The 144,179-nt window shown below is 32.9% G+C and overlaps 2 protein-coding genes across 4 annotated transcripts; one reads left to right on the plus strand and one right to left on the minus strand.

Annotated features, from left to right (window-relative positions):
• Positions 1-63,814: 63,814 nt before the first annotated feature.
• On the minus strand, positions 63,815-75,906 carry LOC139498109 (trans-1,2-dihydrobenzene-1,2-diol dehydrogenase-like). Of its 3 annotated transcripts, none has more exons than XM_071286444.1 (8): positions 75,868-75,906; positions 72,709-72,809; positions 71,814-71,925; positions 70,201-70,364; positions 68,832-69,078; positions 67,850-67,977; positions 66,212-66,362; positions 63,815-64,074 (listed from the first exon to the last, which is right to left on the minus strand). In XM_071286444.1, the coding sequence occupies exons 2-8, from the start codon at positions 72,796-72,798 to the stop codon at positions 63,965-63,967; spliced, it is 1,002 nt and encodes a 333-aa protein (XP_071142545.1). In that variant the 5' UTR covers positions 72,799-72,809; positions 75,868-75,906; the 3' UTR covers positions 63,815-63,964. The 3 variants fall into 3 exon arrangements, with proteins under 3 accessions (XP_071142545.1, XP_071142546.1, XP_071142544.1); XM_071286445.1 differs by lacking the exon at positions 75,868-75,906 and adding an exon at positions 73,255-73,363; XM_071286443.1 differs by lacking the exon at positions 75,868-75,906 and adding an exon at positions 73,109-73,363 and having other exon boundaries at positions 72,709-72,929.
• A 5,511-nt stretch (positions 75,907-81,417) lies between these two features.
• LOC139498111 (protein PHTF2-like) lies at positions 81,418-113,454 on the plus strand. The gene is made up of 16 exons (XM_071286446.1): positions 81,418-81,535; positions 83,410-83,646; positions 85,972-86,028; positions 88,181-88,250; positions 89,706-89,802; positions 90,840-90,954; positions 93,068-93,195; positions 94,545-95,844; positions 98,319-98,510; positions 103,697-103,745; positions 106,417-106,681; positions 107,376-107,472; positions 108,220-108,351; positions 110,003-110,089; positions 111,249-111,500; positions 112,856-113,454. The coding sequence occupies exons 2-16, from the start codon at positions 83,605-83,607 to the stop codon at positions 113,006-113,008; spliced, it is 3,036 nt and encodes a 1,011-aa protein (XP_071142547.1). The 5' UTR covers positions 81,418-81,535; positions 83,410-83,604; the 3' UTR covers positions 113,009-113,454.
• Positions 113,455-144,179: the final 30,725 nt, after the last annotated feature.

The following is a 144,179-nucleotide window of genomic DNA, read 5'->3' on the forward strand; positions in this document are numbered from 1 at the left end:
AAGATTTAAGGTTTTTACTCTATTATGGTAGTCTTTGTCGCAGGCATACTTTACTGCTTTTGCTTTTTTGACAGCTTTTTGAAATTCAATGTTCATTTTGTATTTCATCTTATTATAATTCTTCTGTGCTTCTCGGAATGGAATATTTGACTTGTATTTGTTCCTGATGTAATCTTTCTGTTTTTGCCGAAACTGAGTGTTTGATTTGTATTTGTTCTTTATACAATCTTTACGAGCTTCTTTGAACTGAATATTTGACTTGTATTTCTCTTTAATAGATTGTTTCTTTCTTAACTGATATGGAACATTACTGCTGTATCTTTTTCTACTGTATTCTTTTTTTTCTTCCCTGTACCTATCTTTTGTCTTATATAATGTCTGAAATCGTGTAGCAGACTTTGCCTCTACATCATCCTGTATTTGTTCACGTTTCTGAAGCTCCCTTTGCTTCCTCTTCCGCTCCTTGTCTTTATCCCTTTTAGTTCTGGTGTTTGATTTATGTTTGGTTTTCTTTGAAGGTAATTTGGGTTTTATCATGAAATAGTTTGATGGTAAATTAAAATCACTAATAACAGAGCACTGATAGCGTGTTTCATGCATAAGACTTTCAACAGCATTTTGCAATAATTGACTTTCGAGTAAATGACTATGAGCGTCCATGTTTAAAGTTTTGATAATGAAAAATCAAAATCTACATTTGCTTATAAAGTCAATACTTTTTTTAAGTCGTGTTTCGTGCATAAGACACCAAGAGCATATTAAAGACATGCAATAACATTTTGCAATAAGTTACTCTCAAGAAAATGGCCATGTGCATTCATGTTTAACGATTTAGATAATGAATAATCAAATTCCACATTTGCTTACAAGTCAATACTTAATTTGTATGTTTTTCAAGATTACAAAATTATATGACAGTTTTACAACGTTTGATGTATTATTTGTATCTCAAATTTCAGGATATTTCAAATTGATTGATTGATGATCTTAGGATCACGTAGAAAACAATGCATTTGTATTCAGAATGGAAGTTAATGTATGAAAATATAAACTTTCACTGTTAACATGCGTAGGAGCAAATATTTTGCATCACTTCAAATCAGGATCTGCATCCAAGCAATCTCTGAAACAGTGTGGTAAGATTCGATGTCTCCGTTCTGATTGAACAAAGCTGTGTTTATTCATACACATGGAATCTATTAAAGATCCTTATTGTCTTGGGTGTGAAATTGTAGATGCTGCAGAGCCGAGGCGAAATTCTACTTTGACAGCGAAATTAACTGTGCAAAAAAAGTACCAAAGTAAACATAATTGATTAACTATTGATATCCCCATTCATTCATATTGAGTACAAAACTCCCTCAAAACCTTGTTGCAAGGTTTCTCAACCTTGATAGGGTGTATCACTGTCTCACCTGACGTTGTCGTGTACTTATACATCCAACAAAAGCCTGGAATTGGACTTTTTAAACCAGATTTTAACTGCAGGAACATCAATCCTGGTTTCAATGATAAGTTTTTAATTGCTTATACTAGCTGCCGCAAATCCAGTCCTTGTTTCAATAATGAGGGTATTCGCATACACTTTATGCATATTGATATACTGCAAAGCAGTCGTAAATGTTTGATACATGTTCAAGTGTAGAAGACAATGCTAGACATAATGTTTTAAAAGTTTTTAATAAAATAGAAAAGTTTAGCACCGTCTTTACACAGCAAATCATATTCAACTGTCTCTTTTTCTATCCAAACACTGTTTTGTATTATTCATTCCGCAGGAACATCAAGTCGCACTTGTAGCACTGTCTAACCGGACGTGGTCGTGTACTTCTACATCTCGAAACCGTAGCGAATCGCACTTTTTAAAACTAGATTTTGGCTGCTGGAACATCAATCCTGGTTTTGATGATGAGTTTATTTGCTGATACTAACTTCTGAGACTTCAGTCCCTATTTCAATGATGAATGTATTTGCATTCACTTCATACATATTGGTATAGTGCGAAACATCGAATTCACAGTGGTATATGTTTTATACATGTTGAAAGTCAATAAGTTGAAGCCAGAAAAAAATTAAGGGTTCTTTATCATATTGAACAGTTAAGCTCTTAAAATCATATTCAAAAGAGGAACGAAAGGTACTAGAGTGACAGTCAAACTCGTAAATCTAAAATAAACTGACGTTGTGTACTTATACATCCCGCATGCACACCAAGTCGTGCAATATATGAATTTAATGTTACAAAGATACCAATTTTCGTTTTGCAGCAGGTCACCAAATGCTCCCTTAAAATCTGTGTATAACTAAAGCTATGCATATAAACTTCGATTTGATAGTGGTAAATGTTTCATACATGTTTGAGTCGAGAACATAATGCCAGAAATGATTTAAAGGTTATTTATCACATAGAAAAGTTTAGCACCATAAATACTAGAGAAATCATATTTAAAAGAGGAACGAAAGATACCAGAGGGACAGTCAAACTCATAAATAGAAAATAAACACAACGCCATGACTAAAAATGAAAATAAGACAAACAGACAAACAATAGTACAGGTGACACAACATAGAAAACTAAAGAATAAACAACACGAACCCAGTCAGTATCTTTCTAACCAAACATGACTTATACATTTCACAGGCACACCAAGTCGACTGTTTCATGAATTTATATGTTGAAATTTTAATATGATGCATTTAAGTAACGAATTTATATGTTGCAATTTTAATTTGATGCATTTAAGTAACAAATTCACAGTAGTAAATGTTTCATACATTTTCAAGTCGAGAAGACAATACCAGAAATAATTTAAGGTTTCTTAATCACATCGAGAAGACAATGCTAGAAATAATTAAGGGTTCTTTATCACATAGAAAAGTTTATTGCCGTCTCTTTCTTACCAAATGTGGCTGTGTACTTATACATCCCGCATGCAGGCATATCAAGTCTCACTATTTCAAGAATCTAGATAATGCAATAATGCCAATTTTCGCTTTGCAGCAGATGCAAATGTTCACTTTGCAACCTGGCGTCAATTGGTTCCTTAAATCTATGTATAACTAAATATATGGCTCCTTAAAATCTTTGTATAACTAAATATACATGTGTATGCATCCCGTAGTTACAGTGTTACGTGTTTCATACATATTTAGGACGAACAAACTTGCGTGAATTAATTGTTGCATTGGGTTTTCAACATTAAGTGGCATTAGCACCGTCTGATAATTTGCAATCGCGTTCAAGTGTTCCTTTCTAACTGAAAGAGACTGTACATGCACACGAATACCAAGTATCCAAATGTGCCAAATGGCAACACTTTTTAATAGGAGTTGATTTGCCGAGACTTACCACATACTTCATGCATGTTGAAGTGATGCAGATGTGTCACTTCAAATGATCTTTTCTTCCCGAACGTGGCTGTGAATTTATACATCCCGCTGAGATGAACAGCCACACTTTATCAGAAACTTAATTTGACAACAATGTCATGAATGTTTTTAAAGGATGCAGACATTTCAGCTCTCAACAGAAGTCAGAAATGGCTCCACTTATCGTTTAACGATCAATACAGCTTACGTTTAGCTCCCATAATTTCAGTGCTCTGTCGTACATATCAAGGACAATGAATAACTACCGGAATTAAAGTTGCAATATTTCTTTTCACATAGAGAAGGGTGTAGCGCCTATTCAAAGGAGTACTTACAATCAACTGTATCTTGCTAACCATACGAGTTATTGTCCATATACATTCTGCAGGGACAACCTGCAACACTTTTACAAGAGTTAAACAGTAGTTTAACTGCAAGAACTAACAAATACTTCATGCATGTTTAAATGAAGGAGATGGTCTACCTTGCATTATTTAAAAGGCACAAATGGTCCTCTATTCATTTAAGAACATATCCTGTCTATATATACATTCCACTGTTTCAGTTACGAATGTTTCATTCATGTTCAAGAAGAGGAGAAACTCCCACAAATAACGTTACAAGGGATATCTTTTATACGGAGAAGGTATGGCACAATTTAAACACAAGCAATCATATTTAACTTTTTTTCTAACCAGACGAGATGGTGTACTTATAAAAATGCAAAGCATCCATCATAGACAACTATCCAGACTTTTACTGGGGTTTGAATGCCGGAACTAGACAAATACTGCATGCATCTTTTAATTTTCAAGATAGTTTGACTTGCAGCTTTTTTTTTAACATTTTTGCTGTTTCCATGGTATCAGCGGCCATTTTGGAAATTCCAAAATCCAAAATAAAGTCAAAACTACACATGCCAGTTAATATTTGTGTGAAGTTTCAATAGTTTTTGACCGTTTTGATATTTTAGACATTTTTGCTGTTTCCATGGTTACGGCGGCCATTTAAAAAATTTCAACTTCAAAAGTCAACTCTGCTTAAGCAAGTGATCATTTCTGTAAAGTTTCATCCAGTTTGCAACATAAGTTTCAATAGTTTTTGACCGTTTTGATATTTTAGACATTTTTGCTGTTTCCATGGTTACGGCGGCCATTTTAAAAATTTCAACTTCAAAAGTCAACTCTGCTTAAGCAAGTGATCATTTCTGTAAAGTTTCATCCAGTTTGCAACATTTGTATTTTTTTTTGAAATTTTGCATTGTTTTCATGGTAACAAAAGCCATTTTGGAAATTCCAACTCAAAAAGCTACATCTGGCAATGTTGCTCATCGTTAGTGTTAAGTGTCATTAAGTTTAGAACATTTTGGTATTTTTGAAAACTTTGTTGTTGTTTCCATGGCAACATAATAGTTCCAATGAGTACCAAAATCATCTAACACCTGTATAAAGTGGGAACTTACATTGTATTAAAATATAATGATTCTGAGTTAAAGCATAGCCAAACAGCATTTTGATATTTTAGACATTTTTTCAGTTTCCATGGTAACAGCGGCCATTTTAAAAATTTCAACTTCAAAAGTCAACTCTGTTTATGCAAGTGACCATTTCTGTGAAGTTTCATCCAGTTAGCAGCATTTTTACTTTTTCTGATTTTTTATTTGCATTGTTTCCATGGTAACAAAAGCCATTTTGGAAATTTCAACATAAAAAGCTTCATCTGCCAATGTTGCTCATTGTTACTGTGAAGTTTCATTCAGTTTGCAGCATTTTTATTTTTTTTTTAAATTTTTGACCTTTAAGCATAGTTTCCATGGTAACAAGAGATATTTTGGAAATTCCAACTTCAAATGCCACATCTTCCAATGTTGCTCATCGTTACTGTGAAAATTGGGTGGAAGAAAAATAATAATAACTAGATTTGCGATTGCAAGCAATAGCGGATGGAGGTGAGCGGTAGCCATGGTAACGGCGGCCATTTTGGAAATTCCAAACTCAAAAGTCAAGTCTACATTAGCTGAGCAACATTTGTTATAAGTTTCAATAAATTTGAAGCATTTTGAAGTTTTTTGTATTTTTGCTGTTTCCATGGTAACGGCGGCCATTTTGGAAATTCCATGGCAACATAATAGTTCCAATGAGTACCAAAATCATCTAACACCTGTATAAAGTGGGAACTTACATTGTATTAAAATATAATGATTCTGAGTTAAAGCATAGCCAAACAGCATTTTGATATTTTAGACATTTTTTCAGTTTCCATGGTAACAGCGGCCATTTTAAAAATTTCAACTTCAAAAGTCAACTCTGTTTATGCAAGTGACCATTTCTGTGAAGTTTCATCCAGTTAGCAGCATTTTTACTTTTTCTGATTTTTTATTTGCATTGTTTCCATGGTAACAAAAGCCATTTTGGAAATTTCAACATAAAAAGCTTCATCTGCCAATGTTGCTCATTGTTACTGTGAAGTTTCATTCAGTTTGCAGCATTTTTATTTTTTTTTTAATTTTTGACCTTTAAGCATAGTTTCCATGGTAACAAGAGATATTTTGGAAATTCCAACTTCAAATGCCACATCTTCCAATGTTGCTCATCGTTACTGTGAAAATTGGGTGGAAGAAAAATAATAATAACTAGATTTGCGATTGCAAGCAATAGCGGATGGAGGTGAGCGGTAGCCATGGTAACGGCGGCCATTTTGGAAATTCCAAACTCAAAAGTCAAGTCTACATTAGCTGAGCAACATTTGTTATAAGTTTCAATAAATTTGAAGCATTTTGAAGTTTTTTGTATTTTTGCTGTTTCCATGGTAACGGCGGCCATTATGAATAATCCAGAGTCAAACCCCCGCTGCAATTTTTTCCCTCCATAATCACATACAATCATATACCATTTAATGTCTCTAGAATAAATTAAACATTGATGTTCTAGAATGTTCTGTGAAAATTCAAAGTTTTGACACTTTTTGCATTGTTTCCATGGTAACAACAGCGATTTTGGAAATTCCAACGCCAAATTCCACATCTTTCAATGTTGCTCATCGTTACTGTGAAGTTTCATTAAGTTTGGAACATTTTGATATTTTTGAATTTTTTGGAGTAGTTTCCATGGCAACATAGTAGTTCCAATGAGTACCAAAATCATCCAACACCTGTATATAGTGGGCACCTACATTGTATTAAAATATAATGATTCTGAGTTAAAGCATATACAAACAGTTCACCAAAACAAAAAACTGGATTTTTTCACATTTGTTCCGTTTCCATGGTAACGGCAGCCATCTTGAAAGTGCCACCCCCAAAAAGCAAATCTTCATTTGGTGGTTAACAATATGGTATAGTTCCATCTTCTTGGGTCCATTCATATAAGAGTTCCAGACTGGACAAAAATGTGTGGAAGAAAAATAATAAAAAAAACAAAAAGAAACGTAGAACTAGATTTGCAATTGCAAGCAATAGCGGATGGCACCCTTCCCCTATTGCCAGGTGAGCGGTAGCCATGGTAACGGCGGCCATTTTGGAAATTCCAAACTCAAAAGTCAAGTCTACATTAGCTGAGCAACATTTGTTATAAGTTTCAATAAATTTGAAGCATTTTGAAGTTTTTTGTATTTTTGCTGTTTCCATGGTAACGGCGGCCATTTTGAATATTCCAAAGTCAAACCCCCGCTGCAATTTTTTCCCTCCACAATCATATACCATTTAATGTCTCTAGAATAAATTAAACATTGATGTTCTAGAATGTTCTGTGAAAATTCAAAGTTTTGACCTTTTTGCATTGTTTCCATGGTAACAACAGCGATTTTGGAAATTCCAACGCCAAATTCCACATCTTCCAATGTTGCTCATCGTTACTGTGAAGTTTCATTAAGTTTGGAACATTTTGAGATTTTTGAATTTTTTGGAGTAGTTTCCATGGCAACATAGTAGTTCCAATGAGTGCCAAAATCATCCAACACCTGTATATAGTGGGCACCTACATTGTATTAAAATATAATGATTCTGAGTTAAATAGTATCCAAAAAGTTCACCAAAACAAAAAACTGGATTTTTTCACATTTGTTCCGTTTCCATGGTAACGGCAGCCATCTTGAAAGTGCCACCCCCAAAAAGCAAATCTTCATTTGGTGGTTAACAAAATGGGATAGTTCCATCTTCTTGTGGCCATTCATATGAGAGTTCCAGACTGGACAAAAATGTGTGGAAGAAAAATAATAAAAAAAACAAAAAGAAACGTAGAATAACAATATGTCACCCAAACTCCGTTTAGGGTGCCATAATAACAATATGTCACCCAAACTCCGTTTAGGGTGCCATAACTAGAATTGCCATTGCAAGCAATAGCGGATGTCACCCTGGTTCCCCAATTGCCACTAAACGGCAGCCATTTCGAAATGTTCCATCAGTAAATGCAGATATATCCATAACAAAAGATCTTTCTGTCAGTTTTCAAAGCTTTATGTATGTTTTTCTGTTTTCAACAATTGTGCCGTTTCCATGGCAACGGCGGCCATTTTGGAAATTAAAAACTCAAAAGTGAAGTCTAAAATAGCTAGGCAACATTTGTGTTAAGTTTCATTAAATTTGAAGCATTTTGGATTTTTTCATATTTTTGCTGTTTCCATGGTAACGGCCGCCATTTTAAAAATTCCAAAGTCAATCTACTGCTGCATATTGTTCTCTCCCTAAGAATATACTATTATATAACATTTAATGTCTGTTGAACTATTTTAACACTTATGTTCTGGAATGTTCCATGAAAAATTCACCCCCCTGAAATTATGTCTAGAGACCCCCCAGTTGAAAAAAAAATGTACCATGTTGAAGTGTGCATGACTCTCTTAATATCATAGAAGTTTCATATAAATTGGAACACATTTCTATTTTTCACATTTTTGCTGTTTCCATGGCAATGGCAGCCATTTTTTTAATTCCAAGGTAAGGTGCAAAACTGCACATGGTGATTAACATTATGTTATAGTTCCATCAACATTGGTGCATTCAATTCCGAGAACTAAGCCGGACAAAAAGTGTGGAATAAAAATAATAAGAAACAAGTAATCCTGTGTTAGGATGCTAACACAAAAGTCACCAAAACGGCCCCCAAATCATTGTTCTACGGTATCAATGATGCCACATAACCTGTGTGTAAAGTTTCATTAAATTCAAATAATTTTTATATTTTTGTTATTTTTGCCGTTTCCATGGTTACGGCGGCCATTTTTAAAATTTTAAAGTCAAAAGTAAAGTCTACATATGGTAGGCAACATTTGTTTAACGTTCCATCAATTTTGAAGCATTTTGAAATTTTTGGACATTTTTGCTGTTTCCATGGCAACGGCGGCCATTTTGAAAATTCCAAACTCAAAAGTTTAGTCTACATCAGTTAAGCAACATTTGTTATAAGTTTCATTAATTTTGAAGCATTTTGAAGTTTTTCATATTTTTGCTGTTTCCATGGTTACGGCGGCCATTTTGAATATTCCAAAGTCCAACCCCCACTGTAATGTGTTCCCTCCATAATTATATACAATCATATACTATTTAATGTCCCTAGAATAAATTTAACATTGATGTTCTGGAATGTTCTATGAAAATTCACCCCCCTAAAATTATGCCAAGGAGACCCCCTACTGAAATAAAATAAGTTCCATATTGAAGCAGACATGTGTCTCTAAATATACATAAAAGAAATTATAGTTCCATCTACTCTATATACAGCAGAAAATTTAGGAAATGTAAAAAAAAAATGACCCCACCCATCTTTGAGCCCCCCTAATTATGCCAAGATGACACCCTGGTATCACGGACATTGGGTTCTGCAACCCCCATGATGCAGACCTATACCCAGAATAAATATAAAGTTTTCATCCTCTAATGCTTTAAAGAAAATGGTAGGACAGTTTAAGGGGTCAGAAAGAGAAGAATAAGAATAATAATAATAAGAAACGATACAAAAACAATAAGTCCCCAAAAACTCCGTTTTGGTGACTTAACAAGTAATCCTGTGTTAGGATGCTAACACAAAAGTCACCAAAACGGACCCCACATCATTGTTCTGCGGTATCATTGATGCCAAATAATGTGTGTGTAAAGTTTAATTCAATATGAAGAATTTTATTTATTTTGGACATTTTTGCTGTTTCCATGGCAACGGCGGCCATTTTGAAAATTTCAAACTCAAAATTAAAGTCTACACAAGTTAGGCAACATTTGTTATAAGTTTCATTAAATTTGAAGCATTTTGATTTTTTTCATATTTTTGCTGTTTCCATGGTTACGGCGGCCATTTTGAAAATTTAAAACTCAAAAGTCAATTCTACACAAGATAGTCAACATTAGTTATAAGTTTCATTAAATTTGAAGCATTTTGAAGTTTTTCATATTTTTGCTGTTTCCATGGTAACGGCGGCCATTTTGAATATTCCAAAGACAAAGTGCTGCTGCACATTGTTCTCTCCATAATTATATACCATCATTTACCATTAAATGTGTCTAGAATAAATTCAACTTTGATGTTCTGGAATGTTCCATGAAAATTCACCCCCCTAAAATTATGCCAGGAGACCCCTACTGAAATAAAAAAAGTTCCATGTTGAAGCAGACATGTGTCTCTTAATATTCATAGAAGTAATCATTATTCCATCTACTCTACATACAGTAGAAAATTTAAGAAATGTAAAAAAAAATTGACCCCACCCATCTTTGAGCCCCCCTAATTATGCCAAGATGACACCCTGCTATCACGGACATTGGGTTCTGCAACCCCCATGATGCAGACCCATACCCAGAAAAAATATAAAGTTTCCATCCCCTACTGCTTCCAAAAAAATGGTAGGACAGTTTAAGGGGTCAGAAAGAGAAGAATAAGAACTAGATTTGCGATTGCAAGCAATAGCGGATGGCACCCTTCCCCTATTGCCAGGTGAGCGGTAGCCATGGTAACGGCGGCCATTTTGGAAATTCCAAACTCAAAAGTCAAGTCTACATTAGCTGAGCAACATTTGTTATAAGTTTCAATAAATTTGAAGCATTTTGAAGTTTTTTGTATTTTTGCTGTTTCCATGGTAACGGCGGCCATTTTGAATATTCCAAAGTCAAACCCCCGCTGCAATTTTTTCCCTCCACAATCATATACCATTTAATGTCTCTAGAATAAATTAAACATTGATGTTCTAGAATGTTCTGTGAAAATTCAAAGTTTTGACCTTTTTGCATTGTTTCCATGGTAACAACAGCGATTTTGGAAATTCCAACGCCAAATTCCACATCTTCCAATGTTGCTCATCGTTACTGTGAAGTTTCATTAAGTTTGGAACATTTTGAGATTTTTGAATTTTTTGGAGTAGTTTCCATGGCAACATAGTAGGTCCAATGAGTGCCAAAATCATCCAACACCTGTAGATAGTGGGCACCTACATTGTATTAAAATATAATGATTCTGAGTTAAATAGTATCCAAAAAGTTCACCAAAACAAAAAACTGGATTTTTTCACATTTGTTCCGTTTCCATGGTAACGGCAGCCATCTTGAAAGTGCCACCCCCAAAAAGCAAATCTTCATTTGGTGGTTAACAAAATGGGATAGTTCCATCTTCTTGTGGCCATTCATATGAGAGTTCCAGACTGGACAAAAATGTGTGGAAGAAAAATAATAAAAAAAACAAAAAGAAACGTAGAATAACAATATGTCACCCAAACTCCGTTTAGGGTGCCATAACTAGATTTGCCATTGCAAGCAATAGCGGATGGCACCCTTCCCCTATTGCCAGGTGAGCGGTAGCCATGGTTACGGCGGCCATTTTTGAAATTCCAAACTCAAAAATCAAGTCTACATTAGCTGAGCAACATTTGTTTTAAATTTCAATAAATTTGAAGCATTTTGAAGTTTTTCGTATTTTTGCTGTTTCCATGGTAACGGCGGCCATTTTGAATATTCCAAAGTCAAACCCCCGCTGCAATTTTTTCCCTCCACAATCATATACCATTTAATGTCTCTAGAATAAATTAAACATTGATGTTCTAGAATGTTCTGTGAAAATTCGAAGTTTTCACCTTTTTGCATTGTTTCCATGGTAACAACAGCGATTTTGGAAATTCCAACGCCAAATTCCACATCTTCCAATGTTGCTCATCGTTACTGTGAAGTTTCATTAAGTTTGAAACATTTTGAGATTTTTGAATTTTTTGGAGTAGTTTCCATGGCAACATAGTAGTTCCAATGAGTGCCAAAAATCATCCAACACCTGTATATAGTGGGTACCTACATTGTATTAAAATATAATGATTCTGAGTTAAATAGTATCCAAATAGTTCACCAAAACAAAAAACTGGATTTTTTCACATTTGTTCCGTTTCCATGGTAACGGCAGCCATCTTGAAAGTGCCAACCCCAAAAAGCAAATCTCCATCTGGTGGTTAACATTATGGTATAGTACCATCTTCTTGGGTCCATTCACATTAGAGTTCCAGACTGGACAAAAATGTGTGGAAGAAAAATAATAATAACTAGATTTGCGATTGCAAGCAATAGCGGATGGCACCCTTCCCCTATTGCCAGGTGAGCGGTAGCCATGGTAACGGCGGCCATTTTGGAAATTCCAAACTCAAAAGTCAAGTCTACATTAGCTGAGCAACATTTGTTATAAGTTTCAATAAATTTGAAGCATTTTGAAGTTTTTTGTATTTTTGCTGTTTCCATGGTAACGGCGGCCATTTTGAATATTCCAAAGTCAAACCCCCGCTGCAATTTTTTCCCTCCACAATCATATACCATTTAATGTCTCTAGAATAAATTAAACATTGATGTTCTAGAATGTTCTGTGAAAATTCAAAGTTTTGACCTTTTTGCATTGTTTCCATGGTAACAACAGCGATTTTGGAAATTCCAACGCCAAATTCCACATCTTCCAATGTTGCTCATCGTTACTGTGAAGTTTCATTAAGTTTGGAACATTTTGAGATTTTTGAATTTTTTGGAGTAGTTTCCATGGCAACATAGTAGGTCCAATGAGTGCCAAAATCATCCAACACCTCTAGATAGTGGGCACCTACATTGTATTAAAATATAATGATTCTGAGTTAAATAGTATCCAAAAAGTTCACCAAAACAAAAAACTGGATTTTTTCACATTTGTTCCGTTTCCATGGTAACGGCAGCCATCTTGAAAGTGCCACCCCCAAAAAGCAAATCTTCATTTGGTGGTTAACAAAATGGGATAGTTCCATCTTCTTGTGGCCATTCATATGAGAGTTCCAGACTGGACAAAAATGTGTGGAAGAAAAATAATAAAAAAAACAAAAAGAAACGTAGAATAACAATATGTCACCCAAACTCCGTTTAGGGTGCCATAAAAATAAAAACAACTAGATTTGCGATTGCAAGCAATAGCGGATGGCACCCTTCCCCTATTGCCAGGTGAGCGGTAGCCATGGTAACGGCAGCCATTTTGGAAATTCCAAACTCAAAAGTCAAGTCTACATTAGCTGAGCAACATTTGTTATAAGTTTCAATAAATTTGAAGCATTTTGAAGTTTTTTGTATTTTTGCTGTTTCCATGGTAACGGCGGCCATTTTGAATATTCCAAAGTCAAACCCCCACTGCAATTTTTTCCCTCCACAATCATATACCATTTAATGTCTCAAGAATAAATTAAACATTGATGTTCTAGAATGTTCTGTGAAAATTCAAAGTTTTGACCTTTTTGCATTGTTTCCATGGTAACAACAGCGATTTTGGAAATTCCAACGCCAAATTCCACATCTTCCAATGTTGCTCATCGTTACTGTGAAGTTTCATTAAGTTTGGAACATTTTGAGATTTTTGAATTTTTTGGAGTAGTTTCCATGGCAACATAGTAGTTCCAATGAGTGCCAAAATCATCCAACACCTGTATATAGTGGGCACCTACATTGTATTAAAATATAATGCTTCTGAGTTAAATAGTATCCAAAAAGTTCACCAAAACAAAAAACTGGATTTTTTCACATTTGTTCCGTTTCCATGGTAACGGCAGCCATCTTGAAAGTGCCACCCCCAAAAAGCAAATCTTCATTTGGTGGTTAACAATATGGTATAGTTCCATCTTCTTGTGGCCATTCATATGAGAGTTCCAGACTGGACAAAAATGTGTGGAAGAAAAATAATAAAAAAAACAAAAAGAAACGTAGAATAACAATATGTCACCCAAACTCCGTTTAGGGTGCCATAATAACTAGAATTGCCATTGCAAGCAATAGCGGATGTCACCCTGGTCCGCCAATTGCCACTATCAGCAACCATGGTAACGGCAGCCATTTTGAAAATTCAAAAGTTGAATGCCGCATCTGGATTTTTCAAGTTAACATTTCTGTAACGTTTCATACATTTTTGAAGAATTTTCAAAATTTTGCTACTTTTGAACAGTTTCCATGGCAACATTTGAAAATTCCAAAGTTATACTGCTACTTCATATTGTGCCTCCCATAATATTATACCATCATATAACATTTAATGGCTGTAGAATTAATTTAACCCTAATGTTCTGGAATGTTCCATTACATTTTCACATTTTTGCTGTTTCCATGGCAATGGCAGCCATTTTTTTAATTCCAAAGTAAGGTGCACAACTACACATGGTGGTGAACATTATGGTATAGTTCCATCAAAATTGGTCCAATATATTCAGAGAACTAGGCTGGACAAAAAAGTGTGGAATAAGAATAATAAAAACTAGATTTGTAATTGCTAGCAATAACGGATGGCACCCTCGTCTCCCCCCCCCCCCATTGCCAGGCGAGCGGCAGCCATTTTGGAAATTCCAAAGTCAAAGAGTGCATCTACACTTGCAAATTATCATTTTTTGCAAAATTTCATTGAGTTTGGAGCATTTTGAAATTTTGGACAATTTTGCTGTTTCCATGGTTACGGCGGCCATTTTGGAAATTCTAACTTCAAAATGCAACTCCGCACATGCCAGTCACTATTCTTGTAAAGTTTCATCCAGTTTGCAGTACTTAATTTTTTTTGGAAATTTTGAACATTTGTGCTGCAACCATGGTTACAGTAGATAATTCCAAAATTCTAAAAGCGTACATCTCATTGCCACATGTCATGTTATATATCAATACAGTTTCATTTACTTTGGTGCACTACTCTCTGAGAAAATGCTGATTTTATGCATTTTTCCATAGGGTCAATGCAAAACTTGGCCCCTGTTTCCATGACAACGGCGGCCATTTTGAACTATCCAAATATTGTCTTGACACCTTGGCATACTGGAGAACATTTTCATAAAGTTTCATCCAATTGGATATTATAACGAAAGAGTTAGAATTTTTGATATTTTAGCTGTTTCCATGGTAACGGCAGCCATTTTGAAAATTCCAAAGTAAAACTGGAAATCAGCACATGCCAGTTAACATTCCTGTGGAGTTTCTTCCAGTTTGGAACACTTTGATTTTATTCGCATTTGTGCTGTTTCCATGGAAACGGCGGCCATCTTTTACCATTCCATAGCAAGGTGCACAACTTCAAATGGGGTTCCTCATTATAGTTGAGTTCCATAAACATTGGTCCGTTAGATTCTGAGAACTCGCGCGGACAAAATGTGTGGAAGAAAAATAAAAATAACTAGATTTGCCATTGCAAGCAATAGCGGATGGCACCCTTCCCACATTGCCAGGCGAGCGGCAGCAATCTAGAAAATTCCAAAGTCAAAGTGTGCATCTACACATTCAAATTATCATATTTCTTAAGTTTCATTAAGTTTGAAGCATTTTGAAGTTTTTGACATTTTTGCTGTTTCCATGGTTACGGCGGCCATTTTGAAAATTCCAACTTCAAATGTCAACTTTGCTTATGCCAGTAACCATTGCTGTAAAGTTTCATCCAGTTTACAGCATTTTTATCTTTTTTGAAATTTTTGACCTTTTTGCATTGTTTCCATGGTAACAACAGATATTTTGGAAATTCCAACGCCAAATTCCACATCTTCCAATGTTGCTCATCGTTACTGTGAAGTTTCATGAAGTTTGGAGCATTTTGATATTTTTGAAATTTTTGGTATAGTTTCCATGGCAACATAGTAGTTCCAATGAGTGCCAAAATCATCCAACACCTGTATATGGCCAGCACCTACATTGTATCAAAATATAATAGTTCTGAGTTTAAGCATATCAAAGCAGTTCACCAAAACAAAAAACAGGATTTTTTCACATTTGTTTCGTTTCCATGGCAACGGCAGCCATCTTGATGGTGCCATACCCCACTGCACTATAGAATGTGGTGGTCTACATTATGGTATAGTTCCATCAATATTGTTCAAGCCAATTCCGAGAAATAGAATGGACAAAAAAGTGTGGAAGAATAAAAATAATAACTAGATTTGCCATTGCAAGCAATAGCGGATGGCACCCTTCCCCTATTGCCAGGTGAGCGGTAGCCATGGTAACGGCGGCCATTTTGGAAATTCCAAACTCAAAAGTCAAGTCTACATTAGCTGAGCAACATTTTTTATAAGTTTCAATAAATTTGAAGCATTTTTAAGTTTTTTGTATCTTTGCTGTTTCCATGGTAACGGCGGCCATTTTGAATATTCCAAAGTCAAACCCCCGCTGCAATTATTTCCCTCCACAATCATATACCGTTTAATGTCTTTAGAATAAATTAAACATTGATGTTCTAGAATGTTCTGTGAAAATTCAAAGTTTTAACCTTTTTGCATTGTTTCCATGGTAACAACAGCGATTTTGGAAATTCCAACGCCAAATTCCACATCTTCCAATGTTGCTCATCATTACTGTGAAGTTTCATTAAGTTTGGAACATTTTGAGATTTTTGAATTTTTTGGAGTTGTTTCCATGGCAACATAGTAGTTCCAATGAGTGCCAAAATCATCCAACACCTGTATATAGTGGGCACCTACATTGTATCAAAATATAAGAATTCTGAGTTAAATAATATCCAAATAGTTCACCAAAACAAAAAACTGGATTTTTTCACATTTGTTCAGTTTCCATGGTAACAGCGGCCATTTTTTACCATTCCAATGTCTCTTGCACAACTTAACATGGCGGTTCATATTATGGTACAGTTCCATCAACATTGATTTGACCAATTCTGAGAAATAGCATGGACAAAATGTGTGGAAGAATAAAAATAATAATAATAAAAAGAAAAAAAAGAAACGAACAATAACAATATGTCACCCCAACTCCGTTGAGGGTGCCATAACTAGATTTGCCATTGCAAGCAATAGCGGATGGCACCCTTTCCCCATTGCCAGGCCAGCGGCAGCCATTCAGAAATTTTTTGCTGTTTCCATGGCAACGGCGGCCATTTTGAAAATTCGAAACTCAAAAGTTAAGTCTACATAAGCTAGGCAACATTTGTTATAAGTTTCATTAAATTTGAAGCATTTGGAAGTTTTTCATAATTTTGCTGTTCCCATGGTAACGGCGGCCATTTTGAATATTCCAAAGTCAAACCCCCGCTGCAATTTTTGCCCTCCATAATCATATACCATTTAATGTCTCTAGAATAAATTTAACATTGATGTTCTGGAATGTTCTGTGAAAATTCAAAGTTTTGACCTTTTTGCATTGTTTCCAAGGTAACAACAGATATTTTGGAAATTCCAACGCCAAATTCCACATCTTCCAATGTTGCTCATCGTTACTTTGAAGTTTTATGAAGTTTGGAGCATTTTGATATTTTTGAAATTTTTGGTGTAGTTTCCATGGCAACATAGTAGTTCCAATGAGTGCCAAAATCATCCAACACCTGTATATGGCCGGCACCTACATTGTATCAAAATATAATGTTTCTGAGTTTAAGCATATCAAAACAGTTCATCAAAACAAAAAACAGGATTTTTTCACATTTGTTTCGTTTCCATGGCAACGGCAGCCATCTTGATGGTGCCATACCCCACTGCACTATAGAATGTGGTGGTCTACATTATGGTATAGTTCCATCAATATTGTTCAAGCCAATTCCGAGAAATAGAATGGACAAAAAAGTGTGGAAGAATAAAAATAATAACTAGAATTGCCATTGCAAGCAATAGCGGATGTCACCCTGGTCCACCAATTGCCACTAAACAGTAGCCATGGTAACGGCAGCCATTTTGGAAATTCCAAAGTTGAATGCCGCATCTAGATTAATATGTTAACGTTTCTGTTACGTTTCATACAATTTTGAAGAATTTTCAAAATTTTGCTTTTTTTTAACAGTTTCCATGGCAACATTTGAAAATTCCAAAGTCATGCTGCTGCTTCATATTGTGCTCCCCATAATATTATACCATTATATAACATTTAATGGCCGTAGATTTACTTTCACACTAATGTTCTAGAATGTTCCATTACATTTTTACATTCTTTCTGTTTCCATGACAACGGCAGCCATGTTGGATATGCCAACCCTCGACTGCACTTCTGCACATGGTCATTAACATTTTGGTATAGTTCCATAACAATTGGTCCATCCTATTTTTAGAAATAGTCTGGACAAAAAAGTGTGGAATAATAATAATAAAAAAAAGAATCGTACAATAACAATATGTCACCCGACCTCCGTCAGGGTGACATAACTAGATTTGCTATTGCAAGCAATAGCGGACGATGGCACCCCGTACTGCACATTGTCACAGTAGCATCAACAATTATGAGTGTACAAAAGTCAAATGGCATATCTATTATACATGTCGGAATCAGCATGTCTAAACAACACCCCCCCCCCCCCCTTTTTTTTTTTTTCCTCTTCCGTAGAATACGTTTCAGTTCTATACATAGTTTGGGAATCCTTTTTAAATCTAAAATTAGACACGCGCGCAAGTAGGAAGGTGGTGTCACGTGATACTGAAGTATATTATCGTGGACTTAGCATATTAATATTCTTTTTAGAGGGGACGTAGGACAGACAACATGTGTTTATATTGACGGAGCGGCGTATTAACTGTTCAATTTATTCTTCAATAGCTCGCGTATCATACAATACATGTAACTTATCGTGTACAATTTAATTACATGTTTATCGATTGATTTCAGCTAATGTGTATATTTTAGCAGGTGTGTCATTCACGGATATGTACTTTAACGCAAGTGCAGAAATGTCAGTAATTTGTACTCTGAGTGTTTCTCGTTCTCTCGGTGGCGATTTTCTCTTTAAAGCACATTAAATAAAATACATATTTTTATTCTAGAATATTCTAGTACATGTTAGCAGTACAGCAATTGCATGTGACCATATGCACACACTCCTAATTACGATTTCCGTGGAATTGTTGTTATATTTTTCAAGAAAATGCAGCTAAAACGCATTTTCCCATAGGGTCAATGTTAAACTTTTGTCCAGTTTCCATGGCAATGGCAGCCATTTTGAAAATTCCAAGTACTGTTGGTACCTCGGGGCACCACTGCCAACATTTACATAAACTTTCAAGACTTTGCCTCTTATAACGAAAGATTTAAAATTTGGATATTTTTTTATATTTTTTTTGTTTCCATGGTAACGGCGGCCATTTTTTACCATTCCAATGTCTCTTGCACAACTTCACATGGCGGTTCATATTATGGTATAGTTCCATCAACATGGGTCTGACCAATTACGAGAAATAGCGTGGACAAAATGTGTGGAAGAATAAAAATAAAAAGAAAAAAAAGAAACGTAGAATAACAGTATGTCACCCCAACTCCGTTGAGGGTGCCATAATAAGAAAAAAAAGAAACGATGAATAACAATATGTCACCCCAACTCCGTTGAGGGTGCCATAACTAGAATTGCCATTGCAAGCAATAGCGGATGTCACCCTGGTTCCCCAATTGCCACTAAACAGCAGCCATTTTGATTTTTTTTTTTTCATCAGTGAATGTAGATATATGCATTGCAAAAGATCTTTTTGACGGTTTTCATAGCGTTATGTACGTTTTTCAATTTTTATCAATTGTGCTGTTTCCATGGTAACGGCCGCCATTTTAAAAATTCCACAGTCAAACTACTGCTGTATATTCTTCATCCCATAATAATATACAATTATCTGACATTTGATGTCTGTAGAACTCTTTTAACACTTATGTTCTGGAATGTTCCATGAAAAATTCACCCCCCTCAAATTATATCTAGAGACCCCCCAGTTGAAAAAAAAATGTACCATGTTGAAGTGTGCATGAGTCTCTTTATATCATAGAAGTTTCATATACATTGGAACACATTTCTATTTTTCACATTTTTGCTGTTTCCATGGCAATGGCAGCCATTTTTTTAATTCCAAAGTAAGGTGCAAAACTACACATGGTGATTAACATTATGTTATAGTTCCATCAACATTGGTCCATTCAGTTTCGAGAACTAAGCTGGACAAAAAGTGCGGAATAAGAATAATAAGAAAAAAAGAATCGTACAATAACAATATGTCACCCGACCTCCGTCAGGGTGACATAAAAAGAATCGAACAATAACAATATGTCACCCGACCTCCGTCAGGGTGACATAATAAGAAAAAAAAGAAACGAACAATAACAATATGTCACCCCAACTCCGTTGAGGGTGCCATAAAAACTAGATTTGCCATTGCAAGCAATAGCGGATGGCACCCTTCCCCAATTGCCAGGCGAGCGGCAGCCATTTAGAAAATTCCAAAGTCAAAGAGTGTATCTACACATGCAAATTATCATTTTTGAAAAGTTTCATTAAGTTTAGAGCATTTTGATAATTTGGACATTTTTGCTGTTTCCATGGTTACGGCGGCCATTTTGAAAATTCTACCTTTAAAATGAAATTCTGCCAATGCCAGTTACCATTTCTGTAAAGTTTCATCCAGTTTGCAGCATTTTTATTTTTCTGAAATGTTTTGCATTGTTTCCATGGTAACAAAAGCCATTTTGGAAATTCCAACTCCAAAAGCCACATCTGCCAATGTTGCTCATCGTTACTGTGAAGTTTCATAAAGTTTGGAGCATTTTGATATTTTTGAAAATTTTGGTGTTGTTTCCATGGCAACATAGTAGTTCCAATAAGTACCAAAATCATCCAACACCTGTATATGGCTGGCACCTACATTGTGTTAAAATATAAGGATTCTGAGTTGAAGCATCTCCAAATTATTTCCCAAAACCAAAAAGTGGATTTTTTCACAGTTGTTCCGTTTCCATGGTAACGGCGGACATCTTGAAAGTGCCAACCCCAAAAAGCAAATCTTCACATGGTGGTTAACATTATGGTATAGTTCCATCTTCTTTGGTCCATTTATATTAGAGTTCCAGACTGGACAAAAAAGTGTGGAAGAAAAATAATAAAGATAAAAAAAACAAAAAGAAACGTAGAATAACAATATGTCACCCAAACTCCGTTTAGGGTGCCATAACTAGATTTGCTATTGCTAGCAATAGCTGAGGATGGCACCCCGTACTGCACATTGTCACAGTAGCATCAACACTTATGAGTGTACAAAAGTCAAATGACATATCTCTATTATACATGACAGAATCAGCATTTCTTGACCCCTACCCCCCCCCCCTTTTTTTCTTTTCCGTAGACTACGTTTCAGTTCTATACATAGTTTGGGAATCCTTTTAAATCTAAAATTAGACACGCGCGCGAGTAGGAAGGTGGTGTCACGTGATACTCAAGTATATTATCGTGGACTTAGCATATTAATATTCTTTTTAGAGGGGACCTTGGACAGACAACATGTGTATATATTGACGGAGCGGCGTATTAACTGTTCAATTTATTCTTCAATAGCTCGCGTATCATACAATACATGTAACTTATCGTGTACAATTTAATTACATGTTTATCGATTGATTTCAGCTAATGTGTAAATTTTAGCAGGTGTGTCATTCACGGATATGTACTTTAACGCAAGTGCAGAAATGTCAGTAATTTGTACTCTGAGTGTTTCTCGTTCTCTCGGTGGCGATTTTCTCTATAAAGCACAGTAAATAAATTACATATTTTTTATTCTAGAATATTCTAGTACATGTTAGCAGTACAGCATTGCATGTGACCATATGCACATACTCCTAATTACGATTTCCGTGGAATTGTTGTTATATTTTAAAAGAAAATGCAGCTTAAATGCATTTTCCCATAGGGTCAGTGCTAAACTTTTGTCCAGTTTCCATGGCAACGGTAGAGATTTTGCAGAAGCTAAGTACTGGTGGTACCTCAGGGCACCACTGGCAACATTTGCACAAAGTTTCATTAGGCTGGCTCTTATAACAAAAGATTTAAAATTTTGAAATTTTTTCACATTTTTGCAGTTTCCATGGTAACGGCAGCCATTTTTTACCATTCTAATGTCTATTGCACATCTTAACACGGCGGTTCATAAACTGGAAATCAGCACATGCCAGTTACCATTCCTGTGGAGTTTCTTCCAGTTTGGAACACTTTGATTTTTTTCGCATTTGTGCTGTTTCCATGGAAACGGCGGCCATCTTTTACCATTCCATAGCAAGGTGCACAACTTCAAATGGGGGTCCTCATTATGTTATAGTTCCAACAATATTGAATCACTCAATTCTTAGAAACACGATGGACAAAATGTGTGGAAGAATAATAAAAATAATAAGAAAAAAAAGAAACGTAGAATAACAATATGTCACCCCAACTCCGTTGAGGGTGCCATAACTAGATTTGTAATTGCTAGCAATAACGGATGGCACCCTTGTCCCCCCATTGCCAGGCGAGCGGCAGCCATTTTGGAAATTCCAAAGTCAAAGAGTGCATCTACACCTGCAAGTTATCATTTATGCAAAATTTCATTAAGTTTGGAGCATTTTGAAATTTTGGACAATTTTGCTGTTTCCATGGTTACGGCGGCCATTTTATAAATTCCAACTTCAAAATGCAACTCAACACATGTCAGTCACTATTTCTGTAAAGTTTCATCCAGTTTGAAGCACTTTATTTTTTTTGGAAATTTTGAACATTTGTGCTGCAACCATGGTTACAGTAGATAATTCCAAAATTCTAAAAGCAAACATCTCATTGCCACATGTCATGTTATATATCAATACAGTTTCATTTACTTTGCTGCACTATTCTCTGAGAAAATGCTGATTTTCTGCATTTTTCCATAGGATCAATGCAAAACTTGGCCCTAGTTTCCATGACAACGGCAGCCATTTTGAACTATCCAAATATTGTTTTGACATCTTGGCATACTGGGTCACATTTTCATAAAGTTTCATCCACCTGGATGTTATAATGAAAGAGTTAGAATTTTTGATATTTGAGCTGTTTCCATGGTAACGGCAGCCATTTTGGAAATTCCAAAGTCAAACTGCAAATCATCTCATGCCAGTTACCATTCCTGTGGAGTTTCTTCCAGTTTGGAACACTTTGAATATTTTCGGATTTTTGCAGTTTCCATGGAAACCGCAGCCATCTTGACCATTCCAAAGTCAGGTGCACAACTTCATATGCTGGTCCACATTATGGTATAGTTCCATCAACATTGGTCCATACAATTCCGAGAAACTGTGTGGACAAAAAGTGTTGAAGAAGAATAATAAAAACAAAATTTTTTTCCATGACAATGGCAGCCATTTCGGAATTTCTAAGTATTGTTGGTACCTCGGGGCCCCACCACCAACATTTGCAAAAAGTTTAATAAGGTTGGCTCTTATAACGAAAGAGTTAGAATTTTTATTTTTTTTTACATTTTTTGAGTTTCCATGGTAACCGCGGCCATCTTGCACATTCCAAAGTCAGGTACACAACTTCACATGGTGGACAACATTATAGCATAGTTCCATCAAGATTGGTCCATCCAATTCCGAGAACTGTCTTGGACAAAAAGTGTGGAAGAATAAAAATAATAAAAATAATAAGAAAAAAAAGAAACGAACAATAACAATATGTCACCCCAACTCCGTTGAGGGTGCCATAACTAGATTTGTAATTGCTAGCAATAACGGATGGCACCCTCGTCCCCCCATTGCCAGGCGAGCGGCAGCCATTTTGAAAATTTCAAAGTCAAAGAGTGCATCTACACATGCAAGTCATCATTTTTGTAAAATTTCATTAAGTTTGGAGCATTTTGAAATTTTGGACAATTTTGCTGTTTCCATGGTTACGGCAGCCATTTTGGAAATTCCAACTTCAAAATGCAACTCCGCACATGTCAGTCACTATTCCTGTAAAGTTTCATCCAGTTTGCAGCATTTTGATTTTTTTTTAGAAATTTTGAACATTTGTCCTGCAACCATGGTTACAGTAGATAATTCCAAAATTCTAAAAGCAGACATCTTATTGCCACATGTCATGTTATATATCAATGCAGTTTCATTTACTTTGTTGCAATACTCTCTGAGAAAATGCAGATTTTATGCATTTTTCCATAGGGTCAATGCAAAACTTGGCCCCAGTTTCCATGACAACAGCGGCCATTTTGGATTATCAAAATATTGTTTTGACATCTTAGCGTACCGGGTAACATTTTTATAAAGTTTCATCTAGCTGAGTGTTATAACGAAAGAGTTAGAATTTTTGAGATTTTAGCTGTTACCATGGTAACGGCAACCATTTTGAAAATTCCAAAGTCAAATTGGAAATCAGCACATGTCAGTTACCATTCCTGTGGAGTTTCTTCCAGTATGGAACACGTTGATTTTTTTCGCATTTTTGCTGTTTCCATGGAAACGGTGGCCATCTTTTACCATTCCATACCAAGGTGCACAACTTTACATGGGGGTCCTCATTGTAGTAAAGTTCCATCAACATTGGTCCATAGGATTCCGAGAAACACGACGGACAAAATGTGTGGAAGAAGAATAAGAAAAACTAGATTTGTAATTGCTAGCAATAACGGATGGCACCCTCGTACCCCCATTGCCAGGCGAGCGACAGCCATTTTGTAAATTCCAAAGTCAGAGTGCGTCTACACCTGCAGGTTATCCTTTTTGCAAAATTTCATTTAGTTTGGAGCATTTTGAAATTTTGAACAATTTTGCTGTTTCCATGGTTACGGCGGCCATTTTGGAAATTCCAACTTCAAAATGCAACTCCGCACATGACAGTCACTATTCCTGTAAAGTTTCATCCAGTTTGCAGCACATAATTTTTTTTAGAAATTTTGAACATTTGTGCTGCAACCATGGTTACAGTAGATAATTCCAAAATTCTAAAAGCAGACATCTCATGTCCACATGTCATGTTATATATCAATACAGTTTCATTAACTTTGGTGCACTACTCTCTGAGAAAATGCATATTTTATGCATTTTCCCATAGGGTCAATGCAAAACTTGGCCCTAGTTTCCATGACAACGGCGGCCATTTTGAACTATCAAAATATTGTCTTGACATCTTGGCATACTGGAGAACATTTTCATAAAGTTTCATGTCTCTAGAATAAATTTAACATTGATGTTCTGGAATGTTCTGTGAAAATTCAAAATTTTTACCTTTTTGCATTGTTTCCATGGTAACAACAGATATTTTAGAAATTCCAAAGCCAAATTCCACATCTTCCAATGTTGCTCATCATTACTGTGAAGTTTCATTAAGTTTTGAGCATTTTGATATTTTTGAAATTTTTGGTGTAGTTTCCATGGCAACATAGTAGTTCCAATGATTGCCAAAAGCATACCAAAACCAGTATATAGTGGGCACCTACATTGTATTAAAATATAATGATTCTAAGTTTAAGCATAACGTAATAATTCACCAAAACCAAAATCTAGATTTTTTCACAATTGTGCAGTTTCCATGGAAACGGCGGCCATTAAAAAAAATTCCAGAGTCAGATGCACAACTTCACATGGGTGTCCTCATTATGTTATAGTGCCAACATTATTGGATCACTCAATTCTTAGAAACACGATGGACAAAATGTGTGGAAGAATAATAAAAATAAGAAAAAAAAGAAACGTAGAATAACAATACGTCACCCCAACTCCGTTGAGGGTGCCATAATAAGACTAGATTTGTAATTGCTAGCAATAACGGATGGCACCCTCGCCCCCCCCCCCCCCCCCCATTGCCAGGCGAGCGGCAGCCATTTTAAAAATCCGAAGTCAAAGAGTGCATCTACACACGCAAGTCATCATTTTTGTAAAATTTCATTAAGTTTGGAGCATTTTGAAATTTAGACAATTTTGCTGTTTCCATGGTTACAGTGGCCATTTTGGAAATTCCAACTTCAAAATGCAACTCCGCACATGTCAGCCACTATTTCTGTTAAGTTTCATCCAGTTTGCAGCACTTTATATTATTTGGAAATTTTGAACATTTGTGCTGCAACCATGGTTACAGTAGATAATTCCAAAATTCTAAAAGCAGACATCTCATTGCCACATGGCATGTTATATATCAATACAGTTTCATTTACTTGGCTGCACTATTCTCTGAGAAAATGCTGATTTTATGCATTTTTCCATAGGGTCAATGCAGAACTTGGCCCCAGTTTCCATGACAACGGCGGCCATTTTGAACTATCCAAATATTGTCTTGACATCTTGGCATACTGGAGAACATTTTCATCAAGTTTCATCCAGTTGGATCTTATAACGAAAGAGTTAGAATTTTTGATATTTTAGCTGTTTCCATGGTAACGGCAGCCATTTTGAAAATTCCAAAGTCAAACTGGAAATCAGCACATGCCAGTTAACATTCCTGTAGAGTTTCTTCCAGTTTGGAACACTTTGATTTTTTTTGCATTTGTGCTGTTTCCATGGAAACGGCGGCCATTTTTTACCATTCCATAGCAAGGTGCACAACTTCACATGGGGGTCCTCATTATAGAAGAGTTCCATAAACATTGGTCCGTTCAATTCTGAGAACTCGCGCGGACAAAATTTGTGCAAGAAAAATAATAAGAAAAAAAAGAAACGTAGAATAACAGTATGTCACCCCAACTCCGTTGAGGGTGCCATAACTAGATTTGCGATTGCAAGCAATAGCGGATGGCACCCTTCCCCTATTGCCAGGTGATCGGTAGCCACGGTAACGGCGGCCATTTTGGAAATTCCAAACTCAAAAGTCAAGTCTACATTAGCTGAGCAACATTTGTAATAAGTTTCAATAAATTTGAAGCATTTTGAAGTTTTTTTGTATTTTTGCTGTTTCCATGGTAACGGCGGCCATTTTGAATATTCCAAACTCAAACCCCCGCTGCAATTTTTTCCCTCCATAATCATAAACAATCATATACCATTTAATGTCTCTAGAATAAATTAAACATTGATGTTCTAGAATGTTCTGTGAAAATTCAAAGTTTTGACCTTTTTGCATTGTTTCCATGGTAACAACAGCGATTTTGGAAATTCCAACGCCAAATTCCACATCTTCCAATGTTGCTCATCGTTACTGTGAAGTTTCATTAAGTTTGGAACATTTTGAGATTTTTGAATTTTTTGGAGTAGTTTCCATGGCAACATAGTAGTTCCAATGAGTGCAAAAATCATCCAACACCTGTATATAGTGGGCACCTACATTGTATTAAAATATAATGATTCTGAGTTAAATAGTATCCAAAAAGTTCACCAAATCAAAAACCTGGATTTTTTTCACATTTGTTTCGTTTCCATGGCAACGTCAGCCATCTTGATAATGCCATACCCCGTTTGCACAATTTCATATAGTGGACTACATTATGGCATAGATTCATCAATATTGTTCAAGCCAATTCCGAGAAATAGCATGGACAAAAAAGTGTTGAAGAATAAATATAATAAGAAAAAAAGAAACGAACAATAACAATATGTCACCCCAACTCCGTTGAGGGTGCCATAATAATAATAAGAAAAAAAAGAAACGTAGAATAACAATACGTCACCCCAACTCCGTTGAGGGTGCCATAATAATACAGAACTAGATTTGTAATTGCTAGCAATAACGGATGGCACCCTCGTCCCCCCAATTGCCAGGCGAGCGGCAGCCATTTTGAAAATTTCAAAGTCAAAGAGTGCATCTACACATGCAATTCATCATTTTTGTAAAATTTCATTAAGTTTGAAGCATTTTGAAATTTTGGACAATTTTGCTGTTTCCATGGTTACGGCGGCCATTTTGGAAATTCCAACTTCAAAATGCAACTCCGCACATGTCAGTCACTATTCCTGTAAAGTTTCATCCAGTTTGCAGGACTTAATTTTTTTTGGAAATTTTGAACATTTGTGCTGCAACCATGGTTACAGTAGATAATTGCAAAATTCTAAAAGCGTACATCTCATTGCCACATGTCATGTTATATATCAATACAGTTTCATTGACTTTGGTGCACTACTCTCTGAGAAAATGCTGATTTTATGCATTTTTCCATAGGGTCAATGCAAAACTTGGGCCCAGTTTCCATGACAACGGCGGCCATTTTGAACTATCCATATATTGTCTTGACATCTTGGCATACTGGAGAACATTTTCATAAAGTTTCATCCAGTTGGATGTTATAACGAAAGAGTTAGAATTTTTGATATTTTAGCTGTTTCCATGGTAACGGCGGCCATTTTGAAAATTCCAAAGTCAAACTGGAAATCAGCACATGCCAGTTAACATTCCTGTGGAGTTTCTTCCAGTTTGGACCACTTTGATTTTTTTCGCATTTGTGCTGCTTCCATGGAAACGGCGGTCAACTTGAACCATTCCATGCTTACTGCAACTCTGCACGTGGGGGTCCTTACTATAGTAGAGTTCCATCAACATTGGTCCATTGGATTTCGAGAAATCACCTGGACAAAATGTGTTGCAAGAAGAAAAATAATAACTAGATTTGCCATTGCAAGCAATAGCGGATGGCACCCTTCCCCCATTGCCAGGCGAGCGGCAGCAAACTAGAAGATTCGAAAGTCAAAGAGTGCATCTACACATTCAAATTGTCATTTTTGTAAAGTTTAATGAAGTTTGGAGCATTTTGAAATTTTGGACATTTTTGCTGTTTCCATGGTTACGGCGGCCATTTTGAAAATTCCAACTTCAAAAGTCAACTCTGCTTATGCCGTTGACCATTCCTGTAAAGTTTCATCCAGTTTGCAGCATCTTTATTTTTTTTGAAATTTTTTGACCTTTTAGCATTGTTTCCATGGTAACAACAGATATTTTGGAAATTCCAACTCCAAATACCACATCTTCCAATGTTGCTCATCGTGACTGTGAAGTTTTTATAAAGTTTGGAGCATTTTGATATTTTTGAAATTTTTCGTGTAGTTTCCATGGCAACATAGAAGTTCCAAAGATCGGCAAAATCATTCTAACACAAGTGTATAGTGGGCATCTACATTGTATTAAAATATAATGATTCTGAGTTTAAGCATATCCAAATAGTTCACCAAAACCAAAAACCAGAATTTTTCACATTTGTTCCGTTTCCATGGTAACGGAAGCCATCTTGAACCATTCCATGCTTACTGCAACTCTTCACCTGTGGGTCCTCAATATAGTAGAGTTCCATCAACATTGGTCCATTGGAATTCGAGAAATCGCGCGGACAAAAATGTGTGGAAGAAAAATAAGAAAAATAATAATAAGAAAAAAAAGAAACGTAGAATAACAATACGTCACCCCAACTCCGTTGAGGGTGCCATAATAAGAAAAAAAAGAAACGTAGAATAACAATATGTCACCCCAACTCCGTTGAGGGTGCCATAAAAAGAAACAGAGGAAAAGCAATATGTCACCCGACATTGTCGATCGGGTGACATAATAACTAGATTTGTAATTGCTAGCAATAACGGATGGCACCCTCGTTCCCCCATTGCCAGGCGAGCGGCAGCCATTTTTAAAATTCCAAAGTCAAAGAGTGCATCTACACCTGCAAGTTATCATTTTTGCTAAATTTCATTAAGTTTGAAGCATTTTGAAATTTTGGACAATTTTGCTGTTTCCATGGTTACGGCGGCCATTTTGGAAATTCCAACTTCAAAATGCAACTCTGCACATGCCAGTTACTATTCCTATAAAGTTTCATCCAGTTTGCAGCACTTAATTTTTTTTTGAAATTTTGAACATTTGTGCTGCAACCATGGTTACAGTAGATAATTCCAAAATTCTAAAAGCAGACATCTCATTGCCACATGTCATGTTATATATCAATACAGTTTCATTTACTTTGGTTCACTACTCTCTAAGAAAATGCTGATTTTATGCATTTTTCCATAGGGTCAATGCAAAACTTGGCCCCAGTTTCCATGACAACGGTGGCCATTTTGAACTATCCATATATTGTCCCCCGCTGCAATATTTTCCCTCCATAATCATATATACCATTTAATGTCTCTAGAGTAAATTTAACATTGATGTTCTGGAATGTTCTATGAAAATTCAAAGTTTTGACCTTTTTGCATTGTTTCCATGGTAACTACAGATATTTTGGAAATTCCAACGCCAAATGCCACATCTTCCAATGTTGCTCATCGTTACTGTGAAGTTTCATGAAGTTTGGAGCATTTTGATATTTTTGAAATTTTTGGTGTAGTTTCCATGGCAACATAGTAGGTCCAATGAGTGCCAAAATCATCCAACACCTGTATATAGTGGGCACCTACATTGTATTAAAATATGGTGATTCTGAGTGTAAGCATATTCAAACAGTTTACCAAAACCAAAAACTAGATTTTTTCACATTTGTTCTGTTTCCATGGAAACGGTAGCCATCTTGAACCATTCCATGCTTACTGCAACTCTGCACGTGGGGGTCCTTATTATAGTAGAGTTCCATCGACATTGGTCCATTGGATTTCAAGAAATCCCCTGGACAAAATTTGTTGCAAGAAGAAAAATAAGAAAAACTAGATTTGTAATTGCTAGCAATAACGGATGGCACCCTTCCCCCATTGCCAGGTGAGCGGCAGCCAGTTTGAAAATTCCAAAGTCAAATAGTGCATCTACAGATGTCTAGTAACATTTTTGCAAAGTTTCATTAAGTTTGAAGCATTTTGAAATTTTGGATATTTTTGCTGTTGCCATGGTAACGGCGGCCATTTTGAAAATTCCAAACTCAAAAGTCAAGTCTTCATAAGCTAGGCAACATTTGTTATAAGTTTCATTAAATTTAAAGCATTTTGAAGTTTTTCATATTTTTGCTGTTTCCATGGTAACGGCGGCCATTTTTAATATTCCAAAGTCAAACCCCTGCTGCAATTTTTTCCCTCCATAATCTTATATACCATCATATACCATTTAATGTCTCTAGAATAAATTTAACATTGATGTTCTGGAATGTTCTTTCAAATTTCAAAGTTTTTACCTTTTTGCCTTGTTTCCATGGTAACAACAGATATTTTGGAAATTCCAACGCCAAATTCCACATCTTCCAATGTTGCTCATCGTTACTGTGAAGTTTCCTGAAGTTTTGAGCATTTTTAGAATTTTGAAATTTTTCGTGTAGTTTCCATGGCAACATAGTAGTTCGAATGACTGCCAAAATCATACCAAAACCAGTATATAGTGGGCACCTACATTGTATTAAAATATAATGATTCTAAGTTTAAGCATAACGTAATAATTCACCAAAACCAAAATCTCGATTTTTTCACAATTGTGCTGTTTCCATGGAAACGGCGGCCATTTTTTACCATTCCATAGCAAGGTGCACAACTTCACATGGGGGTCTTCATTATAGTAGAGTTCAATCAACATTGGTCCATTGGATTCCAAGAACTCGCGCGGACAAAATTTGTTGCAAGAAAAATAAGAAAAAAAAGAAACGTAGAATAACAATACGTCACCCCAACTCCGTTGAGGGTGCCATAACTAGATTTGTAATTGCTAGCAATAACGGATGGCACCCTCGTCCCCCATTGCCAGTAAAAAGGCAGCCATTTTGAAATTTCCAAAGTCAAAGAGCGTATCTACACATGGAAATTATGATTTTTGTAAAGTTTTATTAAGTTTGGAGCATTTTGAAATTTTTGACATTTTAGTCATTTCCATGGTTACGGCGGCCATTTTGAAATTTCTAACTCCAAAATGCAATTCTGCCCATGCCAGTTATCATTTCTGTAAAGTTTCATCTAGTTTGCAGCATTTTGAATTTTTTGAAATTTTTTATATTTCTACTGTTTCCATGGTTACAGTAGATAATTCCAAAATTCTAAAAGCAGGCATCTCATTGCCATATGTCATGTTATATATCAATACAGTTTCATTGATCTCTATGTATTATTCTGAAAGAAAATGCAGCTTTTATGTATTTGTCCATAGGTTCAATGTTAAACATTTGCCCTGTTTCCATGACAATGGCGGCCATTTTGGAATTTCTAAATATTGTCTTGACATCTAGGCATACCAAGGAACATTTCCATAAAGTTTCATCCAGCTAGGTCTTATAATGAAAGATTTAGAATTTTGAAAATTTTTCACTTTTTTGCAGATTCCATGGAAACGGCGGCCATTTAAAAAAATTCCAGAGTCAGATGCACATCTTCACATGGGGGTCCTCATTATGTTATAGTTCCAACATTATTGGATCACTCAATTCTTAGAAACACGATGGACAAAATGTGTGGAAGAATAATAAAAATAAGAAAAAAAAGAAACGTAGAATAACAATACGTCACCCCAACTCCGTTGAGGGTGCCATAACTAGATTTGTAATTGCTAGCAATAACGGATGGCACCCTTCCCCCATTGCCAGGTGAGCGGCAGCCATTTTGAAAATTCTAAAGTCAAATAGTGCATCTAGAGATGTCTAGTAACATTTTTGCCAAGTTTCATTAAGTTTGAAGCATTTTGAAATTTTGGATATTTTTGCTGTTTCCATGGTTATGGCGGCCATTTTGAAAATTCCAACTTCAAAATGCAATTCTTGATATGCTAGTTACTATTCCTGTAAAGTTTCATCCAGTTTGCAGCATTTCATTTTTTTTGAAATTTTTGACATTTTTGCATTGTTTCCATGGTAACAACAGATATTTTTGAAATTCCAACGCCAAATGCCACATCTTCCAATGTTGCTCATCGTTACTGTGAAGTTTCCTAAAGTTTGGAGCATTTTGAGAATTTTGAAATTTTTGGTGTTGTTTCCATGGCAACATAGCAGTTCCAATGATCACCAAAATCATCCAACACCTGTATATAGTGGGCACCTACATTGTAATAAAATATAATGATTCTGAGATAAAGCATATCCAAACAGTTCACCAAAACAAAAAACTGGATTTTTTCACATTTGTTCTGTTTCCATGGTAACGGTAGCCATTTTAAACCATTCCATGTTTCCTGCAACTTTGTACATGGGGGTCCTTAATATGGAAAAGTTCCATCAACTTTAGTCCTTTGGATTTCGACAAATCGCCTGGACAAAATGTGTGGAAGAAAAATAATAAAAACTAGAATTGCCATTGCAAGCAATAGCGGATGTCACCCTTCCCCTCATTGCCACTAAGCGGCACCCATTTTAAAACAACTTAACAGTGAATGCAGATCTATGAATTGCGATATATCTTTCTGTAAATTTTCAATACAATAACAGCATTGTCAAAAGTTTCACATTTCTGCTGTTTCCATGGCAACGGCAGCCATTTTGAAAATTCCGAAGTCAAAAGTCTCATCTATACATGCCAGTAAACAATAATATTAAGTTTCATTAAGTTTGGAGCATTTTGAAAATATTTGACATTTCTGCAGTTTCCATGGCAACAGTAGCCATTTTGGAAATTCCAACTTCAAAAGTCTCATGCAGACTAGACAGTCAACAAATATATTAAGTTTCATCAAGTTTGAAGCATTTTGAAGTTTTTGAAATTTTTGACATTTTGGCTGGTTTCTATGGTAACACAGACCATTCCAAATTTTTAATGGCAGATACTCCATTGGTACATGGAAGGGAACATACCATCAGAGTTTCAATGGATTTGACCTACCATTTTAAGGAAGTAAATGCCACTTTTTAAGGTTTTAAAAGCGTTTTGACCATTTTTGCCTTGTTTCCATGGTAACACAAGACATTTTCGAAATTCCAACGCCAAATTCCACATCTACCAAAGTTGCTCATCGTTATGCTAAAGTTTCAAAAAATTTGGAGCATTTTGATATTTTTGAAATTTTTGGTGTAGTATCCATGGCAACATAGTAGTTCCAATGAATGCCAAAAATCATCCAAAAGAAGTATATAGTGGGCACCTACATTGTATCAAAATATAAAGATTCTAAGTCTAAGCATCTCCAAATAATTCCCTAAAACCAAAAAGTGGAATTTTTCACAATTTTTCCGTTTCCATGGTAACGGCAGCCATTTTTAATGGTCCTATGACCTACTGCAACCCGAAATTTTGTGTTCCTCATTATAGTTGACTATCACTAAGATTGGTTCCATTGCCTTCAAAAAATCTGCCGGACAAAAATCATTGGAAGAATAAGAATAATAATAACAAAGAAACGGAGGAAAAGCAATATGTCACCCGACATTGTCGATCGGGTGACATAATAATAATAACTAGATTTGTAATTGCTAGCAATAACGGATGGCACCCTTCCCCCCATTGCCAGGTGAGCGGCAACCATTTTGAAAAATCCAAAGTCAAAGAGCGCTTTTACACATGTTTATTAACATTGTTGTAAAATTTCATCTCGTTTGGAGCATTTTGAAATTTTTGAAATTTTTGCTGTTTCCATGGTAACAGTTACCATTTCCAAAATTCCAAAGACAGGTCCAACATTGGTACATGCCATGTTACATATCTATAAAGTTTCATTGGGATTGATGCTATATTCTTCAAGAAAATGTAGCTTGTATGTGTTTTCCCATATGGTCAATGTTAAACTTTCGCCCTGTTTCCATGACAATGGCGGCCATTTTGGAACCTCTTGATATTGCATGCACATCTAGGCATATCAGGTAACACTTCCACAAAGTTTCATCCACTTGGGTCTTATAATGAAGAATTTTGAATTTTGAAAATTTTTCACATTTTTGCAGTTTCCATGGAAACGGCAGCCATCTTGAACCATTCCATGGAGCTTGCAACTCTTCACCTAAGGGTCCTTAATATAAAAGAGTTCCATCAACTTTGGTGCAATGGATTTCCATAAAACTCCTGGACAAAATGTGTGGAAGAAAAATAATAAAAACTAGATTTGTAATTGCTAGCAATAACGGATGGCACCCTTCCCCCATTGCCAGGTGAGCGGCAGCCATTTTGAAAAATCCAAAGTCAAAGAGCGCTTTTACACATGTTTATTAACATTGTTGTAAATTTTCATCTCGTTTGGAGCATTTTGAAATTTTTGAAATTTTTGCTGTTTCCATGGTAACAGTTACCATTTCCAAAATTCCAAAGACAGGTGCCACATTGGTACATGCCATGTTACATATCTGTAAAGTTTCATTGGGATTGATGCTATATTCTTCAAGAAAATGTAGCTTTTATGTGTTTTCCCATACGGTCAATGTTAAACTTTTGCCCTGTTTCCATGACAATGGTGGCCATTTTGGAACCTCTTGATATTGCATGCACATCTAGGCATATCAGGTAACACTTCCACAAAGTTTCATCCACTTGGGTCTTATAATGAAGAATTTAGAATTTTGAAAATTTTTCACATTTTTGCAGTTTCCATGGAAACGGCAGCCATCTTGAACCATTCCATGGTGACTGCAACTCTTCACCTAAGGGTCCTCAATATAATAGAGTTCCATCATCTTTGGTCCTTTGGATTTCGAGAAATCTCCTGGACAAAATGTGTGGAAGAAAAATAATAAAAATAATAAGAAAAAAAAGAAACGTAGAATAACAATACGTCACCCCAACTCCGTTGAGGGTGCCATAATAATAAGAAAAAAAAAAGAAACGTAGAATAACAATACGTCACCCCAACTCCGTTGAGGGTGCCATAATAAGAAAAAAAAGAAACGTAGAATAACAATACGTCACCCCAACTCCGTTGAGGGTGCCATAAAAAGAAACGTAGAATAACAATATGTCACCCCAACTCCGTTGAGGGTGCCATAACTAGATTTGTAATTGCTAGCAATAACGGATGGCACCCTTCCCCTATTGCCAGGTGAGCGGCAGCCATTTTGAAAATTCCAAAGTCAAAAAGCGTATCTACAAATGTTTATCAACATTGTTGTAAAATTTCATAAAGTTTGAAGCAATTTGAAACTTTTGAAATTTTTGCTGTTTTCATGGTAACGGTTACCAATTCCAAAATTCCAAAGACAGGTGCCACTTTGAAACATGCCATGTTACATATCCATGTAGTTTCATTGAGTTTGACCATCCTTGTTAACGGAGTATATGCTACTTTAAGGTTTTCCCATAGGGTTTAATGCTAAATGTATTTAGTTTCCATGGCAATATAGTAGTTCCAAAGATTCTCGAAATCCCCTAAAACTTGTATATAGTGGACACCAACAATATATAAAAATTAGATGATTCTATGTTCATGCATACTCAAATTATTCACCAAAAACAAAAATTTTCTTTTTCACATTTGTTCTGTTTCCATGGTAACGGTGGCCATCTTGAAAATGACATACCCCGATTGCAAATCTGCACATGCTGGTTAACATTATGGTATAGTTCCATAACATTTGGTTCATCCAATTCCAAGATATAAGCTGGACAAAAAAAGTGGAAGAAAAATAATAAGAAAAAAAGAAACGTAGAATAACAATATGTCACCCAAACTCCGTTTAGGGTGCCATAATAACAAAGAAACGGAGGAAAAGCAATATGTCACCCGACATTGTCGATTGGGTGACATAATAAGAAAAAAAAGAAACGTAGAATAACAATACGTCACCCCAACTCCGTTGAGGGTGCCATAATAAAAAGAAAAAAAAGAAACGTAGAATAACAATATGTCACCCCAACTCCGTTGAGGGTGCCATAACTAGATTTGCCATTGCAAGCAATAGCTGAGGATGTCACCCCGTTCTGGACATTGTCACAGTAGCAGCAACCAGTTTGAGTGTACCAAAGTCAGATGACACGTCTAGTATACATGCCTTTGACCCCCCCCCCCCCTTTTTCTCTTCTCGTAGACTAAGAGTGATGTCTATATATAGTTGGGGAACTCTTTAAAATCTTAAATTAGACACATGCGCGAGGAAGATAGGTGGTGTCACGTGATACTGAAGTATATTATCGTGGACTTAGAACATTACTATTCTTTTTAGAGGGGACCTTGGACAGACAACATGTGTATATATCGACGGAGCGGCATACTAACTGTTCATTTTATTCTTCAATTACTCGCGTATCACACGATACATGTATCTTATCTTGTACAATTTAATTACACGCTTATCGATTGATTTTTAGCTCATGTGTATATTGTAGCAGGTGTTCGATTAACGGATGTGTACTTTAGTGCACGTGCAGAAATGTCACTTATGTGTACTCTTCGTGTTTTTCTCTCTCTCTCAGTGGCGATTCTCTCTTGAAAGCACGATTTATGTATAGAATAGAAGCACGTTAAATTCTATATATTAGTTTTCTTCTAGCATATTCTAGAAATTGTTTTGCAGCACAGATTTGTATTTGATCGTATGCACATAGTCATGATTACAGAATTTTGCCTGAAAGTTGCGATTTTTTTTTTTTTTTTTTTTTTGCTGTTTCCATGACAACGACGGCCATTTTAAAAATTTCAAGGACAGATGACGTTTCAATAGCATTTTACCGGAAATGAGCTTAAAATTTGCAAGAAAATGATACTTTGACGTTTTTTTCCCATATGGGTCAATATTGCACTTTTAGCCTTTTCTCCATGGTAACAGCAGCAATCTCAAAAATTCCAACGGCAATGAATTCTACACTTCATACTCTTGTTACAAAGGGGAGTATTAGGGGTCGTATCTGTAACGGTTGATTTACTATGAATTAATTAAGGAATTATTTTCGTTTTTGTCACGTTTGGACTGTTTCCATGGCAACGGTAGCCATTTTGAAAGTTTTTAAGATGGATTTCACGCTTTCGCCTGACCAGTTACAATGTCTGAAAGTTTCGTTTATTTTGGACCATTTTTCGGTTTTTCACATTTTTGCCGTTTCCATGGTAACGGCGGCCATCTTGAAAATTTCAGACCCTAACTGCACATCTGCACATGGGGATTGTCATTATGGTACAGTTTTATTAATGTATTTCAAGTCATCTCCGAGAACTAAGCTGGACAAAAAGTGTGGAAGAATAATTCGGAACAATAACAATATATCACCCCTATTTCCATAGGGGTGACATAAAAAAGAATCGTACAATAACAATATGTCACCCGACCTCCGTCAGGGTGACATAATAATAATAATAATAATACAGAAAAAGAAACAGAGGAAAAGCAATATGTCACCCGACATTGTCGATCGGGTGACATAAATATTACAATACATGCAAATTAATAATGGTACATGTATGATCATGTTTAAAATAATTGTAAGAATAAAAATCATAGAAATCAAATGTCGTACTTACATTGTATAAATGCCTGTTTAAATACTCAACAAGTATGTGACATCAAAACTTGAAACCGTTGAATTTAGTTTAATTGCTTTGGGAGAGGAAAAAGTGAAAGTAGACAGTCAGCAGTTATGAATAGATTTGATAAATAGTAAAAAAAAATCTATATTTATCTGATCCAAGTTTTCAACAAAAAAATTGACTCTTTAAAGTGTTGTTGTAATAATAATATATATGTATTACCTATTGTGATGTATTTCATTGTTATAACACAAATCATTGTAATCATTGTATAAAATTTAAAACCGGCAAGGGTCCATAATTGGATTAATAAAGTATTCTTTAATATTCTTATTCTTATTACCCGTAGTATTTTAAGTTCTGCTAATTTTTTTAGTTTTCATTTATTTACAAACCTCAGGCGTGTAGAAATCAAAAGAATCAGTACTAGTTCATTTGAAAAAAAAGGCTTTAAAGATAAGAACAAGAGAACAAAAGTGGCACAATCTACTAACAGTTTTCTATTTGTATGTTTGTTTTACAGTGAGTTGACTGTTAGTGTTGCTCTCCACCAATTGCAACTCATTCAAAATTTTGACCAAATTGCAATTTGTTTTATAAAATCAAATTGTTCAACTGGTCAGAAACCTGTTGAACAATTTGATTTTATAAAACAAATTGCAATTTGGTCAAAATTTTGAATGAGTTGCAATTGGTGGAGAGCAACACTAACAGTCAACTCACTGTAACAACTAATTTGTCTTATATAAGAATATCTTTAAAAAAATATTTTCTATTGGTTAATTACCATGTATACAATGTATCACTTTTTTCATGGTTTAAATTTCTGCTCTAGTAACTTTAAATGACACTGGATGACTTGTAGAAGGTACCTTAAAAGCAGATTAATAATAAATATTCATATGATTTTTAAATTAAGCTAAACAAAAAAAAAAATATAGAATATGGAGTTCAGTATGGCTTTCATTACCACTGAACTAGTATATATATTTGTTTAGGGGCCAGTTGAAGGGCATCTCTTGATGCGGGAATTTCTCACTGCATTGAAGACCTACTGGTGACCTTCTGTCTGTTCTATTATGTGTCTATGGTCAACACATTCCCCATTTCCATTCTCAATTTTAACCTTCATACCTTTTCTCAAAACATATTTTTGTATATATATTGGCTTATGTTCTTATGTTGTACTGTTATACATGGCCACTGTCCCAGGTTAGGGGAGGGTTGGGATCCCACTAACATGTTTAACCCCGCCACATTATTTATTGATGTGCCTGTCCCAAGTCAGGAGCCTGTTATTCAGTGGTTGTCATTTGTTTATGTGTTACATATTTGTTTTTGGTTTATTTTTTATATAAATAAGGCCATTAGTTTTCTCGATTGAATTGTTTTACATTGTCTTATCGGGGCCTTTTATAGCTGACTATGCGGTATGGACTTTGCTCAATGTTGAAGGCCATACGGTGACCTATATTTGTTAATGTCTGTGTCATTTTGGTCTCTTGTGGACAGTTGTCTCATTGGCAATCATACCACATCTTCTTTTTTATATTAGGAATAGTGAAATGCAAATGCAATTCCAAGATTCCTAAAAGTGAGTCTGGCAACAGTAATTATAAAGAGTAATATAGAGTCAGTGACGTACACTGTGATATATTACAAACAAAAATACAGTAAAAACAGTGTATGTATAATTTCATTTGCTCACTCTGACATATTAAGAAAAATAGTTTCACAATGCAAAGGCATCATGACAAGATATTTAAGATTTCTGAAAGTTTCATGCAATATTAATCCAAGTCCTGGTCTTTCATTGTCTTTGTGGAGTTGCATCCATAAATTCCCAATTATTGGCAATATACAACTACATGTAAATGGCAAAAAAATATAACATAAACGAAAACAAGAAAGCACACAAATTACACACTTAAATTGACATATAAATCCTTAAAACATGTTAAAAGTCTGTAATACATATAATTCAGTGGATGTTGTTGTCCTTTGTTCATGTTGTTTATGTACATATGTACTAACTGAATGTTGTATATATATCATCTATATATATGATGTACATGTACATGTATCATTACAGCATTTGTTTATTATATAAAAAAAATGGATATTAATCAGACCGATTAATAGTTTTCTGTTTGGAATGCTTTACATTTGTTATTTCTGGGTTATTTAGATCTTACTATACAGTATGGATTAACTCATGGTTGAAGGATGTATAGTGGTAATGACAGTATCATAGAAAGTATGTGACTATCAATTGATCTCTAGCATGTCTACCTGTTACATCATGTACATGTAGCATGGTAATAAAGAATGCTTTCATTTCTATCGGTTCCGTTCGCCCTAATAAAATGTTCACCCTGGGTTCAGTCACCCATACATGCAGAGTCTGTTCGCCCTACTAAAAAAATAATATTGCGAGCATTGAAGTTGAATAAAGATATTTTTATTCTTTAAATTTATGAAAACTGTATCATGGAAATATTTAAAAGCTGACGGCTTGTTTTGATCAATTATAGATCAATGACATAACAAATCAAAGGAAAAATAATAAATTGGTTTCGGCTATACATGTACAAATATTAGGGTAATTTTTCAACAAAATTTCAACATATTCTGTTCACATAATAGTCATAATAAACATAATAAACAAAGAAACAAGAAAACATTTTGGAAAAAAAATAAAAATGAGGGCGAATGGACCATGGGCAAACAGGTACTAGGGTGAACGTGAATCAGGGCGAATGGCAATCATTCCAAATCATCCTATTTGGATATTTCAAATATTTAGGTTTATTTAATATTAATAAAATTAAAATAAATAATTCAACTAAACAGGCTAACTGTCATGACTACATGTCTAGCATTTCACTGGGACCAGCAGCTTGAAAGCTATTGGTCACATACATGTACATACTAATTGAGTCATTGCCCCTCCCCCTTTCCAAAAAATAAAAATATCCTATTTGATGAATGTACTTTTATCCCACATTTAATAAAGAAAAAGTAATCATGTTGTTAAACCTACCACTTTCAACTGGGAGAAGTATTTTGCATTCCTTCAGGCTCCTTTGGCTATGAAGAGGCCTCTGACTGTCTGTATTTTGTCTTCATCATCATCTTCTTCTTCTTCATGTCAAGTTTCCATTTGTAACTTTTAATTACCCTATTGAAACTCTATACCAAGTTTGTAACAGGATGGCGTATAAACTCTGAGTGAAATGTAAGTAGTAAACATCCGTTCTCTGTGGGATAACACTATAAACAAGTCTGCTTTCTTCAGTTGTTATTTCATGATTGTAGTAATTTGTACGGAGCGATACTTTTCAGTCCAAAAGCTAATTTCAAATGATATCTTACATCTCTGTGACACAAACTTAGCTTTAGTTGTGTCTTTAAAGTAACATTAGTAAAGAACACAACTAGAATTTCTTTGATGACAGCTGCATATTGTATGATAAACAACATCGTAAATTTGCCTCCACATGGCCCAAGACCACAATAAATGACCCCGCTTTCGCTTTTCGTTGTCCACGAATATAGTTCCTTTTAAATAGAGTGTAGTTTTCCTTAATTTTTTTTCTTTCCCTTCTTCACTCATTTCTTAGATTTTTTTTGGGTGGAAATGAAAGAAGAGAGGTGAAATAAATTTTTGGATGTTGTATTTTAACTTATTTTGATTTGGAATGAGTGATTAGGCCAAGTGCAAAAAGGTAATATTTACAGTTTTCGGAACATCTCTTGACTTGTCAATAGGGGTATGGATGTGTATTGGCTAAATTTGTAAAAGTGATTGTTACAATCTTTCTGAATTTTGGATATATATTTGGACTAGGACTATACATTACACACACAAAAAATTGGACAAAAGTGCATGGTGCAATTTTTTTAATGATGCAAAAGGTTATAAAGAACTGATAGAGGAATTAATTGTGGTCTGTGGCCTAAGAGATGCATTTCAGCAAATTTTGAATTTTTACTTTGGCATCTTCTCTGAATGATTTATTGGTAGTAATTTGTCAAACTACATGAGAAGAAATGATTTTCACTTTCATTTGACAGAAATTTTTTGAAAAAGTCACTTTTCAGGTTAAATGCCCAAAATGTAGCTTCTTCACTTTTTTCAATATTTTTTCAAAAACAGCATGCTTAATTTGTCTCTGACAGGTTTTTTCTGATATCTATTTGTGTTTGTGGTATTTATTTCAGTTGTTTAACTTATTTGTGAACTCTGAACACAAAAAAAGTAGATAAAAACATAAAGAGAGTGCAAAATGGGCTGTTTTAATAGTCTAAGTCTAACGGTCAGTATACGCAGCAGGTGAAATGTGAAGTTCTATGCACTTAAAAGTTGTATTCCTAAACAGATTGCACTGAATATAGTTCCTTTTAAATAGAGTGTAGTTTTCCTTAATTTTTTTTCTTTCCCTTCCTCACTCATTTCTTAGATTTTTTTTGGGTGGAAATGAAAGAAGAGAGGTGAAATAAATTTTTGGATGTTGTATTTTAACTTATTTTGATTTGGAATGAGTGATTAGGCCAAGTGCAAAAAGGTAGTATTTACAGTTTTCGGAACATCTCTTGACTTGTCAATAGGGGTATGGATGTGTATTGGCTAAATTTGTAAAAGTGATTGTTACAATCTTTCTGAATTTTGGATATATATTTGGACTAGGACTATACATTACACACACAAAAAATTGGACAAAAGTGCATGGTGCAATTTTTTTAATGATGCAAAAGGTTATAAAGAACTGATAGAGGAATTAATTGTGGTCTGTGGCCTAAGAGATGCATTTCAGCAAATTTTGAATTTTTACTTTGGCATCTTCTCTGAATGATTTATTGGTAGTAATTTGTCAAACTACATGAGAAGAAATGATTTTCACTTTCATTTGACAGAAATTTTTTGAAAAAGTCACTTTTCAGGTTAAATGCCCAAAATGTAGCTTCTTCACTTTTTTCAATATTTTTTCAAAAACAGCTTGCTTAATTTGTCTCTGACAGGTTTTTTCTGATATCTATTTGTGTTTGTGGTATTTATTTCAGTTGTTTAACTTATTTGTGAACTCTGAACACAAAAAAAGTAGATAAAAACATAAAGAGAGTGCAAAATGGGCTGTTTTAATAGTCTAAGTCTAACGGTCAGTATACGCAGCAGGTGAAATGTGAAGTTCTATGCACTTAAAAGTTGTATTCCTAAACAGATTGCACTGAATATAGTTCCTTTTAAATAGAGTGTAGTTTTCCTTAATTTTTTTTCTTTCCCTTCCTCACTCATTTCTTAGAATTTTTTTGGGTGGAAATGAAAGAAGAGAGGTGAAATAAATTTTTGGATGTTGTATTTTAACTTATTTTGATTTGGAATGAGTGATTAGGCCAAGTGCAAAAAGGTAGTATTTACAGTTTTCGGAACATCTCTTGACTTGTCAATAGGGGTATGGATGTGTATTGGCTAAATTTGTAAAAGTGATTGTTACAATCTTTCTGAATTTTGGATATATATTTGGACCAGGACTATACATTACACACACAAAAAATTGGACAAAAGTGCATGGTGCAATTTTTTTAATGATGCAAAAGGTTATAAAGAACTGATAGAGGAATTAATTGTGGGCTGTGGTGCATTAATTGTTTTTTCACTTTCATTTGACAGAAATTTTTTGAAAAAGTCACTTTTCAGGTTAAATGCCCAAAATGTAGCTTCTTCACTTTTTTCAATATTTTTTCAAAAACAGCATGCTTAATTTGTCTCTGACAGGTTTTTTCTGATATCTATTTGTGTTTGTGGTATTTATTTCAGTTGTTTAACTTATTTGTGAACTCTGAACACAAAAAAAGTAGATAAAAACATAAAGAGAGTGCAAAATGGGCTGTTTTAATAGTCTAAGTCTAACGGTCAGTATACGCAGCAGGTGAAATGTGAAGTTCTATGCACTTAAAAGTTGTATTCCTAAACAGATTGCACTGAATATAGTTCCTTTTAAATAGAGTGTAGTTTTCCTTAATTTTTTTTCTTTCCCTTCCTCACTCATTTCTTAGATTTTTTTTGGGTGGAAATGAAAGAAGAGAGGTGAAATAAATTTTTGGATGTTGTATTTTAACTTATTTTGATTTGGAATGAGTGATTAGGCCAAGTGCAAAAAGGTAGTATTTACAGTTTTCGGAACATCTCTTGACTTGTCAATAGGGGTATGGATGTGTATTGGCTAAATTTGTAAAAGTGATTGTTACAATCTTTCTGAATTTTGGATATATATTTGGACTAGGACTATACATTACACACACAAAAAATTGGACAAAAGTGCATGGTGCAATTTTTTTAATGATGCAAAAGGTTATAAAGAACTGATAGAGGAATTAATTGTGGTCTGTGGCCTAAGAGATGCATTTCAGCAAATTTAGAATTTTTACTTTGGCATCTTCTCTGAATGATTTATTGGTAGTAATTTGTCAAACTACATGAGAAGAAATGATTTTCACTTTCATTTGACAGAAATTTTTTGAAAAAGTCACTTTTCAGGTTAAATGCCCAAAATGTAGCTTCTTCACTTTTTTCAATATTTTTTCAAAAACAGCATGCTTAATTTGTCTCTGACAGGTTTTTTCTGATATCTATTTGTGTTTGTGGTATTTATTTCAGTTGTTTAACTTATTTGTGAACTCTGAACACAAAAAAAGTAGATAAAAACATAAAGAGAGTGCAAAATGGGCTGTTTTAATAGTCTAAGTCTAACGGTCAGTATACGCAGCAGGTGAAATGTGAAGTTCTATGCACTTAAAAGTTGTATTCCTAAACAGATTGCACTGAATATAGTTCCTTTTAAATAGAGTGTAGTTTTCCTTAATTTTTTTTCTTTCCCTTCCTCACTCATTTCTTAGATTTTTTTTGGGTGGAAATGAAAGAAGAGAGGTGAAATAAATTTTTGGATGTTGTATTTTAACTTATTTTGATTTGGAATGAGTGATTAGGCCAAGTGCAAAAAGGTAGTATTTACAGTTTTCGGAACATCTCTTGACTTGTCAATAGGGGTATGGATGTGTATTGGCTAAATTTGTAAAAGTGATTGTTACAATCTTTCTGAATTTTGGATATATATTTGGACTAGGACTATACATTACACACACAAAAAATTGGACAAAAGTGCATGGTGCAATTTTTTTAATGATGCAAAAGGTTATAAAGAACTGATAGAGGAATTAATTGTGGTCTGTGGCCTAAGAGATGCATTTCAGCAAATTTTGAATTTTTACTTTGGCATCTTCTCTGAATGATTTATTGGTAGTAATTTGTCAAACTACATGAGAAGAAATGATTTTCACTTTCATTTGACAGAAATTTTTTGAAAAAGTCACTTTTCAGGTTAAATGCCCAAAATGTAGCTTCTTCACTTTTTTCAATATTTTTTCAAAAACAGCTTGCTTAATTTGTCTCTGACAGGTTTTTTCTGATATCTATTTGTGTTTGTGGTATTTATTTCAGTTGTTTAACTTATTTGTGAACTCTGAACACAAAAAAAGTAGATAAAAACATAAAGAGAGTGCAAAATGGGCTGTTTTAATAGTCTAAGTCTAACGGTCAGTATACGCAGCAGGTGAAATGTGAAGTTCTATGCACTTAAAAGTTGTATTCCTAAACAGATTGCACTGAATATAGTTCCTTTTAAATAGAGTGTAGTTTTCCTTAATTTTTTTTCTTTCCCTTCCTCACTCATTTCTTAGAATTTTTTTGGGTGGAAATGAAAGAAGAGAGGTGAAATAAATTTTTGGATGTTGTATTTTAACTTATTTTGATTTGGAATGAGTGATTAGGCCAAGTGCAAAAAGGTAGTATTTACAGTTTTCGGAACATCTCTTGACTTGTCAATAGGGGTATGGATGTGTATTGGCTAAATTTGTAAAAGTGATTGTTACAATCTTTCTGAATTTTGGATATATATTTGGACCAGGACTATACATTACACACACAAAAAATTGGACAAAAGTGCATGGTGCAATTTTTTTAATGATGCAAAAGGTTATAAAGAACTGATAGAGGAATTAATTGTGGGCTGTGGTGCATTAATTGTTTTTTCACTTTCATTTGACAGAAATTTTTTGAAAAAGTCACTTTTCAGGTTAAATGCCCAAAATGTAGCTTCTTCACTTTTTTCAATATTTTTTCAAAAACAGCATGCTTAATTTGTCTCTGACAGGTTTTTTCTGATATCTATTTGTGTTTGTGGTATTTATTTCAGTTGTTTAACTTATTTGTGAACTCTGAACACAAAAAAAGTAGATAAAAACATAAAGAGAGTGCAAAATGGGCTGTTTTAATAGTCTAAGTCTAACGGTCAGTATACGCAGCAGGTGAAATGTGAAGTTCTATGCACTTAAAAGTTGTATTCCTAAACAGATTGCACTGAATATAGTTCCTTTTAAATAGAGTGTAGTTTTCCTTAATTTTTTTTCTTTCCCTTCCTCACTCATTTCTTAGATTTTTTTTGGGTGGAAATGAAAGAAGAGAGGTGAAATAAATTTTTGGATGTTGTATTTTAACTTATTTTGATTTGGAATGAGTGATTAGGCCAAGTGCAAAAAGGTAGTATTTACAGTTTTCGGAACATCTCTTGACTTGTCAATAGGGGTATGGATGTGTATTGGCTAAATTTGTAAAAGTGATTGTTACAATCTTTCTGAATTTTGGATATATATTTGGACTAGGACTATACATTACACACACAAAAAATTGGACAAAAGTGCATGGTGCAATTTTTTTAATGATGCAAAAGGTTATAAAGAACTGATAGAGGAATTAATTGTGGTCTGTGGCCTAAGAGATGCATTTCAGCAAATTTAGAATTTTTACTTTGGCATCTTCTCTGAATGATTTATTGGTAGTAATTTGTCAAACTACATGAGAAGAAATGATTTTCACTTTCATTTGACAGAAATTTTTTGAAAAAGTCACTTTTCAGGTTAAATGCCCAAAATGTAGCTTCTTCACTTTTTTCAATATTTTTTCAAAAACAGCATGCTTAATTTGTCTCTGACAGGTTTTTTCTGATATCTATTTGTGTTTGTGGTATTTATTTCAGTTGTTTAACTTATTTGTGAACTCTGAACACAAAAAAAGTAGATAAAAACATAAAGAGAGTGCAAAATGGGCTGTTTTAATAGTCTAAGTCTAACGGTCAGTATACGCAGCAGGTGAAATGTGAAGTTCTATGCACTTAAAAGTTGTATTCCTAAACAGATTGCACTGAATATAGTTCCTTTTAAATAGAGTGTAGTTTTCCTTAATTTTTTTTCTTTCCCTTCCTCACTCATTTCTTAGATTTTTTTGGGTGGAAATGAAAGAAGAGAGGTGAAATAAATTTTTGGATGTTGTATTTTAACTTATTTTGATTTGGAATGAGTGATTAGGCCAAGTGCAAAAAGGTAGTATTTACAGTTTTCGGAACATCTCTTGACTTGTCAATAGGGGTATGGATGTGTATTGGCTAAATTTGTAAAAGTGATTGTTACAATCTTTCTGAATTTTGGATATATATTGGGACTAGGACTATACATTACACACACAAAAAATTGGACAAAAGTGCATGGTGCAATTTTTTTAATGATGCAAAAGGTTATAAAGAACTGATAGAGGAATTAATTGTGGTCTGTGGCCTAAGAGATGCATTTCAGCAAATTTTGAATTTTTACTTTGGCATCTTCTCTGAATGATTTATTGGTAGTAATTTGTCAAACTACATGAGAAGAAATGATTTTCACTTTCATTTGACAGAAATTTTTTGACAAAGTCACTTTTCAGGTTAAATGCCCAAAATGTAGCTTCTTCACTTTTTTCAATATTTTTTCAAAAACAGCATGCTTAATTTGTCTCTGACAGGTTTTTTCTGATATCTATTTGTGTTTGTGGTATTTATTTCAGTTGTTTAACTTATTTGTGAACTCTGAACACAAAAAAAGTAGATAAAAACATAAAGAGAGTGCAAAATGGGCTGTTTTAATAGTCTAAGTCTAACGGTCAGTATACGCAGCAGGTGAAATGTGAAGTTCTATGCACTTAAAAGTTGTATTCCTAAACAGATTGCACTGAATATAGTTCCTTTTAAATAGAGTGTAGTTTTCCTTAATTTTTTTTCTTTCCCTTCCTCACTCATTTCTTAGATTTTTTTTGGGTGGAAATGAAAGAAGAGAGGTGAAATAAATTTTTGGATGTTGTATTTTAACTTATTTTGATTTGGAATGAGTGATTAGGCCAAGTGCAAAAAGGTAGTATTTACAGTTTTCGGAACATCTCTTGACTTGTCAATAGGGGTATGGATGTGTATTGGCTAAATTTGTAAAAGTGATTGTTACAATCTTTCTGAATTTTGGATATATATTTGGACTAGGACTATACATTACACACACAAAAAATTGGACAAAAGTGCATGGTGCAATTTTTTTAATGATGCAAAAGGTTATAAAGAACTGATAGAGGAATTAATTGTGGTCTGTGGCCTAAGAGATGCATTTCAGCAAATTTTGAATTTTTACTTTGGCATCTTCTCTGAATGATTTATTGGTAGTAATTTGTCAAACTACATGAGAAGAAATGATTTTCACTTTCATTTGACAGAAATTTTTTGAAAAAGTCACTTTTCAGGTTAAATGCCCAAAATGTAGCTTCTTCACTTTTTTCAATATTTTTTCAAAAACAGCTTGCTTAATTTGTCTCTGACAGGTTTTTTCTGATATCTATTTGTGTTTGTGGTATTTATTTCAGTTGTTTAACTTATTTGTGAACTCTGAACACAAAAAAAGTAGATAAAAACATAAAGAGAGTGCAAAATGGGCTGTTTTAATAGTCTAAGTCTAACGGTCAGTATACGCAGCAGGTGAAATGTGAAGTTCTATGCACTTAAAAGTTGTATTCCTAAACAGATTGCACTGAATATAGTTCCTTTTAAATAGAGTGTAGTTTTCCTTAATTTTTTTTCTTTCCCTTCCTCACTCATTTCTTAGAATTTTTTTGGGTGGAAATGAAAGAAGAGAGGTGAAATAAATTTTTGGATGTTGTATTTTAACTTATTTTGATTTGGAATGAGTGATTAGGCCAAGTGCAAAAAGGTAGTATTTACAGTTTTCGGAACATCTCTTGACTTGTCAATAGGGGTATGGATGTGTATTGGCTAAATTTGTAAAAGTGATTGTTACAATCTTTCTGAATTTTGGATATATATTTGGACCAGGACTATACATTACACACACAAAAAATTGGACAAAAGTGCATGGTGCAATTTTTTTAATGATGCAAAAGGTTATAAAGAACTGATAGAGGAATTAATTGTGGGCTGTGGTGCATTAATTGTTTTTTCACTTTCATTTGACAGAAATTTTTTGAAAAAGTCACTTTTCAGGTTAAATGCCCAAAATGTAGCTTCTTCACTTTTTTCAATATTTTTTCAAAAACAGCATGCTTAATTTGTCTCTGACAGGTTTTTTCTGATATCTATTTGTGTTTGTGGTATTTATTTCAGTTGTTTAACTTATTTGTGAACTCTGAACACAAAAAAAGTAGATAAAAACATAAAGAGAGTGCAAAATGGGCTGTTTTAATAGTCTAAGTCTAACGGTCAGTATACGCAGCAGGTGAAATGTGAAGTTCTATGCACTTAAAAGTTGTATTCCTAAACAGATTGCACTGAATATAGTTCCTTTTAAATAGAGTGTAGTTTTCCTTAATTTTTTTTCTTTCCCTTCCTCACTCATTTCTTAGATTTTTTTTGGGTGGAAATGAAAGAAGAGAGGTGAAATAAATTTTTGGATGTTGTATTTTAACTTATTTTGATTTGGAATGAGTGATTAGGCCAAGTGCAAAAAGGTAGTATTTACAGTTTTCGGAACATCTCTTGACTTGTCAATAGGGGTATGGATGTGTATTGGCTAAATTTGTAAAAGTGATTGTTACAATCTTTCTGAATTTTGGATATATATTTGGACTAGGACTATACATTACACACACAAAAAATTGGACAAAAGTGCATGGTGCAATTTTTTTAATGATGCAAAAGGTTATAAAGAACTGATAGAGGAATTAATTGTGGTCTGTGGCCTAAGAGATGCATTTCAGCAAATTTAGAATTTTTACTTTGGCATCTTCTCTGAATGATTTATTGGTAGTAATTTGTCAAACTACATGAGAAGAAATGATTTTCACTTTCATTTGACAGAAATTTTTTGAAAAAGTCACTTTTCAGGTTAAATGCCCAAAATGTAGCTTCTTCACTTTTTTCAATATTTTTTCAAAAACAGCATGCTTAATTTGTCTCTGACAGGTTTTTTCTGATATCTATTTGTGTTTGTGGTATTTATTTCAGTTGTTTAACTTATTTGTGAACTCTGAACACAAAAAAAGTAGATAAAAACATAAAGAGAGTGCAAAATGGGCTGTTTTAATAGTCTAAGTCTAACGGTCAGTATACGCAGCAGGTGAAATGTGAAGTTCTATGCACTTAAAAGTTGTATTCCTAAACAGATTGCACTGAATATAGTTCCTTTTAAATAGAGTGTAGTTTTCCTTAATTTTTTTTCTTTCCCTTCCTCACTCATTTCTTAGATTTTTTTTGGGTGGAAATGAAAGAAGAGAGGTGAAATAAATTTTTGGATGTTGTATTTTAACTTATTTTGATTTGGAATGAGTGATTAGGCCAAGTGCAAAAAGGTAGTATTTACAGTTTTCGGAACATCTCTTGACTTGTCAATAGGGGTATGGATGTGTATTGGCTAAATTTGTAAAAGTGATTGTTACAATCTTTCTGAATTTTGGATATATATTTGGACTAGGACTATACATTACACACACAAAAAATTGGACAAAAGTGCATGGTGCAATTTTTTTAATGATGCAAAAGGTTATAAAGAACTGATAGAGGAATTAATTGTGGTCTGTGGCCTAAGAGATGCATTTCAGCAAATTTTGAATTTTTACTTTGGCATCTTCTCTGAATGATTTATTGGTAGTAATTTGTCAAACTACATGAGAAGAAATGATTTTCACTTTCATTTGACAGAAATTTTTTGACAAAGTCACTTTTCAGGTTAAATGCCCAAAATGTAGCTTCTTCACTTTTTTCAATATTTTTTCAAAAACAGCATGCTTAATTTGTCTCTGACAGGTTTTTTCTGATATCTATTTGTGTTTGTGGTATTTATTTCAGTTGTTTAACTTATTTGTGAACTCTGAACACAAAAAAAGTAGATAAAAACATAAAGAGAGTGCAAAATGGGCTGTTTTAATAGTCTAAGTCTAACGGTCAGTATACGCAGCAGGTGAAATGTGAAGTTCTATGCACTTAAAAGTTGTATTCCTAAACAGATTGCACTGAATATAGTTCCTTTTAAATAGAGTGTAGTTTTCCTTAATTTTTTTTCTTTCCCTTCCTCACTCATTTCTTAGATTTTTTTTGGGTGGAAATGAAAGAAGAGAGGTGAAATAAATTTTTGGATGTTGTATTTTAACTTATTTTGATTTGGAATGAGTGATTAGGCCAAGTGCAAAAAGGTAGTATTTACAGTTTTCGGAACATCTCTTGACTTGTCAATAGGGGTATGGATGTGTATTGGCTAAATTTGTAAAAGTGATTGTTACAATCTTTCTGAATTTTGGATATATATTTGGACTAGGACTATACATTACACACACAAAAAATTGGACAAAAGTGCATGGTGCAATTTTTTTAATGATGCAAAAGGTTATAAAGAACTGATAGAGGAATTAATTGTGGTCTGTGGCCTAAGAGATGCATTTCAGCAAATTTTGAATTTTTACTTTGGCATCTTCTCTGAATGATTTATTGGTAGTAATTTGTCAAACTACATGAGAAGAAATGATTTTCACTTTCATTTGACAGAAATTTTTTGAAAAAGTCACTTTTCAGGTTAAATGCCCAAAATGTAGCTTCTTCACTTTTTTCAATATTTTTTCAAAAACAGCTTGCTTAATTTGTCTCTGACAGGTTTTTTCTGATATCTATTTGTGTTTGTGGTATTTATTTCAGTTGTTTAACTTATTTGTGAACTCTGAACACAAAAAAAGTAGATAAAAACATAAAGAGAGTGCAAAATGGGCTGTTTTAATAGTCTAAGTCTAACGGTCAGTATACGCAGCAGGTGAAATGTGAAGTTCTATGCACTTAAAAGTTGTATTCCTAAACAGATTGCACTGAATATAGTTCCTTTTAAATAGAGTGTAGTTTTCCTTAATTTTTTTTCTTTCCCTTCCTCACTCATTTCTTAGAATTTTTTTGGGTGGAAATGAAAGAAGAGAGGTGAAATAAATTTTTGGATGTTGTATTTTAACTTATTTTGATTTGGAATGAGTGATTAGGCCAAGTGCAAAAAGGTAGTATTTACAGTTTTCGGAACATCTCTTGACTTGTCAATAGGGGTATGGATGTGTATTGGCTAAATTTGTAAAAGTGATTGTTACAATCTTTCTGAATTTTGGATATATATTTGGACTAGGACTATACATTACACACACAAAAAATTGGACAAAAGTGCATGGTGCAATTTTTTTAATGATGCAAAAGGTTATAAAGAACTGATAGAGGAATTAATTGTGGTCTGTGGCCTAAGAGATGCATTTCAGCAAATTTAGAATTTTTACTTTGGCATCTTCTCTGAATGATTTATTGGTAGTAATTTGTCAAACTACATGAGAAGAAATGATTTTCACTTTCATTTGACAGAAATTTTTTGAAAAAGTCACTTTTCAGGTTAAATGCCCAAAATGTAGCTTCTTCACTTTTTTCAATTTTTTTTCAAAAACAGCATGCTTAATTTGTCTCTGACAGGTTTTTTCTGATATCTATTTGTGTTTGTGGTATTTATTTCAGTTGTTTAACTTATTTGTGAACTCTGAACACAAAAAAAGTAGATAAAAACATAAAGAGAGTGCAAAATGGGCTGTTTTAATAGTCTAAGTCTAACGGTCAGTATACGCAGCAGGTGAAATGTGAAGTTCTATGCACTTAAAAGTTGTATTCCTAAACAGATTGCACTGAATATAGTTCCTTTTAAATAGAGTGTAGTTTTCCTTAATTTTTTTTCTTTCCCTTCCTCACTCATTTCTTAGATTTTTTTTGGGTGGAAATGAAAGAAGAGAGGTGAAATAAATTTTTGGATGTTGTATTTTAACTTATTTTGATTTGGAATGAGTGATTAGGCCAAGTGCAAAAAGGTAGTATTTACAGTTTTCGGAACATCTCTTGACTTGTCAATAGGGGTATGGATGTGTATTGGCTAAATTTGTAAAAGTGATTGTTACAATCTTTCTGAATTTTGAATATATATTTGGACTAGGACTATACATTACACACACAAAAAATTGGACAAAAGTGCATGGTGCAATTTTTTTAATGATGCAAAAGGTTATAAAGAACTGATAGAGGAATTAATTGTGGTCTGTGGCCTAAGAGATGCATTTCAGCAAATTTTGAATTTTTACTTTGGCATCTTCTCTGAATGATTTATTGGTAGTAATTTGTCAAACTACATGAGAAGAAATGATTTTCACTTTCATTTGACAGAAATTTTTTGACAAAGTCACTTTTCAGGTTAAATGCCCAAAATGTAGCTTCTTCACTTTTTTCAATATTTTTTCAAAAACAGCATGCTTAATTTGTCTCTGACAGGTTTTTTCTGATATCTATTTGTGTTTGTGGTATTTATTTCAGTTGTTTAACTTATTTGTGAACTCTGAACACAAAAAAAGTAGATAAAAACATAAAGAGAGTGCAAAATGGGCTGTTTTAATAGTCTAAGTCTAACGGTCAGTATACGCAGCAGGTGAAATGTGAAGTTCTATGCACTTAAAAGTTGTATTCCTAAACAGATTGCACTGAATATAGTTCCTTTTAAATAGAGTGTAGTTTTCCTTAATTTTTTTTCTTTCCCTTCCTCACTCATTTCTTAGATTTTTTTTGGGTGGAAATGAAAGAAGAGAGGTGAAATAAATTTTTGGATGTTGTATTTTAACTTATTTTGATTTGGAATGAGTGATTAGGCCAAGTGCAAAAAGGTAGTATTTACAGTTTTCGGAACATCTCTTGACTTGTCAATAGGGGTATGGATGTGTATTGGCTAAATTTGTAAAAGTGATTGTTACAATCTTTCTGAATTTTGGATATATATTTGGACTAGGACTATACATTACACACACAAAAAATTGGACAAAAGTGCATGGTGCAATTTTTTTAATGATGCAAAAGGTTATAAAGAACTGATAGAGGAATTAATTGTGGTCTGTGGCCTAAGAGATGCATTTCAGCAAATTTTGAATTTTTACTTTGGCATCTTCTCTGAATGATTTATTGGTAGTAATTTGTCAAACTACATGAGAAGAAATGATTTTCACTTTCATTTGACAGAAATTTTTTGAAAAAGTCACTTTTCAGGTTAAATGCCCAAAATGTAGCTTCTTCACTTTTTTCAATATTTTTTCAAAAACAGCATGCTTAATTTGTCTCTGACAGGTTTTTTCTGATATCTATTTGTGTTTGTGGTATTTATTTCAGTTGTTTAACTTATTTGTGAACTCTGAACACAAAAAAAGTAGATAAAAACATAAAGAGAGTGCAAAATGGGCTGTTTTAATAGTCTAAGTCTAACGGTCAGTATACGCAGCAGGTGAAATGTGAAGTTCTATGCACTTAAAAGTTGTATTCCTAAACAGATTGCACTGAATATAGTTCCTTTTAAATAGAGTGTAGTTTTCCTTAATTTTTTTTCTTTCCCTTCCTCACTCATTTCTTAGATTTTTTTTGGGTGGAAATGAAAGAAGAGAGGTGAAATAAATTTTTGGATGTTGTATTTTAACTTATTTTGATTTGGAATGAGTGATTAGGCCAAGTGCAAAAAGGTAGTATTTACAGTTTTCGGAACATCTCTTGACTTGTCAATAGGGGTATGGATGTGTATTGGCTAAATTTGTAAAAGTGATTGTTACAATCTTTCTGAATTTTGGATATATATTTGGACTAGGACTATACATTACACACACAAAAAATTGGACAAAAGTGCATGGTGCAATTTTTTTAATGATGCAAAAGGTTATAAAGAACTGATAGAGGAATTAATTGTGGTCTGTGGCCTAAGAGATGCATTTCAGCAAATTTTGAATTTTTACTTTGGCATCTTCTCTGAATGATTTATTGGTAGTAATTTGTCAAACTACATGAGAAGAAATGATTTTCACTTTCATTTGACAGAAATTTTTTGAAAAAGTCACTTTTCAGGTTAAATGCCCAAAATGTAGCTTCTTCACTTTTTTCAATATTTTTTCAAAAACAGCTTGCTTAATTTGTCTCTGACAGGTTTTTTCTGATATCTATTTGTGTTTGTGGTATTTATTTCAGTTGTTTAACTTATTTGTGAACTCTGAACACAAAAAAAGTAGATAAAAACATAAAGAGAGTGCAAAATGGGCTGTTTTAATAGTCTAAGTCTAACGGTCAGTATACGCAGCAGGTGAAATGTGAAGTTCTATGCACTTAAAAGTTGTATTCCTAAACAGATTGCACTGAATATAGTTCCTTTTAAATAGAGTGTAGTTTTCCTTAATTTTTTTTCTTTCCCTTCCTCACTCATTTCTTAGAATTTTTTTGGGTGGAAATGAAAGAAGAGAGGTGAAATAAATTTTTGGATGTTGTATTTTAACTTATTTTGATTTGGAATGAGTGATTAGGCCAAGTGCAAAAAGGTAGTATTTACAGTTTTCGGAACATCTCTTGACTTGTCAATAGGGGTATGGATGTGTATTGGCTAAATTTGTAAAAGTGATTGTTACAATCTTTCTGAATTTTGGATATATATTTGGACCAGGACTATACATTACACACACAAAAAATTGGACAAAAGTGCATGGTGCAATTTTTTTAATGATGCAAAAGGTTATAAAGAACTGATAGAGGAATTAATTGTGGGCTGTGGTGCATTAATTGTTTTTTCACTTTCATTTGACAGAAATTTTTTGAAAAAGTCACTTTTCAGGTTAAATGCCCAAAATGTAGCTTCTTCACTTTTTTCAATATTTTTTCAAAAACAGCATGCTTAATTTGTCTCTGACAGGTTTTTTCTGATATCTATTTGTGTTTGTGGTATTTATTTCAGTTGTTTAACTTATTTGTGAACTCTGAACACAAAAAAAGTAGATAAAAACATAAAGAGAGTGCAAAATGGGCTGTTTTAATAGTCTAAGTCTAACGGTCAGTATACGCAGCAGGTGAAATGTGAAGTTCTATGCACTTAAAAGTTGTATTCCTAAACAGATTGCACTGAATATAGTTCCTTTTAAATAGAGTGTAGTTTTCCTTAATTTTTTTTCTTTCCCTTCCTCACTCATTTCTTAGATTTTTTTTGGGTGGAAATGAAAGAAGAGAGGTGAAATAAATTTTTGGATGTTGTATTTTAACTTATTTTGATTTGGAATGAGTGATTAGGCCAAGTGCAAAAAGGTAGTATTTACAGTTTTCGGAACATCTCTTGACTTGTCAATAGGGGTATGGATGTGTATTGGCTAAATTTGTAAAAGTGATTGTTACAATCTTTCTGAATTTTGGATATATATTTGGACTAGGACTATACATTACACACACAAAAAATTGGACAAAAGTGCATGGTGCAATTTTTTTAATGATGCAAAAGGTTATAAAGAACTGATAGAGGAATTAATTGTGGTCTGTGGCCTAAGAGATGCATTTCAGCAAATTTTGAATTTTTACTTTGGCATCTTCTCTGAATGATTTATTGGTAGTAATTTGTCAAACTACATGAGAAGAAATGATTTTCACTTTCATTTGACAGAAATTTTTTTAAAAAGTCACTTTTCAGGTTAAATGCCCAAAATGTAGCTTCTTCACTTTTTTCAATATTTTTTCAAAAACAGCATGCTTAATTTGTCTCTGACAGGTTTTTTCTGATATCTATTTGTGTTTGTGGTATTTATTTCAGTTGTTTAACTTATTTGTGAACTCTGAACACAAAAAAAGTAGATAAAAACATAAAGAGAGTGCAAAATGGGCTGTTTTAATAGTCTAAGTCTAACGGTCAGTATACGCAGCAGGTGAAATGTGAAGTTCTATGCACTTAAAAGTTGTATTCCTAAACAGATTGCACTGAATATAGTTCCTTTTAAATAGAGTGTAGTTTTCCTTAATTTTTTTTCTTTCCCTTCCTCACTCATTTCTTAGATTTTTTTTTGGGTGGAAATGAAAGAAGAGAGGTGAAATAAATTTTTGGATGTTGTATTTTAACTTATTTTGATTTGGAATGAGTGATTAGGCCAAGTGCAAAAAGGTAGTATTTACAGTTTTCGGAACATCTCTTGACTTGTCAATAGGGGTATGGATGTGTATTGGCTAAATTTGTAAAAGTGATTGTTACAATCTTTCTGAATTTTGGATATATATTTGGACTAGGACTATACATTACACACACAAAAAATTGGACAAAAGTGCATGGTGCAATTTTTTTAATGATGCAAAAGGTTATAAAGAACTGATAGAGGAATTAATTGTGGTCTGTGGCCTAAGAGATGCATTTCAGCAAATTTTGAATTTTTACTTTGGCATCTTCTCTGAATGATTTATTGGTAGTAATTTGTCAAACTACATGAGAAGAAATGATTTTCACTTTCATTTGACAGAAATTTTTTGAAAAAGTCACTTTTCAGGTTAAATGCCCAAAATGTAGCTTCTTCACTTTTTTCAATATTTTTTCAAAAACAGCATGCTTAATTTGTCTCTGACAGGTTTTTTCTGATATCTATTTGTGTTTGTGGTATTTATTTCAGTTGTTTAACTTATTTGTGAACTCTGAACACAAAAAAAGTAGATAAAAACATAAAGAGAGTGCAAAATGGGCTGTTTTAATAGTCTAAGTCTAACGGTCAGTATACGCAGCAGGTGAAATGTGAAGTTCTATGCACTTAAAAGTTGTATTCCTAAACAGATTGCACTGAATATAGTTCCTTTTAAATAGAGTGTAGTTTTCCTTAATTTTTTTTCTTTCCCTTCCTCACTCATTTCTTAGATTTTTTTTGGGTGGAAATGAAAGAAGAGAGGTGAAATAAATTTTTGGATGTTGTATTTTAACTTATTTTGATTTGGAATGAGTGATTAGGCCAAGTGCAAAAAGGTAGTATTTACAGTTTTCGGAACATCTCTTGACTTGTCAATAGGGGTATGGATGTGTATTGGCTAAATTTGTAAAAGTGATTGTTACAATCTTTCTGAATTTTGGATATATATTTGGACTAGGACTATACATTACACACACAAAAAATTGGACAAAAGTGCATGGTGCAATTTTTTTAATGATGCAAAAGGTTATAAAGAACGGATAGAGGAATTAATTGTGGTCTGTGGCCTAAGAGATGCATTTCAGCAAATTTTGAATTTTTACTTTGGCATCTTCTCTGAATGATTTATTGGTAGTAATTTGTCAAACTACATGAGAAGAAATGATTTTCACTTTCATTTGACAGAAATTTTTTGAAAAAGTCACTTTTCAGGTTAAATGCCCAAAATGTAGCTTCTTCACTTTTTTCAATATTTTTTCAAAAACAGCATGCTTAATTTGTCTCTGACAGGTTTTTTCTGATATCTATTTGTGTTTGTGGTATTTATTTCAGTTGTTTAACTTATTTGTGAACTCTGAACACAAAAAAAGTAGATAAAAACATAAAGAGAGTGCAAAATGGGCTGTTTTAATAGTCTAAGTCTAACGGTCAGTATACGCAGCAGGTGAAATGTGAAGTTCTATGCACTTAAAAGTTGTATTCCTAAACAGATTGCACTGAATATAGTTCCTTTTAAATAGAGTGTAGTTTTCCTTAATTTTTTTTCTTTCCCTTCCTCACTCATTTCTTAGATTTTTTTTGGGTGGAAATGAAAGAAGAGAGGTGAAATAAATTTTTGGATGTTGTATTTTAACTTATTTTGATTTGGAATGAGTGATTAGGCCAAGTGCAAAAAGGTAGTATTTACAGTTTTCGGAACATCTCTTGACTTGTCAATAGGGGTATGGATGTGTATTGGCTAAATTTGTAAAAGTGATTGTTACAATCTTTCTGAATTTTGGATATATATTTGGACTAGGACTATACATTACACACACAAAAAATTGGACAAAAGTGCATGGTGCAATTTTTTTAATGATGCAAAAGGTTATAAAGAACTGATAGAGGAATTAATTGTGGTCTGTGGCCTAAGAGATGCATTTCAGCAAATTTTGAATTTTTACTTTGGCATCTTCTCTGAATGATTTATTGGTAGTAATTTGTCAAACTACATGAGAAGAAATGATTTTCACTTTCATTTGACAGAAATTTTTTGAAAAAGTCACTTTTCAGGTTAAATGCCCAAAATGTAGCTTCTTCACTTTTTTCAATATTTTTTCAAAAACAGCATGCTTAATTTGTCTCTGACAGGTTTTTTCTGATATCTATTTGTGTTTGTGGTATTTATTTCAGTTGTTTAACTTATTTGTGAACTCTGAACACAAAAAAAGTAGATAAAAACATAAAGAGAGTGCAAAATGGGCTGTTTTAATAGTCTAAGTCTAACGGTCAGTATACGCAGCAGGTGAAATGTGAAGTTCTATGCACTTAAAAGTTGTATTCCTAAACAGATTGCACTGAATATAGTTCCTTTTAAATAGAGTGTAGTTTTCCTTAATTTTTTTTCTTTCCCTTCCTCACTCATTTCTTAGATTTTTTTTGGGTGGAAATGAAAGAAGAGAGGTGAAATAAATTTTTGGATGTTGTATTTTAACTTATTTTGATTTGGAATGAGTGATTAGGCCAAGTGCAAAAAGGTAGTATTTACAGTTTTCGGAACATCTCTTGACTTGTCAATAGGGGTATGGATGTGTATTGGCTAAATTTGTAAAAGTGATTGTTACAATCTTTCTGAATTTTGGATATATATTTGGACTAGGACTATACATTACACACACAAAAAATTGGACAAAAGTGCATGGTGCAATTTTTTTAATGATGCAAAAGGTTATAAAGAACTGATAGAGGAATTAATTGTGGTCTGTGGCCTAAGAGATGCATTTCAGCAAATTTTGAATTTTTACTTTGGCATCTTCTCTGAATGATTTATTGGTAGTAATTTGTCAAACTACATGAGAAGAAATGATTTTCACTTTCATTTGACAGAAATTTTTTGAAAAAGTCACTTTTCAGGTTAAATGGCCAAAATGTAGCTTCTTCACTTTTTTCAATATTTTTTCAAAAACAGCATGCTTAATTTGTCTCTGACAGGTTTTTTCTGATATCTTTTTGTGTTTGTGGTATTTATTTCAGTTGTTTAACTTATTTGTGAACTCTGAACACAAAAAAAGTAGATAAAAACATAAAGAGAGTGCAAAATGGGCTGTTTTAATAGTCTAAGTCTAACGGTCAGTATACGCAGCAGGTGAAATGTGAAGTTCTATGCACTTAAAAGTTGTATTCCTAAACAGATTGCACTGAATATAGTTCCTTTTAAATAGAGTGTAGTTTTCCTTAATTTTTTTTCTTTCCCTTCCTCACTCATTTCTTAGATTTTTTTTGGGTGGAAATGAAAGAAGAGAGGTGAAATAAATTTTTGAATGTTGTATTTTAACTTATTTTGATTTGGAATGAGTGATTAGGCCAAGTGCAAAAAGGTAGTATTTACAGTTTTCGGAACATCTCTTGACTTGTCAATAGGGGTATGGATGTGTATTGGCTAAATTTGTAAAAGTGATTGTTACAATCTTTCTGAATTTTGGATATATATTTGGACTAGGACTATACATTACACACACAAAAAATTGGACAAAAGTGCATGGTGCAATTTTTTTAATGATGCAAAAGGTTATAAAGAACGGATAGAGGAATTAATTGTGGTCTGTGGCCTAAGAGATGCATTTCAGCAAATTTTGAATTTTTACTTTGGCATCTTCTCTGAATGATTTATTGGTAGTAATTTGTCAAACTACATGAGAAGAAATGATTTTCACTTTCATTTGACAGAAATTTTTTGAAAAAGTCACTTTTCAGGTTAAATGCCCAAAATGTAGCTTCTTCACTTTTTTCAATATTTTTTCAAAAACAGCATGCTTAATTTGTCTCTGACAGGTTTTTTCTGATATCTATTTGTGTTTGTGGTATTTATTTCAGTTGTTTAACTTATTTGTGAACTCTGAACACAAAAAAAGTAGATAAAAACATAAAGAGAGTGCAAAATGGGCTGTTTTAATAGTCTAAGTCTAACGGTCAGTATACGCAGCAGGTGAAATGTGAAGTTCTATGCACTTAAAAGTTGTATTCCTAAACAGATTGCACTGAATCTATATAAAAAACACTTATTACTGGTTGCTTAACCATTTCTGTTTCACAGATTACCTTTACTTTCTTCTTTTGGATAGCTAGTGGTTAAAATATTGACCTTTTGAGGCTGAAATTTTTTTCAGGTTTTAAACAGTAAAGTTAATAAACTTTGCATCAGACCATACTGTCTTCATATATAGTTGAAAGTGACAGTCTTGTTACATCCAGGCTCCATGTTTTATCATATCTAAGCACAGATTTAAGCAAAAAGAAGCAAATCTCCATCTCCCATATCATTTATATGCTTTTTAATATGCAAATGTGGGGAACGGCCTAAATTGACAACCTGTTTTTTCAAGCATGACAATATGTTCAATGGACTGTGAAATTGGGTAAAAAATCTAATTTGGCATTAAAAGTAAAAAGATCCACCAAAAGGGAACATGTGTACTAAGTTTCAAGTTGATTGAACTTTAACTTCATTGAAAACTACCTTGACCAAAAACTTTAACCTGAAACTCACACTTTTAATTTCTATGTTCAGTGGACCATGAAAATGGGGTCAAAAGATTAATTTTGTCTAAAATAAGAAAGATCATATCATAAGGAACATGTGTACTAAGTTTCAAGTTGATTGGACTTTAGCTTCTTCAAAAACTACCTTGACCAAAAACTTTAACCTGAAATGGGACGGACGCACAGACGGAAGGACGCACAGACTAGAAAACATAATGCCCCGCTACTATCGTAGGTGGGGCATAAAAATGAATAACAAACAAACAGTATCAGGAAATATTAATACATCCAAGGAAAAATCTTCATAATAAAACGCTTACAATTTCCCCATGAATGTAGGGAATCCATAGAGTCTTTCAAACTTCATTGTATAATGTTGTTTATGAAGCATTATATTCAATACATTTTTATGAATTTAAAGCAAAAGTCAAAATCTAGAACGTCAAATTAACCTATGACCTTGACCTTAATTTCAAGGTCACAAACTGAGGATCTCAAATCAAAAGATCCTAGGTCTATAATATGTATGGTTAATAAGTTATATCACTTTACACATACTTTTAGATATGATAGGGCAAAAACTCCTATTCATTGTCTACGCACCCTTTCAACTAAAATTATTAAGTTACGACGTGTCGCAACTAACAATTTAGTCAAAATAATTTGTCGATATCTTATACGGTTTCTGGAAATGAGTGGAAATAAGCCTATTTCAAAAAAATTAGAATATGACCTTGAACTTTGACCTTGACCTAATTTTCAGTTTTTTGGACCAAGGACCTCAAATCAAAAGATCCTAGGTCTCTATCACTTATGGTGTTCCAGTTTAAAATACATTTCAAAAATTTCAAATACAAAAGGGGAAATTACTCTCATATGGAGCGTTCATATTGCTTCGGTTGAAATTGGACAAATCATGCGAAGGATGTAACGTCCAATTTTATAAAATAAATTTGTCATAATCTTTTACAGTTGCGAAGGAGTCGTGGACACAAGGAAAACAGTGTTTGGGGAGATAACTCCTACAAAGAAAAGTATTCGGTTACGTAGGGTAAATTTCAAAAGCGCATAAACTGTTTGATATCATATACCAAATATCTAAGCGACATATTGCGAAACAAATATTTATGGCAAGAACAAAATTAGGCAGAAGAAAAAAAAATAATCAGAAGAAAAACAATAGGTCTTTCCACTTTTATGTGGAAAGACCTAATAAAACAAGAATGTGTCCTCAGTACACGAATGCCCCACTCGCACTATCATTTTCCATGTTCAGTGGACCGTGAAATTGGGATAAAAACTCTAATTTGGCATTTAAATTAGAAAGATCATATCATAGGGAACATGTATACCAAGTTTTAAGTCGATTGGACTTCAACTTCATCAAAAACTACCTTGACCAAAAACTTTAACCTGAAGCGGGACAGACGGACGAACGGAGGGACGAACGAACGGACGGACGAACGGACGCACAGACCAGAAAACATAATGCCCCTCTACTATCGTAGGTGGGGCATAAAAATATTTTTACCGTTTCGCACTGATATGATATTCCAAGATTTCAAGAAATAGTGGGATCATTTATAATTTCAAAATCGATAAGTTTTAAGATAATCACAGGAATCTTTTCAAGTGCGACAAAATATTTGACTTCAACTGCCATAAAACCATGGCAGTCGCCACTGCTCCTGTGAAGAGGAAATTTGACACAGAATACCTTGAAGGACTATTGGTCTCTAACTTGTTTGGGATAAGTAGATAAATGACTTCCATTACAAATAATAATTAGTTGCTAAATATCGTCGCACATGGTCATCATTTGTCATTATGCAACACATCTGCTTACCCTTCCGGAGCACCTAAGATCGATCACATTTTTTGGAGGGGCTCGTGTTGCTCAATTTTTTATTTTGTATGTGTGTTTGTGAACTGTTATTTGTCTGTTGATCTGGGGTTGGGTTTATTTTTTTTTTTGCCTTCATGTTGTCAGTTTATTTAAATCTTATGGGTTTGAATGTCTCTCTTGTATATTTTTCCTCTATTATCATGCAAGTTTAATATTTAGAGACAGAATCGTGCACACAAACAAATACCAATTGAATTCCCTTGAAATATTTAAGAGTGAGGGACAAAGTCACAGATTAGTTTCACCCCATATGAAAATATTACACAGTTATACATCTATAACAAAAAAAACTCAATACCATTTGATTGTCTGCAACAAACGTAACAACAAGAGCAATCATTTTTATTACAGTTTTTGCGTGTCTGCTGAACCAAACTATATGGTATTTTAATGAGTTTTCACATCATTTGAGTTTTCACATCATATACGTAGTACACTCAGTTACTATTTACTAGTAACACCGGTACCTGTAACATTTTAGTCCTTCGTATACGGTAATTTTCGACCGATTTGTTTTGCTACTTCCTCCATAATTTTATGAACCATCTCAGAATCGTTATGTGTATAGTGGGGATATTCCGTTTTACCTAAATAAAGAACATACGAGTAATTAATAAAAAAAAAAAAGCACACATGAATATGGGTTTACTCACCGATATAAAAACCATCAGACAAATGTATCTGTCAGTGAATCATTTCAAAAATGTTTCATGAAACAGTTGTCTGTACATTGTACTTGTTCGCTGATTCGTGTATCATCTGCGAAACAAATATAGGTATCAACAGATCAATGAACTAGTTTATGACACAAATATATGTATAAGTACGCCAGTTCAAAGTTTGGAATTTGTTAACTAACACATATCAAAGTCATTATGTGGGCGTCTAGTCGGACATGATTCAATTAAAGATAATAAAAGGTTCTTCACATATACACCACATTATACTATTGGTCAAAAAATGCAGTTTACGTTCACATGATTGCAGATAATACAGATATCGGTCTTTTTTAACAAACAATAACCACCGTCATTTTATGGGCGTCTTGTCATGTTTAAATTATAGAAATTAAATTATAATGAAAACCAACAGATCAAAGAGACCCAGCTTTCACGATCAAACGACGAAAAGACAAACATTCCAAAACGCCATTCAAAAAAGGCGACACAAGAAACATCACGAACACATAAAAACGGACATTATAACTCAACACATTTATTTAAAAAAACAGTTGTTGGCATGACACGGGTTATGTACTTCTCATATATTTAATGATAGTATGCTACTAAACCCCTGACAGGAGGGATTGTGCCTGATATTCGTATGATGAAGACATAATCTTTCAATCAGTTTAATTGAGGTCTGGAGCTTGCATGTCAGTTAACTGCAAGTAGTCTGTTGTTATTTGTGTATTATTGTCATTTTTTTTTTTTTTTTTTCCATCTTCTGACATCAGGCTCGAACTTCTCTTGAACTGAATTTTAATGTGCTTATTGTTATGCGTTTACTTTTCTACATTGGCTAGAGGTATAGGGGGTTGAGATCTCATAAACATGTTTAACCCCGCTGCATTTTTGCGCCTGTCCCAAATCAGGAGCCTCTGGCCTTTGTTAGTCTTGTATGATTTTTAATTTTAGTTTCTTGTGTATATTTTGGAGTTTAGTATGACGTCCATTATCACTGAACTAGTATACATATTTTTTAAGGGGCCAGCTGAAGGACGCCTCCGGGTGCTGGAGTTTATCGCTCCATTGAAGACCGATTGGTGGCCTTCGGCTATTGTCTGCTCTATGGTCGGGTTGTTGTCGCTTTGACACATTTCCCATGTACTTTCCTAATTTTATTATGTCATCCGCAATGTTATGTGGTACCTGCTCCATAAGATAGCATTTATACATATCAAGATGCAACTCACTGGAATTATTCTTTGTATACTTTTTGTATCATGTAGTCCCAATGGTATTGATCGATCATTTGCTTTTAAATATTTGGTGTACAGCTTTCTATTAATGATAATCGCAAAACGCCTCAGAAACATAAATGGTTTCAGAGTTGAACTTGTCATACATATCCGTGTCCATATTGTTTTACATTTTATTGTATGCAAAAAGACGACAGTGAAAGTTTAAACCAACTCGTTTCTAGCCTTCATGTAAAAATAAGAGTCTATGGAAAATTTCAAATATGATGTTTTTCTTGCCTTTATTTTATGAAGCAATACCATTATTGTTTTCGTTAAAAGTTATAGAGTTACTGATCAGTTTAGAATTTCATTCCAGGTGACATCGTTTTTGTGGAACCAATGCTCTTTTACGTATTCGGGTGTGATTTAAGTTTTATGGCAATACGTGTTACATTGATTTGAGGTTGTTTTGGGAACATTCGAAGAAAAGTAACACGACTGTCTCTATGTGACGGTTCTTTTTTATATCTATGAAAATACATGAATTTATACATTTTCACTTAACTATTACACATTTTCATTTAGGTGCTAGCTGAGTTACCCCTCCGGTGCGGGATTTTCTAGCTGCATGGAAGACTATCGATGTTCTATGGTCTTCGTTCTTTAGTCGGGTTGTTGTCTCTTTGACATATTCGCCATTTTCATTCTCAATTTTATGAATGTCCTAGTATTTCATATTTAGGTACAAAATTAATAAACTTGTCAATGAGAGTTTTTAACGGTTGGAAAGCTGGCTATGTCTGCCATTTCTGAATACATACCGCTTTTAATACATTTTCTTACTTCCTCTGCCTCATAACACAAGCCACCACTGTTAGGATAATAGAATGGTACAGGGCCAACAGGGATTTCGTTTGTTTCCTTTCCGGTTGGTAGTTTTACTTCCTCTGGACACCAGAAATGATCGTTTATCTAAATTAAATTCAACTTCGTTGACTTTTTTTTTAATTAAAAGAATCTGCGAAAATGTTTTCTTCAGATTTATATTACAACTACTTTTGTATTTAAAGCTGCAATGTTATTGCTGTTTTAAAAGGATATCTATATCAAATATACCATCCTGCATAAATAAACTTAATTGTCCACTATAAAACTGTGTGTCGCATTTAGTGTAAGATTTGATTGATTGCTAGATGTCTGTCGCCCTTTTTATGTTTGTTCTTTTGTTCACTGATAAATGGCCTCCTATACATTTCAAGGGATATGATTTGTTAAAAGCAACCGCGTGGGGAACGTGTATATTTTATATGGGGTTAGTAGCCAGGTTGAGAGTCGTCTGTCATGTCAGGACAAAATCGAAATATTTAATCAAAGGCTCCATAAGTAAAGAGTGTCTCGCTCTTTACATGTTACAAACCATTGGTAGTTTCGTCAAAATCTTTCAGAGGTCCATAACTTGTTCATCGACAGCATAGTTACCACATGTATATTATCCCTATCGTGAATATCTTCTTTGTCAGATACAGTTCAAATTAACCGCGCTTGCGTCTCACATGCTGCTTAATTTTGTTTTTTGTCAGGAATTAGAATAAAATGTTTATCACTTTACATTAATCAAATATCAATCTGTCAAAATGCTGATATGTGATCTTAAAAGACGCAACTTTAAATTCAAGCCAAATTTAACATTGTTTTCTCTAAAAACAATTAAAGATATGTCCACAAAACATGCTGTGAAATTGATTAAAACTCTTGAGACAGAAAAATGGATCCAATAAAACAGGATGTAAGACGACCTCATAATTCTTAAATTGTATGTGCTGTCGCTTCTTTATAAAGACAAACGTGATACAATACATAAGTAACTTAATCATGAAAATCCTACAATAAATCAATAAACTATAGCTGATAAACTTGGTGACAAATTTACAGTTATCACTGTAATGTTCTTCATGAAAAGTAATCAGGATCCATATAAACAGTCAGTTATATTATCTTTTAAATAATCAATAAAAGAAAATGTTCTACTCAAAAGAGGGAAGAAAGATCATGCTTCAACTTTTAAAGTCTTATGTATTTGCTCTATTGTTCGTTGCTTCACATCCAGTGGCAAATATTTCATGCATTATCAGGCCGAGTAATGTATTTGCCATGGCAGATTATGATATGTTTTCATTATGTTTGCTAGAAAAAGTAGAAATTTGTTTTAGCAAATTTGGTTTAATTTCCAAATATATTATCAGCTCTTATCTCCGATGAACCTTAGTTCTTGACTCCTTTTGGTGTGCATTTTTTATGTGTCTATCAGTTTCATTCAAAGGATATTTTTAATCACTGGATTAGTTTATTCTTATATTTTTGGGTATCAGGTCAGACCTATAATGCTCGTTCGATTTTATGTGTTACAGAAGCTGAAATATCATAATCATTATTGTTTATTTCAATCTCACTTAACTTACCTCAATCGAACCATTGGTACCATTAATAGACGCACAGTTTGTGTCACTTTTAACCTTTGACGAGTACATGAGACACGCCTTTTGACCTTTGCTGTATGATAAAACGACACACCCATCAATGTCGTGACCTGGAACGACATATCAAATTATCTGTTAACCAATCTCTCTTATTCGTCAGATTATTACGGTTGAATCAATAAAAATTTGAATACCTCGTTTCAGAATCAAATGTATTACGCAATGTCCTCACAATGGAAATATCACATTTTCGGGTACTAGCAATAAATTTACCGGAAGTCCTGTGAGTTCTAAAAAGGCAAATTTCAGGCGAATTCCATATTATATATATATATATATATAGACTCAAACAGATATGCAAAAAACTGTTGAATTGGAGATTATGCCTGATCTCGTCTTTGTGTAATTTCGATATCATAATTCAAACCCAGGTCGCTAAATGGCATCACTTTAAACTTCCCATCGCTATGGTCCATGATAGAGGGGGTTATGACAAATAATCTCTATTGTAATGACATGTGGCGATGCTTATACGTCAATTATTGTTGACCTTCTATTAGAGCATATAGATACGTGGATAATGCAAATGCTCTAAAAGTTGTTCAAACTAAACTGACCTAATCACAACTTTAACAATTAATGACGCCACCGTTGCCGCATACGAAAACGGAAACTATTTGTTTATATATGTGTCGCAGGAGAGACGGAGACGAAAATTATAAAAACCAAGGAAATGTTGACTACTGTTTTTGTTTTATTCTTACTTGGTTGCAAATTTTACGTCGTCTTGTAATTATTGGTCTTTTATTGTCCCAACGGTTTTCTTTAAATATACATGATGGTGTATGTTAACAATGAATAAGTATCAAAAGTGAGAAATTGGACAAACTTAACTCCAGAATAATTTGACTTTCATGAATTTGTTTAATTGATAAAATTAATCCAGAAATAATAAATTACTAACCACTTCCAGCTACTTCTCCTACTGCTTTAATGGATACCGGATCTTCGCCATACACCAAACATGCCAACTGTACAGTGTAAATACCAGCATCTAGTAAAAATCCTCCTCTTATTTGTGTTTTAATCCGTTCACAATAATTGAAATTTAAGAAGAATCTTGCCGACACCATCTGAGCGTCTCCTATGCTCTTGGAAGTAATTTCTTCTTTAATTCTGTGGTACAGTGGGAAACAGCGACTCCATACCGCCTGTTGTTATTTATTTGTATTACATAATAAACATTTATACATAAATAACTTATTTGGATTTCTACTGATTAAAGTGATGAGAGAGGGTTGTATACACAAAAAACTATCTTTCCCACATTTTTTTTGCTTGTCAGGAAAGTTTTTTCATTGTTTTTTTCTTTCTTTTTGTTAGGGAGGGTAGGGGTGGCTATGGTTTATTTTAAACTCACGTCTGAATCTCGCCTGCGACTTATAGCTGTGATTACTTTGTATTACTTTCAAGTATTCTTGTTATTTCTGTTTCAATCGTTTATGTATTACTATATTTAACCTGTGTGCTTTTCCTTGTGTTCTTGAGTCATATTTGTGTCACGTTATTCCTATACCCAAATATTTGTCCGTTCAGCTTATTTTGTCACTGGACGTATTGACAATTAAATGAGGTGAAATTGCAGTATGAGATGCTTATGAAGTTTTGTATTTTTATTTAATATATTGTACTAATATGGCGACATACACTGTATTGTGTTTTAATTACATTGCAAGTATGTTTCATAAGAATCGGTACTTTTGATTGGCTGACAACAATCGAGAGGCTTTCCAAAATTAGATTTTGTTTCCATGTAAAATGCAACATTAATGACAACACGTGTTTCCCGTGAAAACATGACAACAACGCATAGGAAAATAAACGAAGAATTTAATATTTAACTCGGAATTTCACGGTTGTAACATACAAAATGTAATTATAAGAATCGAATGTCCTCTTTTTGAAAATTTTATAGTGTTTCGGTCAATACATTTCCATCACATTTAAGTTACAAAAACCCATTCAATTCTTTAGTGTTGGATGCCGTCATCTAGGCTTTTCTATTTAATTGTTTTAATTTTACTCGTTTGAATCTTTTTACATTTGTCATTTCGGGGACGTTTATAGCAGGCTATGCGGTATGGGATTTGCTCATTGTTGAAGGCCGTATGGTGACCTATAGTTGCTAACTTCTACGTCATTTGGTCTGTGGTGGAGATCAATTGTCTCAATAGCAGCTGTCATACTGCATCTTTTTATTTTCATTTTAAAACCCGTGCACAACAATGTTCACTTAAACTAGTTACGACTCAAATAGTATATCTTCTACATACCTCCATAAAGAAGAGGTGTTTCTCCTTAGCAATTTTATGAATAAGTTTCACATCTTCGAGTGTATCTGCTAATGGTTTCTCACAAAGAACATGCTTTCCTGCATTCAGCATTTGAATACTCAACCTGACGTGTTCTGTGTATGCACTTCCGATGTAAACTATTTCTAAAATATAGAGGAAGTTTTTGGCATTCCATTATTTCGTCTAAGCATGAATTAAATAGAATGAACAGATATTAAAAAAGAGGGACGAAAGATACCAAAGGGACGGTCAAACTCATAAATCTTAAACAAACTAACAACACCATGGCTAAAAATGAAAAAGACAAGCAAAAAAAGCTCACATGACACAACATAGAAAACTAAAGAATAAACAACACGAACCCCCCCCCCAAAAAAAAAAAACAAACTAGGGGTGATCTCAGGTGCTCCGGAAGGGTGGGCAGATCCTGCTCGACATGTGACTACAGGGAAAAGTATATGCTCAATACATGATTTTAATTCAGTAAAAGAGAAGCGGAAGACACCAGGGAAAACAAAACTTATAAGTCGATAACAAAACGCTTAGCAAATATCGAAAAACGACAAAAAGAACAGTATACAAAACACAACATGGAAATTAAAGACTGAACAACACGAACCCTGGAAAGGTAAGCAGGTTCTGCTCCACATGTGTTACGTGTAACTTTTGAATTTTTAAAATACTAAGGCTTTTCTACCTCAGGCATAGATTACCTTAGCTGTATTTGGCAAAACTTCTAACAATTTTGGTCCTCAATGCTCTTCAACTTCGTACTTTATTTGGCCCTTTTAAACTTTTTTGGATTCGAGCGTCACTGATGAGTCTTTTGTAGACGAAACGCGCGTCTGGCGTACATGTATATGCAAAATTTGGTCCTTGTATCTTTGATGAGTTTATTTAGAGATGTAAAGAAATATCTGTTTCAGATTGTAAATATATCATTTGAACAAACTTTGACACTAAGGTACCTTGTCACGGATACTTACTGATACATGTATTAGTGACTTTGATATATCGCTTGATTTCGACAAAACAAATTGGCCTTAAAAAGGCGATGTTTTAACTTAACATCCATCCCTACTTTCTGGTATGTAAAAATATACATCTTGATAACCAATCACACAATTGAACTGAATATCACGGACAATTTATTTTTATGTATTTACCTTCTATTTCAACTTTTGTGTTGGTCGGTTATACCATATGGTCGGCGCCGGATCAAAACCTCCCACTAATTATAGAGTTTAATAGTAAAAACTCCTATAAATGCTGACATCGAAAGGGCCACATGTGATCAACGGTACAACATGTGCATTTGTATTTAAAATGTCATATTGTTTTACATCCTATCACCATACTTGAGGGGTGACACGCTTTTAAGATGTCGGATATCGGGGTAAATCTCAAACTGGAAATACAATACATTAAATAAAATAAAACAAAACAAAACACTACACTACATTTCAAAACTAATGCCGGTAAAGAAATGTCTAATGGATAACACAATGAAATTTAACTTTTTAATGCGAAAGAGAGAATCTCGCTGGACTAAACCCTTCAACAGAAGTGAAACTTTTAAACAATAGCATTACCAATTTCTGGGTCTGCTGCAAACTTTTCATATGAGCTATAGGTTTTTGGAATGTCAAATGTAGTGGCGAACTTCTCTGCAGTGTCTTGTGATCGTGAAACAACAGCAACTATCTAAAAAAAAAATAAAAAAAAAATTCAGGTGTACATATTTTCACTATCTATAGGTATGTCTTTTGTTTTATTGTTTGTGATAATTAAGTACTTAACAAAGACGAAAAGGATAATTTACTTCAAATACATTATCGTACATGTAAAACTATATGTGACTGGAAAAGTCCATCTGAAATTATTTAAGTTTTCACGTTGATGCCGATCAAAATCAGAGAGGAACTTAGTTATGGGTTGTTCTGCATTTGAAACTACTTAAGGTGGTACCCAACACTTTCACTAAAATTAATTTGGCTCGTTTGATTATCATAAAATTTTGTCAAAATATTAACTTTGATACTTCAACAAAAATATAAAAAAATTCAAAATTTTGAACCAACCGTTTTGTCATTAAAATTACACTGGTTATATAACAATTTGACAACCTCCAATTTTAATCATTGAGAAGCTTAATATTCCTTTTACAACACAACGTTATTAAAATGTTTATAGCTGACTTTACAGAGTTATCTCCCTGTAGTGTTAGGTACCACCTTAAATACGTAAAAGTTACAAACTCTGATAATGGATAAAGAATATCTAAGTTTAAAGATGGTACAATAAACTACAAAACGCAACAGACATAGAGGTTTGTGAATCTTCATTATAATACTACAATTTCAACAAGTGTCAGAAATCTCTAAATCGATTAGTATACGATATTTTCCATTAAAAAGAAGCAAGTGCAAATTTTCTTAATGAAATGATTACAATAAAACTGATGGAAATAACGGTAACATGTCTAACCTGATGGTCCTCTGATGGCAGGGTTTTTAATGCTGAACAAAAATCACTGCAGATTTTTCCAGTACTGCATATACCCCATTTTAGAGCCATTGGAGTTATTTCTGTAAAATATCACGAGAAAAATACAAGTTAATATGATAGGCATTAGTAATATATGGTATCTCGTCTTACATGCACATCAAAAATTCGATATATACGACATCCATTCGAACTCGCATTCACTGTGTAAAGGCAATGCATTGCAGGAGAGACAAAACTGTTATTGTAACTCAATTCAAATAATTTTAACCTTTTTATGCAAACAAATACCGAACATTCGGCGAGTGCATGCACTAAAAAGTGAATGAATTGCCCATCCATGCAAATCGAAAATGCAGAAAGAGTGTCACTTTCGCTTCACGTGTCGATGATTAAAATTTCAGATCAGACAGCTGTCGTCCAAAATTATAAGTATAGTCCGAATTTCTACACTTTAGCTATATATGCATAAAAGGATATGTTTCCAAGTGGTGAAGTTGAAATCATCCCTTCGCAAATTTTAAAGACCGTTATGGAATATTTGTTCCACAGATGACGACGAATATGTTCCAAATGTCGTTACCACATTCCCGTCCTCTTTTCCTCGAATGTGACCGCCAAATTAGACTTATCACCATGTCTAATTTATCACCATGCCTAACATGTTAGGTTAACCTCACATCAAAAGCCATCTACAGGGCAATATTAAACATACATTACCTTCTTCTGAAATAGACGGGTGTCTTACAATATGTTGTTAATGTTATGTTAGAGGGTAAAATATACAAAAGGTTAAAGGTGAAGCAATAAAAATACAAAACACAACTGGCATGGAGGACTAAGGTTATCTTCTGTTCACAAAGATGATGATGAATATGGCTCTTTAACGACCTTCTTTAACGCGTCCAGTGGCAAAATACAAATGCATATTTATGATTATTCGATATGAATATGAACTTTGCTTACTTTGCAATAGATCGGCACGCTGAGCCGAACTTTTCTGGAGATACTCACAGGCACTTGTCTCAGAAAATTGGTATATTATGGTATAAAGGAAATTGTTTTTCTGAAACAAGTGCCTGTGGAGATAGTTCACAAATAAACAGTCCGCAAAAAGGTATGTCATCCTATATATATATACGGACATCTATACTATTAAACGAGAAGACCTCATTTTTGGTGTCGCTTCTCTTCTTTCCACAATTAATTAATCAACACGCCTCTGTGTTCTATAGGTACAGTGCATAGTCGCATTTGTCATCCATTCATATGATTATTCAGATTGAGTTATTTTGGGAGAAAAACGAGAAAAAAGGCATCCGGATATTGTCCCGTCATTGGACGAAATTTTAAGTCTGATTAGACTTCCGGTTTGCGTTTTTCTGTATGCTGTATTTTAAGAATTCTATCTGCTATCATTTTCAAGTTTACTATCCACGGCGGTCACATAGTTTATTAAATAGAGAGTGTCTGTATACTATATCAATGACCACCATGGATCGATTAGTAAACTTAAAATTGAAAGTAAATACACTATATTTATATAGAAATTAATGTTCATAATATACAGATTTATATAAGCGCTAAAATTATTCATGTGAACTTTTGATACCTTTTCTGAAATTCTCCAGTTATTAAATCTTTTACAAAATTCATTGATTACAAAAAAAGAAGATGTGGTATGATAACCATGTTGAGACAACTCTCTACAAGAGACCAAAATGATACAGAAATTAACAACTATAGTTCACCGTACGACCTTCAACAATGAGCAAAGCCCATACCGCATAATCAGCTTTAAAAGGCCCTGAACTGACAAGGTAACACAATACAAACCAGAAAACTAGCGGCCTTATTGATGTACAAAAAAGGAACGAAATACAAATATGTAACACATAAACAAACGACAACCACTGAATTACAGGCTCCTTATTTAAATGTTCATAACATACTCAATGTATTATGTTCATATTGAAATTGATAGAAAACCAAAAATTGGGAATTTTGGAAATAAAGGAGGAGGGATATAAAAAAACATTTCCCTGTCCCCAATAACCTATGACTAATTATGATACTTTTGCTGAAATTCTCCACTTAATGTAATATGTTCATATTGAAATTGATAGAAAACCAAAATTGGGAATTTTGGAAAGAAGGAGGAGGGATAAAAAAAAACACACATTTTCCTGTCCCCAATGACCTTTGACTTATGATACTTTTGCTGAAATTCTCCAGTCATTCAATATTTTACATAATTCTTCCAACAACACTTTACATACTATAAACTACGCTCTGAATGCCCGCGATTTCGCGGGTGTGTTCTAGTATTATTTTAACTTAGAGCCGACCAGTCTTTGTTCTTTCTCCCTCACGCCGCCTGCTTAGCCAAAAAGCAGCAAATACCAATCATGAATTCCTTTGAAATGACGCGGGCGGATTTGAACTCGCAACCTATACAGCCCTGGAGACGAGAGCACTACCAAGAGACCATCGAGGCTGTATTTACCTTCATGACAATATACAGTCTTAACAAGTGATAATTGCATCTAGTAAGATACGATATTTTCTACCTTAAACAGTTTATTTTCAATTCTATAAGTGCGAGGCCTACCGAGCGTTTAATTATGTTTGTTTTTATTTTATTATCTGGAGTGGGAAATTTCGAACTGCAGGGGATACATGTTTTTGTATAATTTTTATCTGATGAGAACATCCTGAACCAAAACAAAGTTATTTTGTTCCCGATAGATATAACACATATACCTGCGATATAATTTTGGTTTAAGTAAAAATTACCTTACCGTTCTTTTAATACATACTCGAATTTCGCAGACAACCTTTAAACTGCAATATTTGTCATTCAAAACAGACTACAGGTTAAGACATACACCATAATAATGATGTTAGGAGATAAAAAAAAAAACACACACACACACACATATATTTAACCATCGTACTGTAAATGTTCAAAAAATGGGCCTGGTGTTGAAGAAAAAATTCAGGGAAATTGGTCCTACCGTCGTCTTTCATGCCTTTGTCATGTCGCTTAATGGAAACAACGGGGAAATTTTTGCATTTCTAACGGTTTCATAGCATCTACAAATAAAAGTAAAGTAATATGACAAGTGTATTTTTACTCACAAATCAGTGGTCTAGTTTGTTCACCTGTTCTATATATTTATGACCCCATTTATCTTGTTACTAAACATAGAAATGGATGATTTATTTGTGTTATCTTATAAGTAACCCCAAGTATCTATATATAGTTAATATAGCTTATATAGAAGGGAACAAGAAGGGGGCCAATAATAGGTTAATATATTTTTATTTATTTTTTCTGAAAACAGTTAGCAGTAAATTTAAAACACTGATAACAGCAATTTAAATAATAAAACAGAAAACAGTAAATTCAAAAATCAAAAATCAAAAAAACAGTCAACAACTGATTCAATTAAAAATATTAAAATCAGTCGGATCCAGGACCACTCCAGTGCTATCGTATTATAATCCTTTGTAATAACTCCCATGTACAATGTGTATGTTGTGTACAAATTGTAATGTTATACAAATTATAATTTGCACAGAATTTTTGTACAAGTTATCATGGCTTTATGAACCGCTGAACACAAATGGATAATACAAGCACACATTTTTTTGTTTCACATATTTCTCTCATATTTCCATTACTACATGATGCAGACTTTTACTGAGCATCGTTACAAAAAAACATTATAAGAACACAAAAAGACTCTTTATGGAATGATTTGGGTGTAAGGAGAAAATAGAAATAGAATTTAAACCATGGTGGTGTCCTTAATTCCAGTGTAAGGACAAGGAGAAAAGCACTAAATGTTAAAGGCTCCGTGTTGAAGGTCGTACTTTGACCTATAATTATTTACTTTTTACACATTGTGACTTGAATGGAGAGTTGTCTCATTAGCACTCATACCATATCTTCTTATTTTCCCGACACGATTGTAAGTAAACTACGGACATATACAAGGGACACAACCTCTTCATCAACAAAATTGAATATGTTATGGTTCCACAAAATATAATATTATGTAGCCTTCGGCTTGATATTCAGAGTATGTACAATTCACTCACACGCAACATGATAAACAATTGAAGCGGTATATACTGTATATCGAGTCTGGCCAAAAATGCTTGAAATTACTTCTCCCACCTAAAGATAGGAACTTTTGAATCATGTACTAAGGAATAAGGAATTTTAAATGAATGATATGATATTAAAACAGATATGTGGAATTCCTATGGGAAGCCACATGATCGAATCCTAGCTTAGATGTATTTTGTGTATGTTTATATTATTTGTCACAAACTTATTGTTCAGAGTTTATATGACAATAAATATTTGAATTTGAATTTGAATTTGATATTAGAATGTTTCAAATAATATTAAAAAAATCCTATAATTATAACTATTGTCGTTTTAGAATAAAATCACCCATTTATCAATTACATATGTATATATCTTCTAGTCTTCTTCACCATCCGTAAAACTATACACGAGGGTGTAGATAGGGGTTTACAGAAAAGAGAAAAATGGGGAAAAAATTTAAAGAATGAAAAAGAATGAACTAACAAAAATAAGAATTTAGAATAATGAAGTGCGTGAATATAAAGAATAGATAATAATAATGGGCAAACATTATAAATAATAGAGAAAAATGGCCCAAACAATTAAATTGGATACAGAAATGAAGGACCCTGTTTCAGATCCTCATACACCCATTAATTAGATGTCCACATGAAATGTCATCTATAAGTATCCAGTTTCTACACATTGCTGTCTTCAAAGGTGACCGATTTGAAGAAAAAAAAACTTAAAGATTAAACTATAAAGAAAACCAATTGATAATTTTTTAAATCTTGAACGAACATCAGCAACACTATGTCCGTATTTAGAGACTCTTAACTGCAGAAATGATTCGCTTTTAGTAGGTCTTGCAATCTTTCAATAAGTTCAACTTTTCAAACCTAAACTTCTTAAAAGAAGACATTGCGAAAATTAGATTGACAATAGTATAACATAAAAAAGAAAAGAATCTTTAATATATAATTATAAAAATAAGAAAGTGGCTCCACCACTCGTCTTAGTAACAAGATTTAATCCGGTAATTTAAGGAATCGACAGAGCTATTCGAAAATATTTGCACTGTATCGAACAAAACAGAAATGGAAAAATACTTTTCTAAAACTTGATTACTATCCTAGTTATGGATTGAAATTTGCAAATAAAATTGAGAATGGAAATGGGGAATGTGTCAAAGAGACAACAACCCGACCATAGATCAGACAACAGCAGAAGGTCACCAACAGGTCTTCAATGCAACGAGAAATTCTCGCACCCGGAGGCGTCCTTCAGCTGGTCCCTAAACAAATATATACTGGTTCAGTGATAATGAACACCATACTAACTCCAAATTGTACACAAGAAACTTAAAGTTAAAATAATACAAGACTAACAAAGGCCAGAGGCTCCTGACTTGCGACAGACGCAAAAATGCGGCGGGGTTAAACATGTTTGTGAGATCTCAACCCTCCCCCTATACCTCTAGCCAATGCAGAACAGTAAAGGTATAACAATACGCATATTAAAATTCAGTTCAAAAGAAGTCCGAGTCTGATGTCAGAAGATGTAACCAAAGAAAATAAACAAAATGACAATAATACATAAATAACATCAGACTACTAGCAGTTAACTGACATGCCAGCTCCGGACTTCAATAAAAATGATTGAAAAATTATGTCTTCGTCATCTGAATATCAGACACAATCCTCCCCGTGAGGGGTTTAGTATCATACCATCATAAGATATATGTTTGTGATATCGAAAACCCTGGTGTAATAATTTTTCAGTAATACATAAATTTCTCTCGTTAAAATCTAAAACATTGATACATACACGAGCGTATCGTACACGTTGAGATATATAAACACCGTAATATGGTGACAAGGGAACGTCACCATCTAAAAATGGATAATTACCGATAGGAAATGAGAAATCATCTCTTTTATCATAAATTTTAGTATTAAGCTTTCCGTTAATGATATATATATATATCAAGAGCGAGGAAAGGACAGTGGTCATTGTCAGTATTAGCTTTATTTAAAGTAAGTTCACCAGGATAAATTTCTTTAGTATACATACTGAAGTCGTCATTATTGAGAGCTAAAATATCATCCAAATATATCTAAAAGTATTATTAAATGTGTGTATCAGATGTTGTTTCGATGGGTTTTTCCTGATTTTTGTCATAAATTGTAACTCATAGCAATACAAAAACAGGTCCGCAATAAGTGGTGCACAGTTAGTCCCCATTGGAATTCCGATAACCTGACGATAAACGGAATCTCCAAAGCGAACAAAAATGTTATCTAGTAAAAAATCAAGGGCAGATATTGTATCAAAGCATGTCCAATTGACATAGTTTTTTTGTTTATTGCTACTAGAAAATGACCTAAAAGAGTTTGAACATATATATTCACATTCTGACTTTTTAAATGCCCATTTAATTAGGTGTGTGATTTTTTTTCTTAATGAGAATGTGAGGCAATGCGGTATATAGGGTAGAAAAATCAAAACATTGAACAGATTCAAAATCACCAATATAAGCATGCAATTTATCAAGTACTTCCAACGAGTTTTTGACACTCCAAAAGTAATTAATTCCACTATTTTCGAAGGCCTTCTTTGAACAATACAAAAAAAAAACATTTTTACGAGCTGCATTGTCTACTTTATAATCGACATCTTCCGATATGCCAATTACAGCTACATGACATATTATGTAATTGATTTCACGTGAAATGTTACTGCCTTCATATCACTAGACAATTTCTGCCAAAGTTTCGTCAGAGACATATATGGGCGTTTTTCAATAAAAGCATGAATTTCAGACCTAAACAAATGGAAAATCAACTTGTCTAAAATTTTATTTCAAAAGTTATTTTGAATACCTTTATTATAGACCTGTTTGTAAACAAAAATTACAATCTTAAATACTCTTTAAAATGACATTATTTTCATTATTTATGTACTGTTTCGTAGGGGACATTTGTCCACTACGAAACTGCTTCTAAACACACATCTTATTGCAATTTTAAATGTCTCCTATAGACATTCCAGTTTGTTTTACTTTTTATACTAGAAAGATCTCATTTTTTTCTGAATTGGAGAACCATTGTTTATCGATAAAGATTAGACAGTACTTCACATATGCAGGTCAGTACAACTCATGTCACGTAGTGGACATGTTGATGCGTTTCGTAGTTGACAAAACCGTTTCGTAGTGGACAAAAAGTTTCGTAGTTGACATCAACCTTATTCTATGTTAATAAAAACATACTGAAAATTAAATGAAACTAACCTATGTTATTTGTTTTGAACGAATATAATTGAAAAAAGAGTAAAAAAAGACTGCATGGTAGTGGTAGTGTCCACTAAGAAACGTTTTTCTCCCATACTTGTTTCGTAGGTGACCGTTTCGTAGTGGACATATTCACATGTTTTATTTCCCCCACAATCCCTATATTGCAATAGTAACAAGACTGATTGTATTCATCAAAGCACGTTTTAAGCTGTACACTGACATTTTTCATAATTTTAAAACCAAATTTTGAAGAAAATTTGACCCGTTTCGTAGTGGACATTTGCAATAATACGGTATCACTCTGGTCCATTTGATGTGCTCAATGATTTTTTTTTTACCAACAATTTAATTGCCGTTATAAAAGTTTATATCTCTTGCAAACAAAATTACATTGATTTTATAAAACTGTTTATTAGCAAAATTTAATGACTTCGTTTCGTAGTGGACATTTTGTCAGGGACACACCTTCTAAAATTAAAAATCCTTTGCAGGGCCGTAAATTGCCTGCCCTGTAAGGGGAGGCCGTATATTATCGCCGAGCGGAGCGAGGCAAAAAATATTTGGACCCTTTCCATGCAGAAAAGGATATTTTTTCAGGCCTTTTCCTTGTATGCAATGTACCTCCCAAGAATACACGACTTGTTAATTTTTTGTTACATTTCAATAAATATAATATCTCTACAAATAGACTTTGCTTAAAAGTTAAATCTTATTCAAAGTACTGACTGCACAAAAAAATACTTACAAAGATCAAACACATTTTTTTTAAAGTGCACGTGGCTTGGACAAGAATTCACGTTTTTATTGAAAAACGCCCATTATATGTCTATGGACAATTATGGTTTCGTATTTAAACTTTTACTTTCAGATTCAAAATGTAACTATGGACAATAGACATTGAATAGACAATATTTATTTGCACAAATTTACATTAAATGGTCATGGCATACAGTATACTATAGTACAATTGAAACAATAAACTGACAATAATGAATAATGCCTGATCAATAATCAAATATATAATGTATATCCAAGGAATTAGTATACAATTCCTTGGTGGTCCTTGGTATATCCAGAGACATATATATGTCTCTGGTATATCTATATATTTATTTCGAATATATCATTATCAAGAAGCGCTTCAAACAATGAAAAAATAATTTGCACTCATTTTGGCCCTCACATTTGATTCAAATATCCTCTTAGTCCCTATCCGGTAATCAAATGCCATGGGGATCTGATCAATAGCATTTCAAAACTCCCGCCAAAATATGTTGTCGAAGTTCTTCTGTTTAAAGGTAAAAATAGTCGAACAAAAATGTCAAGTTCATTTGAGGACTCTGTTGTGTGCGTTTTTACAAGATAACCATGAATATTTCTTAAAAATTTTAACTGACAGTATTTTTAAAGAGGTAACGTTCACACATGTAGAACAAACATTTTCAGATAAGAAATAACTGTTCATTATATGGAGTATATACACTCCGCAAACAGCGCAAACACGTACAAGTTTATCTGTTTAATTATCATCAGCTGGTCATTGTTTTGTCTTTTGTCCACAAACATTATGTAATTGTATGACTTTTTCAAAGCTGTATGAAATACAAGTCAACATACAAATTATCATTCTAAGGCAAATAGATGAAACAATTTTTTCAGTTAAAATTTTTCAATAAAAAAACACTATTGTCATCATATCCTTACACATGTTATATAACTGAGGGAGCTTTGCCCTTCATTTTTCACAAATTTTGTTATATACATGTTCACGAAAATTTATCTGAGTTGTATTTTTATCATATAAAAAGTTACCCCTGTGACCCAAGGTTAATCAGTATTACAGTAAACAATGCCATTGAAACAATCAGTTCTTACCTGCTTACTGTGACGTATTGACATGTAAATGTGTTTATTTTTTAATTTTTGCACAAAATTATTTTTGATTATTGCACTCATAAAATTGTTATCTTTAAATAAGTGTCTGTTTGCTATGCGCTGACGTAAAGTCATCAATGTGCTGATGGATGGTCGTACGATGTAAATGTTGATATAACATAAGCATTGTGACATAGGAAATTTACGGGAAAGTGCACAAATTCGAAAAGTTGTCTGTAGATACCAGTGGTTTTTTGATTTAAAGGCACTCTGCTCAGTAACCGACACTTCAGCACATGTTACATGTATAATGTTAATGAAACTAAACCTTATTGCGTTTTGGGAATCTGCAACACTTAACCTCAGAATCTCGGACAATTAACCTCAGAATCTGTGACACTCGTGACTATTGATGTCATATAACAATCCCTTTTCCTTTAAGTCATTGTGGCTTCAGATTTATTTTCAAATTACGTGATTCTATTAAAATATAGCAAATATTGTAATTATTGTATGATTTATGAAAATTGTGTGTTTTACATTTGTTCATGTCTATGGCTAGGCACAAATATACTGTATTTCCCTCAACGAATTATAATATTTATAACAAAAATTCTTGGCGAAAACGACTTTACCAAGTGTTAAGGGTCAAATGGTTTTAACAACATTAAACATTGCCAAATGTCTTGCATTGCAAATCAGCACCCTGATTTTTAATCAGTTGCTTATTAGTCCCCTACCGACAAAGTGGAAGGGGCTTTTGGTTTGCACTCCATCCGTCTGTCCATCCGTCAGTCCAGCAAATCATTTTCCATACTTTTTTCCGTCATGCTTGAGTATATTGACTTGATATTTGTTATATAGTTTACATCATGACAAGTATTGTCATGCAATACTCCCAGAATGCGTGTTAATTTTAATTTTGAATACCTGTACATAACTTTTAAGGAATGGAAGAATGAAATTACCATCTAGCATTGTCTGACTATAGCATGTATAGCTAAAATTAATGTTGCATTCATTATAAAACATGCATGTGATGTGGTTAAATGTTTTAAACTTAAAGACAATTTCCAATTCACACCATGTGACATGCCATTTATCATGAAAATTTAAAGTAAACACGTGTTGGATATGGTAGGATATAGCTTCCATATAAGTAGCTAGTCCTCAACTGCTTAAGTGAGGGATTAAGTACCAGTGTTAATTTTTAAATTTTTGAATCCACAATTGACATTGTTTCCTATTTGGGGTAGTATATGTGTCTTACCTGTCCAATCCCCCCAAAACTTTTCATGAGAAACAATTGTCAAAATATATTTGCAACTGTTAAATCTCTAATGATCATGATACTGGTGAAGAAAACAATCTAGAGAAAACGTTTTTAATAATTATCTTTATCTCATTTTAGATTCATGATGACTTAATAGACTTCCTATCAGACAACTAAGAAAACAACTATATAAATTATGTAATCTGTACATTTTTCCATGTGTAACTGTATTTGAAATAAAGGAAGATACATGTACATGTATTGCATCAGTTAAGAGATCATCTAGACTAGAAAACTTCAAGCAAGACTTTCTAAAAAGGGGTCCATCAAGGAATGGACCAAATTCATGACTCTGTAGCATGGTATCAGAAAAAGGTATATAATATAAAAATAAGAAGATGCAGTTTGATTGCCAATTAGACAACTCTCCATTGGAGGAATTATAAGTAAACATCTGTAGGTATACTATAGCTTTAAACAATAAGCAAAACCCATACTGCATAGTAACCTATAAAAATCCTTAAAATGGCAAATGTAAAACAATTCAAGTATAAAAACTTACGGCCTGATTTATGTTCAAGACAATTAGCAAAAGACTTTACATGATTAGACCAATGTCTTGTTTGGTTGTGGTTCAAATAAAGGTATTATTCCTGTTTTATTTTCTATATAATGCAGTGAATCGTCTATGCACTGGTCACATGACATTTGCCCACTTTCTCCTTAAACAATGTTAGGCCAACTAAAATTAATTAGTAGATTTTCATCCAATTTTTTTTTAAATGGGGCGGGTTGGAGGATTTTATTTTTAAAATTCTATTTCATATGAAACCCTCGTCACGAGTTCTTCATACCGCGGGTATATACTAGTGAAAAACAAGCCTGTATAATGTATATATACATGATGTAAAAGAAATCCTACACTATTTTTTGAACTCTTAAATAAAAATCCCTGATTGGCAACCACTGTTATACATGTACATTTAATTGCCGCTATAGAAACCTATTTATAGTATACATCAAAAAGAAGATAAATGCTCTCTTCAGTTGGACTTTACCTACACCAAATTTATTGTGCTTTCTAAGCAATGGTTTGTAGTACCCATAAAATCAATAAAATGTATATGTTTTTGATGCGCTTTGTTATTTGATTTTGCCATGTGATTATGGACTTTCTAAATTAATTTTCCTCTAAGTTCAGTATTTTTGTGATTTTACTTTTTGGTACAATTGTATGCAACACAAGTATTATGAGTACAGAATAAAATGTAAGCGCAGTGTTGAAAGTAATTATGATGTAAAACATGAACTTAACCAAAAAGTAGTTGTTGTTTAATGACTAAATTGAGGGTATTGGGACAGTTACAGAGGGTGTTTGCCGTTTGTCAACAAAAACAACAGCCATGGGCTTGTTATAATTAAAATGCGTGTTTGTCGACTTTTTTCTCTCAATATACGGTCATAATTTAAACAAGTTCGTGCTTGCGTCAATTTCTTTAATCCAGTCATGTTTTTGTACCAATTTGTTCTACGATTCTTGCGCTTTGGATATCATTCAAAGTCCAAATTTCCTGACACAAAGTCATTGTACAAATAAAGAAAAAACACGGTTTTCGATTCACTTGTGACTACCGCAATTTGCGTTCAAGGACATGGCATTTTACTCGTAACTTCAATAATTCATGCCCTTCTCGTTATCAATCTCTATTCTCGGTATATGATGTTGTCATCATAGAGCAGCAGAATATGTCGACTTAATTATTTTCGTTAGAAGTTACTCGATTCAATACAAAAACGAAATTTGAAACAGGAAGTTTTGAATGAAAGGAAATTATCGATGGTTCCCGGCAGGCGGCGGGACGATTTGAGAGGGGCGGGCGGGGATGAAAATCTAGCAATTAATTTTAATTGGCCTTAAATGTCTGAAAAAAAAAATTAAAATTGAGTTTACTTCATACTTCAGAAGAAATTTTTATAAGAATAGAAATATACCTGGAATTCTCAAAGTCCAACTGAATCACTGCAATGGTCATACAATCATGTAGTTTGTTCTGATTCAATGATCATGCTTATTCAATATACACATTCTTGCATTTTTTAAAACCTTATATTAAATACAAAATGACCACTATAGATGCATTAACACTCAAACTTAAAGAAAGCATGTTCAACATAATGTAGGAAATAGAATAAAAACTACATCCTTCTAATCATTACAAATATTCTGTCAAACTTACTACAGCAAATGAAGAGGTTTTATTCCAGATATTTGAGTTATTGGGAACAGTAGTGCAACAAATACTGTGGATTCATTTATGTAGACATGGGAGGTGGTATAAATTTTTATGGCTTGAGGAAAAATTTGTGTATTCATGGATATTTGATTTTTGTGGATCTTCCAGTCTGCAAACAAATCTATAGAAAATTGATGCCTTTTGGACATTTAAATTCCTGGTTGACCTTTGCCCGCAAAATCAACAAAAATAAAAAATATTAAAGGATATTCTAGCTTTGAATTTGTTTTGCAGCCGAGCTACATATTGATTGAAAGAAGAACACAGCATAGACATTTTTATCCTAAATAATAGTAAAACAAGATTGCCTCATAACACAAGTAAATGACAATTACATTGAGTTTAGATATATATAGTACACATGTACAGTAATTGTTATTTCATGTATTTACTGTTTTCATTTTAGATTGGTCTCCATGATAAACAATTGTGGGAACAGAGTGTAGATCGTAAAGTTTTAAGGGTAATTATGACATATATAAAAATGTATTATACATGTAGGAGAGTTTGACTACCAAGGTGTCTCAAGTTTGTGAATTAATCTGACATTTAGACAAAAGAAATGATTATTGTTTATGGAAAGTCAACTTTTTATGCCCCTGCCTGAGGGAGCATTCAGTTTTATGCCCCTGCCTGAGGGAGTATTCAGTTTTATGCCCCTGCCTGAGGGAGCATTCAGTTTTATGCCCCTGCTTGAGGGAGCATTCAGTTTTACCATTGTCCATCCTTACTCATAATGATACTTCCCAAAATTATTTCAATGAAATTGAGAATGGAAATGGGGAATGTGCCAAAGAGACAACAACCCGACCAAATAAAAAACAACAGCAGAGGGTCACCAACAGGTCTTCAATGCAGCGAGAAATTCCCGCACCCGGAGGCGTCCCCCAGCCGGCCCCCAAACAAATATATGCCAGTCCAGTGACATTGAACGCCATACTAATTTCCAAATTGTACACAAGAAACTAAAATCAAAATAATACAAGACTAACAAAGGCCAGAGGCTCCTGACTTGGGACAGGCGCAAAAATGCAGCGGGGTTAAACATGTTTGTGAGATCTCAACCCTCCCCCTATACCTCTAACCAATGTAGAAAAGTAAACGTATAACAATACGCACATTAAAATTCAGTTCAAGAGAAGTCCGAGTCTGATGTCAGAAGATATAACCAAAGAAAATAAACAAAATGACAATAATACATAAATAACAACAGACTACTAGCAGTTAACTGACATGCCAGCTCCAGACTTCAATTAAACTGACTGAAAGATTATGATTTCATCATTTGAACATCAGGCACAATCCTTCCCGTAAGGGGTAAGTCAACCAAATGTTATGAAATTTCTACACGAGTTATTACCACAAAACACTTAAGTCAACCAAATGTTATGAAACTTATATACACAATGTTTATTAGTTATTACCACAAAACACATATCAAGTTGGACTTTTGGAGGTGACACTTTTGTTGTTCTAGTGCCCCCTTGGTTAATTAAAAAAATGCAGAATTTGCTTAATATTTACAAGTGGGGGCATCTGTATCTCATGAACACATTCTTTATTTATTTTGGTAATACATTTGTAATATTGGCAACTCATTTGCAAGTCTTGAAGATTCTGTGAATTTAGGTCTTAAATGTCACAATGGCAGAGGGTTGTGTACTTTTTCTTGTATAGTGACTATTTTTACAAAGCCCCAGGACAGTTGTATTGACAATTTTAATGTCATATAATGTGAAAATTGAACCTGTTAGGGTATATTTATTACATGTAGTTACTTTTCATGTCAGCTCTGTATATCAATGAACCAGTTCTTGTACAATTTAAATAAAATAACACATTTCAAATTACGATTTTAGATCTATCACATTAAATGTAAAATTGAAACATGCTTTATCTGTGAATTGTCAGTAAGTAAGCCAGGAGATAGATGAATTTATACACTTGCACCTTTCATTAACTGTCCGAATATAAATATAGAAACATGAGAAATTTCCTGTTCAAATCAGAAGATTAAAAAAAGGAAATAACTTCAAATGTTGTTCTGATTTTTTCTTTGGGTTCATTTTGTTTATAAAAAAAATTATGAAATGCTGTAAATTCAGAACTTTTTGCGATGTTTTTAATATTGAGAAAAATGCAACAGGGTTATAATCGCATAAATTTAAAATTGCATTTTGAAATTTTTTATATGAATTGAACTGGATTTTTCTCAATATGGCAATAATTAAAATCTCATTTTAAATAGTCTAAAATGACAAAATCGCAATAATAAATGCACGTAATGGATTCACTTGTGTAAATACATGTACCTCTAATCAGTACTCAGGATATTATTTCAGCATACCTGTTAGAAACATATCTTTCTTCATTATATGTGCATATACATTTTGTATATACACAAAAGAAATAGACACAAGAAGAAATTTAGGTATAGTCATGATAGTGAAAATCTGTGTTGTCTCTCATTAGCCTACAGACAAAATACATGACAGAGAAACAATGATATTCTATCTCTGACCTTTAAAAAGACAACAGCAACAAGAACAAATATAACATACCATTTTCTTACAGTTGTCACATGCTTTTTATTTTATGAGTTCTTTTCTTCTCAGGGTATCAGAAATGCTCCAAGAAGATCAGTAAGAGCCAAAACTGAGTTCATAGATGTTGATTTAATCAGAGGTAATTTACTCGAGGAGTTGCAGTTTTAATTACAAATGGGAACGCATGGAAAATATAAAATATAAAAAGAAGATAAACATTGCTCTATCATATCACTTATACATGTGCTCACCCTTAATCAAGATCACATTCACTTTACTCTGGGAAAACAAAAAAATAAAAGTCAAACAACAGCTAATGTTTTTGAACAACCATCATCATGATCACTGAATGAAATCTGTTTGTCCATTATTCGATATGCATTCATAATAATGTAAAAAGTGTGAGCAGAGGACTTACTTTTAGTATATACCAGTATTCATCCATTTTTCATCCTAACAGCTCTTGAAATTTGTACCTCTCAACCGGTATTTTTGGCTATTATACCCCTTGTAAGCATGATATATTTGTATATAATTAAACCTTATGTAAGAATCCTGGGTTTTGATTGGTTGGTAGCCAGTGTATTTTTCACCAATTTACTGTTATCAAATGAATATCGTTCATTTTTTAACACCTCCGTGGTATATGCAAATAGGATATGCCTTTTTTACCCTCTCTGCCATGGTATTTGCCAAATAATTACACCTTATATTAGAATGCCAGCTTTTGATTGGCTGATAGCCAGTGTATTTTTCGCATATTCTAACATTTCTTCCTCATTTCAAACGAATCTGACTGTTTTTCACCACTGCCGGTGAATATGCCTCAAATACCATGGTATTTGCCATTTTGGATATTCCTTTTTTACCCTCTCGAGCATTTTCCCGCCAATTTTTCAGATATGACGTTACATAAAGACAGCGTGAACGCGTATAAGTACATGTATAGTTCCCGCGGTATATTTTATGATAGTACTTGTCCTCAAATAAATATTTCCTTTTCCTAGTACAGAGAGTTTTAATTAAAATTCATTCGGTGTAATTAAACAGATATATCATGTTATGGAGGGTTATTTGCAAAAAATACAAGTCTTGGGACAAAATTTCCCTTGCCTAGCGGCTCGGGAAATTTAAGTCCCTCGACTTGTATTTTTCGCAAATACCCCTCCATAACATGATATATCTGTTCAAAATACTCTATCCGACTGGACGCTTGTAACGTCACGATCATCAATGCGTTTTTGAACGTTAACATTCGCTGTAATTAAACAGATATAGCATGTTCTTGAGGGGTATTTGCTAAAAATACCAGTCTTGAGAATGAATTTCCCTCAACTAACGGCTCGTGAAATTTAACATTCTCTCGACCGGTATTTTTGGCAAATACCCCTTGTAAGCATGATATATTTGTATAATATTCCATTACATGAAGTGATTTTTTTTTCTGTCAGATGTGCTTTTTGTGGACCATGGCACTTAAATGGACTACAATGTATCTAACAATATGAATTGCCTTCAGGATTGATTAAAAATATTGATGCCTTATATATAATTAACAATAGATAATTTTACATAAAATAAATTTATATTTTAGGTTCAACATTTACTAGAGCCAAGCCACAGGTATCATGGACGTACATAGCACACAAAGCTATTAGCCGTGTATTGTTCTTTCCTTTTCATTATAAATGGTAAGCAAATAAAAAATTCTTATTAAGTTTATTGTGTAGTACTAACCAAATTATTTTTCGACGATACTTTTTTGCTTTTAAGTTTTTCTTACCAATTTTTCAGTGATTTATCTTTTGCAAGTCTTTAACTTCATTAATTTATTTGTATGAGAAAAGATTAAAGTTTGCCCCATTCATGACAACTTTTATTAAATTTAATTTCTATGGACCAGAGTCATGTGTATAAAAAACCACTTGCTAAAAGTAGTTTACAGTAATATCAATTGAAAGGAAAGGTTGAGGTATGATATGGGCATTTTTTTGCTCCTTAGATTTGAAAATCTTATTGTGTCATAAATCTGTTATTTATTCTCCTTGAGCATGTGGAAAGGGCAGTTAATCAAGAAGTGTAAAAAAAACTTAATATACTGGTATCTTTTTATAGTAGACATGGCAGATGTGAACACTAACCTTACTTAAGGATGTACTTAGGTGAGGGTATGTGAAAATTAATAAATCAACCATCTAAAATTGATACTATAAGCTGTTAGAGCATTCGTTAAGGATAGAAATAAGCTAAAAATAGTGATGGGTCATGGACCTCCTTTTTGAGATATTTGAGATTTAAAATATGGCGGGAAAAGGCTGACTCGGGCTTTTACCTTATAATATTTGCATTGGTATTATTTGGGTCTAAAAACAAAAGAAAGAAAATCAAGAATCTTCTAAAATTTTTGGAAATTACCTTTCATGAGCTATTAAGTCTTATATGAAAAAATAAATGGGTGTTATGGGGCAAAATATTTTACCTTGTATTGTATGGAAAAACACCAAGGAGTCCGAACATTTGATGCGAATTCCAAAACCTCACCTAAGTACATCCTTAACAAGATATTTTATTTTGTTTTTATATATTAAAAGAAATGACAACTGTTGTGTTTTCTTTTCTTAAGGTGGTAACATATGTACAGCAGACTTCCAAAATATTTGTTGCCTTCCTGTTGATCCTGTATACATTACAATTGTTGACATAACTATCATGTTTTCTTTTCCTTTAGGTGGTTACAGCAGACTTCCAAAAGATTTTTTGCCTTCCTGTTGATTCTGTACACATTACAATTATTGACAACTATCGTGTTCTGTCAAAATGTGGGTGCTAAGTTAGCACAAGATGTAAGTCATTATCATTCAAGTACCAATACAAGAAATTCCAATGTTGATTTTATGAATGAATTGTTCCGGTTGACCTGGGATCATTTATTTTTTTATTATTTTATTTGGGGGACAGCATGTCATAGGATCATAAGGATATTATGACATAAAGATATTTACTTGAAATTTTTTCCTGGGAATAAGCACCATTGGAATCAGAAGATCATGTGTAACAAGATGTATCCTTACTAGACAATAGTAGTTTATTTCATTTAATTTAGAAAAAAAAAATCATATTAGACTTTTTAAAGTTATGTTTATTATTGGTGAAGGCATAGTCATGAGTCATTTTATAATCTTCTATAAATAAAACTTCCATCAGGCAATTCATGAAAACTAGTGATTTTAGTTTTGAGTTACTTCCCTTATTATTTTATGCCCCCACCGTAATGGAGGGGGCATTAAGTTTTACCCTTGTATGTATGTACGTCCCAAAGTTGGTTTCCGTTCTCTAACTTTTTTTTAAACTTAGTTTGCCTCAACCAAATGTCATAAAACATACACAATGTTTATTACCACAAAACACAGATCAAATTTGAATTTTGGTGGCATCTCTTTAACCGTTCTAGAGTTATGCCCCTTTACAAATGGAAAAATTGCTGAAACTTTTGTTTCCGTTCTCTTACTTCAGTTTGCCTCAACCAAATGTTATGAAACTTATACACAATGCTAATTACCACTGAACTCAGATCAAGTACAAATTTGGGTAGCGTCACTTTTATGGTTCTTCAGTTATGTCCCTTTATAACTATATGATATGTTTTGAGAAATCTAACTTGCACAGAAAGTCACATAGATATCCAGGATCCTTATTGCAAATAACTGTCTTCAGTGTTTATTTTACATTATTCAGATAATTTAAATGCTGTAATTGTGTATAGATAAATAGTTGCTTTGGGGCATCATCTGTGTCCCATAGACACATTCCCCATTTTTTTATATTTTTTTCTTTAATGAAAAAAAAACAAAATATCTGCCTATAAAAGTGCAATTTTACAAACAGACTGCCCTTGTGACAATAGTATTAATTTCAAAATTGATAATGCCCTCTCCTGAGACTAAAACATTATCATGATGCATTTAATACTACTGTACCTTAGGCAGTCTATTTATTTGACCGAAATAATGTCTTAAGTAACTATTATGTTATCCCACAAAAATACAAATGAACTATATATTGATTACTGTAAATTCAGAAGTTATTGCAATGGTTTCATTAATGCAAATAATGTGATACATATATCTGTATGCAGCTTTTCTTGATAATGCAATAATTAATCTCACATCTTGTCCATTCTTCAAACATCCTAATAATAAATGTATGCAATAACTTTTGAATTTACAGTGGACAACCAGTCCTAAGTATCAGCTAATTTATTCACATACAAATGGGAGCTTATACTTAAGTATTTCAAAGTTCATCTTCATTTATTCCAGACAAACATATAGAGTTTGCATTTCTTTCCAGTTGACAAATTTTGTCTAAATCACAGCACTTGTCCGAAATTTGTTATTGCAATGCCTGCAGGTCTGGTGCCTACTTTTTGTACATAAGTGTATTATGATTACTTACAGACCTAGTATAGGTTTCATTCTGGTTGAAGGACTTTTGGTAAAATTTCAGCCCTTAGAATAAAAAACAATTCATAAAAATTCAGATATTTTCTTTTTTCTGTAACGCCTGCAGAATTGACCTTGCATAAATATTTGGAGCGTGATGATTGTACTCAGCGTCAAAAACCAACCAATCAAAATACTGGATATGGTGTTTCTAGCACACATTTTGTACTAGAGTTCTAAGTTAACTTTTTTATGACTGAAAGCTCTAAAGCTGATTTTTGGTATATTTGTGTACAAAGATGATCTATAGGCCTAGGTCAAGTTCACATTTTGTATGAGTTTTCTGACTTTTTTCAACAAGACTGCAGGCGTGGACATTCAACACATCCAACACATGTAGTTTTAAACAAACATCATACATAAACATTGTGTGGCCATGCAATAAAAAAGTATTTTTTAAGTATAAATGCATTTAATTGATGTTTGACATATTTTGATATTTTATCTTTTATAGGAGCTGACATTATGTGAAGTCTTTTTTCCCATATTATTGATGTTACTTCTTGGTTACATTCACTCAACGACAGTTGTATCCCAGTCTCATGTCTCGCACAGATCTCAAAGGGATATCAAATCTATAAGGTAAAATATTAGATCTCAATAGAATACAACAGTTGTCTCACACGTGCACATATCTCAAAGTGATTTCAAATCTATAAGGTAAAATCTCAAATCTCAATAAAAAACAACAGTTGTGATCTCAGTCTTATGTCTTATACAGATCTCAAAGGGATATCAAATCTCAAAAAATAACAACAGTTGTGATCTCAGTCTTATGTCTCACACAGATCTCAAAGGGATATCAAATCTAATATGAGGCAGGCATTACCTGTAAAAGGGGACGAAGTCTGTATGAATTATTTTTTTGTAACTTTTAAAATATTTGTTAAAAAAAAGAAACGGAAATACCGTAACGTTTCCGATTTTGGTTCTGTTGTTAGGGATTTTAGTTGTGACGTTATTTAAATTATGACGTCATATGCAATGTAAACAAAGAAACGCTATCATCAGGTAACGTTTTTTCATATCAAGGAATTATTAAAAATGAAATTGGTATTGCGCGTTCCTTCCTATTTTATACTAGACTGATAAATATATATTTTACTCAAAGTTTCATACAAACGAGACCGGAAAAAGGAAGTACATTGTACATTTCTGCGCAGGTCCGGGATTTCAAAACACGACATAAAAAATATTGAACGATTTTGAGTTCATTAGTACTATGAAAAATTCTGGAAATTTTCCCGAATTTTTTTTTTATTGAATTTTCTACTGTTATTGGGGACTTCGTCCCCATATAAGGTAAAATATCAGATCTCAATAGAATACAACAGCTGTCTCACACATATCTCAAAGTGATTTTAAATCTATAAGGTAAAATCTCGAATCTCAATAAAAAACAACAGTTGTGATCTCAGTCTCATGTCTCACATAGATCTCAAAGGGATATCAAATCTATAAGGTAAAATATCAAATCTCAATACAGTACAACAGTTGTACCCAGCCTCATGTCTCACACAGATCTCGAAGGGATATCAAATCTATAAGATGAATATCTAATCTCAATAGAATTTCAAATCTGTGAGGTAAAAGTAATTGTCAAAGAATATCAGGTCTCAATAAAATGTTTCTATAAAAATCTGGCTATTTTTTTCATTTATTTGTGTCCTAAAAATGATATTTTATATTACCTACACTTCAAATGAAAAAAAAGTTTCTGAAAATAATGCTTCTGTCATAAAGATTGATTTAATGAGTATTTTTGTAGAATAATTAGATTGATACTGCAAAAGAAAGAACCAAACCACTAGTATCAATCATGATTTAATATTAAATGGTACTTTATTTCAAAAAAATTATAAGTGAATATAAATAAACAAATGAAGATAAATCCATAAATGTTTGTAGCTTTTCTTGAATTGTTTTTGTAGAGAATACCAGATCAGGAGGAAAAGGACTTTATCATCTTCATCACCAAATCATGGTTGTGAAAAATCATCAAGAAATTCCTCGACACTGCCACCGGATGTTGACAGAAAGTCACCTCCTAGTGTCGACCGCCGTCCAAAGAGAGTTGTGAAAAATAAAGAGTTTGTTGTCAAACCAAAGAAAAATGGCGGAATTGAAAGTAAGTCTGTTAGCTGGAGCGACGCGTATCAGGAAGAAGCATTGAGAATTGTTCCGGATGATAGAATTAAAAAACAGGAAAGTCAGGATAGTGAAACATTCACAACAGATGAGGAGAATAATGGTTCTCTCAAAAGAGCAGAGAGTTTTGATTCAGAAATAGATAAAAATATAAATGATTCAAAAAGGGAGATAACTAGAGATAATCTAGAAAACTTTACTCTTTCCTTGTCTGGGAAACCAGAAGAAATCACAGGAAATTGTAAAATTGATACTGATAAAAAAGGAAAAAGTCAATTAGAATTAAAACTTTGTCCAGGTGGTTTTTCAAATCAAGAAAATTGTGCTAAAAAACATAAACATAACAGTTGCCATAGCAACACAGGTATAGACGTGTTGTCCAGTGATATGCATTTGGCAGAAAAATGTGACAATATTATTGAAGGACTAAAAATTCCTAATTTTACTGATGGAACAATTCGTAAAGTTGAAAATTTAACTGCAAAGGAAGCTGTGGATTTTATGAACCCCTCTATCGATAGTTTGAGTTCTATTACCAGCTCCAGTTCGGCTCCGGAGTCCAATACATTAGAATATGAACGTACCAGTGATTTAGATAGCCTTGCCATAGGAGGTAATGGGGTAATAGATTATAAACAAACAGACAAAGTGCAAGCTAAAGACAACAAACCAGGATCCAGTTCTTATAGAAATCCAAGGGAACAGTTGAATATTTTAAGACATGGAGAAAATTTAAGTGAAGACAGTGGAATTGATTTTACGAACAAAACTTTATTGTTTAGGTCAGAATCTGTCCCACTGCCTTCATTAATTTCAAAACCTAAAAAGGAAGTGATGTCAGATACTGACCCAGAAAGGAATAACTCTGGGTCTGAATCAGACAAAGAAACTCAATTAAAGGCTAAAACCGTCCTTCTTCAGGGCTTAAGAAGACGCAGTCATACAGTTGGAGATGAAAGCAGTGAGTCTGGACCATTTTATAGAACTAAGAGAACAACAACTAGGAATAAGGAAAGTTTGAAGAAAGATATCAGCTCCTCAGATGGTGAAACAAGCCAAGCTAGTCATGCTAGTGGCCATAAGGTAAATTGTTTAACAAACTATGATGTTCAATTTCTTTTTTAATGCATTAGAATAGGAATAACAGTATAGTAGCTGACGAGTTGCCGCTTATAATTGGCTTTGCTTAATAAATAATTTTATGATCGGAACAGTGGATAAGAATAGACATGATAGACAGTCAGGCGTACTACTTGTACAAGTTATTTATATTTACTTGAATATTTAAGTAAAAAAAAATATACACATACAAGTAAATAAATAATGTTTGAATAATCTCCCTTTAATTTTCTCAAAAATTTACTTGTATAAATAAGTAAATTTTTCTTACAATCCAACAAAAGTCCTCAAGTTTTGAGATGTAAATTCATGTCTTAAATGATTTTTCCCAGGTTTTCTCATTTTTTTTTATTAGAGTTCAATGCTTCATCTCATTCATTCAACAAAGAAACTGATTGCACAAAGATCTTAAGTATTTGGGCAAGGCCTTCAAAGATTGCTCCTTGGGGCTTGTAAATGAGCAGTGTTCTGAAGATAACAGACAAATGGATTTTCATTGTCCATGAAATTACACTTAAATGATTAGTAAAGACATCTGCAATGGGCAGATACTTTAAAATTCTATATGAGCAAAGAAATCATAAGAATTCAATAAAAGAAAATAGGATGACTTTTTTACTTCTACAAGTACAAGTAAAAAAATCTGAATGTCTAAGGGACATAACTCAGGCAATATTTGTTTACCTATATAAGTAAATAAAATTCACTTGTATAAATATCCTACAAATTTACTTATATAAGTATATTAATATTACTTCTTCAAGTAATTAAAAATTACTTGTACAAGTAGTACCCCTGACTGATAGCAGGCCTCAACAATAACGCTTGTCCGATTGTCCGGTACCAGAGGTAAAAAAGGTCGGACAAGTAAAAGCTATACCAAGCTTGTCCGATGGGACATGTACAAGTAGAATCATTCTGCAGAAAAAAAAATTTATTCAAACTTTGATGAACAAAGTATAATTATTAACAAAAAAACAAGAAAAGAAGATTTGTTTGACATATTTCCTTTTTAAACTGAAACTAATTTAAACTTTTTATTTCTCAAGACCCCTCAGACTTGCAATCGATAATTTAAAACTGGTTCTTTGTCAAGTACTTTTAACAGGTAAAAAGCACACTTTTCTCAGAAACCAGTCTTACCGATCCCATTCAACCATGTGCTTTTTAAATAAGGTAACTTTAAAAGACAGTTTGTCACCAGCTCGGAAATGATTCGGCTCCAAGTTTAATAGACAGTTGGGCACTGTAGGAGACATATTTTATAGACATGATTAATATACAGTTCGGCAAGGCAGTAGACATTTCTGGACAAAGACAAATCAGAACTTCTTTTCCTAACTTATTTTGTTGCTTTATAATAATTAATACCAATGTCCATAACGTATTTTTAAATAAGAATAAGGAAATTATTTACCAAAAAAATCATCAAATCATGTTTGATCTTTATGTATAAAAAAAACAATACTTGCAATGCAGTGACCTATAGTTGTTAATTTCTGTGTCATTTGGTCTTTTGTCTCATTGCATTAACAATCATACCTCATATTCTTTTTATTGATTGCATTTGAATAAACTTTTTCAACTTTTAAAAAAATAGGATAAAAATCCAATGAGTGTACATGTACATGATGTAGAGGCCAATCAGATGGTGCCTCATGTGCAAAGTATGATGAGACTTTAGCATTGATAAAAACTAGAACCCAAGTCCTGTGACACAACTAAATTCAGTTGTTCATGGCTCATATCTTTTAAAAGTATTTCAAAGAATATAAATCAAATTCTGTTCAATTTTTTTTAATTCATTTTGTTCCTTGAATCAACTTGAAATGCAAAAAAGATTTTTTTTTGACAAGTTACAATTTCATTCGGACAAGTAAGTTTTGGTATGTACTTTTCCTTTTGGACAAGTTGAAAAACAAGTTATTGTAGAGGCCTGGATAGACATGAGCTTGATAACAAGGTCAAGAAAAAATTGAAGAAAAATATTACACTCTATTTGCTTGATAGTTAAAATTTTGACAGAAAGTGAAATATAAGGTTTTTCAGTGAGTAAGAATCATATATAAAATTGTCCAAAATATTTCTGCATAATTCACTCATCATATATACCAGGATTAAAACGACAAATGTGCGTTTTGTCTTCAAAAGACTCATCAGTAACTCTCTAATCAAAAAAAGTTATAACAGCCAAACTCTTGTGAAGAGTTGTCTCATTGGCAATCATACCACATCTTCTTTTTTATAAATAAAGTACTGCATAAACAATAAAAGATTATTGACAATCCAAAATTGCAAAAGTTATTGCTAATACAGCTAAGGTGATCTATTCCTGTGGTAGGAAAACCTTAGTATTTCGAAAAATTCAAAGTTTGGTAAATAGTAAATATAAAATTATAACCAAAAATGTTTTTAATGTTTTATATTGTATATTATAGCTGACCAGCTCTGATTGGGAAGATAGGGTACAATCTGATGACACCACCTCCACATATTCTAGTAGTTGTGGGTCAGATGTTGAACTTGGAAATGAGGCGGGACAAGAAACATCAACAACAGTGTTGAATTCTTCATCAGCCAATCAAACGGCAGGAGAGAGCAACATACATGTAATAAATCTCCTTCAACCTGTATGTATAGCCAACTCTATCTTTTAGGCCATAAAGATATTACCTAGATTTTCATATAATTTTTTGTGGAATTAGAGAGAATGCAAATTCTTAAAAGCAATTGAAGACGGCAATAAACAATTGTCACAGTTGAAATGATCTGTGTTTATATATGTGTCAAAAATATAGAATTAACAAAGTTCTTTGTGTATGCTTGGATCATAAGGGGGAGATTAAATGAAAGATTAATGGAAATGAGAATCTAAGAATTTATCTTATCTGGCTTTTTCTAGCATGGTAACAATATAAGACTTGACATTGATGTTTTTTGCCCCTAACATCAAAAGTTACATCACATCATTTTTATACGCCCGTTTATGGGACGTATTATGATATATCGTTGTCTGTCCATCTGTCTGTCGTCAACATGTCAGACAATAACTAAAAAATGCTTAAAACTTTGGTGAATTGTTTGTATATATTGATGTGAGCTCCCTTTCGTTTTTTATAAATTTTCTATTTTGCGCTTCCGAGTTTAATTTATTCATTAAAAAAAGAGGGATTTTCCAGTTTTCTGACAATAACTCAAAAATGCTTTCACCTATTTGCAAGAAATTTTTGGGAATTGTTTATATCTATTGACATGAGGTCCCTTTCGATTTTTATAAATTCTAGATTTTACGTTTCCGAATTATGGGGTTTTATTCATTAAATAAAGGGGATTTTTCCAGTTTTCTGACAATAACTCAAAAATGCTTTCAGCAGTGCTCATGAAACTTTGTTGAATTGATTATATCTATTGACGTAAGCTTCGTTTTGATTTTTATAAATTTTAGATTTTACTTTTCCGAGTTGTGGGGTTTTATCATTAAAAAAGGGGGGATTTTCCAGTTTTCTGACAATTACTCAAAAATGCTTTCAGCAGTTCTCATAAAACTTTGTTGAATTGTTTATATCTTTTGAAGTATGCTCCCTTTCGATTTTAATAAATTTCTGATATGATGTTGAGAAGTTATTGAACTTTATTCTTTGACACGACGGGGGTATCATGCGCTCATGGCACAGCTGTTTATTAAAATAAGTTAAAAAAATATTTTCAATGATACATTCACATGAAAAACTGAGAAATATGAGGAAAGTCTTAATTTCAAAACAAAATTACCAAATCCTGCTACATGTACTTTGTACTTTGTTGTACATATATATATATATATATCTGTTCTTTGTATGAACAAAATTACTTGTGGGAAAAATGTCAAGCTTGTACGTAGAATTCTAATTATATATGTACTATAAACACATGAAACATGATCAAGCTTATACGTAGAATTTGAAGTAAAGTACTATAGATTTTAAGTGGATGAACAATTTTATTTAGAATCTCTTTTCACTAGCATAGTATTATGATAGTTGTAAACTTCAAATTTGATTTATAAAGTGTTTTTTTTAATCAAATGCTGTTTCCTAAAAAAAAAAAAAACATCTCAAGCTTCTATTGAGTTATAAAAAAAATGAACTTGATTTCTGAGTAATTTAAACTGTCTTTAGTGTATTTAATATTTTAGTTATTTCCAAATCAACTGTAAATTTGTAACTTTTTCATAAATTATAACAAGGGAAACAGCAAACTGACATATCATGTATATAAGAAAAAGTATCATCCAACTAAAGGCTTGCATGGCTTTTATTGTAGGATCAATTTATAGCTGCTAGTCTTTAGAATATTATTTTCTTCTTCAAAACTTTATATCATTATCGTTTTCCTTAGGGAAGCGCAGAGGTAAGAGATGATTATCAAAAATTAGCATCTGGCATAGGGCAATGTATCTATATTGGCCAAGCAAAAAATATACTTTGTTTCAGTTTGTTCTGAGCACAATAATATGTACTTGGATGGAATAATCACTTTTGGGTTCAAATTTAATTAACAACATTACAAATTTTGACCAAAAATATTCTAGACCTTTTAAACCAGTGTGATAGGGATTTTAGCTGTTTAAAATCATTTTCTTGAATGTTTGATACAAAAATGTACAATTTTTGGAGTAATTTTGATTGATTTGAATAGTCCTTTTGATATTCTGTCTGCAGAGAGCTATCTTTTATTAAATTTGTTTATCACTTGTGATTGATTAAGGACATGTATAATCATAATTTCAAATATAAGACAAATTTTTGAAATATGTAATTTCAGTGTACCACTAATCCCAATAGTTTACACTATTATCAATTAAAATCATGAAAATCTCATTTTTCATTTCATCATTTTTAATTGCTATACAGTCATGATTGACAATATATAAGCACTTAACTGGAACAACAAAATATTTTTCATTTGGCCTTCGTCTGTAAAAGAATATTTAACCAAGATGTCTTTTATTAGACTTAAAATCTTTCTTGAAATACTAATCAATATCTCTAAAAATAGACTGAGTGATTATTTATAACTAGTATAAAAGTCACTTAATATGTGCTTTAGATTTTGCATGATTAAAAAATAGCTTTATATAAATAAGATAATAAGATGGGACGTGGTAGATATATATGAATATAAGTCAGCAACCCAACCAAAACACAAAAAAGAGAAGTCTTATATATATATTAGACATGAGCTTGTTGTTATTGTTCATTTGTAAATGGATTATTTCCAAAACAGAAAGTTTAGTTCTAGATGAATTATCCTTTTGTCATGTATATAATTAGGCAAAACAAAATCATATATATATAAGGAGATGTAGTATGATTACCAACTGCAAGGAGACCTTTAACCACCAGAGTCAAAATGACTTGGATGTCAGCAACTATAGGTCATAGTACAGCCTTCAACAATGAGCAAAACCCATACCTCATAGCGAGCTGTAAAAGTCCCCTTGTTTCCTAAATCCTTGCATAAAATATATTGTAGGTTGGTATACTGATTTTATCTTTTTTAATAATTTACATAGATTATATAGGTTAAAGTTCTGGACTCTAAATGGTGCTTACCCAAAATATGTTAGGGGAGGCATCGAAAGTTATATCATGTATACATATATAGGGTAGATAGGGATGCATGAATCAGAACTATATTTTTGGGGCATTATGTAATACAGTCTGGGGGTAAAAATTGATATAAAAAATTTGTAAATGATTTCTCCTCATGATCAGAACCTTACTGTAAGACAATTGTGAAAAGAAAATCATTGTTTTACTGATTCTAAAATAGGCCCTTTCATGGTTATTGCAGCCATGTTTTAAAAGGGGCAGATTTTCATAATGGAGGTAAAAGTGGTTTGAAAAATACAAGAAAACATCATTGAAACAGAACTGTTGCTTGGAAACAGACATAGGATTTCCCATAATTTCATACTAACTCCACCTCTGTCTAAAAAAATCTGTCCCCTATTCAATATGGCTGCAATAACCGTGAAGTGACCTATTGAGAATACATTGTATTATTTGCACAGCAGTGAACTGTAAAATTTACAAATCTTAATTATTTTTGGTGTAAAAAATTTGTGTCATTGAAAATATCTGAAAATTGAATTCTAAACATGTATAACAAAAAATAAGATACTCAGGCTTAACTTTAAATGAAAGGTTAGAATATAGCATGGTGTTATAAAAAACTTAAATTAGCTTGATTTCAAGTTGGAGAATTTCTTAGATAGTTATTCATAGTTATCATATGTTTTGATCATTTGTTTAAAGCACTGGGCGAGACATCAACAAACATTTTGCCTTCAATGATTGAGCATTTGACACCTCAGTTTGTTGCTTGATAGCTTAACTTCGAGGCAGGCTTAACAAAATGTTGTGAGCTCATTTATTAATGCACAGTTTGAAAACAGTTTTAATATTTTCACTTAATTACAAGCTTATGATTGATGATAAAATTTGCTTTGCTAATATATTCATGTTAAAGTAGTAATGATTTGTACATTTAATGTGAAGACAATATACAGACCAAAGATAAAGTCCTACAAGTTTTTCTCAATCCGGAAAAATTAGTACCCACGAAAATAAATGAATCCACAGTATTTCAGTTGAAGAAAAAAAAGATTATTCAAATATTTACTGTACATATATATATATATTACAAACTTTATTTCTATTTGCATTTTATGTGTTATGCACACTATTATACTACCTTTCAAATAGTATAATAAAAGAAGTGTATGAACTATATTATAATTATTCAAAATAGTGAGATGTTATATGCTTGCCAATGAGACTGTAACCATCCACCAGAGACCAAATGACGTACTAGTAAATTATAACTATTGGTCGCCATATGGCCTTCAACAATGATCAAAGCCCATAGCACATAGCGTTACAAAATATGAAATAATTCAAATCAGATAACCAACGACTTATGTACAAAATAACAAATGAAAAACAAATTTGATTTGCAGTTATAAAAACTACAACCATTTAATTGCAGGCTCCTGACTTGGGACTGGCACATACTGAATTAAGTTAAACATGTTTGTGGGCGCCAAGCTCTCCCCCTAACCCATGGACAGTGGTACCCACCCCCGTGTAATGGCACAACATAGGAACAAACTATAAAAATCAGTTGAAAAGGGATAGACTCATCAGATATATACAAAGCAACTTACAAAAACACATTGAAATATTTTATTGTTGTGCTAAAATAAGTAGACCTCTACAACAATATGTATAGCTTCATTCGCTTACTGACAATTTATTATTTTTTTAAAGATATATCATGACAATTGTTATATACCCAAGTGATTGAGTATATTTTTCTATGTAGAAATATGAATAAAGTCAGATTTCACTTCATAGGAATACTTGACACCTTATCTCCATTTATTTCAATCTGGAAAAACAGTTACTGAGACAGCTTCCTGTTTGGGTCAAGTGTTGCAAAAACAAAAGTCATTAGTAATGAACTGAGGGAAGAAAAAGTTTAGAAAGTGAAACATTTTGAAATTTTGATAGATTATAATTATATTTTTTGAACATTAAATAAATTAAAGTCATAAAAAGGGTTTGCTGTCTTTACGATGTTTAAAATTTGAAAAGTTTTATGCACAATGCATTGTTGAAACACGCCTCAGATAGCTTCCACTGGTTTGTGACTTCATGAAAAAGTTGTATAATTTCAGAACTTATCTTGATTAGAATAAATAGCAATAAGGTATATAATCATATGATAAGTTTATATTGTATTTAATGACTATTGATATTTTATGTTACAGCCTACCAGCAGTTCAGCTTTAGGTCACCATTATGTACCACCAGACAAAGGTCAGTTATATAGACATTATAGATAAAATATAAGTATATCTAAAAGTCATGGTCAGTTTGTAAAATGATAATAGAAATTCCTTTCCCAAACACTCGCAAGAGAACTTGATGAAAAATGTAAATGAATTTGTGGCAGTATATTTGCACTGTTATTATATACTAGCAGTAGGGGTGATAAAACATCTGATTTTACATTTTCTACAGTTTCTTGAATTTTTTTCCCCCTTTTATGGCCATTATTAGCTCACCTGGCCCGAAGGGCCAAGTTAGCTTTTCCCATCACATTGCGTCCGGCGTCGTCCTGCGTAGTTAACTTTTACAAAAATCTTCTCCTCTAAAACTACTGGTCCATTTTAAACCAAACTTGGACACAATCATCATTGGGGTATCTAGTTTAAAAAATGTATCTGGTGACCCGGCCAACTAACCAAGATGGCCTCCACGTCTAAAAATAGAACATAGGGGTAAAATGCAGTTTTTGGCTTATAACTCAAAAACCAAAGCATTTAGAGCAAATCTGACATGGGGTAAATTTGTTTATCAGGTCAAGATTGCTCTGAAATTTTCAGATGAATTGGACAACCTGTTGTTGGGTTGCTGCCTCTGAATTGGTAATTTTAAGGAAATTTTGCTGGTTTTGGTTATTATCTTGAATATTATTATAGATAGAGATAAACTGTAAACAGCAATAATGTTCAGCAAAGTAAGATTTACAAATAAGTCAACATGACCGAAATGGTCAGTTGACCCCTTTAGGAGTTATTGCCCTTTATTTAGTCATTCTTTAACAATTTTCACAAAATTTGTAAAATTTTACTAACATTTTCCACTGTAACTACTGGGCCAAGTTCATTATAGATAGAGATAATTGTAAGAAGCAAGATTGTTCAGTAAAGTAAGATCTACAAACACATCACCAAACCACAACTTTGTCTTGAATCCATCCGTGTCCTTTGTTTAATATTCACATAGACCAAGGTGAGCGACACAGGCTCTTTAGAGCCTCTAGTGTTTTCTGGTCTGTTCGTTCGTCCCACTTCAGGTTCAAGTTTTTGGTCGAGGTAGTTTTTGATAAAGTTGAAGTCCAATCAACTTGAAACTTGGTACACATGTTCCCTATGATATGATCTTTCTAATTTTAATGCCAAATTAGATATTTTACCCCATTTTCATGGTCCACTGAACATAGAAATGTATAGGGGGATGGGGCATCTGTGTACTATGGACACATTCTTGTTTCACATTTGTATAGACTAGCAGATGAGGAACATGTGTTAAGGTTAAGCTAATTTTATGATATTTCAACGGCATCCTTTTAATATTATACCCCAATTGTAAAAGAGGGGCTATATCAAATTTACATTGTCTGTCTGTTATTATACCCCACGCAACAAAGTTGCGGAGGGTATAATGTTTTTGACCCGTCCGTCCGTCCGTCAGTCCGTCAGTCCTGTTTCTTGTCATCGCAACTCCTCTCAAACCACACAACAGAATTTCACGAAACCTTTTCAGATAATAAGGACATACTATGTAGTTGTGCATATCGACGGGAAATTGCGATTCAAATTTTTTTCTAGGAGTTACGCCCCTTTGAACTTATTTACTTTAATGTACTACTGCAACAGTTTGTCATCGCAACTCCTCTCAAACCACACAACAGAATTTCACGAAACCTTTTCAGATAATAAGGACATACTATGTAGTTGTGCATATCGACGGGAAATTGCGATTCAAATTTTTTTCTAGGAGTTACGCCCCTTTGAACTTATTTACTTTAATGTACTACTGCAACAGTTTGTCATCGCAACTCCTCTCAAACCACACAACAGAATTTCACGAAACCTTTTCAGATAATAAGGACATACTATGTAGTTGTGCATATCGACGGGAAATTGCGATTCAATTTTTTTTCTAGGAGTTACGCCCCTTTGAACTTATTTACTTTAATGTACTACTGCAACAGTTTGTCATCGCAACTCCTCTCAAACCACACAACAGAATTTCATGAAACTTTGTATATAATAAGGACATACTATGTATATTGACAGGAAATTATTATTCAATATTTTTTCTTATACAATTTTTTTTTCTTATACTTAATTAATTTCTCCAATGACAATGTGGGGACGTGGGGTATGTGAGCGTGCTCACTAAGGTTCTTTAATTCTGTCCGTTCTTATGTCAAACAAATATTTTTTCGTCATACTTTTCTCAGGTAAAATAGAATGACTTTATATTTGGTCAGCAGCTGAAAAATGATAAGTTGTATTGTACGCACACATTTCAGACCCGTTGGACACCAACTTTCTGTTTGCAGAAACTTTTTATGTACTTCGAAGTTTTCAATATATTGAATCAACTTAAAAAATTTCATCACACTTTTCTCAAGTACTACTGTAGAGAATGATTTTGAGTTTTGTCAGTAGCCTAACAGCAATGAGTTGTAACCTGCGTGCTCCGTTTGGGTCTGTTGAACACCTATATCCTGTTTTTCAGATACTTTCAATTATGAGTGCAGGTTTGCTTAGCATGAAACACATGCATTCTTTTATTGCTAAGTCTCTACATGATACTTGTATTGCTATGTTGATTGAAATTTTTTATTCAATTAGAAATAGTAACTACTTTTGTGTAGTAAAGCCATTTTGTTTCTATGTTATTTTTTTTTCAGTAAGCTGTGTCATCTGGGAGAAGGGTGAATGTCAGAAATTAGATTTAACTGCCTTAGAGTTAGGCTGGACAATCATAGAGAAAGTGGACGATATTCCAGAGAGTTCAGACTACATACTCATAGGCTTTACATTCTCTGTCTTGTTGTGTCTCGTACCGCTAGTATTCCGTCTTTATCATGTCAAAGAATTTCCTAGCTTAATGAGTCTGGAAATCATAACTTTTTTATCCAAAGTTTGGTGCTGTTTGATGCATAATTCATGGAGGTTAGTAAAAATCCTTTCACAGATCTAACTTTGCGAAATTCATTTAATCAAAGTTGATGACTTTCATAATGAATTCTATTTTCAACATTTGTTGTTTCAAATTGACATTGTTTAGTTATGTCTGCATCGAATTTTGATCTAAGTGACAAATTAATGATCTATGCAAAAACAGAAAGATATCGTGTAGAATTTCCTAAATCAGTAATTATACCCCAAATTGAAAAAGTGGGGGTTAACTGTTTTACCTTTGTCTGTCTTCGGTCCTTCCCATGAATATTTTTCGTCTCAGGAACTACATCATAAGGATTTTTGAAATTTGGTTTCAGGGTTTATATAAGTCAGCTATACCATGTGATGTGTTTTCAGATTCATCAATCAACAACTTCCTGTTTAACGAACAATATAATACAAGGTATTCTGAAATTTGATTTCAGGGTTTATATAAGTCAGCTATACCCTGTGAAGAGTTTTCAGATTCATCATGCAACAACTTTCTGTTAACCATAATATTTGGGGGGGTATCATCAAATAAGTCGAAAATTAAACTTTCTGAAAAGGAGAGAAAAAATAATTTGCTTCCAGCTGTAGAAATTTCTATGTATAATTTATCAATAGTTATTTAAGTTATATCAGTAGGAATGATGTGTGGTTTTTTTAGGATGATATCTTATTTAGAAATGTGTGTATTTTGTAGGTTGAATCTTATCATGATGAATGGTATTATACAGAGATTCTGGCTAAGTTCTGTTTTCTTTTTCCTTCTGTCGGTGGCTGACAGAACATTTAAACAGGTAAACTAGAAAAAATGAATTAATCTTCACAGGACTCTAAATTTAATTAAGATACTTGCAACTTTTTAATAGTTTCTGATTTTGGGATTGAAAGAACAAGAGACTGTTGGAAATCTTGTCATCCATTTTGTCATCCAGTATGTTATGGTTTTGTGCTTAAATGCCATACAAACTACTTTGAATGCATTTTAAGCATTATTTAGTTTATATAATATCAGATTTTAAAAATGAAAATGGGGAATGTGTCGAAGAGACAATGTCCCAATCAAAGAGTTAAAAAAAACAGAGCTGAAGGCCAAAATTTGATATACAACACAGCAAGAAAATCCCGCACCTGGAGACAGACTTAACAGTTCTCATTGAAAATATACCTTAAAACTTGCCATGTCAGAAGAGTCAAAAAGTATATTGCTTGTTTTAACTGTTTAAGATTCAGCACATTTTAAAAGCATTTAAAAATTATTGATAATGGTATCCACTAAATAATCTTCTCATTTATTTGTTGAAATTGACATCAGCTTCAGAGCTTGTGTGACCCAACAGAATTTATTATCAGTAATGTTCTCAGTGATCCAAGACACTACAGGTTAACAAGAGACAGAATAAATTTAAAAGTTTATTTTCTAAATTAAGCAAATTACATCATTGCAAAGACAGCCGGCAAAATGTTGCTAAATCAAGTAGATTGTGGTGCAAAATATTTCTACAGGTAAAAATAAATAAAAAAAATATCTTTTTTATTTCCAGAGATTACTGTATGCAAAACATTTCTGCTACTTAACATCATCAAGGAGGGCAAAGAAATTTGATATGCCACACTTCAGGTTAAATAAAGTCCGAAATATTAAAACTTGGTTGTCTATCAGGTCTTATTTAAAGGTATGTAAAAATAACGGTAGCAAAATATCTTATAGTAATGGGCTAGAGATTGACTGATAGATTTATTGTACAATAAGATGTAGTGTAGTTTGATGAAGGAGTTATGTTTAGTTTGTTGACTCTCTGCCACATTGGTTTCCTCTTCGAACTTGCGTATTGCGATCTCCAGACTTTTTCAAAAAAGGTCACACTGAGGTTTCTGCCTGCAGAAATTGTGTTAGCAAATTGTTGTCTGGAAGCCAACAGTTAAAAAAAATAAACTTCTTCAAAATTTGGACAATTAAAGAATTTTTTTCAGATAAAAGTAAATGTACATAAGGCCAATTAAAATTAATTGCTAGATTTTCATCCCCGCCCGCCCCTCTATAATCGTCCCGCCACGATTTTTTTTATTTTACAAAAATACGATTTCCGGATTTTGTTCATGTCCGTTACCGGGAACCATCGATACTTTCGTTTCATTCAAAACTTCCTGTTTCAAATTTCGTTTTTGTATTTCTTCCGAGTAATCTAACGAAAATGATTAAGTCGACATATTGTGCTGCTCTCTATGATGACAACATCATCTACCGAGAATAGAGATTGATAACCAGAAGGGCATGAAATATTCGAGTACCAGTAAAACGCCTTGTCCTTGAACGCAAATTGCCGTAGTCACAAGTGAATCGAAAACCGTGTTTTTTTCTATATTTATACAATGACTTTGTGTCAGGAAATTTGGACTGTGAATGATAGCCAGAGTGCAAGAATCGTAGAACAATTTGGTACAAAAAACGTGACTGGATTAAAGAAATTGACACAAGCACGAACTTGTTTGATTTTATATGACCATATATTGATAAAAAAAAGTTGACAAACACACATTTTAATTATAACAAGCCCTTATATTTTCACATGGCTGTTGTTTTTGTTGACAAACAGCAAACACCCTCTGTAACTGTCCCAATACCCTAAATTTAGTCATTAAACAACAACTACTTTTTTGGTTAAGTTCATGTTTACCAGCATAATTTACTTTCAACACCGAGTTTACATTTTATTCTGTACTCATAATACTTGTGTTGCATACAATTGTACCAATACATTTTTATTGATTTTATGGGGACTACAAACCATAATTGCTTAAAAAGCAAAATAAATTTGGTGTAGATATAGTCCAACTGAAGAGAGCATTTCTCTTCTTTTTGATGTATCCTATAAATAGGTTTCTAAAGCGGCAATTACATGTATAACAGTGGTTGCCAATCAGGGATTTTTATTTAAAAGTTTAAAAAATTGTGTAGGATTCCTTATACAGCATGTATATACATTATACAAGCTTGTTTTCCACTAGCATATACCCCGCTGTATGGAGAACTCGTGACGAGGGTTTCGTGTGAAATAAAATTAAAAAAATAAAATCCTCCCACCCGCCCCATTTTTTTCAAAAATTTGGATGAAAATCTACCAATTAATTTTAGTTGGCCTAAGTTTTATAACAAAAACTAGCCAATTGGTTATTTAAAAAAGAAATTGCACTATTTTTTTTTTTTTTTTTAATTTGAAGTTTCATATGACTTGAAGGACTGTGTCATGGATAAGAATTAAAATATTAAATTAAAAATAGGTTATTCAATACTTTTGGTAAATTTTGTATTTTGTTTTCCTTCAGAAACGAGGTCCCCAAAGATCTGTAGATGTCATTGTTTCAGCGTCATTCCTAATCACCATAGTGCTTATAACATTAATGTGTTTACAGGTAGGTGATAGTAAACATCGATAGCATTGTCTTAAGTTCATGTAATTTTAGGAAACTTAGACAGAAGCATTTATATGACATCAAAAGACTGCATATATACAGAGAAACATTTAAAAAAAAAAATTCACATTTTTGTGGTTGATAAACTTGTTTTTGCAGTCAACATTAAAATTTCACAGACAGCAGACAAGACACATAGTTTGGGAAGTTATATGAAAACTGTGTTAATTTAATTGGCTTATCCAGCATTATAAGACTATATTACTACCTTTCAATTGGCTATTTTTAGGTCATTGATAACTTTCAAAGGTTAAGGTGGTACCTAACACTACAGGGAGATAACTCTGTAAAATCAGCTAAACGTTTTAATTACGTTGTGTTGTAAAGGGAATATTAAGCTTCTCAATGATCAAAATAAGGCGTTTGTCAAACTGCTATATAACCAGTGTATTTTTTCTGATAAAACGGTTGGTTCAAATTTTTTAAAAATTTTATATTATTGTCAAAGGGTCAAAGTAAATACTTTGTCAAAATTTTATGAAAATTAAAAGAGCCAAATTAATTTTAGTTTAAGTGTTGGGTACCACCTTAAGATGATGTACATTTTTGTCCACGGCAACTGACATATATGATTTCTTCAATGATATACAGTGAAACCAGTTTAAACCGAACTTCTTCAGGACTTCAGATTTTTTAGGTTTTGGCCGATGTTTTGTTTTATCAGGTTCTCAACACATACAATTTGATATGATGGTGCTTAAGAAAATGTTTGGTTCATACAGATTTTCGGTTTGTGCAGGATTCGGTTAGCTTTCACTGAAAATATTTTTACAAAGCACTCACAGTTTTCACCTGAAAATCTCCTTTTGTCAAATTTTGTGTACAAAAAGTTTGAAATGGCTGATGTTAAAAGTTTGACACCAGAAATACATATGACATCACTCGTGGTATACAAAAGACAAAATCAATGATTTCCAGAATTTTTAACTTTTATCACAAAAAGATAATTAAATATGGGTTTAACAACTTGATATCAACTCTCATTATTTGATATAAATAGTAATGATGAACTTGTTTATTATTACATTCATATTGAAATTAAATAGCTTGTTATGAAATCTATAATTACAGCATATTTATTTAAGAAATTATATTTCAGTTATTAAAAGATGCAGACACGTATTTAGATTTCCTGTGTAACTGGGAGTTACTGTTCTGGAGTATGACACTAGGTGTCTATCTCTTCCGATTTCTCACGCTCGGTCTAAAGATCAACAAAAAGTATCGTAACCTATCTGTACTGATCACGGAACAGATTAACTTGTATCTACAGATGGAACAGAAACCTCACAAGAAAGAGGAACTAATGGTAGCTAACAATGTACTCAAACTAGCAGAGGATCTACTCAAGGTGGGTTTTCATTTGGTTTCTTGTATTACACATTTTTATGCCCCATTTATGGGCATTATGTTTTATGGTCTGTGCCTCCGTCCGTGCTTGCGTCCATTCGTCTGTCCCGCTTCAGGTTAAAGTTTTAAGTTAAAATTTTTGGTCAAGGTAGTTTTTGATGAAGTTGAAGTCCAATCAACTTGAAACTTAGTAAACCTGTTCCCTATGATACAATCTTTCTAATTTCAATGCCAAATTAAAGATTTTATCCCATTTTCATGGTCCACTGAATATAGAAAATGATAGTGTGGATGGGGCATCCGTGTATATGCCGGAATTGTGCACCTGCTAGTATGGAATTCTTTGAAAAATCTTTTCACATTTCCCACGACTTGGGAATACAGGTATTTGTCAGCAAAATTAACAAAACAGGGTACAAAATTATCAACTCGTTCTACAGTTTTAAACTCAGATCCTCAATCATCACACACACATTTAAATATACATCTTGAAGTTGTAATTTTTACGATTATTAAGAAATTGGTGAAAGATACCAGAGGAACATTCAAACTCATAGATTGAAAAAAAAAATGACAACGACATGGCTAAAAAAGAAAAAGACAAACAGACAAATAAAATACACAGGTGGAGAGTTATAATCACTCCAAAAATTATTGTTTTATTACTTCACCTTTTATACTGATTCATTTATTGTCCTGGTTACCAATACTGGTGGATTGTGGAAAAATTGTACATAGGTGGATATTCGTTTTAGTGGTTTGCCGAAGTCTGCACACAATCCTATAGATAATTGGGACTTTGTTGAAAATCTAAATTCATGGTTTACCTCTACCCACGTAATCAACGAAAATTGGTATCCCATTAATATTAATGAATCTACAGTAATAAGTATTCTTTTTTATACACAATAAATATTGAAAATAGCTGTATATCAAAGTTATAGCTGTTCTTCATCTAGTTGGATATTTAAAAAAAAAAACTTCTTCCCCTTCATGTAATTGCAACTACATTGTGAACATTCTACATTTATTTTTCTAGAATATGGCAACCTGGCAATTAGATTCATTTTACCCCCAAAAGATATATTAATTGTGTTTAAACAGTACACTAAGCTCCATAATGTCAGCCAGTTTTTGCACTTGAGCTTCTTCCACCAATATAAACTGACCACCATAAAATAGCACAATACTGATGGAAGTAGCATTTGACACCTATCAAACAATCAGTCACTTTTTATTAGTGGACCCAGGAGTACCCAGAAAACCACCCAACTTTGACAAAAGAAAACTAATTGAAGAGAGTATATTTATTATTCTTTATGACATTGAAAAATCATGATATTGATCTATTTTCAGGAACTTGAAAGTCCATTTAAAGTATCAGGGATAACAGCTAACCCAGTGATATACAATATAACCAGAGTTGTTGTGCTGTCAGCATTTTCTGCTGTTCTTACAGAACTTCTTGGCTTCAAGCTCAAGCTCTATAAAATCAAACTCAAAGCTTAATGAAGATTCATGTTTCACCTAACAGTCCCTCACACAGTTTCAGGGAGTAAGATCAAGTTTTACAGAATCAAGAGGGAGTACAAAAGATTCGACATAGGCACTACACAAACATACTCAACTGAGTCAAACTTCAGTCATAGGAAAGAAAAGGCAGCCAGCCATACAGTCATCTAGAAAGCTAGTGCTTAAGGAGGTAGACCTAGGTTAAGGGAAATAACTCTTAAAATCATCAGTACGTTTTTGTCAACCATTTTCAAAAATATATTCTAAGCTTCTAGGTTACATAGATTATTTTCAATCTGTTTCAGCTAAATGCTTAAAAAACATTGATGAACTTGACTTTTACAAACGCTTAACTGATTTAAAGAGTAGTTCCCTGAACCAAGGTCTACCCCCTTAAGAGATCTATATTAAGTTTTATTGTGATGGAATAAAATTAAGCAGTTCTTGAGACGTCTTGCTTTAAGCTCAAAATTCTTAAAAATGAAGTCATGTTCCTTATAAAGGTTGTAGTAGTTTCATTAATTATAATGTTTTCATTGACTTAGTCAAACAGAAGATTGAGTCAATTTAGAACATATATGTTTAAATTTTGTTGATGTAAATTTTATTTTCACCCTCGTATTTGAAGGGTTCGTCATAATTATAGTACAATGTAGTAATCATCATCTTAATTTGAAAGTGTATTTTGTCAAACTATACTGCAAATTCTGAAACTAGAGCGTGCATTTATCATTGCAATCTTTTAAGAAATTACAAAAATGCCAGATTTGTTATTGCAATTTCCTCAAATTCTGCATACAGATATATTATTAAATATCTTATCATTGTGATACTCACACAGTTGTGTTATTTTAAATAATTTCTTCATTTATCTCAATAAGCATGTAACTATTTTGTTCTCTCTATTAGATCTCAACTATTTGAGTAAGATCTTTGTGCATAAAAGTAAAGGTTGCTTATTTTTATGCCCCACCTATGATAGTAGAGGGGCATTTTGTTTTCTGGTCTGTGCGTCCGTTCGTTCAGGTTAAAGTTTTTGGTCAAGGTAGTTTTTGATGAAGTTGAAGTCCAATCAACTTCAAACTTAGTACACATGTTCCCTATGATATGATCTTTCTAATTTAATTGCCAAATTAGAGTTTTGACCCCAATTTCACGGTCTACTGAACATAGAAAATGACAATGCGAGTGGGGCATCCGTGTACTATGGACACATTCTTGTTTAATTATGAACCATGATTTAATATTACACAGGGTTTGCTGTTATATTAATAATACCAATTTTAGTGGATTTTATTGGTACATGAGAACCACAATTTTTAATTTTCAGAGAAGGGCAAATTTTCTGTAGACTCGTATGCAGACTTTTAAATTGCCAAAACCACCAAATCAATTATCCGCAAAATTTTATTTAATGATTATTTCCTAAATTCACCAAAATTTGTACCTATGAATTTACAAAAATCAAAGTAACTGTACGCATGGTATATATAATCAAACTAGTCAACCTGTTTTTTGGCCATCCTTTTGTTTAATGCCCATTGATTTGTTAGGCCAGTATGAATAGCATAGTATTATTCTTTCAATGAGTATTTAACAAAAATGTTTTATGATGGGGTTCATGTTATTCAGTCTTTAGTTTTTTATGTAGTGTAATGTTGGTATTTGGTCTTTATTCATACTGTTTGCCATAGTTTTTTTTCTACTTTTTAGCAAGTTTTGAATAACTTTCTGGTATCTTCGGTCATTTGTTATGCTCCTTGTAGTAAACAAGCAAATTAAACTTCATTACAGCTAATTTCCTAATGCATGTAGAGCAAGACTTTGGTTAGTTTGCTTGCTTTGTATGTATATTATACATTTATATTGGGATATTGTCAAATCAAATTTAAAAATAATATATACTGGTTTAACTATGTCTATATATATTGTTTGAAGATGTTTAGCTTAATTACAAAGCTTGAATCAACAACTATACAAACAAAGGAAGCAAGCCAATCAAAGTTTTACTATACAAGCAATAGGAAATTAGCTGTAATCATTGTTCACACTAGAGAATATATGCTTAACTTACAGATAGATAGATAGATAGATAGTTTATTAACGTCTCACCATTAATATACACAATACAATATTTACATATATCATAAAACATAAATATATATTAATGCCATTCTTAAAAGAATTATGAGAGACAAAAAGTAAAATTTTTTTTTTTTTTTTTTACAACATTGACTGTTTGACTTCAATTAGTAATAGTTTAATATTTAAACATTTGCAAAATATATATTGTATACAATCGTTGACAATACACACTTTCTGTTTTCTGGAAAGATCTCAAGAGTCATATATACATAGTTCAAATTGTGATAGTTCTATTGTGAAATTATAAATCATCTTAAGACATTGTTTATACACTAGTAAGAATTTGTTGCATCACATTGATGTTTATTTCATAAACTGATTTCAATAGACGAAAATTAGGTTCTGTATATCTGCATAAAAAAGACATTTTAATAAGAAATGATATCTATCTTCCACTTTAGATTACCAAGTCTAACATTTTCTGTTTATTTCTTGATTGAGCTAAAATAGCTCAATCTGGCTATATTACCCTAATAGGGCAATAGAGAATTATCTCCCTTTGACATTTTATGATAAATAAATTAAGTTATAATTGATTAATATATAGCCTGCACTTGCATAAAATGCACATTTCAGCTGTAAAAATTCATTTTACTTCCTAAATTGTTGGTAAAGAAATATCAGTTTCTCACTTATTATTTGGAAGTGCAATCTAAAACTTAGTAGACATAATTAAAAAGTACTGCAAAATGTTTAAAAAAATTTACTGTGAAAAATTATTCACTAAAAAACAAATGGATGAGGGTTGAATATTTTTACACAGAAGTATCCAACTCTGTTTTTTTTTGTTTTTTTTTCAAATACAATGTATTTGTATTAAAGTTTTATATTGCAATTCCAAATAATAAATATGAAACTGAAATGTCATGTCAAAGGGAGTTAATTTTGTAAAGCCCAATTAAATGCATATTTGGATAAAAAGCAAATCCTTAATTTATTACAATGCTTGCAAATTTCAATTAAAATCAATATTAAATATAAAGATAATAAAATGTGCCAATTATATTTATATTTATTGGGGGAAAATTAACAAAAGTTATAATTGATATATATTTTCCTTTAAAAAAAGGTTCTAACATTATAATAATTTGTATAATATTAACAATTTTCTTTCCTGAGCATTAATTATTATTTTTGGTTAGGGTGTTTTTTTTATATCTTTTGCTTCTGCAGGGTTATGTAGCGCAATGATAAGTGTCCGTCTGCTTTAAAAAGCTGATTTAAATTAAGTAAGTACTGTAAATTCAGAAATTATTGCATGCATTTATTAATGCGATTTTGTCATTTTAAACTAAAATGCGATTTTTATGTTTGCAATATTGAGAAAAGTCCTGATTGATTCATATTGAAAATTTCAAAATTATTGCATGCATTTATTATTGCGATTTTTGTCATTTTAAACTAAAAAATGGGATTTTTATGTTTGCAATATTGAGAAAAATCCTAATTGATTCATATTGATAATTTCAAAATGAAGTTTAAATTATTGCAATTATAACCATGTTGCATTTTTTGCAATAATTTCTGAATTTACAGTATGTTGTAAATCTCCAGATTGAAAAGTCTTGTTTCTGATTTTATTTGGGGTGAACTGTCCTCTAAACTACAGGAATATTTTAAGGCATATTTCTCAGCGGTTGTAACTTCCATTTGAATATTTTGCAATGTAGTAAATTGTCCAATGAGTAGAGCGTATACCCCTAAGGAATCATATTAAATTGACTTAAGGTGGTACCTAACACTACAGGGAGATAGCTCTGTATAATCACCTAAACGTTTTAATGACATTGTGTTTTTAGTGAATATTAAGCTTCTCAATGATCAAAATTAGTGTTTGTCAAACCAGCTATATAACCAGTGTAATTATTCTGATAAAATGCTTGGTTCAAATTTTTTTAATTTTTTATATTTTTGTCAAAGGGTCAAAGTAAATACTTTGTAAAAATTTTATGAAAATTAAACAAGCCAAATTAATTTTAGTGAAAGTGTTGGGTACCACCTTAATGGTCTCATGTGTAGTTTTAATTGCAATATTTTACACTTACTTTTCCATTGATAGTATTTGAATACTTTTTGACTTTTTTTTCACTAATTTGTTTTTTTTTATTAGTCATATACATTTAAGTTTATCATAAATTTTATGATATATTATTTTGCAGTTGATGAATTATGTATAGTAATGATTGAGGGAGTTGTAAATACTTATACCTATGAACACTTTTGATCCTTCCAAAAGAAATCCTGATTATTAAGTAAATGTACTACCGTATTCAGCAGTGTATAGTATGCAGTTATGTATATTACGTACCTTCTTTTCATCTCCAAAAAATTGTGAAACAAAGTTGGTACCTATCAAAGGAAATCATACTTGTCCCTGGTCTCATTTTTTCCCCCTGAAATTTTAATTTGGGTTAATGAATTATAAAATAAAGATATGAGCTTCTTTTTGAAATATTGTTATTGAAACACATTTTGTTTTCTGATGATAAAAAAATTTGATAGATTGTTTAGAAAAAATCCAGAAGAGTTCTGTAAGTAATAGAATAACCTTCCCAATGAAAAATATGCAACTACATTGAGCCATGCATGCACTATGGTGTTTATGTCAATAAACCAAAGATTGATTTAAAGACAATGCTGATTTACTTATAAAGCAAAATAAAATGATAGGTGTGTTTTATTACATCTTTGAAAAAATAGGGTAGGTAGGTAGGTATGTATGGAATTTTTTGTTTTTACAAATTTTTTTACATTGAGTCTATGGGAGAGCAATTAAGTTATTACCAATGCTTATATAAAAATGACCAAAACAACTTTAAGGTAGGCTATTTCTAAGCTTGAAATATAGTGTACATCGGGAATAAGAAACACACATATTTTTAATTTGGCCTAAATGCTTTAAATCCTTGTTTATGTAATTTTTTAAGTGTCATCCACTTATGTATGTTAAATTGTAATTAATATTAAAATCATTTATTGAGAGAGAAAATGAATGCTGACTTTTGAAAAGTTATTCACCTTTTAGTATAAAATTAGGATTGTTTATTGAAAGAAAGAATAAATGTTGACCCATGAGTGTCTTGTAGGGTTAATAAATATGTTGATATGTATTTTCTTTAAAGATGTATATTTTGTTTTGAAAACAATGTTGTGTTGTGTTTTTTGACATCAGAGTTTATTGTTGTTATATTGTTCAGTTATATTGTTCATTATTGTGTCGTCAGGGAATATTGTGTTTGTCTGTGCTTATACATTGAACCATTCCAGTTAATGTCTGCTAAAGGGGGTGGGATGTCCTTTCTGAGGGGTGTAAAATTTATACATCTTAGGGGTTGTAATTTTTAATTTTTTTCATCTGACACATATAATTATACGCAAAAAACTTCTAAGGGTCTTGCAGCAGTAAAGTTTTCAAGGTAAAAGTAATTACATCTAGTAGAAGGAACCTATACATCTGATAGCTCTTAATTATAAGATCTGATCAGTAGTTTTTCCAGAATCCCCCCATCCATCCCCACCTGTCAGAAATTAACTGGAATGTCCCATTATACAGAGGTTTGAAAAACCATTACATGTACCCCCCATTGAACCAAAGGATTGAAATAAATTGTAAATACATTATCTTCAAGATGATTCAAAGGTGCTTTTTGTGATATTTTTCTTTAAATTCTCTTAAAGCAACATATTTTTTTTTAATTTTTGCTGGAGGCTGGATATTGAATTTATAATTGTACATATTTATAACATTTAAAACAACACGATAATGCAAGATTCCTATATGCTGTTTTATGAGTAAAGCTATCAGAATTCCAGAAGGCATTTATAATATTTAATCCATAGAATACCGTCGAGAGGAAGAAATCCCAGTTACATTTATTTGATAGTATTTTTTTCAGATTTGTATTTTTGACAATGTCAGTTCACTAAATTAGAACTGCTACATTAAACATACAGGGTACTCAGGAGGCACTTTGAGAACCAAGTGAATATAATCCATCTATAGAATAAATTTTCGACTTACACTGCATAAAAACACCTATTATTGAGACTTTGAAATGCCTTCCTTGGGTTTATGTAACAGCTCTGATGTTTTGGTACTGAAATGTAGATTTTTTTTTCATTTTTTTCCACTTATATTTTCATATTGTAAAAATATCATAAGTAAGTTTACTATATTTAGTAGACAATAATAAACAGACCTGAGTAAGAAGTTCAAACTAATTTTGTATTTATAACTTTTCTTCATTTGATTTGTATGTTAAGGTCAATATTTTTTAAGGAAATAGGGTTACAAAGATCATTTTGCTATGACAAAACCAATTATATTTTAATAAATAAACTTGGCTAAATGAGTAAAGACCTCATTAGATGGATATTCCTTCAGTAAATGTAATTTTGTTATTTAATAATATGATCATATTATATCCCTATTTTGCATGTTCTAGAAGTTATATAATATGGTCAGTGACTGTATATCACAAATGAATATATACTGTCAATGCAATTTGACTGCACAAAAATAACAGTTGCAGTATATAACTAGATTTGTAATTGCTAGCAATAACGGATGGCACCCTCGTCCCCCCATTGCCAGGATAACAGTAGCCATTTTGAAATTAAGCCAAAGAGCGTATCTACACATGCAAATTATCATTTTTGTAAAGTTTCAGTAAAAGAGGGACAGTCAAACTCATAAATCGAAAATAAACTGACAACGCCATGGCTGAAAATGAAAAGGACAAACAGACAAACAATAGTACACATGACACAACATAGAAAACTAAAGAATAAACAACATGAACCCCACCAAAAAACTAGGGGTGATCTCAGGTGCTCTGGAAGGATAAGCAGATCCTGCTCCACATGTGGCAACCGTCATTAAGTTTGGAGCTTTTTGAAATTTTTAACATTTTAGCTGTTTTCATGGTTATGGCGGCCATTTGAAAATCCCAACTTCAAAATGCAACTCTGCTATTGACAGTTACCTTTTTCTGTAAGGTTTCATCCAGTTTGCAGCACTTCAGATTGTTTTTGAAATTTTTAACAGTATATAATTTATTACACAGATTTATGTTTTGAGTTATCTATTTTAGGCAAAACAGGGTTTTTGTGATTTGTTTACCCATGATTTGGATTTTCATAGGTTTATCGTAATATTTAATGACAATAATTGTAAAATACTGCGAGATTGTAGTGGACTGAATCTTTATAAACAAGCATTTGTGCATTTGTTTAAATGTGGCCAGTTAAATAAATGTTAATTATTTTTTTAGTTCTATTTGTGCAATATTTTGGTTATTAATTGTTAAATATTGTGTATATTGAATGGTACATAAAGACTTACTGGTACATGTAGTCGAAAAGTTAAATATGTTGTCATTTATATAATTAATTGATTTAAATGTATTTTTGTCATTGGGTTATTGAATTTTTCAGAGAATATGGATATGAGGTCAATGATAAGGTTTTATACCCATATTGTTTATGCTTTAAGATACGTGATTACTGTAAATTCAGAAATTTTTGCATGCATTTATTATTGCGATTTTGTTATTTTAGACTTAAATGCGATTTTAATATTTATGATTTTGAGAATAATCCTGTTTAATTCATATAAAATATTTCAAAATGCGAGTTTAAATTATTGTGTTTACAACTCTGTCGCATTTTTCGCAATAATAAAAACCTTGCAATAGTTTCTGAATTTACAGTAGTTAGATTAGAGAGGGAGTCAGTCATCTTAAGGATCACCACAAAAAAAGTTATTTATGTTGGGTGTTGAAAATATCGATTGAACCTTTTGCAATATTTCTAGATACACAGATTACACACTTCTGTTTACCTTACAAACATGTACACAAGGAACAGACACTAAGTGTAAATTATCTCCCCTGATTTACTCAATAAGGGAGATAATTTTACTCAAACAAGGGAAATTACTCATATTTTTCATCCATAATTTTTCTGATTTTGTCAGTAGAAACAATGATCATTGTATGATCTTTTTTTTTCTTAGTTATTTATTTAATATTTAAATAAAGATTTGTAGTACATTATTTCATTTATAGTTAGTTACATGTATGAACATTTTCAAGATTTTATCAAATTTCTGGATTTTGATATTTTCTGTCCCTATATATTCCTCAGTGAAATATATTAAATTTTCAAGGTTTTCAAAATTTGGCAGCTGTGTTTTCATCCATGCAGTTATTCATTCAATTATTTGAATTTTTCCAAATACATCTTCAACCATTCAAAATGGTGGTATTGTAGGAAATGTGAAAATTTTAATCTAACACGCAAACTTCTGATTTTTTTTCCTGGAATATCCAGTTCTAATGAGTTTTTCCTGGTAAAATATTGTATCACACAAGAAAATATTGTTGCCAGTGATAAAATTAACTATCATTATGATACCAATTTGTTTCACAAAGTGATATTCCATATTAAGAAATCAGTGTAATGGAACCATGTTAAAGTTTGATATGTCTCAAAATTTTGTATTTTATCAATGGAAAGGAGTAGGGGAAGGAAGGTTGAAAGTTGACCCTTAAACTTGAATTTGAAATATCTTATAGATTTAACAACATAATTAAATAAACTAGAAATATTTGCACTCTTCTTTTTTTTGTTTTCAAAAGTAAAGACGGCTTTAAAAGTAAAATATTTAAACAATAATTTTATTGGTCATATTTCCTAATTGATTGCATGTGTCAGAACTGATCAATTTTGTATTTGTCAGATATTTTTCATTAAAAATGAATTATTATTACTGACATTAAGGTGGTACCTAACACTACAGGGAGATAACTCTGTAAAATCAGCTAAATGTTTTAATTACATTGTGTTGTTGGGGGAATATCAAGCTTTTCATTGATCAAAATTAGTGTTTGTTAAACTGCTATATAACCAGTGTAATTTTTCTGATAAAATGGTTGGTTCAAAATTTTTTGAATTTTTCATATTTTTGTCAAAGGGTCAAAGTAAATACTAAGTCAAAATTTTATGAAAATTTAAACAAGCCAAATTAATTCTAGTGAATGAGTTGGGTACCACCTTAAATTCATTGTATTTAAGGGCTGATAGAGACAGTCCTGATTTGATATTGTCTCAAACTGTTGTATTACATCAATATTTAACTATGGTTATTGTGATAACAATGGAGCCACCATTGAAGTTGTGTTGTTAATTAAAATTGGAATGAAACTTTTAAAACAATTTGTTTGGTTTTTTTTTATGCCCCATTTATGAAGTTGAAGTCCAATCAACTTGAAACTTAGTACACATGTTCCCTATGATAGGTCTTTATAATTTTAATGCCAAATCAAGTTTTTACCCTATTATCACGGTCCACTAAACATAGAAAATGATAGTATGGATGGGGCATCTGTGTACTATGGACACATTTTTGTTTATCATATACAGAAACTGAACAAAAACATTCATTATTATTCTACTTTCCTTTCATTTTTGTGTGGGTTGGATGAAGTCCAAAACTAGCTTATAGAAGGGTGATGTTGGGTGGGAGGGGAAAAGAGGATATTGGAGAAACTATCAACAGCAAAAGGATCAGCAGTACAAGACCAACAAAGTTGAAAAAAGCAACCAATACAATTGAATTACTACCTTTTATAGCTATTAGGCTCCATGTTGAAGACCATAATTTGACCCATAATGGTTTACTTTTACAAATTGTGACTTGGTCAGACCACATCTTATATCTATTTGAAATAATAGACAAAAACAATAAAATTAGTCAACTTAAAATCTTCATTTATGGGCAATATTTTGACTTGTTTTCATGTATGTAGTATGCTTTTTTCAAAAATCTTAATTCTCCTCTCATACAAATTTAAGAATGTATTTTTCCGAGGCAATGTTAGCACTGATGGGCCAATTTTCAAAAACAATGTTGTAAGACTAAACTACATTGAAAGGAGGGTAGTATACCTAACTTAATATTGACTTCACGGTTCAGCTAACAAGGAAGCTAACCAAAGATAATACCTTTACCTACACACTTAATGTGTTTTGCTGTAAAGTTGAGCAGTTGGTTAAGATGGCTGTATTGGTGGTAGGTAGTCGCATTGAAACCTGATAGGATAACCATATTTTTATCTTGTTGTCTGAACACCCTGGATGGTCTTGATTGTTGTGACATGCTTATCTTGTGTACAGGGGCTGGTCTGTAAGATCCCCACCCTGACCAAACTTAAGACTTGTTAATTAGGAGATAACTGTATTGTATTCTAAGCTCCGACGGCATCAACAGGTATTTGTGACCATCAAATCGCAAATTGATGACAGCGTGCTTAAAATACTATATTTTTATCTCCATTCTAATGAAACTGACAGAAAACAACATTAAAACATGTATTTTTAAAAAATCTGTCATATATCGTCTGAGCTTGCATGTACGTCCCATAGCACCAATTATCAATTGATGCCATGAAAATTAGTGACGTTATCCAATCAAAATGAACTTTACAAACGTTGTTGCATTAGAATTGGTATGTGTTGCTTGTCTGCCAATGACACAGCATTTAGGGGAAATACTAGTAGCAAAGACTAGTTGGTTCAAAGTTAAAATTATAGTATGTCTTGTAATGGTGACAAGTCGTCCTGTGGATTGCTACCTTATGAACTAGCATCAACAAATCTGGTTTATTGTGTCAAATTTTGACAAAGCAGGGTTCATAAAATATATCTTAAACGTGATCTTGTCCTGATATATATATAATGTTGGCAAATGGACGTTAAACACAAATCAATTGTCAATCTTCACCGGTCTGAAACTAGTAGCTAATTTTAACCAACTTTGACATAATTGGTGACTTGAAAGTCCTGTATAGCTTATTAAAGAAAACACGAACACAAGTCATCTTTAAGCAATTACGTTGTAGATTTGCCAGATTTTCTGATATCCTATTTTCTGTTCATCCGAAGTTGCCTTGATAATAAAACTTTAGATCATAGGGCTAAGTATTGAGCTTGTGGGTATAGTTATTCCAGAAGTACAACTTAAGATCACAGGGCAAAGTATTGAGCTTGTGAGTATAGTTATTCCAGAAGTACAACTTTAGATCACAGGGCTAAGTATTGAGCTTGTGGGCATAGTTATTCCAGAAGTACAACTTTAGATCAGAGGGGTAAGTATTGAGCTTGTGGGTATAGTTATTCCAGAAGTACAACTGTAGATCACAGGGCTATAAGTATTGAGCTTGTGGGTATAGTTATTCCAGAAGTACAACTTTAGAGCACAGGGCTAAGTATTGAGCTTGTGGGTATAGTTATTCCAGAAGTACAACTTTAGATCACAGGGCTATAAGTATTGAGCTTGTGGGTATAGTTACTCCAGAAGTACAACTTTAGATCACAGGGCTAAGTATTGAGATTGTGGGTATAGTTATTCCAGAAGTACAACTTAAGATCACAGGGCTAAGTATTGAGCTTGTGGGTATAGTTACTCCAGAAGTACAACTTTAGATCACAGGGCTAAGTATTGAGATTGTGGGTATAGTTATTCCAGAAGTACAACTTTAGATCACAGGGCTAAGTATTGAGCTTGTGGGTATAGTTATTCCAGAAGTACAACTTTAGATCACAGGGCTAAGTATTGAGCTTGTGGGTATAGTTATTCCAGAAGTACAACTTTAGATCACAGGGCTATAAGTATTGAGCTTGTGGGTATAGTTATTCCAGAAGTACAACTTTAGATCACAGGGCTAAGTATTGAGCTTGTGGGTATAGTTATTCCAGAAGTACAACTTTAGATCACAGGGCTATAAGAATTGAGCTTGTGGGTATAGTTATTCCAGAAGTACAACTTTAGATTACAGGGCTAAGTATTGAGCTTGTGGGTATAGTTATTCCAGAAGTACAACTTTAGATCACAGGGCTAAGTATTGAGCTTGTGGGTATAGTTATTCCAGAAGTACAACTTTAGAGCACAGGGCTAAGTATTGAGCTTGTGGGTATAGTTATTCCAGAAGTACAACTTTAGATCACAGGGCTATAAGTATTGAGCTTGTGGGTATAGTTACTCCAGAAGTACAACTTTAGATCACAGGGCTAAGTATTGAGATTGTGGGTATAGTTATTCCAGAAGTACAACTTAAGATCACAGGGCTAAGTATTGAGCTTGTGGGTATAGTTACTCCAGAAGTACAACTTTAGATCACAGGGCTAAGTATTGAGCTTGTGGGTATAGTTATTCCAGAAGTACAACTTTAGATCACAGGGCTATAAGTATTGAGCTTGTGGGTATAGTTATTCCAGAAGTACAACTTTAGATCACAGGGCTATAAGTATTGAGCTTGTGGGTATAGTTATTCCAGAAGTACAACTGTAGATCACAGGGCTATAAGTATTGAGCTTGTGGGTATAGTTATTCCAGAAGTACAACTTTAGATCACAGGGCTATAAGTATTGAGATTGTGGGTATAGTTATTCCAGAAGTACAACTTTAGATCACAGGGCTAAGTATTGAGCTTGTGGGTAAAGTTATTCCAGAAGTACAACTTTAGATCACAGGGCTAAGTATTGAGCTTGTGGGTATAGTTATTCCAGAAGTACAACTTTAGATCACAGGGCTATAAGTATTGAGCTTGTGGGTATAGTTATTCCAGAAGTACAACTTTAGATCACAGGGCTATAAGTATTGAGCTTGTGGGTATAGTTATTCCAGAAGTACAACTTTAGATTACAGGGCTAAGTATTGAGCTTGTGGGTATAGTTATTCCAGAAGTACAACTTTAGATCACAGGGCTAAGTATTGAGCTTGTGGGTATAGTTATTCCAGAAGTACAACTTTAGATCACAGGGCTAAGTATTGAGCTTGTGGGTGTAGTTTTCCAGAAGTACAACTTTAGATCACAGGGCTAAGTATTGAGCTTGTGGGTATAGTTATTCCAGAAGTACAACTTTAGATCACAGGGCTAAGTATTGAGCTTGTGGGTATAGTTAATATATATAAGTTATTCCAGAAGTACAAGTGTCAATTCGCCGTTTCAGAATCTAATGCATCCTGGGTAATATTTTCAAAAGTGTACACCAAAACGTCCTGATTGGTTGAAAATGTCATAAACAATGGTAATTTAACCAATGACGTGACGTTATTATCATTTTGGGGTACGAATAATGAAATTACCCATGATGCTTTATATTCTGAAACGGCCAATTGCAAATCAGTCTCCTTTGAATACAGACGACCAGACAAACAAATTTAATGCAGTTCTGAATTGCAAGTAGTAAAAGTGGAGGTCTATATTTCGGTATTTTTCCGTCCATTATTTTGCTATGTTTTTAATTAAGCACCTAGATTATTTTCTCATCTGGTTTTTTTTTTCTGATGCTCATTCACTTTTCTGTAGGCCCACCTGTATGATTAGGTTAAATTACATGATATTACGTTGTATGTTGAATTAATACCCTGGGTTCCTGGCTCACATCACGATGTATTAGATTGGGCGAGGATGACAGGCTAGTCGAATAAACAACGTTCTTAACATGATAGAAAGCAGAGTGTACGACCTACAATGTAGGACTGCAAAATTGTAATATAATTGTTTATAAAAATAAGGAGACATGTTTTGATAATTAATCAACTATCTACCAAAGTTCAAATGGAGTGAATGTATATAATGGCTTAGAGATAGTAAAGAAAGTCCCTGGTGGAAATAATTGGAGTTTGCACGTGTGTTTCTGGATATAACTCAATATTTCTCAAATGATGGAAATTGTTTGTTCTTATACTTAAATATTGAAAATCAGGGGCGGATCCAGCCATTTTAAAAAGGGAGGGGGGGTTCCTAACCCAGGACAAAAGGGGGGGGGTTCCAACTATATGTCCCCATTCAAATGCATTGATCGTCCAAAAAAAGGGGGGTTCCAACCCCCGGAACCCCCCCCCCCCCCCCCTCTGGATCCGCGCCTGAAAATAACAAGGTAGGATTGCCAGTGAGACGTTTATTCAACCTAGTCCAAATGAAGCTGAATTATAGCAATTATAGGTCGATCACCGTTAGATTGTCATTAATGAGCAAAACCATACTGTATAATCAGCTATAAAAGTACCCTATAGATCATTCAAAGGTAATCGTGTCGTTGGTTTGCTTTGCCATTGACACATGTCGGACGTCTCCTTTTATTTGTATTAATTTCAAATACATTAGAACAGAAGAAATACATAGTATGTTCCCTTACAGCCGAATTCTTTGAGTGTGTAGCTAAAGGTTTTTTCTTTGGTTAGCCTGCTTACTAGCTGAACCGTGAAGTTATTATTAGATAAGGTATACTCGGGGCCTTTTATAGTTGACTATGCGGTATGGGCTTTGCTCATTGATGAAGGCCGTACGGTGACCTATAGTTGTTAATGTCTCACGTTGTCATTTTGGTCTTTTGTGGATAGTTGTCTCATTGGCAATCATGCCACATCTTCTTTTGTATACCCTACTTTAGAAGTAGCCTTGTCCTACAGACAGATAGATTGGTTATCTCTAGGACTAGTCTATTCTTAGAGGAGGGTAGTTTACCTAACCTAATAATAATTGCACGGTTCAGCTAGCAATCAGACTAACCAAAGGCTACACACTCAAAGAAATCGGCTGTAAATAACTGTGTAAAATAGAAATCGGTCAATATCTTCCTCCATTCCCGTAACTACGTCCCTCGCATCACAAGATACATAGCATTTATTGTAACACTAATCCTCAAGTGTGATTTTTACAGTTACATGTATGCACATCATACAGTTACAGTACTGAGATGTTTATGCCCATTTATGGGCATTATGTTTTCTGGTACATGTGCGTCCGTCTGTTCGTCCGTCCGTTCGTCCCGCTTCAGGTTAAAGTTTTTGGTCGAGGTAGTTTTTGATGAAGTTGAAGTCCAGTCAACTTGAAACTTAGTAAACATGTTCCCTATGATATGATCTTTCTAATTTTAATGCCAAATTGGCGATTTCACCCCATTTTCAAGGTCCACTGAAAATAGAAAATGATAGTGCGTGTACTTTGGACACATTCTTACATTCTTGTTTTATTTTATTTTTTTATACCCATAATGTTTAACCGTAAATTAACACAAAAATAGCGTAAATCAACAACAAAAAATATCAAATTATGAAGCGTTAAATGTGTTGTTGGGTTTCTGTTTCATTGACATATACTGTTTTTATTGGTATAAATAGTACAGTAGGTATATTCATACAAGAACAAACATAATAATGTTCCTTAACACAATTGCGTAAAATAGAAATCCGTCAATATCCACCTCAAGAACTGGGTCTCATCACAAGATTGTGTTTTTAACATGTAATGTAACCTAAAACTTAAGGTGTGATTTTTACAGGTATATACATCCTTACATGTCAGTTTTAACACCTTCATGTGACGGCTTACAAGCTTCCTATATCGGATAATTGTTCAAACTTTTTAGAATACAATCGAGGGTTTTGGATAGTATCAAATGCACTGATTTTATGCTGGGATGTTTAAAACGATGAAAGATTTTTTTCTGCTGTGGTTGATAATCACTTGCTGCAAGGGTTTACATTTAAAAGGTTAGTTTCAAATATGAACGAAATGTGTTATTTATATTTTGAAATGAGCCAATTTCCTCTTGTTTTGGAAGTTTTCAATACTTTAAATTTGAAAAAGTTGCATGAGAGATCAATATTCTGTAGAGAATGCGCAAAACGGCGTGATTTCGGCTTTTCATGTCAAATTGCCAAATTGCCCCTAACATGTATAAAACAAATTTCAAAGAAATAATCTTTGATTTTTAGAATTAGATATTACCACAGTGACTATGTTCTATACTAGATATTGAAAAGGTAAATTTAAGTTTCTGCTGAAAAATAAAAATAAAACACAATTCCTGATCAAAATTTTAGGATGGATTTTATATAGATTTTTTTTATATAGATTAGACCGTTGGTTTTCCCGTTTGAATGGTTTTACACTATTAATTTTGGGGCCCTTTATAGCTTGTTGTTCGGTGTGAGCCAAAGCTCCGTGTCGAAGGCCGTACCTTGACCTATAATGGTTTACTTTTATAAATTGTTATTTGGATTGAGAGTTGTCTCATTTGGACTCATACCACTTCTTCCTATTATATATATTTAGACTATTCCTTTTAAACCTTATCCTTTCATAAAGATACAAGTGTGTGTAAATATTTTTGTTCCCATTGTTTCCAACTATTATATTGTTTGTGAACATTTCTAGTGAATGAAAATCTACAAATGCACATCATACATGTATGCAGGAAACACGGTTCGTTTCGCTCTGAACATAGAAAAGACGGTTCGGTTCACTCTGAACACAGAAAACACGGTTCGTTTCACTCTGAACGCAAAAGACACGGTTCGCTTCACTCTGAACGCATGAACACGGGTCGTTTCACTCTGAACGCAGAAAAAACGTTACATTTCACTCAGAACGCAGAAAACGGTTCGATCCACTCAGAACGCAGAAAACATGGTTCGCTTCACTCTGAACGCAGGAAACACGAAACGTTTCACTCTGAATGCAGGAAACACGGTTCGTTAAACTGTGAATACAGGAAACAGTGTTCGTAATGCTATTAAAGTATGAAAAACGGTTCGTTAAACTGTGAATACAGGAAACAGTGTTCGTAATGCTATTAAAGTATGAAAAACGGTTCGTTACACTGTGGTTAGAGGGAACACAGCTCTGTATACTGTGAAAGCCGGAAACTTGTTTAGTTACTTTAAAATATCACTACCAACCACCTTATAGATTTATCTTTTTTTTTTAAGTTAAACCTAATTATAAATAGTTTATTATGTACGTTTTAGGTTCAAAACAAGAGGAAAATTCAAAACATGGTAAGGAAAATTACAAACTTTTTATAGGTTTGTAAAAACATTGTTTAATCTGATTTAAAATCTTTTTTATGACATTTTGATATTAAACTTAGAAGACAAATAATGGTTTCAATTTTAAGTATAAAAATATTTACATCTTTTAAGTAGTTACGAGGTAATCTCAATGCTCATTTATTATTATTATCCTTCACGATAAAATGCCATATTTTGATTGGCTAATACGAGGGTGTTAATTTACTCTATCATATGTTATGATAGAATAAATTATACTTATGTTCTACGTTTTGGCTGAGATCCCATTATTTAAATGTGAAAATAAAAAAAATCATCTTGCGTCACTTCTGTTGATTTTTCTAATACCCGTAAAATTGTTATGTACGTGACGTCATAGAAAATACTTTTAAATAAAATTCATCTGTAAAAGACAATTATGTTAGGACAATCAGTATAATATATTAAATAACACATAGCTGAGAGGGTGATAGAGCATATTGGTACCCCTCGAAAAAGGATTGTCAACCTTGGCTTCGCCGCGGTTGACAATGTTTTCTCGGGGTACCAATTTGCTCTATCATCGTCTCAGCTATGTGTTATTTAATTTATTATACTGATTGTCCTAACATAATTGTCTTTTACAGATGAATTTTATTTAAAAGTATTTTCTATGACGTCACGTATGTATAACAATCTATCTACATGTATTTAATTCATTTATGTATCTATCCAATTACTTAGTATGTACGTTGGTTGAAGTAATTATAATGTGCGTGAAAATGTTATAGTTATGCGCATGTTTGGGATTATATGAGGTGCATGTAGCCCTAGACAGACCGTGTGCTTTAACACGAATATATTATGCTAGTTTAACTGCTAAAATGTTTGCGCTTAGGCTTTATCAACTCAACATTATTATTGTTATACATGAATATAGATTAATTTTCCAGTGATAGTCATTTTGTTTAATTTTGATTTGTTCAACTCTATGTATTCTTGTATTCACTTTATAGCTTTAACTTTTGATACGCATTACTAGAAAGGATATGGAATTGCTGAAAATAAAATAAATTAGAAAAAACGGACTCGACATCTCTGTTTTTTAGAATTTGCATTTCATTACTATAGTTGATATTTCTTTACTTTTTCGTTTAATTAAATATTAGAAGTTGCCATTCATATTTCTCTTTCAAATTACTTACTTAGAAGTTAACAGAAGTTTTCATCATTTTAAAGTAAATAAATGTATATACAAGAGGCTGTCACAACGACAGCAAACCGGATTTATTAATATTTATTTGTGTCCTGGCAATATCACAAGAACCATTACTGATGAATGGTGAAAGTGAAAATCGTCAATATCAAATTTGACCTCCATTTTGTCATCAGTATCAACATCTTAAAATTTGAAAAGCTTAGATTGAATGGTTCATTAGTAAATGCAACAACGTGAATGGAAACGCCATTTCACAATCTTTCAAGAACCATAACTCCTGAACAGTAAAAGTCAAAATCGTCATAATTGAACTTGACTTTTAATTTGCCATCAGTAACAACATATAAAAATTTCAAAAGCTTTGGTTGAATGGTTCATGAGAAAATGCACGGACACGACTGGAAACACCATTTTTCAATCTTTCAAGAACCATAACTCCTGAACGGTAAAAGTCAAAATCGTCATTATTGAACTTGACCTCCATTTTGTCATCAGTAACAACATATTAAAATTTGGGAAGCTTAGGTAGAACAGTTCATGCGTAAATGCACGGACACGACTGGAAACTCCATTTTTCAATCTTTCAAGAACCATAACTCCTGAACGGTAAAAGTCAAAATCGCCATTATTGAATTTGACCTCCATTTTGTCATCAGTAACAACATATTAAAATTTGGGAAGCTTAGGTAGAACAGTTCATGCGTAAATGCACGGACACGACTGTAAACTCCATTTTTCAATCTTTCAAGAACCATAACTCCTGAACGGTAAAAGTCAAAATCGCCATTATTGAACTTGACCTTCATTTAGTTGTCAGTAACAACATATTAAAATTTTAAAAGCTTTGGTTGAACGGTTCATGAGTTAATGCACGGACAACATTTGATTCCCGCCCGCCCGCCCGACCGACCGACCGCCCGACCGACCGCCCGCCCGCCCGCCGTACATCCCCAAATCAATAACCGACATTTTTGTCACAAAAATCCGGTTAAAAAGGATAAATGCTTTGTCACTATTAACTGATATTGGTTACTATACAGCTCGACTTAGATACCGACGACAAGCGTTAATGGCAACTACATCGCCGGCGAATCTGACCATAGAGGTATTGTTTGTAGTAGACTACGCCATATACAAACGGTAAGTACAATCTAACTATAGAGGTATTGTTTGTAGTAGACTATGCCATCTACAAACGGTAAGTACAATCTAACTATAGAGGTATTGTTTGTAGTAGACTACGCCATATACAAACGGTAAGTACAATCTAACTATAGAGGTATTGTTTGTAGTAGACTATGCCATCTACAAACGGTAAGTACAATCTAACTATAGAGGTATTGTTTGTAGTAGACTATGCCATCTACAAACGGTAAGTACAATCTAACTATAGAGGTATTGTTTGTAGTAGACTGTGCCATATACAAACGGTAAGACTATAGAGGTATTGTTTGTAATAGACTATGCCATATACAAACGTAAGTACAATCTAACTATAGAGGTATTGTTTGTAGTAGACAATGCCATCTACAAACGGTAAGTACAATCTTACTATAGAGGTATTTTTTGTAGTAGACTATGCCATATACAAACGGTAAGTACAATCTAACTATAGAGGTATTGTTTGTAGTAGACTATGCCATCTACAAACGGTAAGTACAATCTAACTATAGAGGTATTGTTTGTATTAGACTATGCCATATACAAACGGTAAGTACAATCTTACTATAGAGGTATTGTTTGTAGTAGACTATGCCATCTACAAACGGTAAGTACAATCTAACTATAGAGGTATTGTTTGTATTAGACTATGCTATATACAAACGGTAGGTACAATCTTACTATAGAGGTATTGTTTGTAGTAGACTATGTCATATACAAACGGTAAGTACAATCTTACTATAGAGGTATCGTTTGTATTAGACTATGCCATATACAAACGGTAAGTTCAATCTAACTATAGACGTATCGTTTGTAGTAGACTATGCCATATACAAACGGTAAGTACAATCTTACTATAGAGGTATTGTTTGTAGTAGACTATGCCATCTACAAACGGTAAGTACAATCTAACTATAGAGGTATTGTTTGTATTAGACTATGCTATATACAAACGGTAAGTACAATCTTACTATAGAGGTATCGTTTGTAGTAGACTATGCCATATACAAACGGTAAGTACAATCTAACTATAGAGGTATTGTTTGTAGTAGACTATGCCATCTACAAACGGTAAGTACAATCTAACTATAGAGGTATTGTTTGTATTAGACTATGCCATCTACAAACGGTAAGTACAATCTTACTATAGAGGTATCGTTTGTATTAGACTATGCCATCTACAAACGGTAAGTACAATCTTACTATAGAGGTATTGTTTGTAGTAGACTATGCCATCTACAAACGGTAAGTACAATCTTACTATAGAGGTATCGTTTGTAGTAGACTATGCCATATACAAACGGTAAGTACAATCTAACTATAGAGGTATTGTTTGTAGTAGACTATGCCATATACAAACGGTAAGTACAATCTAACTATAGAGGTATCGTTTGTAGTAGACTATGCCATATACAAACGGTAAGTACAATCTAACTATAGAGGTATCGTTTGTAGTAGACTATGCCATCTACAAACGGTAAGTACAATCTTACTATAGAGGTATCGTTTGTAGTAGACTATGTCATATACAAACGGTAAGTACAATCTAACTATAGAGGTATCGTTTGTAGTAGACAATGCCATCTACAAACGGTAAGTACAATCTAACTATAGAGGTATTGTTTGTAGTAGACTATGCCATCTACAAACGGTAAGTACAATCTAACTATAGAGGTATCGTTTGTAGTAGACAATGCCATCTACAAACGGTAAGTACAATCTAACTATAGAGGTATCGTTTGTAGTAGACAATGCCATCTACAAACGGTAAGTACAATCTAACTATAGAGGTATATTGTTTGTATTAGACTATGCCATCTACAAACGGTAAGTACAATCTAACTATAGAGGTATCGTTTGTAGTAGACTATGCCATATACAAACGGTAAGTACAATCTAACTATAGAGGTATCGTTTGTATTAGACTATGCCATCTACAAACGGTAAGTACAATCTAACTATAGAGGTATTGTTTGTAGTAGACTATGCCATATACAAACGGTAAGTACAATCTAACTATAGAGGTATTGTTTGTAGTAGACTATGCCATATACAAACGGTAAGTACAATCTAACTATAGAGGTATTGTTTGTAGTAGACTATGCCATATACAAACGGTAAGTACAATCTAACTATAGAGGTATCGTTTGTAGTAGACAATGCCATCTACAAACGTAAGTACAATCTAACTATAGAGGTATTGTTTGTAGTAGACTATGTCATATACAAACGGTAAGTACAATCTAACTATAGAGGTATCGTTTGTAGTAGACTATGTCATATACAAACGGTAAGTACAATCTAACTATAGAGGTATTGTTTGTAGTAGACTATGTCATATACAAACGGTAAGTACAATCTAACTATAGAGGTATCGTTTGTAGTAGACTACGCCATATACAAACGTAAGTACAATCTAACTATAGAGGTATCGTTTGTATTAGACTATGCCATATACAAACGTAAGTACAATCTTACTATAAAGGTATCGTTTGTATTAGACTATGCCATATACAAACGGTAAGTACAATCTAACTATAGAGGTATCGTTTGTATTAGACTATGCCATATACAAACGGTAAGTTCAATCTAACTATAGAGGTATCGTTTGTAGTAGACTATGCCATCTACAAACGGTAAGTACAATCTAACTATAGAGGTATTGTTGGTAATAGACTACGCCATCTACAAACGGTAAGTACAATCGTACTATAAAGGTATCGTTTGTATAAGACTATGCCATATACAAACGGTAAGTACAATCTAACTATAGAGGTATCGTTTGTAGTAGACTACGCCATATACAAACGGTAAGTACAATCTAACTATAGAGGTATTGTTTGTAGTAGACTATGCCATATACAAACGGTAAGTACAATCTAACTATAGAGGTATTGTTTGTAGTAGACTATGCCATCTACAAACGGTAAGTACAATCTAATTATAGAGGTATCGTTTGTAGTAGACTATGCCATATACAAACGTAAGTACAATCTAACTATAGAGGTATTGTTTATATTAGACTATACCATCTACAAACGGTAAGTACAATCTAACTATAGAGGTATTGTTTGTAGTAGACTATGCCATCTACAAACGGTAAGTACAATCTAACTATAGACGTATTGTTTGTAGCAGACTATGTCATATACAAACGTAAGTACAATCTAACTATAGAGGTATTGTTTATAGTAGACTATGCCATATACAAATGGTAAGACTATAGAGGTATTGTTTGTAATAGACTATGCCATATACAAACGTAAGTACAATCTAACTATAGAGGTATTGTTTGTAGTAGACTATGCCATCTACAAACGATAAGTACAATCTAACTATAGAGGTATTGTGTGTAGTAGACTATGCCATATATAAACGGTAAGTACAATCTAACTATAGAGGTATTGTTTGTAGTAGACTATACCATCTACAAACGGTAAGTACAATCTAACTATAGAGGTATATTGTTTGTATTAGACTATGCCATCTACAAACGGTAAGTACAATCTAACTATAGAGGTATATTGTTTGTATTAGACTATGCCATCTACAAACGGTAAGTACAATCTAACTATAGAGGTATTGTTTGTAGTAGACTATGCCATCTACAAACGGAAAGTACAATCTAACTATAGAGGTATTGTTTGTATTAGACTATACCATCTACAAACGGTAAGTACAATCTAACTATAGAGCTATTGTTTGTAGTAGACTATGCCATCTACAAACGGTAAGTACAATCTAACTATAGAGGTATTGTTTGTATTATACTATGCCATATATAAACGGTAAGTACAATCTAACTATAGAGGTATTGTTTGTAGTAGACTATGCCATCTACAAACGGTAAGTAAAATCTAACTATAGAGGTATTGTTTGTAGTAAACTATGTCATATATAAACGGTAAGTACAATCTAACTATAGAGGTATTGTTTGTAGTAGACTATGCCATCTACAAACGGAAAGTACAATCTAACTATAGAGGTATTGTTTGTATTAGACTATACCATCTACAAACGGTAAGTAAAATCTAACTAGAGGTATTGTTTGTAGTAGACTATGCCATCTACAAACGATAAGTACAATCTAACTATAGAGGTATTGTTTGTAGTAGACTATGTCATATACAAACGGTAAGTACAATCTAACTATAGAGGTATTGTTTGTAGTAGACTATGCCATCTACAAACGGTAAGTACAATCTAACTATAGAGGTATTGTTTGTAGTAGACTATGCCATCTACAAACGATAAGTACAATCTAACTATAGAGGTATTGTTTGTAGTAGACTATGTCATATACAAACGGTAAGTACAGTCTAACTATAGAGGTATTGTTTGTAGTAGACTATGCCATCTACAAACGGTAAGTACAATCTAACTATAGAGGTATTGTTTGTAGTAGACTATGCCATCTACAAACGGTAAGTACAATCTAACTATAGAGGTATTGTTTGTATTATACTATGCCATATATAAACGGTAAGTACAATCTAACTATAGAGGTATCGTTTGTAGTAGACAATGCCATATACAAACGGTAAGTACAATCTAACTATAGAGGTATTGTTTGTAGTAGACTATGCCATATACAAACGGTAAGTTCAATCAAACTATAGAGGTATTGTTTGTAGTAGACTATGCCATCTACAAACGATAAGTACAATCTAACTATAGAGGTATTGTTTGTAGTAGACTATGTCATATACAAACGGTAAGTACAGTCTAACTATAGAGGTATTGTTTGTAGTAGACTATGCCATCTACAAACGGTAAGTACAATCTAACTATAGAGGTATTGTTTGTAGTAGACTATGCCATCTACAAACGGTAAGTACAATCTAACTATAGAGGTATTGTTTGTATTATACTATGCCATATATAAACGGTAAGTACAATCTAATTATAGAGGTATCGTTTGTAGTAGACAATGCCATATACAAACGGTAAGTTCAATCTAACTATAAAGGTATTGTTTGTAGTAGACTATGCCATATACAAACGGTAAGTACAATCTAACTATAGAGGTATTGTTTGTAGTAGACTATGCCATATACAAACGGTAAGTACAATCTAACTATAGAGGTATCGTTTGTAGTAGACAATGCCATATACAAACGGTAAGTACAGTCTAACTATAGAGGTATTGTTTGTATTAGACTATGCTATATACAAACGGTAAGTACAATCTAACTATAGAGGTATTGTTTGTAGTAGACTATGTCATATACAAACGGTAAGTACAATCTAACTATAGAGGTATTGTTTGTATTAGACTATGCTATATACAAACGGTAAGTACAATCTAACTATAGAGGTATCGTTTGTATTAGACTATGCCATATACAAACGGTAAGTACAATCTAACTATAGAGGTATTGTTTGTAGTAGACAATGCCATATACAAACGGTAAGTACAGTCTAACTATAGAGGTATTGTTTGTAGTAGACAATGCCATCTACAAACGATAAGTACAATCTAACTATAGAGGTATTGTTTGTAGTAGACTATGTCATATACAAACGGTAAGTACAATCTAACTATAGAGGTATTGTTTGTATTAGACTATGCTATATACAAACGGTAAGTACAATCTAACTATAGAGGTATCGTTTGTATTAGACTATGCCATATACAAACGGTAAGTACAATCTAACTATAGAGGTATTGTTTGTAGTAGACTATGCCATATACAAACGGTAAGTACAATCTAACTATAGAGGTATTGTTTGTAGTAGACTATGCCATATACAAACGGTAAGTACAATCTAACTATAGAGGTATTGTTTGTAGTAGACTATGCCATATACAAACGGTAAGTACAATCTAACTATAGAGGTATTGTTTGTAGTAGACTATGCCATATACAAACGGTAAGTACAATCTAACTATAGAGGTATTGTTTGTAGTAGACTATGCCATATACAAACGGTAAGTACAATCTAACTATAGAGGTATTGTTTGTAGTAGACTATGCCATATACAAACGGTAAGTACAATCTAACTATAGAGGTATTGTTTGTAGTAGACTACGCCATATACAAACGTAAGTACAATCTAACTATAGAGGTATTGTTTGTAGTAGACTATGCCATATACAAACGGTAAGTACAATCTAACTATAGAGGTATCGTTTGTAGTAGACAATGCCATATACAAACGGTAAGTACAATCTAACTATAGAGGTATTGTTTGTAGTAGACTACGCCATATACAAACGTAAGTACAATCTAACTATAGAGGTATTGTTTGTAGTAGACTATGCCATATACAAACGGTAAGTACAATCTAACTATAGAGGTATCGTTTGTAGTAGACAATGTCATATACAAACGGTAAGTACAATCTAACTATAGAGGTATTGTTTGTATTAGACTATGCTATATACAAACGGTAAGTACAATCTAACTATAGAGGTATCGTTTGTATTAGACTATGCCATATACAAACGGTAAGTACAATCTAACTATAGAGGTATTGTTTGTAGTAGACTATGCCATATACAAACGGTAAGTACAATCTAACTATAGAGGTATCGTTTGTAGTAGACTATGCCATATACAAACGGTAAGTACAATCTAACTATAGAGGTATTGTTTGTAGTAGACTATGCCATATACAAACGGTAAGTACAATCTAACTATAGAGGTATTGTTTGTAGTAGACTATGCCATCTACAAACGGTAAGTACAATCTAACTATAGAGGTATTGTTTGTAGTAGACTATGTCATATACAAACGGTAAGTACAGTCTAACTATAGAGGTATCGTTTGTAGTAGACTATGCCATATACAAACGGTAAGTACAATCTAACTATAGAGGTATTGTTTGTAGTAGACTATACCATCTACAAACGGTAAGTACAATCTAACTATAGAGGTATTGTTTGTAGTAGACTATGTCATATACAAACGGTAAGTACAGTCTAACTATAGAGGTATCGTTTGTAGTAGACTATGCCATCTACAAACGGTAAGTACAATCTAACTATAGAGGTATCGTTTGTAGTATACAATGCCATCTACAAACGGTAAGTACAGTCTAACTATAGAGGTATTGTTGGTAGTAGACAATGCCATCTACAAACGGTAAGTACAATCTAACTATAGAGGTATCGTTTGTAGTAGACAATGCCATCTACAAACGGTAAGTACAATCTAACTATAGAGGTATTGTTTGTAGTAGACTATGCCATATACAAACGGTAAGTACAGTCTAACTATAGAGGTATTGTTGGTAGTAGACTATGCCATCTACAAACGGTAAGTACAATCTAACTATAGAGGTATTGTTTGTAGTAGACTATGCCATATACAAACGGTAAGTACAATCTTACTATAGAGGTATTGTTTGTAGTAGACTATGCCATATACAAACGGTAAGTACAATCTAACTATAGAGGTATTGTTTGTAGTAGACTATGCCATCTACAAACGGTAAGTACAATCTAACTATAGAGGTATTGTTTGTAGTAGACTATGCCATATACAAACGGTAAGTACAATCTAACTATAGAGGTATTGTTTGTAGTAGACTATGCCATATATAAACGGTAAGTATCATCTATATATAGAGGTATATTGTTTGTATTAGACTATGCCATCTACAAACGGTAAGTACAATCTAACTATAGAGGTATATTGTTTGTATTAGACTATGCCATCTACAAACGGTAAGTACAATCTAACTATAGAGGTATTGTTTGTAGTAGACTATGCCATCTACAAACGGTAAGTACAATCTAACTATAGAGGTATATTGTTTGTATTAGACTATGCCATCTACAAACGGTAAGTACAATCTAACTATAGAGGTATTGTTTGTAGTAGACTATACCATATACAAACGGTAAGTTCAATCAAACTATAGAGGTATTATTTGTAGTACACTATGCCATACAAACGGTAAGTACAATCTTACTATAGAGGTATCGTTTGTAGTATTCTATGCCATATACAAACGGTAAGTACAATCTAACTATAGAGGTATTGCTTGTAGTAGACTATGCCATATATAAACGGTAAGTACAGTCTAACTATAGAGGTATTGTTTGTAGTAGATAATGCCATCTACAAACGGTAAGTACAATCTAACTATAGAGGTATTGTTGGTAGTAGACTACGCCATCTACAAACGGTAAGTACAATCTAACTATAGAGGTATTGTTAGTATTAGACTATGCCATATACAAACGGTAAGTTCAATTAAACTATAGAGGTATTGTTTGTAATAGACTATGCCATATATAAACGGTAAGCAAGTCGTCTCTTTCGCTATTGCTCGTACATGATCATGAAGAATGGGATTATCATTCTCTTACACATACGAAGATAGACTGTTCACGAATATCAATATCACATAAAGTGTGTGGATCATGTTTTTTGAAATTTTTATATTTTTGTTAAAGGGTCAAATAAAATATTTTGTTAAAATTTAATGAAAATTAAGCGGGCTAAATTAATTTTAGTCAAAGTGCTGGTACCACATTGTGTCTTGCTGATTACAGTTGACCAGGTCGATACCACTGCTGGTGGACTATCAGTCCCCGAGGGTATCATCAGCTCATTAGTCAGTTTTTTGGTACTGACATGATTTAACAAACTTTACTAAAATTGACCCTTTATAAATTTTGAAATAATTAGGAAACTAAGGTTTCAACTCCCTCAGGCAAAGATGACTTTAGATGAATTTGGATATCAGTTGTAGGTATTTTTGTCATATAGCTCTTCAATAATTTCGGTACTTATACATCCTCGGACTTCAAATGTTTGGCTTTGAGTGTTCCTGATGAAGGTAAATCCAGAAAAGCGCTTCGGACGCATTGAAATTATTAAACGTGTTGTTTTGATTTTTTTTTACCTGAGATTATGATGAAAAGTCGTCTCTACTTTATTTTTTGATTTTGAAAATAATGGGAATGGCGTATCTTATACAATTTTTTTTTTAATTTTTTTTTTTTTTTTGGTATACGAAAATGAGTTAAAACTTCTAATTGGAGTTTTGTCAAAGTGAAGAATTTATCATTGTTTGAGATTGAGATTCCATTTAGATGTAACAACATCAGGCAGCACTTTGAATATACATCCCCAAACTGAATGCTCATATTAAAATTGCAATGATAGAAGCATGTCATTAAAACTAAGGGTACGAAATGGAAAAAATGTCATATTTGGCGAAATATTTACAGAGGCCAACATGGTCAATCCTTCATCTCGGTAGCCCCACTTTTTATAATGTATTTCCTATTGTACTTTTACAAGAACTATTTGCCACAGGACGTTAAGCAGACAACGATCAAGCTTTTAACTATTGTTTCATGTGTTTTGTCATTTGCAACAACATCTTTTAAAAAAGTAGATCTGAACCGATTTGTCTCTATTCATTTGGTATTCTATTTTAAGGTTTTTAGACTTTTCTAATGGCAGTGCGACAGATGCAGAAAACATCATTGAAATTTACTATGCAAGAATTTTTGACGGAGTTAGTATTTTACTACTTTACTTTTGAGAGAAAGTTTTTTAAACTGATTAACACATTTGACATTGTTCGTATAGCAAGATAACGTTGTATTGTCCAATTTGATGGAGAAAAAACAACTAAAACATATAATAGATATAGGAAGATGTGGTGTGAGTACGTGCCAATGAGACAACTCTCCGTCCAAATAACAATTTATAAAAGTAAACCATTATAGGTCAATGTACGGCCTTCAACACGGAGCCTTAGATCACACCGAACAACAAGCTATAAAGGGCCCCAAAATTACTAGTGTAAAACCATTCAAACGGGAAAACCAACGGTCTAATCTATATAAAAATTGAGAAACGAGAAACACGTATAAATTACATAAACAAACGACAACTACTGTACATCAGATTCCTAACTTAGGACAGGTGCAAACATTTGCAGCGGGATTAAACGTTTTAATGGTACCAAACCATCTCCCTTTTTCTTAAACAAGAGTATAAAATCACAACATAGAAAAACCCACGATAAAATATCAATTGAAAGGCTTAAGTCTAAATATAAAATAAAAAATCACACACACATACACACCTATAGTAAATAAAGTTTGCTCCTATATTGTGCTGCAATACCACTGTTCCACATTAGCACATCGTCACATTGTTAAGGTGTTTTCATTGGCCTCAGTTAACTAGTTGTCGTTCGTTGCTGTCTACCTTAGATATTTTCCGTTTGTTCGTTTTTATCATATACCAGTCGTTGGTTCCACATTTAGTAGTAGATGTACCAGGACCAAATACAGAAAAGAACGATATAAATAACACAAAAATAACACAGAAACAGAAAATTCTAATAATAAAATAATTTTCAAAAAATTAAAAGTTAAAAACCACCCATCATTGTTGAATGGTAAACAATGTCCTTTAACTGCTTACATTATCTATCTTCTTGTCTGTTTGTTATGTTTTTAATATAATTGTTTTTTTTGCGACTGTCATACAAGTGAGAGGTTAAGCCAGCTAAAAACCAGGTTTAATCAATCATTTTCTACATAAATTGTTCTCCATTCGTTGAATATGTTTTGAGCTTTTGGTTTATGCCATTTGATTATGGACTTAACATTTTGATTTTTCCCCGGAGTATTTTTTCTTACTTGTAGTTAGTTGTCCTTCAGTTGTCTTATTAGAGGCAATCATACCATATAAACTTATTTTTTGCACATTGTTAACCCGTATCAGAAAAAAATAAGCAAACAATATAGCAAAACAAAGACAAAACAAAAACTATTTGCAGCACCATAAAAATCAATAGAAAAGAATACATATTCCGTTTTCTTGTACATCATAGTTGACGAGAGCATAGCAAGAAGAAGGGAGAAAGATACCAGAGGGACATTCAAACTCATAGATCGAAAATACACTGACCACGCGTTGGCTAAAAAGAAAAAAAGACAAACAGACAAATAATACTAGTAGTAAACAAGACACAATATAGAAAAATAAAGACTAAGCAACACGAACCCCACCAAAAACTCGGGGTGGTCTCAAATGCAACATGCATGCACAAATGATACTTCATAAATATACATTGATGGCGATTTTCATCACCATCACAAAAGTATCAAATTAAATCAAAACATATGTATAAACCACGAACTTCTAAGAAATGCTTTAAAAATCATATAACTTATTTTAATTCCGTAGGCCAAATAGTAGCTTGCAAGAATATGAAACTTCCCCCACACATTAAATCTTCAATTACAATGAAGTTATTGACTTTCATATAAAAAGTACACTACTAGTACAATTTATTCTTTAGTTCAAGCTTTGGAACACATCATTATTATTTAATTATTTAACAGATGAACAGACGCTATAAAGGAATAGAAAGCTCAGAATTGAAGTTTTCTCTGAAGTACAGCGATCTCAATGTTTCAAAGGTATTATACTTGGTATTCTAATATGACGTGCTTCTTTCGTTTTGTGCATAAACCCATGCTCTAAATCCAATAAAATTTGTTTGAACATGCGTATATTGACAACTGCAGAATAATGAATTTTATCAAATTGGCATGCATTTGATATATTTCATATATAAGGCATTATATTCGTGTTATTTTAGCCCTCACTATCGCTCGGGGAAAAATAATCACGAATATAATGCCTACCCATGTTAAAACTACAATAAAGTATAGCTTGCATCAATTATTTCTTAATCATTTAGGGAATGTATGAACTTTTATCATAAAGTATGATTAAACTCAGACTGTGAACTGTCAGATTTAAATTCAACACTTCGTCTCAAATATATCAAATCATTATTTTTATAATTTTA

This window comes from Mytilus edulis, chromosome 12, assembly GCF_963676685.1.
Source record: "Mytilus edulis chromosome 12, xbMytEdul2.2, whole genome shotgun sequence".
Lineage (NCBI taxonomy): Eukaryota > Metazoa > Mollusca > Bivalvia > Mytilida > Mytilidae > Mytilus > Mytilus edulis.

Excerpts from the sequence above, each read along its gene's own strand:
- LOC139498109 (XM_071286444.1), bottom strand. The coding sequence starts at position 72,798 with ATGGCTCTAAAATGGGGTATATGCAGTACTGGAAAAATCTGCAGTGAT. Across the intron at positions 67,978-68,831 it reads AGGAGAAGTAGCTGGAAGTG|GTCACGACATTGATGGGTGT; the intron begins GTTAGTAATTTA and ends ATGTCGTTCCAG. Across the intron at positions 66,363-67,849 it reads GTACCAATGGTTCGATTGAG|ATAAACGATCATTTCTGGTG; the intron begins GTAAGTTAAGTG and ends AATTTAATTTAG.
- LOC139498111 (XM_071286446.1), top strand. The coding sequence starts at position 83,605 with ATGGACCAAATTCATGACTCTGTAGCATGGTATCAGAAAAAG. Across the intron at positions 93,196-94,544 it reads AGGGATATCAAATCTATAAG|AGAATACCAGATCAGGAGGA; the intron begins GTAAAATATTAG and ends TTGTTTTTGTAG. Across the intron at positions 111,501-112,855 it reads TAGCAGAGGATCTACTCAAG|GAACTTGAAAGTCCATTTAA; the intron begins GTGGGTTTTCAT and ends ATCTATTTTCAG.